Source organism: Ptychodera flava, chromosome 13 (assembly GCF_041260155.1).
Source record: "Ptychodera flava strain L36383 chromosome 13, AS_Pfla_20210202, whole genome shotgun sequence".
NCBI lineage: Eukaryota > Metazoa > Hemichordata > Enteropneusta > Ptychoderidae > Ptychodera > Ptychodera flava.
In genome coordinates this window covers 4,004,364-4,148,542 of record NC_091940.1, presented here as the reverse complement: position 1 = coordinate 4,148,542, position 144,179 = coordinate 4,004,364, and the positions used below count along the sequence as shown (strand labels likewise).

General features: G+C 37.2%; 6 protein-coding genes and 1 long non-coding RNA gene across 12 annotated transcripts; 2 read left to right on the top strand and 5 right to left on the bottom strand.

Moving 5' to 3' along the window:
* Positions 1–14,227: 14,227 nt before the first annotated feature.
* LOC139147144 (uncharacterized protein PF3D7_1120000-like) lies at positions 14,228–44,689 on the bottom strand. 2 transcript variants are annotated; one of them, XM_070718051.1, is made up of 23 exons: positions 44,495–44,689; positions 42,993–43,085; positions 41,320–41,370; positions 39,065–39,115; positions 38,599–38,628; positions 38,324–38,374; positions 37,718–37,768; positions 37,206–37,256; positions 35,958–36,014; positions 35,493–35,522; positions 34,590–34,640; positions 34,118–34,147; positions 33,867–33,917; positions 30,155–30,184; positions 28,692–28,784; positions 27,285–27,424; positions 21,280–21,417; positions 19,146–20,590; positions 16,843–16,997; positions 16,334–16,552; positions 16,017–16,148; positions 15,529–15,792; positions 14,228–15,280 (listed from the first exon to the last, which is right to left on the bottom strand). In XM_070718051.1, exons 2-18 carry the CDS (start codon positions 43,081–43,083, stop codon positions 20,513–20,515), a joined length of 1,074 nt encoding a protein of 357 aa, XP_070574152.1. In that variant the 5' UTR covers positions 43,084–43,085; positions 44,495–44,689; the 3' UTR covers positions 14,228–15,280; positions 15,529–15,792; positions 16,017–16,148; positions 16,334–16,552; positions 16,843–16,997; positions 19,146–20,512. The 2 variants fall into 2 exon arrangements, with proteins under 2 accessions (XP_070574152.1, XP_070574154.1); XM_070718053.1 differs by having other exon boundaries at positions 35,958–36,008.
* A 216-nt stretch (positions 44,690–44,905) lies between these two features.
* LOC139147145 (uncharacterized) lies at positions 44,906–49,203 on the top strand. Of its 2 annotated transcripts, none has more exons than XR_011555656.1 (4): positions 44,906–46,404; positions 46,927–47,144; positions 48,292–48,414; positions 48,604–49,203. XR_011555656.1 is itself a non-coding variant. In XM_070718054.1 (4 exons), the coding sequence occupies exons 1-3, from the start codon at positions 45,538–45,540 to the stop codon at positions 48,299–48,301; spliced, it is 864 nt and encodes a 287-aa protein (XP_070574155.1). In that variant the 5' UTR covers positions 44,906–45,537; the 3' UTR covers positions 48,302–48,414; positions 48,604–49,203. The 2 variants fall into 2 exon arrangements, 1 of the variants encoding a protein (XP_070574155.1); XM_070718054.1 differs by having other exon boundaries at positions 44,906–46,173.
* A 9,371-nt stretch (positions 49,204–58,574) lies between these two features.
* On the bottom strand, positions 58,575–76,431 carry LOC139147140 (uncharacterized). The gene is made up of 17 exons (XM_070718046.1): positions 76,247–76,431; positions 74,778–74,867; positions 74,532–74,582; positions 74,020–74,049; positions 73,518–73,568; positions 72,783–72,812; positions 71,597–71,626; positions 71,123–71,173; positions 68,479–68,508; positions 66,690–66,829; positions 65,787–65,924; positions 63,755–65,231; positions 61,192–61,347; positions 60,713–60,877; positions 60,395–60,526; positions 59,906–60,181; positions 58,575–59,656 (listed from the first exon to the last, which is right to left on the bottom strand). Exons 2-17 carry the CDS (start codon positions 74,863–74,865, stop codon positions 59,625–59,627), a joined length of 2,877 nt encoding a protein of 958 aa, XP_070574147.1. The 5' UTR covers positions 74,866–74,867; positions 76,247–76,431; the 3' UTR covers positions 58,575–59,624.
* Positions 76,432–78,941: 2,510 nt separating this feature from the next.
* On the bottom strand, positions 78,942–85,410 carry LOC139147141 (caspase-7-like). 4 transcript variants are annotated; one of them, XM_070718048.1, is made up of 6 exons: positions 85,025–85,410; positions 82,416–82,539; positions 81,057–81,307; positions 80,431–80,606; positions 80,010–80,139; positions 78,942–79,783 (listed from the first exon to the last, which is right to left on the bottom strand). In XM_070718048.1, exons 3-6 carry the CDS (start codon positions 81,283–81,285, stop codon positions 79,551–79,553), a joined length of 768 nt encoding a protein of 255 aa, XP_070574149.1. In that variant the 5' UTR covers positions 81,286–81,307; positions 82,416–82,539; positions 85,025–85,410; the 3' UTR covers positions 78,942–79,550. The 4 variants fall into 4 exon arrangements, with proteins under 4 accessions (XP_070574149.1, XP_070574148.1, XP_070574150.1 ...); XM_070718047.1 differs by having other exon boundaries at positions 85,015–85,300; XM_070718049.1 differs by having other exon boundaries at positions 81,057–81,285; positions 85,015–85,216.
* A 6,599-nt stretch (positions 85,411–92,009) lies between these two features.
* LOC139147138 (uncharacterized) lies at positions 92,010–111,844 on the bottom strand. Its single transcript, XM_070718045.1, has 5 exons — positions 111,606–111,844; positions 108,530–108,708; positions 108,013–108,148; positions 106,608–106,759; positions 92,010–92,724 (listed from the first exon to the last, which is right to left on the bottom strand). Exons 1-5 carry the CDS (start codon positions 111,743–111,745, stop codon positions 92,609–92,611), a joined length of 723 nt encoding a protein of 240 aa, XP_070574146.1. The 5' UTR covers positions 111,746–111,844; the 3' UTR covers positions 92,010–92,608.
* A 6,252-nt stretch (positions 111,845–118,096) lies between these two features.
* LOC139147137 (dynein regulatory complex subunit 4-like) lies at positions 118,097–133,505 on the top strand. Its single transcript, XM_070718044.1, has 10 exons — positions 118,097–118,234; positions 118,684–118,803; positions 119,659–119,856; positions 120,280–120,486; positions 121,091–121,351; positions 122,093–122,260; positions 122,522–122,608; positions 122,866–123,075; positions 129,494–129,559; positions 131,237–133,505. The coding sequence occupies exons 1-10, from the start codon at positions 118,232–118,234 to the stop codon at positions 131,384–131,386; spliced, it is 1,470 nt and encodes a 489-aa protein (XP_070574145.1). The 5' UTR covers positions 118,097–118,231; the 3' UTR covers positions 131,387–133,505.
* Positions 132,046–137,051, bottom strand: LOC139147139 (uncharacterized). The gene is made up of 3 exons (XR_011555655.1): positions 136,504–137,051; positions 136,022–136,146; positions 132,046–135,426 (listed from the first exon to the last, which is right to left on the bottom strand). It is a non-coding gene; the product is annotated as an uncharacterized lncRNA (long non-coding RNA).
* Between the last annotated feature and the right edge of the window lie 7,128 nt (positions 137,052–144,179).

Below are 144,179 nucleotides of genomic sequence, written 5' to 3'. Positions count from 1 at the left end.
TGACACGATCAAAGAAGAGATACACAGATACGACCTGTCTTTACGTTTGTAATTGTTTGCATTTTGGTTGGTAACCTACCAAATATATTAGCCTGGATTGTTCCATATCTCAGGCTTTGATATGTATCATCCGGTCATTTTCAGATTCGTAAGTGTCATAAAGTTCAACATCGGATAGCTTCCATCAACTGATTCGTTTCGCCACAATCCCTCCACAGGTACTGGAGGGGCAGTGTTTCAGTGTGCTCTTTTTGTGTATTGTGTGTAACATTCCGTGGAACCAAAATCAACATGCTTTTCGGAATGAAAAGACATTGCCTTCCGCTTTGAAGATTATATTTCTGCAAACCCTGTCACTCAACTTTCGGTCTTTCTTTTTTTTCATCTCTTGTTCAACAGCGGCTATTACCGACTGTAACCTAGTACATTCTGCATAAACTCACAACACTTTACCCATTTGAGCGTGTCTTTTGTAAAATTTTGACAGGAACGTATCAAGGTATCAAATTATTTGACTGATTGCCTGGGTTTGGTTTGGAGAGGGCGTTTCCGTACTTTCTTAAGTGAAATGTTGGCGTCTTCAAGAAATACTGGATGGGATCATGGGTACCTCCATGGTGACATACTGTCAGACTATGAACATTGCACGCATGCTGATCTTGAATTCCTATTTGAACTATACACCTTCACGTTTGACGAGCAAGTGTGCTGTTTTTGTAATCGATACATGCTAAACTTTCTTCGCTGTCCAAACCAAGACGTTTGAACCCATGACCGGATGGTGACCCAGCTTACCCAATGCTTAAGTAGTCGCCCATTTCAAGTATTTTGTTTATCTCATTGAAGTCTAAACTAAGAGATACGTTTACAAGTTTCGCACCATTCTCTCATTCAAGTCAGTACTGTATTCCTGAACTCAGAACCGCTTTGTCCCCAGTTTGTAATTTATAGAACTGTGTTCGCAAAACATATGATTTTTAATAGACACATCTATGCTACAATAAGGTACGGTATTGGTTTTAGCTTTAGTTGTGGATAAAATCATGATGAATTGTGCAAAGTACACCATGTGTATTTTAACTTGCCCAGCTCAGTCCTCTCTCATCGTTTTGCATTCCGTCAATGAGAACGAACGCCGTGGAAGGTTCTTCGAGTTTCCTTGAGAAACGACCACACCGCCATGGAAGGTTCTTCAAGTTCTCTTGAGAAACGACCATACATGCTTGGTCTTATCTAGCCTTATCGTCGTGTTATAGCTGTTAAATGGTAACGTAGAGATATAAAACTTCAATGATAACATTTCAATATGTAAACATGTTTGTGGCAACTTTATCAAAACAGGTTAAACTGTTCCACTTCTAAATGTAGAAGTGTCAATCGTTGTGCTAGGATAATGAAAAAATGTCCCTCGTGCGTTCATTGCATACTTAGAGAGTAAAACTTCGCTACAAAACATCCTTTATCGAGTTGAGACGTGTGTTTTGAACACACAACATACCAGCCAAGATGTCACGTGATTAAAATGTGCAAAGTAGAACATGTAATCAAAGTTAACCTTTAAATGAACTCAACGCCCCGAACAATAAAGTTTGAGCCTTTCATTTATTTTGAAAACTATTTTTAGCTTTGTCTTTTTATAGGAAATTTGAATAGATAACTCTTGATAGACGGCATTGACTTGTGTGTGCCCCTGAAAAATCGACAGTATCAGAAATTTTATGAACATCAGTTTGATGATTCAACTCTAAAACGGTTCTTGCTCCCAGTACCGGTTTTTTGAGATAATCCCGTAAAACTGTAAATACAACTATAAGATATAAATATATATTTTTATTTACTTAGGTTAAGTTTCCTCCGATGCTTTTAGTATATTCAATATTTTGCTTCATCCTGTCTATGAAATGATGAAATACGCTGTTGGTTTTATGATTCGAGAAAAAAATCATGACGTCATGCACAGGCGCCCTCTATACTGTACTGGGTTGTCGTCATCGTTATCACATGTCCGTTTATCACGATATATTCAAGGTCATATCACAGGTACCTGGATATCATAATAGACTTATCGTGTGACAGCTTGGTCGCCTTGGGTCAAAATCGGTATTTTACAATCTTCAAAGTAAATGAAGCCTGGCATAAGACATGGTTTATACTGTGCAATAGATGTCGACGGGTATCATATTCAGCAGACAAGTGACTGTTCTGCACCAGTTCTTCATCTTGCATGTTTTTTCAAAAAGCTTCTGATTTGGATTTGCACACAGCTCCCTTCATACATCTGTTACAAGACTCTGATATAAAAAAACAAACAAGTAAAAATTTTTCCACGACTGCCGTTCGTTTTATTGTCTATAAGAGGGCTTTGTGAATAATTGTCTAAAATCTACATGTAAACATATCACTCGACTGGATTTACAGAACCCTCACCTAATTTTGCATGATGTAATTGAACTGTAAACAGAGCAATGACGAATGCCAAATTTGTTTGTTCATTGTAAGTTTAAAAAATAATTTGACGAAAGAATCTATTACAAAAAATTGCTGAAATGAAATGAAATAATCCGTGCTATGCTATTGCTGACAATCTGTTTGTACATGCACTGTACTTGAGCGCGGTACATACCAGTACAATTTACAATATCAGTATCAAGTATATGCATGGTAATATTTAACCATATTGCCGGTGGACAACTTGTGGGGTCAAAAACACGAGGTATAAAATCAATGTGCTCTAAATGGGTTTTCCTTTAAAAAAATGAAGCTTGTGGACAAGAGAATTGAAAACGAGAATGTTTTCAAGGTTTAACAGATACGACAGGAAGAGATTACGTCATTCAGGTACAGGTCAGGATCAATCAGTAATAGGCGAGTGCAGCGACATCATCAAGGTATACATATACCACGCAAGAGCAAGACGGCCAAACCCTCAAACGAGTACAATTTAGTTTTATGATATGATGAGTATTGAGAAGAGATGTGTCCAAAAGATAAGCAGATGCGATGTGTTATAGTTAGGGACCGCTGTCCGATTCATTCAGGACCTGACCCAGTAGTAACGCCCTCGCAGCGATGTAAATAAACAGGACCCGCTTGTTAAGATTTGAACTTTCAGTCAATAACAATAACAAACAAAATGAAAATATTGTCACAACATCTCTAAATAATCTGTGAAATGTCACACATTTCAAAGATGTTCTGCAACTACTTTGTGAGACGAAATAGAAAACTTATGATTTCTTTGACGTTTGGCCTTTCAAGGGTACATAGGAAATTGTATGCTCAGATGTGAAAGCTGTAGTAGTGACGCGCTATACTGTAGTTCAGGTTCATTTTAGGAGTTATGGATTAAGGCAAATGGTAGTTGATAGCGGATAATCTACAAGTTAAGTCATCGTCCCTGTACTAGCCCAGATTGTACTAGATGAGATTGGCAGGCCGACTGCAGTTTAAAGTATTTTGCTTTAACTTACTTAGCATGTTATTCAAGTGTAATCGCTCTAAATCTGCAGAGATGAAGTAAACACACTTCCCTAAGTCGGTCTGCCTATCTCATCTAACACATTCTGGCCTACCGGGATGACTACTGAACTTCTCCATTCAAAACTTCAGAAAATTTCCCTAAAAACTACAGCATTTGGTGGCAAAAAATTTTCACATCTGACCTGTATTTTTCTAATGTACTCATGCCTTTGCAAGATAAACTATATTGTCTGACTTTTTTCAGTCACTTTGGATCACCAAAGAGGTAAGACATAATGGCGGCAGAACATCTCCATGGTATCATTCACCTGTGTCCTTCGTCAGCTGGCGTTATCACCGAGTTCCGTTCACATTTAATTATTACCTTCATTCTGTCAGTGAAGTATATTTAAAATGGAAATCTGCAAATAGCGTAGTCTCTGTTTTATTGTCTGCCTCCCAATTCAATGCAGGAATAATACCTTCCGATGAAAGAATTAGTTTAAACACTTCGTAGAAATCATTGAAAGCGGGCACACATTACGTAACAGTTGAATAAATGTCATGTGACACGCGATTCATTGGAATGTTGGTCATGACAATGTCGCTATTTGCGTTACAATTCACTCGCACACAAGCTATTGAGTTTACTATGCAGAGGCCCCTAGGATATATGTTGTCCAATGCCGCTAATAATGCAAAATAAACACCCACAACTTTTCACTTGACCTCGGTGACTCCAAATTACGCCAGGTGTCTTGTTTCCTTCCAGTTCTCGTAGATGCTTTCTTCAGGTTTTTTCAGACTAGGAAAATATCGCAACCAGAGTTTTATAAGGGCCAACGTTTGCAGCGTAGTAAACGCGTGATCACAATTAATCAACAAATCGAATCAACATTGAAACAACTATATTAGAATAGAGCAAACAGTAAAATATTGACTTAATCCCCTAGCTCGAAATCGAACTAATACTGAATGTGTTTACATGTGCAAACCGAGAGAAAAGCCCCAGGTAGTTGTGACAACCTCCCAAGCTCGACTGATCGAGAGGGACAAGCGTCCTCACCGTCACCCAAGACTTGCCTTAAGTCTGTGGACTTTTTCACATGTTGCCTCCTATTCGCTTTACTGATGCGTATGATTTACAGTAACATTTGAGATTTTTGCTGTTGTCAACCAATTGAGGAATATTAAAGTACAGGGAATGATCTTTCTGTGTTGTTGCATCTAATTATTATTATATGATTTAAAATGATATAATAAAACGATTATGACATGACAAGAATTAAAATAATGGAACAAATTCTATATAGAAACATAGATCGGTCAATGGCTTTGATACTGAGTCATTTTGGTTCAATGTTTATCCTGATGGGGAAAAAATTGATTGTTTCCAAAGCTTTGGATTTTTCAGTTTTTTATTACTCTGTTGTAAAAAGACTGAAAAGGCTACATTACAATTAGAATAGTTTCACAGAAAAATACAGATATGCACAATTACAATCTTCATTTGTATTGTGGATCGAATATTTACACTCGTCATAGCCTAGAATCCTATTCGTCGCTTGCCTCCATACCTCTGACCCACTCACGTACGGAGGCAAGCGGACGAATAGGATTCTAGGCTAACTCGTTCAGAGCTAAGAAACCAAAACATCTCAAATGGCTGACAATACTAGTATGCAAGTGTACATCACAAAATCTAAAATCTTTTACGAGAGTTTTAAATTTTATCAATAACTTACGGAGAGTGTAAAATTAGGAAATTAAAAAAAAGATCAGACATTAAAGCAAATACCACGGCCTACTTAGACTATCAAAGCACTGGGAATCTACTTTGGACAACTTATAGCAAACTGAAACAAATAAATTAAACTACGGCAAAGCTTTAGAAGCGGAGACTGCATTGATTCATTAAAAAAGAGAAAACTTACAATATTTGGTAATTTACAATATTGAAATACCTATCAAAACTCCCCTATACAGCCTCAATTATTGAAATATCCAAAACAGCCACAGTGCAAATGAACACTGTTTTATAAAGAGGAGAAACATTCGATTTCAAGGGTGATGAAGGATTTTCGGTGGAAAAATTGGCAGCTGGTGGAAGGGGAAAAGTAATTTGATCCCATAATTGCGTCAAAAGAATAATATTGTTCCAATACAGAAGTAATAAATTTGACACCATATGCCTAAGTCAGCAAATATTGTTTGGGGCGCGCCGCCTACGGTCAAAACTCATTTCTCACAATATTATTGCAATGGCAGACCCTGGAAAACATATTTCAATGATGTTGTGATATGACACTATACAATTGATATTTAATCGTGAAATATAAGCGTCCGCAAAGATTCAGTGTACAAGTTTTAAGGGAACTATATTATTATCTATATGCTGCTGTTGTAAAGTAATTGTATGTTGGGATGTTTATGAGTCACACTACACCCGCAAGATTTTTTCACATGGTTTCGAATTCCAGATGGTATAATGGCGATTTGCAAGTAGTTCAGAGGTCTCAGGAGACCAACACTTCCCAAATCAGTTTGTCTCTCATGAATTTTTACAACGTAACTCTTGCACATAAAACTGAAACGACATATACTGTGTTCCCACTAGCCAAACCAACGCCGCCGGTAACTAACGGTTTTGATTGGTAAACACCTGTGGATTAACCCTTAATCTCTACTTATGTCCATACACGGAATTTCCTCCGGTGTTTTGAGGAAAACACCGGTGTTTTGCGCCCTCTACGTTCAATATATGTCTATAATACAGGTTGGATATAAACAACAATGGCGGATGTCCAGGACGCAACTGTAGCGTTCTTTAAACTTTGCTTTAAGGGCCTTCACTTTTCTGTGAATCTGATCGGCACTTCTGTTCAGTCCCTTTGCCATGGCTTTCTCTGCTAATGTACGATACACTAAGCTGTCTCTTGACGTGCCGTCCATCATCTGTTGAATCCCAGAATCTTTCCAGATGGAAATCAGGAGGGCTACTTCATCTTCCGACCAGTTATTTCCCCTGAAAGCTGGAGGGCATTGAACGGGAGCGAGAGATCTGTTGTCTTCCATGGTTCGTGTCGAGTCCAGCTATGCGTACTGTGCACTCGAGCTGATAGGTCAGAGGTAATGTTTTGGACAAAAGTCGTCGCGAGAGGGCGTTTACACCGTCGTTAACCGTTCTGACACACAATTTGCGTCGGCGCGCCGTTGCAGGTCTGACGAAATTCGACGCCGTAGATCGACGCCGTCGCAGCACCGTCGTTAACTGTTCTCACACGTGGTTTTCGTCGTTGTTACCATAACAACGGCGTTCACAACGTTGTTAAATGCTGTGTCAGAACGGCCTTATAAATATAGATTGTGAACTTCAGCTTATCTGCATACACAGAACAATTCCGGACTTGGCGATCGGTATAACTGTATTTTAGGCGTGCCAGTTCTTTCCTCCCAGTACTTCCGTGTCCTTGCCTTTATCTTATGTTACGTAAGTACGGTAAACTGTGGTAGATCACGATTAAAATACAAGGACAACCGGACATCGTGGTTACTGACAGTGGTACAACACAAAATGTCTGTCTGCTAGGGATGCCATTAAAAGTTTGACGCGATGACAGAAAATAGAAGGTTCACTTAAGCTTTGTGTTCGACCTTTTTACTGATTTCCAAAGGAGCGATGATTTAAAAGGAACTTCTTGGAGTTTAAATCTTGCATTGAGCTCCTAAATCAATTTATTCAATGGAGTTTAAAGAAACGAAAAGTATATGCCGCAATTAATTTCGGTGTCACCGTGATTAAAGTGTTTTTTTAAATTTTTTGTTTAACCACTTGAACTCGGCGCACTTATTGAACCACGTGAACAAATGTTTTGAAGGTGAGTTGACCTCGAGTAGAAAAGTAGTTATGTAACAAGATAAGTACATTCTTCACATGGTGATAATGATATGGCGTATATCAGCCAAACCCATGATGGTTTACAGTTGTGTGATGACTGATGAAAGACCGCGGGAATGTATTCTTGTTACCGGTAGTTTCATTGCACTCAATAGAATAGAAGAGGCGAAACGAAACAAAATGGTAAATTAATAAAATCGTTTGCGCATGCGTAACGAATATATTTTTTTTTTTGACGCTGTAGTGTTGTGACGTGGCTGACAGTGCATTACAAAAGGCAGATTTAATATTTGAACACTTTGCATTCTCTTCTACGAATGAATTCGCACTTTATCAGTCATCAATGCAGTCACGCAATTTGCACGCTTTTTTCTCCGACGAAGCTAAAGTAAAGTCTTTGAAACGTAACCACGAGTTAATGAGACTACATGCATAGTTCAAAGAGATGTTCGGGGTTGAAGTCGTGTTTTATTCCCTAGTGATTGCAACTACTTTTGGATCATAACAACATCTAGAATTAACTAATAATCGGTGCAACTAATATGGTATTCTGAAATTTTGAAGTGAGAAGGCGAGTTGAAACTTTGTAGGAGGAAGGACGATGGCTCTCTGCGGCTCTCGTAGTGCAACTATGGGATTCTGCTGATAAAGCAGTTGAAGTGTCTCACCGAAACACGTGTTCCTTCACGTGCTCTAGTAGGACACGTGTTTCGAGACAGTCTATTTATTTAATGAAACGAAACAAAATGGGAAGTGAACGAAACACGAACAACAATAAATGGAAATGTAGTTTGACCTGCCCTGTTATTCCACCCAGTCAGATACTGGGTTACTTTACGTAAGTATCATAGGCAACTGAATATGTTGCAATAAAATTACATTATTCCAGAGTCTTTCTATTGTCCTGATATTGACACATATTGAGGGACCGTCATTTGTCTGAGAGACTGACCATGTCATTTAAACTCCTTTGTCTGACGTCGAGACTCTTTGTCCGATGAAACCCTTGGAGATTCTAAGAGCATCGATTGTCGTCAGCTCGCATTCGGGCCGATTCATTTAATCTCTTACAAGGTCAAAAGAAAGACTATAGCTACAATCCTTACAGCCATTCCCAGGCACTTACATGTTGATTTAGCTTTCTGACAACATGAAAGACACCGGCTACGGTACAAGGTCTGATTCACCCTTGTAACTGTTATCTTTGCTTTCCTACCTTATTCAATCCCAAGCGTTTGATCATTAAGCAAATATTTCTGGGGAGGACGCCGATATTATTCATCAGGCTGTTGCTTGAACTAAAGTCACAACAAGAGGTCAATATCTTTAACACGATGAATAGATCATTAGCTTACTAAATGCAAATTATTATTCTTCCATCACCAAAAATTACAGGTTTATCGATTCAGCTTTCCAAATATCTGTGGAAGGTCATTGAGAACCATCGTGTGACAAATAAAACTAGTGACATATTTCATTTTTCCATGAATTACACCCCAAATTACGTCTACTTCACTTTGTATTTCTGATCACCATAAATTGACTTGACAATGTGGTAAACAATTACAATTTGTAATTGAATTTCGCAAATTTAGAAACAGAACATTCCAGAGGATAGTCAAGCGACTTCCCGCAAAATAACGTGATAGACGTATTCAGTCAACCTCCTTTACTTCTTCACTATATAAATTGTTTGTCAACAGCTTTCGCAAAGTAAAAAAATCGCATCACTTTTGTTTCTCTTTCAACTAATTTCAATCATTGTTCATTCGACAAATAAGTATTTTCAGCTAGTTTGTCGGTCTTCCATTGGAAATATTTATAATCAAGTCTGAGTGGGCGACTTGATAGAGCAAATACCCCAAGGATACTTCATAGAGGTAGCACTGCTTGGATCATATTTATCACCGGATTTAGCCTGAGGTGATGGAAGTATTATAATATGTCTGTGATGAAATCAGATTATCACAATAATCTTTGAAGTTGTGGATTTGACATGCATTTGAGGTACCGCCAACTGGCAAATTTCATCAATTTCGCAAAATCATAACAAAACATGTTTTGAGGGCTGATATACTGATTTTGCGTATTTTTGACCCTGATATTTTCCGGTACCCTCTGTCAAAAATTTTCTCCCCGTCCATTAAAAAATTGAAGTTTCTTTCCCGCTCACAGTAAATATTAACATTTTTTCCCCGCCCGTTGATTAGCTTTGAAATTTGCCCAACCGCTGAAAAACTGCGCAAGAACACCTTTATGCACGAAAACTAGCTTAGTTGGCGGCACCTGGCGTTTACGTTTTGGTTCAGACATGTTATCTCAAAGAATGTCATGTTCACATCTTTAAACTGTGTTGATTTCATTTTATAAGATGTAAATATTTGTACATTTACATATGTTTTGCGTGCCAACAAATGCCACATCATTGATCCCTCAGACCCCTCCCCGCAGAACATGAAGTGGTCCACTCTGACTGTCTTTCTGCCTATGGCATCGCGTCATCATTGCTTAGTTTGTTTTCTACAAGAAATATCAAATTAAGGGAAAACTGTATCCATTTACAGAGAAGTAAGATGGAGCTACCTTAATGCCATTTGAAAACCCGTCACTTGAACTCAAATAGATGGGATAGCATCAGATATTGATCTGTTTAAATTTCGTGAAGGAGCCTACGAGCAAGGCTGAGTTACGTCATCAGTGACGTCAATCGAATGAGCCGATTACTCTAATCGTTAGATTGGTACCTGACTGAACAAAACAAGTTAACCAAGGTTTAATAGGTCGGAGTTGACTCTTACACATTTTCTAGTCTTTGTTGAAATGAATTTCCTTTCGTCAAAGCATAAGAAATAATCAATATACTCTAGCTAAAATGCCTAATTTCAGCAGTTGGTTGCAATGTGTAATTTTAGTTTATCATATAGACACTAAGCATGTTTGTGTGATTGTTTTGTCATTCACATTCTAAAGTCTAATAAGTACAATCTTTATTTATTGGAAATGCTGTTACAGTTATTTCGTTTGCTCAAATACTATCAGTTATATCGTAACATACATGTACAGTTTAGGTGTTCCGGGTGTTGCACAATTATTGTAACACGTTACTGTCGCAAAAGTTAATAAGCTTTCATTTGACCTCACAAATGTACTCCGATAAACGTCAGACACAAAATCGAATCAGTAATGTTGCAGGAGACGGTTCCAGGTTTTGACAGGAATGTTCAGTATTTGTTGCTGAAGACATGTTTTCTTAACAAGAAAAAATATGGGGCAGAGAGAGAGAGAGAGAGAGAGAGAGAGAGAGAGAGAGAGAGAGAGAGAGAGAGAGAGAGAGAGAGAGAGAGAGGAGAGAGAGAGAGAGAGAGAGAGACAGCAGACAGATAGACAGACAGACAGAGACAGAGAGACCGTGGTAGAGACAGAGACAGAGAGACAGAGACAGAGAGATAGAGATATATATTTTGTATTTTTAAAGTTCAGTTTATTAAACATCAACTAACATGCAAAGTCCGATCACATTTTGGATTTTTACTGTAACTGTAAAAGTTATGTAAATTAAACAAGGTAAAGTGCAGAGGATTGGTTTGAAAAGTATAGCCACTGTGCATGAAAGATAAACAATATCAATGAAATAATCTCAATATAGCAATGCCACAAAATCATCGACATTGTATATTATCTTACCGAAAAAGTACAATGTATTCATCCATGAAGACAAATAACATTTGTGTTAAATAACATAGGATTGACCCGGTAACCTTAATTTCATCAAGAATAACTGAAATTCTTATATTCTAAATAATGTATTTCACATAAGAAGCGATACGATAACTGATAATTGTCTGTTTGTGACATTATTGTTAATGTCAATTTCTGCTATTACTAATCTATCACTCATCTTTTGATATCGATGTTGTGGTTGATATTACATTTTGTTGACAGTTGAAGATAAAATACACTTTTGCCACATTTCCTTTTATGAATTTATAGTCAAATAAGATGTGTTAAAGGATTTCACCTAGGCTTCAAGTATGATATTTTCCATCACATTAACTAAAAATTCTGCTCAATGCCTACTATAATTAAATCCTTTGTGGAATATGTTCCTATTTTAATCATTGACTAAGTTGCTTGCTATTCTTCATGAGTTCAAACTACTTATAGTTGATGGTGAGAAAGGCTCTTAATCCACTTTTGGCAATTTTGACCTTTGACTTAAGCTACTTTTAGCATCTTGAATTGAAGGGGTTTAATATTTTCGTCGATGACAACAAATTTTTTCGTCAATCTTCACATCTTTAAATGTAACTACATATACCCTGTCTATGACTTCCGTTGGTCTCTCGAAATAATGTTCCATAATTTTTTATTTGCTTCGTGAATTACCTTGCTCGGTAGACGATCAAATTATTTCAGGTACGTGTAACGACTTTTTGGTACAACAAGCACATTAGCAATTATTGCCCTGCTTTTAAAGGATAAATGTCTGGTATTCCAGATTTTAAGCTAACTTGGATATTTTTCCATCAATATTTACTAGTTATCTCCCTGTGTGTTGCAGTTTCCAAAGCTGATCGCCCACATTTGCAGCATTTTATTCGAAAAACCACTCCCCTAAAGCTAGTTGGTACGGATTTTCAAATTCCTAACCATGGGCCTTTTAATTTTATCTTGCTCCGTTTGTACCTGTTGCTTTTTCATATTTGTAAACATTTTCAAAGACTGTGTGATACTTTCCACAGTTATCAAGTACAAATTTGTGTCATGTGCATAACTGCTCTCTTCTTGTTTGTCTGGTAGAAAGAAGCATGCAATGCAATCATATTTTGGAAACGTTACGGCTGGCACTTCTGCTGCCACAATGAACAATAATGGTGATAGAGGGCTCCCTTTTCTCACACCTATATGACGTTGAATAAGGCGAGAGAGAAAGCTATTACACTTCACTTTACTTATTTACTTTACTTTATATCTTATATTTTTAAAGAGAACTGTTGTCCAACAAATGAAGTCATTACCTAAGTTGAATTAATCAAGGACTTGACGACGGAAATCTCCATTTAGTCTAGTCTGTTAAAACTTTCATTTGGTCTAGACTGATAACAATAAGAGGCCTATCCGGTATTTTTGTATAATCAATAATATATCTTGTGATGATCAAATATCTTGTCCTTGGATGTAATGACACAGCTCATGATTGCAGATTTTCCCGATTACACTCTGCAACCGCTCTAGCAAGAATTTTATGGTCAACGTTGAGGACTTATGTGTCGAATCGTTCAGATGTGCCTTATTTCCCTTGTATGAAGTAAAATAACGAATCCAAATTTCTGAGTTTTTGTTGATTTCCAATAAAATTTCAAAATGGTCTTAACTTCTTCAATATCGATTCCAGATTGAAGTGATGTCATCATATAGCACAGCTAGGCTCTTCTCTAACAGACTTTGTAGTTGTTTATTAATTCTGTTTCTCTGAATACTGTAATAATAGCAAATTCTTAGCGTTTTTCATTTCCTTTGTCCCGCCAGACCTAAATGTTTTCATAATGCGATTTTTGATTTTGTCAAAATATCCACAGATCCTTCATGCACGGGAAGACAACTGTTATTGAGATGTGGTAGTTGTGCACGGGCGTCTACCGAAAAAGTAATATAAAATAGTTCACATATATTATCTCAACTCATGTAACGTTCATGTCTTTGTTGCCTCAATATGATTTAAGTTAGACTATTGAGATTGCAACTCTCGTCGTACGTGTTGGGTTGAGCCGCTCAGATATGAAAAATGTATACATCTTCGTAGCTCCTACGGTATTTGCTTAATTCATCATCAGCACTGAACGTACGCAGATGACTTCACCATTTTTAAAGCTCTGTTCACCAGACGGAAATCTAAGTAGCCCGTAAAAGCTGTACAACATTTATATCAATAGACCGCCTCTAAATTATGCATGTATAGGAAATTGATGCTGCAAGAGCAAACTTATGATATATAAGGAATCTGTAAGTGGGCTCACAAAGCTACTTTATTGCATAATTACACAGTGGTCGTAAATTCAACCATTGATTAGGCGTATACATAATGTACCTTCAATGATAATAAATTCACAAAACATCATGTTTTGCTAATAAACCCCCTACATCTATGGACTATTAGTACAACTACAAGATGCCACTGGCTATGGTATAGTGACAATATCTGATACTGATGTGACTCAATGTTAAAGACTTAAGAGACAAGTTAAGGGTAACCGGCTACATGATATCGAACCAGAGTAATATAAAAAATAATCGATGTTAATCGAGCTTGATAAGATTTCGATTTTTACTGTAATTCTTCAGTTTTCATTCCAGTGATGTACAAGAGTAATCATAAATCATTCAAGATAATGTCCTTAGACAGTAAAGTACTTGAATTTTAATTGATGAGCAAAACGTTCCTTGAGTAACCCATTCCTCCTCCAAATATTGCACAGGTAATGATGACATGTCATATTGGTTTAATGCTACTTGAAATGTCGTGTCCACTGGTTTGATGCATGGTATTTAGAACCTCACAATGATATCACTTGTCCTCATTACATAATTTTCGAAGAAGCAATTACCAGGCCTTGACGTTCCAACACACAGGAGATTTATTAAATCTTGATATCATTTAGTGTGTATTGAGACTGTCAACAAAACCAAATCTTGATAATTTTCTTGACTTTTTCGTCTTTTCTCGTCAATGGTACTTGTGTAATGAGTCTAAAAGTTAGATTTCTGTGTGTCCAATGACAGATGAATGAAACGACAGACAGCACACTGTCCAGTGTTCAAGTTGTAAAGACAAATGAACAATGAAAGAAGGCAAGACAAAATACACACACAAAACATTTACCCATAACAATTTATTACCATTCACAACCTGACAGTCAAAAATGTACAAACAGTTGTATAGTTGTCGCCAAGCTCTTCAACATTACACAAATAGTACACAACTATATGTGAGGGTTCTGACATCTTTTAAGGTTGCGCCGGTTCTATTACACAATCTACATACTATAGAGTGAAGCTTTTGGAAGATACTAAATGTCGAGTACTCGTGGACGTAAAATCAGAGTATTTGAAATTTATATCTATCTTTATTTCTATTTATATCTATCCTTATTTCTATGTCTTGCTTACATTTCCTATGCAGCCCCTACAATTGATGAAGTTAGTTTCCCATGTAAATGGTCGTTATTTTTCTAGGTGAGGATGTCATATCTGTCTGCGAGTATCCATTAATTTGTGTTTTGAAATTCCTAAACGAAAAGAATTTCTACGAGACATCACGTATAAAGTCATGTATCTATAAAAATTGTCAATTCATCCACTACACTACTCATTTATATACTTTGAATTAGGCTCTTAGGCGCCTCTCCTCCCTCTACCCTCTGTCTCTCTTCCCGATAGTTTTGCGATTCATGTAATAATGAAACTTGATATTCTTGAAGAATGTATTTGTAAATTAATATTTTTTCGATGAACGTGTGTTGCTTCATAACAGTGAACTTCTTTTATATCAATTATTGCAAGGATTCAGAAATAATTAAATCTACCTTCTTACTTTTGTTGATATTTTGAACACTATATGACCTATACTAAGTATTGAATTTTACGATATAAAACTGAAAACAAAAATTATACACAGAAAATAACTACAGTTTTGCAAACTAAATACAGTGTACATAAAGACGCAACTTGACTTCACTTTTCTCTAGTTTCAGGTACCACACCGCTGCCTTTTTAAGTTCATTGCTTGAGGCAGTATTTGCACTAAAAGACTTAATATGTACCACCACCACATCTATTTCCAGTAGTCTGTAAACACGGTTTACATTTTCAACGGTTTCAGAATTTTGATAAATTAGGCCCAAATCAGTGGGTCTGGCGGGAAACCTGCAAGGAAAAAAGTACACAAATTTTAATATTCTATCGTTCTATAAATGTTGCATGCTTAGAAGAAGTACGTAAACTTTGTCTCGCAAATTGTTACATAATTTCTTTCCTAAATGATATAATGCAATTGCCATTTTCACATTTCAAATCATACATGTTAAAATACGCCACCAGGTGAAAATAAAAGAATCGTGTTATTGGCAATATTCACACAGTCAGACAAACATGAAATAAATGTGAAACACTACCTCCGTAAGAATCGTGTAATTCTTCGAATGGTTTATCTGATTTCGCCTTCAGAATGTCTTCATATTTCTTCCTCTTCTCTTCATTGTCTACAATCTGGTACAGTCTTACGAGATAATAGACACCCATCTGCCAACTTAAGAACTGTTCATAGTGAGGCAGAACGCGTTCTTTCATCTTCAGTGCTTGTTCCAGAAGATCTTCAACTGCTTTGTATTTACTGGTATCTTTATTCAGAAGATAGAATCTGGCCAGATCTGTCTTTCCTAAAAAATGGTACAGTATTAATCATTGAACCTCTGTTTTACCAATTTTGTCGTAGAGGACGTTCCCAAGTCCATCACTGCAATGCTTACATAAGTCTACAAGTTTAAGTACATGGTCTATCAGCTAAGTAATATTTAAATGAAGCAGATTTATTTCATCAATTTGTGATCTCTTTATTCAAATTCCAGGCTGTGATAGCCGAAACAATATCTTAATCACTTACCTATCGCCACGCTCACATGATCTGACGCCCACAGTTTACTTTTCATCTCTAGAGATTCTCGCAGTAACTGCTCGACTTTGTTTTTATCCACTGGCTCTTTTCGGCCGAGGAAAAGTGCATATTCATGCATAGCTGAAATAAAGTGTACACAGTGTAAAATTACGCTACGCACGCTTTAGCCTATGTATTCACCGATCAATTTGAAAAGAAATACTTAAACATACAAAATCGAATGACGGAGATGTTTGTCATCTTTCCCGGAAATCTTCAGCTTGGTATCATTCTTTCAGAGTCTTTTGGCTGATCGAAGTACTTACTTATAGCTCTCCATTTTTGATGATCATGGTTTGATGATTCCAACGTAATATCTATTGCAGTCTGTAATTTTTCCTCGATGATTTTCGATGATTCTTCCGTGATACGTATTGCAGTCTCTAATTTTTCCTCGATGATATTCAGAGTGTCGTCATTAGGAACAGGTTTCTGGTAATTTCTCAGATACCCCTTTTCATGCGCTCTTGCTTGTGCGAAGTTAACTGTTCGTAAGAATGACATTTGAAGGCATAAATACATGGACATAGAAATTGGACATAGAAATAATTTGAACAAGATAGCTCAAGGAACTTAGATGTGTGACCAGGTTCTGTATCAAACTATTTCAGTAAGGCTCTTTTGAAGTACAGCTATGGATATAAACACTGGCGGAAATATATCAGACTGTTTAGAAAATGAAATTATGCGACACAGTCAATTGCGTGAGATTGATTTAGCAAGCTTTGCCATGGCAAGCTATATATACTATATTTCACTGATAAAAGTTATTTACGTTTTGCCATGTACAGTTTATCCTCACAGTCTTCCTCATTACCGCTCTCGGCTCTTTTCTCTGAGATTTTCTTGTAGTGATCTTCTGCTGTTTCAAGATGGCAAATGCTTCATCCTTATCAAGTTCTATCAGCACTTTGCCGAGTTGATATTGAGCTAAAGAGTTAAAAATCGCAATTTGATCAGTGAGGTAATACCAACCTAACCACTCCTGCTGACAGAAATGCAAGTACATGTAGTTTTATGATTTAACCAATCAAGAATGCACAACAATTGAAGCAAGACTATCTGTGTTTTATTTTGTTCAAGGCGACCTACTTCATCACTTTAAGGTGAGTTATCCATATTATATTCATAGGAGAGCTATCGATGTGATTTAAAAATGCAGAAATCATCGTACTGTTGATATTTGCATGCTCGGTACATGTCAGTTTGAAAAAATAATGCATTCAAAAACGATGTAACCGAGCTAGATTCCAAGATAAATGGCAAGATTGTTCTTAAAAAAGAACAAGTCAGTAGAAAATGCTGACTCTGCAGATTTTCCCACTTGTGCTATTTATAAACATAGCATTGTCCATCGCATTGCTCAGTCAGCACTTTAGAATTTTTACACTACCTTTGTGTGCATTTTTGAAGAACCTTCTCTTGCCTAATCTTTGAGAAATTTCACGAAAATGACAAGATTATATTGTGACTGCATTCTATTTACTTGCAGTTCATGAAAATCAATGGCTGACACTGAACTATGTGTAGTCATCTACGTACTCATTATATTTGCAGAAGGAAGATCGTTTAAGGGAGCCGTCATTATTTTCGGCTTGGGGGTCGGAGGAATTTCATCGGAAACTCCGAAATTTCGCGTGTTCCCCTGCCAACCATTGTGACTTTGAGTAACTCCCTCTTTAACAGAAATTTTCACTGATCTCCCCCCCCTAGAAAAGTTAAATACCAATACATGTATTTGTAAAATTTTCAAAGATACAGCAATAGTAAAGACCTTTCAAATCCTGGTGTAGGCCTACCCTGCCAGATTATCATCGGTTATCTCATGACAGTTGAAAAAGGTGAAAGCAACTAACTGAACTTCAAAGTCACAACAAAATATATACGTAAAAGCTCACGCTACGACCATAGTGAGTATCCAACTATAAAGTATTGTTTAATTTTGATGGATATTATGACATAGTTTTCACTAGGATATCTGACAAAGCAGAATTTGAAAGTACGGGGAGAACATGCGAGAGGCTGAGGGGGAAAGTGTCAGAGGGGCTGTTCTCTATCTTGCGTGGAAATTTTTGAGAAATTGATATCTGCAGTTACACGGCCTGGTGCAGTCTGAGAGGCGTTTTTAATTTGTTTTTTTACTAAGTGAAACTGAGGGTCCCCCTCTCGCTTAAAAATGTTGAGAAAATGTTGAGAAATTTTTGTGCATAATGGTGCAATCTGAGTGCATGGTGTTCAAATTTATTTTGCACTCGGCAAAACAGTTTGAAAATGACATCGAACACTGATATTTTAATTACATTTTTCGCATGATTATTGTTTGATTCATAATATTCAACAACCAAACAATGACAATACATTTTGTAAAAAACAGTTCTCAGTCTGCCAGAGATGGAAGACCGAAAGAATATACAGGAATGGAAAATCTGTGAATTTCTTGTGTCATTTGCAAACTGTTACATTTTAAACGATATTAGAGGACCATCAGTCAGAGTCAGTATTTTTTCAATCCACTCATTATTTGTTTGCAACGTAGCTAGCCTTGCAGTTTCTCCAGCTGCGAGTTTCTCATGAAAAGCCTTAATATGGTTAAATGGTTTGGTTAAACGTCAAAGTGGTTACAGCAATAGTCAAATGCATATGTCTCTGGGATAATAGGCCTCAATTCACAACAGTTTGGTTTTTCCTAGATTCAATTCTATTAAAAATTTTGGAAACTGCATGTGCAACGGTGCAATCTGGTGCAATCTGAGAGGTGTCTTTCAACTTGTTGTTTTACTGGTAAAATGTTAGACCATTCCAAGGGTAGAGCACGAGAGAGGGTTTCCCCCTCTGGCATTGAAAATTTGAGAAATTGATATATACAATGGTACAATCTGAGAGGTGTTTCAATTTGTTTCGCACCAAAAATTGACAAATCCCCCTTCTTTCTCTCCATATTTTAAGCAATCCCCCCTTGTAGCTTTCGATTTTTTGAGTGCACCCTCCCCAAGCCCCATCCCCCGACCGTAAATAATGACGGCTCCCTAAGGTCGAATAGCAACAGCAAGAAACATTTTACTAATTAGTAATACTTGCCATAACCCAGTGTACGGTTTCGAAATATATCATCTCCTGTTGTCATAGTAGTTGCTGCTTCTACAGCTTTCGTGTAAAGCGGAAGAGCCTCATCTGGCAGCCGTTTGAAACGTTTGTAAAACAGCGCCACCGCATACAGAAGAGGGGTGGGATCTCCTACTTGTTTAGATTCCAGCAAATCTTTCCTCAAATTACGACATAATGATTTGGTGTGAACTGTTACTTCCTCCTCTACCTCTGGGAGGGGATGGTAGACACCTGTGAATTTACTGTAGATTTCTTTGTAACTTGGAAAGATGTTGGTCAATAGAGATATCGCACTGGACATCGCGCTTTGCTCTTTCTCTTTTGAGAGCCCCGCTTTAATCGCTTTTCTGATTACTCTGTGAATAGTAAAATTACACTTTTGATGCTTGTGGCTCTCATAGTTACTGTTAACGAGACACTGTCTCCGTAGTCCTCGTAGTATTTTGTTTAGGTTTCGGCGGATTTTAACAGGTTGGTCTATTGGTTTATGTCCTCCTACCCTCTCCATCAAATTAGATTTCAGACAATCCAGACCGATGGATTCTGCTCCTTTCACAATAAGGTCTTCTGAAATTGTTGGTTCCAGGAACACGCACATCTGCAGTAGCTCAAGAGCCGCTTCTCCCCCCTTGGTCTCCTCTAATTGTCGGAAACTTAAACTCCAAGTGGCTAAGACTTGTTTTCGTTTGTACATCCATTTGTTGATATTAACGCCACGTTTTCTTTCTTCCAGGAATTTACGGATTTCTTCATCCGTCATTTCGATTGAGTGCAGCTTCTCTTCTGTTAGCTCCAAGAAAGCCGTAAGCGAGTTATTGGTGACTTCACTGAGCTTAGAGTGGTACTTTTCTAAACCAATGTCCCTCAACCAGGCTCTGAGTGGGTCGTCCTCACTAGTGGGAAACAATTCATCGTCCACGCAAGTTTGTGCAAACTCTTTATATTGAGAAAAATCAGTATTGTTTTCATTCATGTATTTGGCGGCTGCAATGAGAGCTAATGGTAAACCATCTAAACCATCTGGACCTGCCAGCCACTCCAGCGCTTCATAATTTTCGTGATCATTTTCCGACATCTTGGAGATCTCGTCAAGGAGGTTTGCATTTGTACACGATCCTTCAATGCGGCAATTAGCCAGTAACAACAGCATGGCATCTTTCAGCGCCAGTGGTTGATGAAAAAGAGTGTTTTGACCTCTTTGTATAAGACAGATGACGAAAGTGATGTGTCACGTGATGTGATAATGATGTGACCTCCTGCAGGGAATGTAGGGAAATAATCAAAGACGCATTCAGAGTCATCGGCGTTATCTAATATCAATAGCCAATTTGATTTCTCTGTTAACCAATCATTGACTGCTTTCTTATGACGTCAGCTCGCAGGTCCTTCTTTTCGCCAAAAAGATTCAGCTTCTCGGACTGTTAAAGAAACAAAGGAATGCTCATTGCAAATCCATTAACCGTGATTGTTAATGCATTTTCTAGTGTTTTCTTCTGATTTATGATACAAGTTAGATTTCTACTCCTGAAATATTATCGAAATGCCCATTTTTAAACTTGTCAACACAGCCATCATACAGGAAATGACCAATATTATCATAGACGACTGGTTCTAATGACGCCTTGAATTCATTTATCGACAACGAATAAAGAAGAGAATACAATCGTTGTTATTACTTGCTGTGTTTGCACCAGCGCTTATATAATGAAATGTATTATTGTTAAGTGATTATCCTGTTTATCGCTCCGTACAAAGCTAGGATTTGTCTGTAAGCACATTCTGGACAAAGATTGCTCAGGCACATTGCCGTGTATCTTTCTTACAAAAAGGTGGACCTTGCAATGCCCCAAACCTACTTTAAGCGAGTGATTCATATCTTTGAATGACTTCACTGTTGTATGTTTGCGTGGCTGTTGCAGACCGTTTCAATGTCAAATGGACAAACCTTTCTGTAAAACTGTTAGTTGAACATCTTCCGGTCGGTCAAAACTTGAATGACAGTCAAAGTAATTATATCGATCATTGAAATTAGATGTTGAATGGCTTTCGAAAAGCAGGACATTTAGCTGCTGCGGTATTTTTTTCTCGTTTCCACACAGGCACTTACCATCTGTTTGAAGACATAATCCAGTGTTTTTCGAGAGCCAGCAGTAATCCATAACACGTTGCTATAGTATTTGTAGTACGAATGTACATACTGGACGGCGATTTCAGATTTTCCACAGCCAGCTGGTCCATTGATTACCTAGTATGGATCATGAACATTTGATAGTAGAAGTCGTGTTGTTAGAAACGTATGGGAAGTGGTAAAAATGTGGCATATACGAATGATCCATATCTGTCTCATAGCGTTCAATGAAACCTTGATGTGCTTGTGGTTGTTACTTCTTTGATTGTGAGTTTTCGGATCAGGGGAACTAAGAATTGGAGGATGTCCTTCTTCCTCTAATGTTCGTTTTCAATTTCTCAAATGGAGATAAAAGTAAAAAATAGCGTCAATGACACTGTAGCTCCCATCCTGGACTATTAGTGTTTGTTCTCTGGTCAGATATTTGAACATGTGTGAAAGGGATAAAGTGCATGAAGTGAAAATACTTAAATGAAATGTACTGGAGACAGTGAAATATGTTTAATGTAATTATTCAGAATATAAAATGGAAAAAATACAGAATTAGATATATCGAATACTGTGATACAACCATTAACTCAACAAGTCATTTACAATGACATAGTCCCCACTTGTAATAGGAGTATTAGTCTTGATGGGGCAGGAAAATGTGGTCATTAAGAAGTATCACTGGAGTGTATATGTTGAGATCTATGGGCACATAGGTCTATGTCGTTGTTCCCAATTTGAAACATATGAGGCATGTCTAGGTTATGGTTCTAAATCGGGAAAAAAGATCAGACCTCTAGCAGTATTGGCTCCAGCCAAGAAATACATATGCGCATTATAAATGAGGTACAAGATGTGACATCTTAAGGTCTAATATCCTATCAAAATTGGAGGGTATAGAACTTGTGGTTACTGAAATATGCATATATATGTATAATCAAGGTCAAAGGTCATCGAGGTCACATGACATTTTGAAAAAAAAAATTATATTGCTAATTAATCCCTATATGCCAAAAAATCAGATCTCTAGCTCTATTCGCTTGCCCAGAATTAGATGTGTACATAATTAATGAGGTAAAGCATGTGTTGTCATAAGGTCTCCCATCCTACTAAATACAAAGGACATAGCACTTGTGGTTACTTATTTATTGACATAAACATATATTTTAGGTAAAAGGTCATCGAGGTCACATGACATTTGGTCAAAACATTTCTCTCCTATAGTTATCCCTATATACCAAAAATCAGACATCCAGCTCTATTGGCTCTCTCAGAATGAGATATGCGCATAATTATTGAGGTACAGTATGTGGCGTCATAAGGTGTCCAATCATACCAAACATGAAGGCTGTAGCACTTGTGGTTACAGAGTTATGGACAAATATGTATATTTGAGGTCAAAGGTCACCGAGGTCACGTGACATTTTGTCAAAAAAATTGTTTTGCTAAGTTATCCCTATATACCAAAAATCAGACCTCTAGCTCTATTGGCTCGCTCAAAATTAGATATGTGCACAATTAATGAGGTACAATATGTGGCGTCATAAGCTGTCCCATCATACCATACATGAAGGGTGTAGCACTTCTGGTTACTGAGTTATGGACAAATATGTATATCTTAGGTCAAAGGTCACCGAGGTCACGTGACATTTTGTCAAAAAAATGTATTGCTAAGTTATCCCTATATACCAAAAATCAGACCTCTAGCTCTATTGGCTCGCTCAAAATTAGATATGCGCATAATTAATGAGGTACAATATGTGGCGTCATAAGGTGTCCCATCATACCATACATGAAGGCTGTAGCACTTGTGGTTACTGAGTTATGGACAAATATGTATATTTGAGGTCAAAGGTCACCGAGGTCACGTGACATTTTGTCAAAAAATTGTATTGCTAAGTTATCCCTATATACCAAAAATCAGACCTCTAGCTCTATTGGCTCGCTCAAAATTAGATATGTGCATAATTAATGAGGTACAATATGTGGCGTCATAAGCTGTCCCATCATACCATACATGAAGGCTGTAGCACTTGTGGTTACTGAGTTATGGACAAATATGTATATTTGAGGTCAAAGGTCATCGAGGTCACGTGACATTTCGTCAAAACAATTGTTTTGCTAAGTTATCCCTATATACCAAAATAAGACCTCTAGCTCTATTGGCTCGCTCAAAATTAGATATGCACATAATTAATGAGGTACAATATGTGGCGTCATAAGGTGTCCCATCATACCATACATGAAGGCTGTAGCACTTGTGGTTACGGAGTTATGGACAAATATGTATATTTGAGGTCAAAGGTCACCGAGGTCACGTGACATTTCGTCAAAAAAATTGTATTGCTAAGTTATCCCTATATACCAAAAATCAGACCTCTAGCTCTATTGGCTCGCTCAAATTAGATATGTGCATAATTAATGAGGTACAAATCCGAGATATATGCGTGAACTGATGGACTCACGGATGGACGAACAGACGGACATGACCCAATCTATAAGCCCACTGGACTTCATCCGTGGGGACTAAAAATTGTGTCACTGCATCCTTTTTGCAATATGAATACGATGAGAAACTAAATTTTTATTTTTCGTGGCCTTATACATTGGAGTCTATGGAGATCTGCCTTATACATGGGAGTCTATGGACGTGTAAACTAAAAATATGCAAATTTCACCACGATTTGCCCAAATTTGGGAAAGGTCACTCCTATGCACTTCCATACCAAGTTTCAAATCAATCGGACTTGTGGTTTCAGAGCAGGAGATTTTTTGACCAAAAATGGGAGAAAATTACAAAAAAATTCATGAAAAATAGCAAGTCCAAGATACTGACCCAAGATGTGCACAATCATTTCATGTCAGCCCAAAGTACTTACATGCTAATTTTTCATGTAATCTGCTCAGTGGTTATTGAGTTTTTTCAATTTTGACTGTTTTTACATTTTTTCACTTAATTTGCATATTTTTGGCAATGACAACTTCATTTGAACAAAATCTCATCTACAGCCCATCATCCATGTACACACCAAATATCAAGATGAAATGTACAGCGGTTTTGGAGTTTTTGATGTTGACGGACAGACATACAGACATACAGACATACAGACATACAGACATACAGACATACAGACATACAGACATACAGACATACAGACATACATACATACAGACATTTCCCTAGCCTATAAGAATAGCTTCCATTGCCATATATACATATGGCTATGGGAGCTAAAAATCAGACCTCTAGCTCTATTGGCTCGCTCAAAATTAGATATGCACATAATTAATGAGGTACAATATGTGGCGTCATAAGGTGTCCCATCATACCATATATGAAGGGTGTAGCACTTGTGGTTAGGGACTGGTCAGTTTCTTCGGCCTGGGGGGGCCGGTGGATTCATGGGGGGGGGGTCACCCTGTTTTTGACTTTGGTGATATGGGGGGTCACCATGTTTTTGAAATGCCAACAGGGGGTCAGTGTGTTTTTGAATTTCGACACAGGCTCATCATTGCCTAAAATGCATCGTGTCAGCCACAAATTTCATCCAGTTGCATTTTTCAGATTTGGTTAAATGCCTCTCTATGGTTCCTCAGGAGATTTAATTGGATGGCTGGCAGTCTTAACACCCATCAAAGTTTTTGATTTACTGCTTTTTCCTGTTTGATATTAATGATTGACATCCATTCCTGTACAACAGTTCAGGACATCTGGTTAAGCATAGAAAGTGTGGAATACATTCACAGCTCATTCAAATGTACTGTATTCAAACTTTAAGATTGACACTTTGAAATTCCTATCTTACAACTGACATGCCAACAATTTCATTAACACATAGAATGACTTAAAATATAAATGTATGTAAAATAATATATATATATATATATATATATATATATATATATATATATATATATATATATATATATATATATATATATATTACAGTATTATATTATTACATATTACAGTTGTCGTGTGCGGGGGGGGGGGGGGTCCCCTGTTTTCAAAATTTGGAATAGGGGGGGTCACCCTGTTTTCAAAATTTGGAATGGGGGGGGTCAGCCACTTTTTGACGTCGGCAAAAAATAATCCACCGGCCCCCCCCCCCCCCCCCAGGCCGAAGAAACTGACCAGTCCCGTACTGAGTTATAGACAAATATGTATATTTGAGGTCAAAGGTCATTGAGGTCATGTGACATTTTGTCAAAAAAAAATTGTTTTGCTAAGTTATCCCTATATACCAAAAATCAGACCTCTAGCTCTATTGGCTCGCTCAAAATTAGATATGTGCATAATTAATGAGGTACAATATGTGGCGTCATAAGGTGTCCCATCATACCATACATGAAGGCTGTAGCACTTGTGGTTACTGAGTTATGGACAAATATGTATATTTGAGGTCAAAGGTCACCGAGGTCACGTGACATTTTGTCAAAAAATTGTATTGCTAAGTTATCCCTATATACCAAAAATCAGACCTCTAGCTCTATTGGCTCGCTCAAAATTAGATATGTGCATAATTAATGAGGTATAATATGTGGCGTCATAAGGTGTCCCATCATACCAAATATGAAGGGTGTAGCACTTGTGGTTACTGAGTTATGGACAAATATGTATATTTGAGGTCAAAGGTCACCGAGGTCACGTGACATTTTGTCAAAAAAATTGTATTGCTAAGTTATCCCTATATACCAAAAATCAGACCTCTAGCTCTATTGGCTCGCTCAAAATTAGATATGCACATAATTAATGGCGTACAATATGTGGCGTCATAAGGTGTCCCATCATACCAAATATGAAGGGTGTAGCACTTGTGGTTACTGAGTTATGGACAAATATGTATATTTGAGGTCAAAGGTCACTGAGGTCACGTGACATTTTGTCAAAAAAATTGTATTGCTAAGTTATCCCTATATACCAAAAATCAGACCTCTAGCTCTATTGGCTCGCTCAAAATTAGTTATGTGCATAATTAATGAGGTACAATATGTGGCGTCATAAGGTGTCCCATCATACCATATATGAAGGGTGGTAGCACTTGTGGTTACTGAGTTATGGACAAATATGTATATTTGAGATCAAAGGTCATCAAGGTCACATGACATTTTGTCAAAATATCCGAGATATCTGCGTGAACGTATGGACTCACGGATGGACGAACAGACGGACATGACTCAATCTATAAGCTCACTGGACTTCATCCGTGGGGACTAAAATTGTGTCACTGCATCCTTTTTGCAATATGAATACGATGAGAAACTAAATTTTTATTTTTTGTGGCCTTATACATGGGAGTCTATGGAGATCTGCCTTATACATGGGAGTCTATGGACATGTAAACTATAATATGCAAATTTCACCACGATTTGCCCAAATTTGGGAAAGGTCACTCCTATGCACTTCCATACCAAGTTTCAAATCAATCGGACTTGTGGTTTCAGAACAGGAGATTTTTTGACCAAAAATGGGAGAAAATTACAAAAAAAATTCATGAAAAATAGCAAGTCCAAGATACTGACCCAAGATGTGCACAATCATTTCATGTCAGCCCAAAGTACTTACATGCTAATTTTTCATGTAATCTGCTCAGTGGTTATTGAGTTTTTTCAATTTTGACTGTTTTTACATTTTTTCACTTAATTTGCATATTTTTGGCAATGACAACTTCATTTGAACAAAATCTCATCTACAGCCCATCATCCATGTACACACCAAATATCAAGATGAAATGTACAGCGGTTTTGGAGTTTTTGATGTTGACGGACAGACATACAGACATACAGACATACAGACATACAGACACACAGACATACAGACATACAGACATACAGACATTTCCCTAGCCTATAAGAATAGCTTCCATTGCCATATATACATATGGCTATGGGAGCTAAAAACTGAAGACCAAACTAAGATATGTTACATTGCGATGACAGCTGTTGATCCAAGTAAAAGAATAGTCTACTAGTAACCCTTATGCTACAATACTTACATGAACAACACTTCTCCTCTGCGTTGGATCGCTATCGGCATCTTTAGGTTGATTCTTGTTGTATGATTCATACATCTGTCGAAGTTTACCTTCATGTCCAACGAAGAACGGATTTGGAGCTGTCATGTATTCTAATAGCTCTACATGCAAAGATAGATGCAGAAAATGATCAGGGTGGACACACTTTACAGACCCACTCATTCCTGCATTCCAGCATTTTTGTTGAAGTAAGTCTGTGTTTTGTCACAGAGAAACATAGACAGAGTCGCAACGGGTATTGTTTAAGGTGTGAAGCGGTTACGTAACCATCCATGTTCGCGTCGCCTCAGGTTGCTCTCGCCTCTCTTTTCCGAAGAGTGCCGACCATGCATCCTTCGGTAATTTTCGGATTTTCGCCAATTGTTAAGCGAAAGTATGTTCGGCAAAGTTTGTGTTGTTGTTGTCGTGTGGTGCTGAGCAGAATTGACGTGCTGGCGAAAACGGGAGTGTTTTGAGCTTCAGGAAAGTGAGTTTTACCGTTTTAAAAATTCCTCTCATAATTTTATGAATATATAATGAGTGTGTTTGAACCAAATTTGAAAGTCTTTTATCGATACTGTCTGGTTTTACTCAATGGTTTACGGTCAGTCATACCGTCTTTTACACGTGCGTCAAGGAAGGACATGTTTATGAAACTGCTGGCGTGTTATGTTTTGATTGGCGTGAAGTAGTGTTTCTGGCCTGGGAGCTCACAAAGTAACTATGGTTGCTACGCGACTGGGAGTACGATGCCATCTCGTCGTATTTTTCGCATAATCTCGTGTAATTATCAACCACAAACAAAGCCTCCAAAAGTTTAACACCTTTGGAGCTCATTTTAATATGAAAAGCCAATAGTCTACCGAGACGACCATGGAACAAAAGGCATGCAAGCGTTGCGACTCTGTTTCTGTTTCTCAGTGGTTTTGTCAACCAGCCGTAGATTTGACTGAACTTCACAATAATCTCCTCTTTGTTAAAGACTTTGCACTGTTCAAATGCCAAGCAGCAAGAAAAAGAGATGTTTTAATGATTATGAGAAATGTACAATCTACGCTATTGAAATATGTGACGTCATACGAGAGTATTAAAAGAGAACATTTTAAAACGTGATGTGACACTTACTCCAGATAAGCCATTCTAGGCGTTGAATCACTCTAATTGTATGTTTTCGGACCGATTTATTAATTAGTATTTTGTTTTTTTACTTATTTACATAGCATTCATTTCCAATTTGCTATCCAGGCTGACTAAAATTTATGATTCGAATGAGGAAATTAACGCTTAGAAGATATTGAACGACAATGCGTACAGCATATCGCTCTTACAACTTTCTCTCGTCTGACATATACCTGATGCAAGCTCCTTAATTCTATGAAGATGTCTTACCTGATTTAAGCTTCAAAGTTGACCTGTCAACTGTCTTTGTCGGAGATTGTAGAGCCAAGTGTTCGACGCCAGAGTTCTGTGGCAAGGCTCGTACTACAGAAAGTGAAAAACAAACTAATTGTGAATGTTTCTTTCCACGAAATGACTCATAGACAGCCTTGTCATTTCATGAACATTGGATTAATACTATCATCTTAATCATGACAAGAAATTGTACTGTTTGCTGAAGTAGTCATTCAGTGAAATTGGCTCGTAGTCCCGCTATTTTGTCATATGTCAAATATCAAAAACATTATATTATTGTACACGATATTAAACATTAAATACTATGTAAAACTCCATTGACTGCAACTTGCGTTGTATTTTGAATGATTTTCGTTCATTCTGTAAAACAAATTTACTTATACCACTGCAAGAATTGTGTTTAAATGGCTGGTGTTAATCTTGTCAACATAGCAAGTATGTAAATAATGCCAAATGGTGTTGTTAACTTGTAACTGAAGTATGGTTTGGACTAGTATTCACTCAGCAACAAAAGACATCGCAGATTGAACACAATAGGTTGTGTTTAGAAAGCTTTTTCAGTCTTTTTTATTTTAACATACTTTATGGAATATGGATATGGAAGTATGTGAAAAAGTAGTTGTTTATCTACTCAACCATAATAACATTTAACGAACTGCTGTCCGTTTAAAATATTCAGTAAACGAAACTCTGTTGTTACTTTATAGCTGGAATTTCTAGAGGTGACACCTCATATACGTCAAATTGAGATTTACAGGAAACAGTCCAATTATACCTAGTCAGTAATTATTCTAGAAATTCGATGAGACATCGAAGCAATATGCACAAATTTGTAATGTGAATAAAATCGCAATTCCCTTTTTGAATGAAACAATCGCTTCATCTCTGTGATATTTCCCAATCTGATATCACAGAACCAAAAGCCCGTAATTGAAGTTTGAAATACAAATTATCTTTTAAACTGCTAAGCATTAAATGTTTATGAAAAACGATGACGCAGTTTGCCTTATGTCTGATGATGAAACAACGATTTCATTCTGGTGTTAATTATTATAACTTATTCACCCAATCTTGTCTATTCAAAGTGTAATCATCATCGATCCTAGCAACATATCTTACTGCCGTCTCAAGTTCATTGATGTTTCTTTCATATTAGTGAAATTTAAAGCTCCGAAAATTGACACACTTTGTCCTTAGCATTGAGTTAAGGCATAAGTGATACTTCACATGCATAATGTACGAACTCTGCCACTAACAATTTGCAAACATTATGAGACGCTCTGCTATTCCGACTTGTATTTTCATCATTTCATCGTTATTCCTATAGTTCTCTGGCTTGTAGAGACCAACTCCCGCTGCAATATTGCTCACTTCTTTGGAAATTTGTGTCTCTCCTAAAAGATGTGTGTCCCTAAATATGAATTCATTGAAATGCTTACCCATTTCATCCACCTTTAGCGTCAAATTCTCTGAAACACAGACACAAAAGTATGAGATATTGAACAGTTCTTCATCAAGATAGCATGAGCCTCATACTCAGTACCTAATCTCAATACTTAGCCTCAGTATATGTTTACTTATGAACGAATGGTGGCTAAAAAAGGAAAAACATCTGCATCAAGGGTAATACCTTCATTCGGATCTATAAGTCAAAAAAATCACTCCTGGTTGTATTATACGCGTGGACAGTTCTCCATCTACATGTAATCTTTCGTGAAAGATTGACGTGATATAACAGTGCTTGTGACTTTGACCGGTATGTTTCCCAAGTTAATGTTTTCCAGCTTGATACCGTCTCCATACAGCAAGACTCGCAGAACTTTAAAAGTACAAGAACTGCCACGTTTTGCCGAGTCAGTTAGCGTAGAGATGTTAGCCAGCTATGATTGAACACGTGTAGCAAGAAATATTAGGTATAGCTGTGTAGGATTCCTGGTTTCTGCAACAGAAATCCTTGCATAACTTGTTCGGGAGTGAAGAGTAGTGAAATATGTACGTTGTGCCTGCTCTTACTGCAAATATTAAAGAAAATGAGCCATGCTTTCGGTTGTTGAAGCTATGTTCGAAATATGATATCTAATGCCCATGATACGATTATTTCATTTATGTTGAGCATGGTTCTAAATTATGTTATCTTAAACATGTGAATTTTATCTCATTAACTTTCCTAAGGTAAAATTCTGTATTCTTCATGACTTCGCTTAGCGCCCTCTATTGACCAAGCCCTTCAAAGTTAGAAATTTACTCATTGTACTCCTCTCCATATCCTCCTTTAACATATGATGTCAGAGAAAAAAATGCTGTCGTAATCCAAGCTGTATCACAGCCATTCTAAATATCTAGATAAAATCACACCGCACCGAGAACTTGTGAGGGAAAGTGTACAGCACTATTCCTGAAACACAATATCTGAATTTTCTAAAACATCATTGCAGATTGATTGTGTTTCAGTTGTGGCAGCAGACCACGGACAATCCAGCTATAGAACAGACTACAGTGCAATCTGATTAAAATCAGATGTAGAGTACGGCGACGTCTCTGTACTTGCGTTGTTTTCTCTTGTTGTCGTCTTCTCAAAGTGAGAGGCGACAGCAAGAGAATACCGCGCAAGTACAGAGACGTCGCCGTACTCTACATTTGATTTCAATCAGATCGGACTACAGTGAAGCTGCACCTAAGGCAAGCTTAGACGTAGACGGGTATAGAATACCTGAGAAAGCTCCTCGAAAATCAGGCCGAAAGTGCAAGGGCAGAAAAAAGCCATACAGAGGCAAGTTTGATAGACATACTAGCACTGATGAAGAGAGTGATAGTGACATTGATACCACAGACTCAGGTAGTAGTGATAGCAGTACTACAGTTAGCACTGATAGTAACACTTCCACTTCGAGCGATACTGATAGTGATGACTCAAAAAGCAGTGCAAATAGAAAGAGTGATGATTCAACAGACAAAGGGGAGCATAAAGAAAGTGCCTCAAAGAAGCAAATGATGTTGACTCTGATTCTTACACCAGGTTTGACCCAACTGCCTATGAACAAAAGTAAGCTGGATGCTGATATGATTGGCTATGTAAAACGAAACTTTACTTTTTGTCAGATAACACTTTTGAAGGCAAGGTGTTGGAGGACAGACCTGTGCTAAATATTAGCATATTAAAGGCTGCTAAAATTGAGCTTACATGGAAGAAATGATCGATAAACGAAGTAGTAAGATATGTGTCATTATAACACTCCACATGCTCATTCCGTGTCGCGATTCGCCAGAATACGTCACGTGACGAGAAAATAGATACGTCTAGTCCCAGCGAATCGACAAAAGTGACGTCAGAGGGTATTTTTTGAAAAGCTATTTCCCTAGGGAAATAGTTCTGACCAAATTTGGAAAAGTACCCGGTCACGTGACCGTAGTGTCGTCTGCAGCTTTGCAACAATGGCGGTGACTAGAACGTGATGTGCGTCCGGGATAGGTGACGACACATTCTCTAAAACAGATTTTCCAACATTTTCCAACATTCCAACAGCGTAGGAACTTGAATAGCTCATCGACGGAAAAGATTAAGGTGCAACTAAGGATGTCGCTAGGTATGCTTTGAATATTTTTTGAAAGAAAGTGGTACCACGTACAACTGAAAGCGCTGTGGAAACATCCCCCAGTAAACTTGTCACAATGGATTGTTGCGGTGCAAAATATCAAAACACATTAAAAACTATATAACAATACAACATGAGCATGTGGTGTGTTATAAAACACCTATAGCCTGGTCTTTATTCGGGCTATAGCGCTCGTCTATTACCCCTCGTGGCCGTGTGTTACCAGAAACACATCGCTATACCCCTCGGCCTACGGCCTCGGGGAATAGCGATGTGTTTCTGGTAACACACGGCCCCTCGGGTAATAGACGGTCACTATAGCCCTCATGACCAGGCAATAGTGTTTTAATATAGACACAGGTATGAAACGCGTACAACAAAGGGTTCTTAATGTCATGGGACCACTTGGTAAGTTATGCTCTCAAATGAAGGACATTCGTTGCGGGAAAGCAGGTGAGGAAACCTACCTGCAGACAATGTTATCATTGGTTGAGCAACCAATACTAATGCTTGGTAAGCTAATGTGTCTACAATATACCAACGTAGATTAGGTATAGTTGCTAAAATTGCCTGTAGCCAGAAGAAAGCAAAGCCTGTGATAAAAATATGCCCGAGCTCGGGCATTATCATTAAATTGTCTTGAAAGACATGTAAAGGTGAAGAGAAAGGCCCAGGAAATAGGAGGAACTCTAGGTAGCCAACAATTAAAGCGACCTCGCTTTGAATATCAGAGTAGACCACGAGACCGATTCCAGCCCTTTCGAGGTGGGTCCTCATCCATATCCAGAGGTGGACGTGATGGGGGCAGATACATCAAATTCAAAACAAAAAAAGAGGCTGGCCAGGGCAGTACAAGCCAACAAGAAACAAAACCAGGTAAAGTCAAAACTTGTCTTACTTAGGAAACCCCACGATTTGATTCTGTAGCAGAAACAGAAGTGAGGCTTCACTTGGCAACGCAATATTGCTGACAGACTGAATGCCCAAACACCAAAATATGTGAGTTTAAACCACACCCCTATGCAGTCAAAACAAGTGCATTTCAAATCAGTTGAAAAACACTAAAAGCGTATGCATTTCCACTATTCTACATGATAGACATATGTTTGCTAAAAATTCAGAAAGACGAAACAGAAATGACTCTGATTACACCAACTTGGCAATCTTAGACATGGTGGCCTACACTCCTGCTAATGTGCACAGACAATCCAATATTATTTTCCTCTATGGACAACCTCCTAATCTCACCCACAGGCGAGAAACACCTATTGATGGAACAGGGACACCTGCATTTAGCGGCATGGAAAGTTTCAGGGAAAGGGTCAATACAGCAAGCATTTCAAACAAAGCTGCAGAACTCCATTGCAATCAAATTGCTTAAAATTACGAGTGGAAAAAGTTGGAATGCTGGTGTTTGACAAATGCAAATAGGTCATCTGAGCTACATAAAATTAACTTGAAATACGGGTGGATACTGGTGATAAGATTCAGCTAGCCGGTCTGTCATTTTTCCGGAGAGGACTGTTTCCTCAAAATGTCAGTACATGAAACAGCTTACCTATCGCATCAACCTTTTTCTTTATGTCACCAATCTCGTTCTTTATGTCATCTGAAACAAAAATATAAGTATACAATCAACGCTTAGAATGGAAGGCTGAAAACTACAAGTTAATGAGCTCTGAGATTGTTCTTATCAGAACAAGCTTATCTACTCTTTCCTCTCACAAGGAAAGTGTAATTATGGCTTGTTCTATGTAACTTTTCAATAGTGGACTGCATCCTTAAATATCATTACATGAAAAAGCTTACCTATTGCCTCAACCTTGTTCCTTAAGGCATCTGAAACAAAATAGAGGTATATGAATACCAGTGAAGTCTTGTTCATGAAATCAAGATGATGATGGAGGGCAGATTTTTGACCTAAACACCTCATATTCGTGTTTGTCCAATAGTTTCATTGCCCTGTGTTTAAAACTTTGAAGAAACCTGTTTTGTTTTTAGCATTGAAAAATGTGCCAAAATGTTATCACGGGGAAATGGCAGCACCTTTGATTTCAATCATTTAATATGAGGATATATACATTTTGAATCGTAGGCTCCCAAAGGAATCATAGACCCTCGAGAACGTTTCTCCTGGATTTATGGGTAAATACAAAACCTTTGAAGATAATGTGGGTTTATAGAAACCTGTACGTTTTTATATACTTATATTGTGTTAACATTCCTTTTACTATTCTGGATAGAAATGTGTACTTGTATGTCTTTAAATGGCATGGCTTACCTAAAACAGCAACCTGGTTCGTTATTTCATCAACCTTGTCCTTTAGATCCTCTGAAACATAAACATAAATATTTAATTGTCACCGAGCCTCTGGAATAGAACACAATCAATAACTGTCGTTTAGTATCGTTATGAATATCAGTATATTTAGAATACTATGGGCGCGAAGTATTTCAATATACTGTATTAGATACATCTGTATGGTTACAACACCTTGGAAATGTACAGTGTGTAAGTATATGGAGTTTACTAGATTGCAAGAGGATCGACCTTGATGTTCAATATATTTGGTATCTTAATTGAAATGTTGAACCAAGATTAAAACAAAAGAATCTGGTATTGTAATAGGCTTTCCCATTATCCATCAATGGTGGATGGAGATATTTGAGAGTTACCTGCCTGTCAACTTTATTTGCACCTGTTGAAAACTGAGTGCATATCCATGCCTTGCTTACAACAAATGAAAGTAGATGAACCAGTGATTGTTTTATCAGAAATATATCATCCACTCTCTCTATTCGCAAAGGCAGCACCATAATTGCATGTGCACGTGCCTAATTTGTTAATATTCATGTCACTTTTCTGGAGGACTGTTTCCTCAAAATTTCAATACATGAAACAGCTTACCTATCGCATCAACCTTGTTCTTTATGTCACCAATCTCGTTCTTTATGTCATCTGAAACAAAAATACAAGTATACAACCTACGCTGATATCTTGTTCATTTAGCCAGGTTGAGAATGGAATGCTGAAAACTGCAAGTTAATGAGCTCTGAGATTGTTCTTATCAGAACAAGCTTATCCACTCTTTCCTCTCACAAAGAAAGTGTAATTATGGCTTGTTCTATGTAACTTTTCAATAGAGGACTGCATCCTTAAATGTCATTACATGAAATAGCTTACCTATTGCCTCAACCTTGTTCCTTAAGCCATCTGAAACAAAAACATAGGTATACGACTAGCAATGAAATCTTTTTTCATTTAATCAGTTTTGTGATGGAGGGCAGATTTTGACTTAAAAATCTCATGTTTGTCTAATAGGTTCAATGCGCTTTGTTTAAAACTTTCAAGAAACCTGTTTTGTTTTTTGCATTAAATTTTTGCCTAAAGGTTATCCTGGGAAATGGCAGCACCTTTGATTTACAATCATTAAATATGAGGAATTATACATTTTGAATCGTAAGCTCCCAAATGTATCATAGACCCTCGAGAACGTTTCTCCTGGATGTATGGATGAATACAAAACCTTTGAAGATAATGTGGGTTTATAGAAACCACTAAATTTTTATATACTTATACTGTGTTAACATTCCTGTTACTATTCTGGATAGAACTGTGAACTGTATGTCGTTACAAGGCATGGCTTACCTATAGCAGCAACCTGGTTCTTTATTTCATCAACCTTGATCTTTAGATGCTCTGAAACTTAAACATAAGTATTTACTGGCGTATGCAGATAAGAATGGACAGTGAAATTGATCTAAATGTTATCACACTTGTGTAATTGGTTTGTAAAGTTGTTTCAAAATTTACTACAGGATTGGCAACTTTAGCAGACAACAAACAATTGATAGTGTTGTTTTACAGTAGGCTTCTGCTGCAATTGTTGATATAAAGACACTGATTAGTGTCTGTGTGTGTGGGGTAAAGATTTCCTGACTTTCTATACCCGTACATTTCGACAACTTTCTCACTTACTACTTCTGGCGAATGTACACATCTTTTCCTGTAAATCATGATTTTTTTGGCCAAAGAACTTCATACAATGCAAAGGCAACAAGAGTCTAATGACAACTAGACTCTGACTTGGCTGTGATACAATGTAACTCAAAGCAGCAGTATATAAGGAATGTAATACGAGTCTGTGTATGTGAAGTGCACTGCAAAGTGTACTCCCTGGTGTGTTTATTATGGGTCCATAAAAGCTCTTTGATTTTCACCGCAGTTATAACAAGTCAGTGCAACTTCTGAGGCAAGTTTTGGAACAACTTTACAAACCAATTACACAAGTGTAGCAACATTTAGATCAATTTCACTGTCCATTCTTATCTGCATACCAGTGTAATTATCACCAAGCCTCTGGAATAGAACACAATCAATAACTGTCGTTTAGTATCGTTATGAATATCAGTATATTTAGAATACTATGGGCGCGAAGTATTTCAATATACTGTATTAGATACATCTGTATGGTTACAACACCTTGGAAATGTACAGTGTGTAAGTATATGGAGTTTACTAGATTGCAAGAGGATCGACCTTGATGTTCAATATATTTGGTATCTTAATTGAAATGTTGAACCAAGATTAAAACAAAAGAATCTGGTATTGTAATAGGCTTTCCAAATATTCATCAATGTTGGATGGAGATGTTTGAAAGTTACCCGCCTGTCAACTTTATTTGCACCTGTTGAAAACTGAGTGCATATCCATGCCTTACTTACACAAATGAAAGTAGCTGAACCAGTGATTGTTTTATTAGGAATAGATCATCCACTCTCTCTATTCGCAAAGGCAGTGTCGTTATTGCATGTGCAAGTGCCTAATGTTTTAACATTCATGTCATTTGCCGGAGAGGAGTGTTTCCTCAAAATGTCTCTACATGAAACAGCTTACCTATCGCATCAACCTTTATCTTTATGTCATCAATATCTTTCTTTATGTCATCTGAAACAAAAATATCAGTATATAACCAACGCTGATGTCTTGTTCATTTAGCCATGCTGAGAATGGAAGGCTGAAAACTGCAAGTTAATGAGCCCACCGATTGTTCTCATCAGAACAAGCTCTCTAAAATCTCCCAATAGCTTCATTCCCCTGTATTTAAAACTTTCAAGAAACTATTTTTTTGCATTAAAAGTTTTGCAAAAGGTTATCACTGGGAAATGGCAGCACCTTTGATTTCAATCATAAATATGAGGAATTATACATTTTGAATCATAGGCTCCCAAAGGTATCATAGACCCTCGAGAACGTTTCTCCTGGATGTATGGATGAATACAAAACCTTTGAAGATAATGTGGGTTTATGGAAACCGTTAAAGTTTTATATTCTTATAGTGTGTCAACATTCCTGTTACTATTCTGGATAGAACTGAGAACTGTATGTCGTTACAAGGCATGGCTTACCTATAGCAGCAACCTGGTTTTTTATTTCATCAACCTTGATCTTTAGATCCTCTAAAACATAAACATAAGTATTAAATTATCACCAAGCCTGTGGAATAAAACACAATCAACGACTGTCGTTTAGTATCGTTATGAATATCAGTATATTTAGAATACTATGGGCGCGACGTATTTCAATATAGTGTATTAGATACATCTGTATGATTAAAAATATTAGAAAAGTAGAGTGTATAAAATATGGAGTTTACTAAATCGCAAGAGGATCGACTTCAATGTCCAATATATTTGGTAAATGTTGAACAAAGACTAAAACAAAAGAATTGGGTATTTTCATAGGCTTTCCCATTATTCATCAATGTTTGATGGAGATATTAGCCTGTCAACTTTATTTGCACCTGTTGAAAAGTGAGTGCATATCCATGCCTTGCTTACAACAAATGAAAGTAGATGAACCAGTGATTGTTTTATCAGAAATATGTCATCCACTCTCTCTATTCGCATAGGCAGCACCATAATTACATGTGCACGTGCCTATTTTGTTAATATTCATGTCACTTTTCTGGAGAGGACTGTTTCCTCAAAATTTCAATACATGAAACAGCTTACCTATCGCATCAACCTTGTTCTTTATGTCACCAATCTCGTTTTTTATGTCATCTGAAACAAAAATACAAGTATACAACCTACGCTGATATCTTGTTCATTTAGCCAGGTTGAGAATGGAATGCTGAAAACTGCAAGTTAATGAGCTCTGAGACTGTTCTTATCAGAACAAGCTTATCCACTTTTCCTCTCCCAAAAAAAGTGTAATTATGGCTTGTTCTATGTCACTTTTCAGCAGAGTACTGCACCCTGAAATGTCATTACATGACGTAACTTACGTATTGCCTCAACCTTGTTGTTCAAGTCATCTGAAACAAAAAACAGAGGTATACTTAAACCAGTGAGGTCTTGTTCATAAAATCAAAATGATGAGCAGATTTTTGGCCTAAAATCTCATGCTCGTGTTTTTCCAATAGGTTCAATGCGCTTTGTTTAAAACTTTCAAGAAACCTGTTTTGTTTTTAGCATTGAAAAATGTGCCAAAATGTTATCACGGGGAAATGGCAGCACCTTTGATATCAATCAATAATATGAGGATATATACATTTTGAATCGTAGGCTCCTAAAGGATTCATAGACCCACGATAACGTTTCTCCTGGATTTATGGGTAAATACAAAACCTTTGTAGATAATGTGGGTTTATAGAAACCTGTACGTTTTTATATACTCATATTGTGTCAACATTCCTTTTACTATTCTGGATAGAAATGTGTACTTGTATGTCTTTACATGGCATATCTTACCTATAGCAGCAACCTGGTTCTTTATTTCATCAACCTTGCTCTTTAGGTCCTCTGAAAGGCAAACATAAGTATTTAATTATCACCGAGCCTCTGCAATAGAACACAATAATGACAGTCATTCAATATCGTCATGAATATAATTGGCTGTATATAGTTTATTAGAGTGCAAGAAGATCGACCTTGATATCTAGTTTATTTTGTATATTATTGATATGTTGAACCAAGATTAAAGCAACTGCGTTAGGTATTTTCATAGGCTTCAAATTATTCATCAATATTGCTTGACATTTGAGAGTGACCTGCAGGTCAACCTTATTTACACCTGTTTGGAAGTGTGTGTATATCTATGTCTTGCGTACGACACATAAGGGGGCGTTCAGTAATTATGGCCGGGGGTTGGCCGGCAAAATCCAGGGGGGGTCACCTCAATTTGAAAACTGCAAAGGGGGGGGGGGTCATGTATTTTTCAAACAGCTCAGGGGGGTCACTTAATTTTCATAAGTATCCGTCCCGTCAAAAAGCATTGTCAGTGTTCAGAATATTCTGGGAGATAAAAATGATTTGTTGCATGATTTCATTCTTTGAAGTTATTCAACTGTAAATCTGAACAAAAGTATAATTATCTGTCACATTAACATCTTGACTTGACAACTCTGAGGCTTGTCTTATTGTAAATCAAGCTCACTGCACTGAGGGCAATGAACAATTTCTATTACTTACATATTAGAGATATAGCAAGTTTTGTCAGGGAAATTATTTAACAGTTACCTGACAGTGTACTGAGACTATAGTACCATGAAAAGTTAAATAATACTTTTATGTGAAATTCCAATATCATAATTGTTGTCCACATCTGAACTTTTAAATACCCTATTTAAATCAAGTACATTTGTATCAATTATCAAACACCTATAAAAGCACAAATTAATTTAGTTAAGCATTATAAAAAATTATTCTTAGTTTTTTTCATAGACTCCAATGTATTATGAACCAACATTTCAGTGAAATTCCAAAATCCAATTTCTTGCACACATATCAACCTTTAACCATCCTAGGCTAAGTACTTTAAAATGAATTATCAAATGTCTATAAATACACAGATTTTGATAGTTGTGTATTGGAAAAAAAAAACTTCATATTTTCCTCATAGACTCCCATGTACAGTGAATCTACATTTTGGTATAATTCCAAAATCCAATTTCTGGCGAACACATTCATGTGTTACCACCCTAATCTAATCAAGTACATTGATATCAATAATCGAGAGTACATAAATACATGGGTTTACCTATTTTTGTATTGGAAAAAAATTATTCATACTTTCTTCATAGACTCCCATGTATAGTGGATGAACATTTTCAGTGAAATTCCATAATCAGATTTCTTGTACACATAAAACGTCTGTATACGCACAAGTATACAAAGGTTTTCATTGGAAAAAAAAAATTATTCACCATTTTATCATTGACTCCCATGTATAGTGGATGAACATTTTTGGTGAAATTCTATGGTCAAACGTTTTGTCCACATGCCAGTTGTAACAACCCCATTTCATTTAAGTACATTTATGTAAATTATCAAATATCTATAAATGCATAGATATAGTTTTGCATTGAAAAAGTATTACATAGTTTTCTCATACATTACCATTACATACATTATCAACAGCTGATTTTTAATTAAATCCAAATATAAAAATTTTGTACACACACGCTTGCGCAAAAATATTGCGATCCACCAGTAATTTCTGTCCAACCCCTTTGAGGGGTAATTTCAAAATTATAGCAAGTCAGAAGGGGAAATCTGAGAATTAACACCTTGTGAGTTTGTAAGGAAGGTCATTTGAAAAAATGTAAGCTCTTTTTATTGGATTCTATCGCTCCATACCCCCCAGGTGTTTGTGTGTGCAGCTTTACTCAAGCAATGTGGGGGGGGGGGGGGGTCATGAAATTTTTGTCATCTTGAAAGGGGGGTCATCAATTTTTTGGTACTATGGGTAGGGGGTTCACTTATTTTGACTGATGCGATGGGTAGGGGGGTTCACTTATTTTGACTGATGCGCAGGAAGAATTTGCCGGCCTATCCCCGGCCATAATATCTGAACGCTCCCTAAGTTGCTGAGCCGGCGATTGTTCAATGAGAAATAGATCGTCCACTCATTTTTACTCTCAGAGGGAGTATAATGTTGTTCACATTCATATCACTTCTCTGAAGAGGACAGTATCATCAAAATGTCATTACATGTAACAGCTTACCGATCGCATCGAACTTGTTCCTTATGTCATCGACCGCGTTCTTTATGTCATCTGAAACAAATAAATACTTATCCGATATAAATATACAGCCACAACTGAAGTCTTGTTCATTTAGCTAGGCTGAGAATAGAAGGCAGATGTTCAACTTCAAAGTTGTATGTTGCTGGTAACAGCTACAGTAGCATACGCTTTAAAGTTTAGGAGAACCCCATATCGTTTTTCAGTCAATATTTTAATACTTACCTAATGTTCAAAATGCGAAATGACGGGCCCTGTTATTTTCGTATTTAAAGTAGTGTATTTAAAGTATGTATCTTACAGTTGAGGCCATTATTCTTTGGTGGGCAAGTTCATAATTACCGACCAATTAAGCTAGGGATATTGCAATATACCAAGGGAACTTCCTAAGCCAAACTATGTTTTCCTATCTGAAGCGGCAAGATGAGATCTAAACAAACACAGTGGGTAATGAAGTTTACAGCCAGCAATGATGATCTTATAACCGGGATGAACCATTTTCATGTAGGTTCGTTAAAAGGGACTTGATCGGGGAATAAAAACTACAAGGAATAAAACACGATCTTAACAGATCATATACTGCCTTGTTTTCTTTTTGATAAATATTACACATAACTAGGTTTGAAAAAGCTGTCATTACAGAACATAGTATCTTGTACAACAGTTTGAGACCACCCCATTTACATTGATCTTTCAAAAGCCGGTCTTTACTGTGTGGTTCACAGGAGTCTAATTCAAAAGCACTCACAAAAGTCAACTTTACAGTCTGTCTTGAAAGCTCCATCAAAATTCGAGACAAGATGACAAAATCTGTTGATATTTTAACAAGGAAAATAATCGTACAAAGCTACATGAAGTTGAAACTATGGTAAATATCGCTCAGAGAATAAATGCACCACAGACGGCACTTCAGCATGTCATCGCCCATCTCACTCTCAGTACCATTGCCCAAAACATCCTGGAAGGCCACAATCAAAAAGTTTGACATGAACTGCACAACTGGTTGCTTATTTTTTGTGGGTGAAGAAACCTTTGATAGCAGCCAGTAAAATATTGACAAAATACCTTTTTTAGAATACTTGTACTGTGAAAAACCAGCCAGCAATCAGAACAATGTTCAACATACTACACAATGAACTGAGCCACACATCCATACATACAAAGTCACTACCAAAGTTCCCTCTGACCATGCAGCTAAATTACTGAAACATGAAGAGGACAGTGGAGTACATTATGGTTCACCCCAGTTATCAGAGCACCATTGGTGGCTGTAAATTTGTTACCCGCTGAGTTTGTTTAGATCTCATCATGCCGCTCCAGATAGGAAAACAGAGTTTGGATTAGGAAGTTCCCTTGGTATATTGGTATATGGCTAGCTACATTGTAAATTTGTAGGTAATTACCAACTTGCCCCATCGAAGAATAATGGCTTCAACTGTAAATCAAAATGGGAAATTAGATGATTGGGGTTACTGGACACATAAAGTTTTACCCTCTTTTCGCGCTTTGTGTAACTAACGAGGTCGTTATTGTGGACAAAAGCACGCAATTTTTATTGTTGAAACCACATCACTAATATCGTGGCAACCTTTCTTGTTTCCTAATGCTACTGGCGGTTCCATTATAACTTATATATATATTATATATCAACTTACCATTTTGTCGTTTGATTGCCATATACGCAACAGTACCTACGCCCAGACCAATGGCTACAATCGTTGGTGTTGCCACTTTGGAAACATCCATAACTGTATTTACATGTAAAACGGAAACACAGCTAAAATACAATTGTTACAGTACTAATCATTCTTCGCTTATCAGTAATGTCTATATATGTATTTTTACTGACTTAAAAGGTTTCAAATAAAGGAAATGCTAAATTTGAAAATTGTGTAGGTCTTCGTGTCATTTGAAACCTATCTGAAACATTTGAAACGGAAAAGTCGATGTGCCAAACATCCCCCCTGGCAGTGAGAATGACCGTATACGTTTGTTTGTCCTGAACAAACTGACTGCCTCTATTAGTTTCTAATTACTGGTAGCTCTGGATCGTCTTTTGTTGTCATTATAGTCATTGTTGATGCTGATGTTTCTTTTCCTTTATAATAATTGACTCATGCAAGATCAATGTTGAAATATTGTGGCTGTGTTTGATGTTTCTATCGAAGCACAGCTTCTGAATGTCATGACATAATGTAGCAGGGTTCTCCATCAAGCCCAATAAAGGTTGTTTCCTCTTATATCTTAACGTTTACTGCAAGAAACATAGAGGACGTGTCACTAACATTTTCTTTAAATTTTCGTGAGTAAAACGAATTATTGCACGCTTGCAAATGGTCTACCAGGTCTAAACCTATCGCCATGCAGCTCCTTGGTGACACCAAATTCCTACGTTCACTGAACTTTGATGACACCTTTGCCTTAACGGGTCAACTAGCAATAAGTCATTCCAGTTCTATCAAATGGACGAACCTTTACATAATGCATATTTAAGTTATCTCATTATTAGAATACAATGATCGGTGACGTTGATACTCAGAGATGTCTAAATCTGCAAGATTGATTGCTTTTCAGGAGGACTATTGACGCCACTTCGTTAACGATTGATATTTAAACACTCTTTACGTGATGCAGTGTGCGAGTTGAAAAGACACTCCATCACGACACCTGCCATACTATCAATTCTACACATATGGCTAAATATTATTCGAAAATATCAATTGAATGTGTTTAAGGATTAGCAAACTTCAAAAATTTTGAATTCAAGACATTTTAACAACTACAGTGAAGCAATAAACACCTTCAATAGACGACGTTGCCCTGGGTGAAGCCCACTTTTAAACTGCAAAGTAAACAGCGAATGGCTTGACCCATGCATTAATGAGGCCATCAACAGACGAGAAATTTCTAATTCTCCCAGTGGTTTCGAGGACATACTTACAGAAACACACCGTCGTTACTGTTAACACCAAGCACGATGAAGGAATCTATATTCAACTTTTGGATGAATGGTAATTTCAGAAGTCGGCGACTGCAGAGACAGGAAGGCTTTTTGAAACGTGGTGCGTGGTAGGGACAAATGGATGTTTACAGTTATGCGCCACCCATTTCCTCAGGTTCTTGACGAATGAGCAGGAACATATGTTATCTCACTTACCTGCCGCTGTTTGATGTTCAATGCTTGTAAGACCAAATGAACGCTTCTACGCAATTGCTCAATACATCTGCAGTATAAGAGCCTTTACTTATGAAACATCAGTGAGATTGGCAGTGAATTTCTCACGGTCGTTTGCTTCGTCTGATGAGCACGACATACGCCTACACTACAAGAGCAGGCGCGCTCGTCGCCAGGTCAACAATCACGTGACATTGAAAGCAGAGTAATATCTGATACAAATGCAATCATTTTATTTCTGAATACTTTCCACTTTGTAATAACAAAAATGTTTGGCGGTTCGCCTTCTCGAGCGGGTGTTTTTTTTCTTTTGCGTTTTTCAGACAACCAAATCGGCGTATCGCCACAAAACTGATGCGTCGGAAAAGACGCATCAACATAATAAAGAACCATTGGAACTCAATGACATTTGTTTCTGTCCTCCTACTCCTCATTCAGTTCCTTGTTTTGCTTTCATGATCATTGGTATCATAATCGTCGTCGTTTTCACTATTGTAGTCATCACCATCCTTATTATGATCAGCGATGGCAGCAGTATGCGAAATTAACGTCGGTCCGACTGTCCGAGACCGACAGAATTCTGTTCGGGCCGAAAGTTTTCAGCAACATGTCGGTCCTTGTGACCGACTGGAATTTATTGTTTCGAAGCTATAAAATCCAATCGATTCCCTCTGTATAAAATTTTACCAACACGCATCCGGTATGCTACTCACGTAACTTGTATGCCTGTTTTATGTTGTTCAAGCCAAATGTACTGGTCAACAGGTAAGCATGTTCAACTGTATGTGTCGAGTCTACTCATTCCATATATACTGTATATTAGGAAACACATGATTGGTTTAATTTCACAAATTACTGATGTCTTCTCCAATCAGAACGTCTGTGAAATTCAACGCATTCAACGCATTCTGCGCGTGCACCTAAACTTCAGCACGTTTCACTAAATAATTACGGAATCGATCGCGATCGACGCTGTGATTTCTGGGCTCACCGGTTCGTTTTGTGGCGTTATTTAGAAGGCGACCATGCCCCCGGGCCGCCTAAGAAGAAGCCGACGACACGGACAGATCAAGAACGGCGACAGCAACAGAGACAGTACGACGACAAGCAAAGACTACGGACATTTCAGAGTGCTTGGCAAACGGAATTTGGTAGTTGGCTTCTATATGACAAAACAGAAAATGTACTGCAAACAATGCCGCAGTGCCTACGGTCAGTTAGCTGTCAATAAGGTGGCGATTGCAAGGACATCGACGTTCTATAGCTATTCCAAGGGTCCATTTGTCATTGGGTCAGAAAACTTCCGTCATTCAAGCCTTGTTGCTCACGCTCAAAGTAAAGGACACAGTGTGGCCATTGAGCATGTAAAGCACCGCACCGCTCCATGTGGTACGAGTAGCGCAGAGATGGCTTTGCAGAAAATGAACGAGTCTGTATTCAGTAAACTTACGAATCTCTTCAGAAACGCTCATTCCATCTGTGTAAATAGCCGCTCATTTAAGGACTACGTCTGGATGTCAAGTCTTGATGTTATGAAAGGAGTCGAAGTTGGTGAGACCTACCGTAATGATAAAGCCTGTAGGCAATTTATCACTGCGATCAGCCAGGTAGAAAGGGAAAGACTACAGAATGAAACGAGTGACAACAAGTTCATTTCCATAGTAAGTGATGGTTCAACTGATGTATCTGTCATCGAAAATGAGATAGTATATATCAGATCTGCTCGTGAAGGAAATGTAAAGATATATTTCTGTTCGTTGGAGGAAGTGAAGAAAGCCGATGCAGCTGGTATTTATAATGCCATAACACACACAGTGTATCTGAAGCAATGGGGCCAGAGTCACTTGGAAAGGTGGTAGGATTTGCTGCTGATGGGGCTTCAGTAAACACTGGTAAGGCCAATGGCGTCAGGGAGAACCTGTCACCATCTATCGTCATGATCAAGTGTCTAGTTCACCGACTAGAACTGGCTTTCAAGGAAGCTGTGAAGTGTAAGGCACATGACTCTCTGATGACTGTACTCGGAGAACTCTATAAAATGTACCATAAGAGCCCCTTGCAGAGAACAAACCTCAAAAAGGCATTTGAAACTCTGGGCACGGCTCCAGTTATGCCACTTAGGATCGAAGGGACGAGATGGCTTTCCAACACCTTGAGAGCTATACAAAGTCTGTGGAAATCCAATAGTGCCATCAAGCTACATTTGAATCAGGAGAGCTTTTTATGATCAATTAACATATTTTATTACAATTTTGTCCGTAGTTTTTAGTGTACGTTGGTGGAATGGATATGTTTCTATACATGGTAACATTTTCGTTATTCCAAAATTTGATCAAAGACAAAACTTAATGGTATGATTTTAGGTATCTGTAATAATACAATTGTTTTTGTGTTTAATGTTTTGGAAATTTTAGATCAAGGCTACACCTAATCACAGGTTTGGTCCCAAAGCCAAGGCTCTTTCACAGCTGATGACCTCGAAGTCAGTGGTTTTCTATGACCATTTCCTTCAAGACATACTTGCAACCCTGTCAAGTCTGTCAATTCAGCTTCAACAGAGAGATTCAAGTATATACACATGCCATGAACAATTGAAAGTAACCATCACATCATTGCAAAAGTTGGAGACAATGTAAGTAATTGTATTTGGAGTAAATAAATGAATGATTTCTAATATTTTATTTGAAGGAGATTTTACATAGAAATAGTAACAATAACTACAAGTTGTGTGAATGTGTGCATATATAAACATGTGCGAAAATGAAAACATGCATATTTGTGAGTCACACTTACCTCCATGTCCTGCATAAGCTTACAAGTGACAGTATAATGATATTAAAAAGTCATATTTTTGTTTCTAGTATGCTGTCAAGTGTGGATGAAATAAAAATAGTATGTCGAACTAATACTTATATTTTGCCAGGCCTGGACTGTGTTGGCTAACTGTTTCTACTAGCCAAGATGAGTACTGTGGAGAGAAACTTACTGGGAATTACACTTACCCTGGCAGTGTCTTAATCAAACGATTGCTGACCTGCCTTGAAGTCCGCCTTGTAGACATTAATAGTGACCTACTACTGTAACAGGCAACAAAGATTGTCAATCTTTCTTCATGGCCAATTCCCACAGTAGTAACTGAAGGTCATTTCCAAATATGATATAATAACTAATCACTATGTTCTTATTCTGTTACAGTTGAACTCACAGTTACTTTGCATGCTTGTTTGCTTGGTTGTTTTCAATGATTGTTGAGTCCCGTGTATCATAGCTCTTTTGAATACAGATTGAGACTTACGTAGCTTTCGAGTTTCAATATTAGATTTAATTTCAATATTACATTTTTGAAGCATAATACATCTTGTGTATCTTTCAATATTTTTTCAGTTTTTTTCTAAATATACTAATTTACCAACCACTATAACAAGTGCATGCTATTCTTTATACTCTAAACTGCCAGTTTGATGATATTCACACAAAGTAGGAGAGTAATGATGTATCATGATTTCAATTTCTGTTACAGTTCAGCTTTTGTCTCTCAACGTATTTTGTTAAAGTAATTAACTTTAAAGATTATTGGTAGGTTGTACTTGCAGTCTTTGAATGAAATGGTCAAGTCATTGTGTTCAGATACATCATGTTTTCACTTCTTAAAAATAGTTTTCATTTAATCATGTCATGCATGTTGTTGCAATTTAAAGTTCTCACCTAGGAATATTTAGTACGGGTACAGGTTATGAGATAATGATTTCCTTGACATTCTTTTTTGTTTTATTCACAAGACTTTGGTGATAATGCTGTTATGACATTGAGTGAGCACTGGAGAGACGTCCTCACTAGACAAGGTGTTGACTGCACCTTGTATTGTTTGAGTGGAATCTATTGAAGCAACTGCTCTACAGCAAGTAAGTATTTCTAATAACTTCATGTGTATTATGTGTTCGTTTAGGATTATGTCCGAATGACAGCTGAATGAAATTACAACAAAGCTGGTTTCAAACAAGCCACAATCAAAGTGCCAATTTGACTAGGTCTTATTACTCCTGTTTACCTAATGTTATACCCATTTTGTGTATTTTTTTCATGATTTTCAGTGATGATATCTACAGCATCACCTGTCAGCAGCTTAATGCGAAATACAGACAAAGAACACTTAATATTCTAGACCTCATAGATCTAGTTCTCAGTTTACCAGCAAGCAGTGCTGAATGTGAGCGTGGTATTTCTGTCATGAAGTTAACGAAGACTGACTACAGGAACAGGTTATCAAGTAAAACCATGACAGAGATAATGAGAATCAAACTTCATTCACCCAGCATAGAGGACTTTGACCCTGCTCCTGCCATACATATTTGGAATAAGACATCTAGCATTCGCAGTCGCAGGCCAGCCTTTAAATCAAGTAAACATACGCAACTGAGTGAAGCAGTCTTTGATAGTGTTGCAGATGTTGCTAGCACCTCAACCTCAAATGAACCTGTAACACCTATGCAGATGATGACGATGAGTCTGACTATGAATCATGTGATTCGGACTTCAGTGTTAGTGAGGACGACGAGGGCTGTGATCTTTTTGAGATTGCAAATAATGTAGATGAATGATTCATGATCATTCACTTACACTATCTGCAATCTATGTAAACAATATTCCTTTGAAGTGACTCTAATAAAAGGACATGAACAATTAGGCCTAAAGATTAGTTGCAGTCTCTTTTGTTGCAGTATGTTGAAAGGAATTATATATTTTTCATAGAGCATTAAAATCATAATATTTAGGCATAGAGTGTTTACTCTAATAATGACATAGGTTGTTAACAAGTGCATTTAGTGAGGACCGGTAGTTTTCTGTAAGGACCTAAAGCTTTGGCTTGGTGCAGGTCCTTCTGACCTGAAGCTATTTTCTCTTAATTTCGCACACTGGATGGCAGCAGTATCATTGTCACAACCTCGTTAACACAAACAAAACTAACAATGATTTCACCACCAACATCATTAAGATTAATATTGATGCCATATCCAATTAGATTATCAATGTACTTTAGACAGACGCGAGAATGTAGGCAAGAACTGACAAAGCTATCTCTGTCATGGATCATCCGTATATAGTTAAAATATCAACTGAAGACAATTGGACTTTTCAGGGGAGGAGGCTGTAGTCCGGCTACAGTGGATAAAACCAATCGCTTCGTTAATATCTTGAGCGGCCTTGCTTTCTTGAATTAAGCCATAATTTTAACTGGAGATACATGACCTGAAAGGCATAAGGAAAACACATGAAACGCAGTCAAAATATGTAGAATCGTGAATTTCAGTGTGTTTACAATCGCAGTACCATTGCTGTCAAAATAACAAAATTAGTCTTAATGTTTCATTTACTTCTGGAAATTGCAATCTGAAGCTCGAGAAAAATCGCTTGCGGTCACACCTTCATACCCTTAACATCAAATCATTCCACCCTTCAGCTGAGTGACATATTTCGGGCAGTCAACAAAGATGAAATATGACATTTGGACAGTCGAACTGGAACTTGTTTGGGGTAGTGGTAGCAGGATTCTGAATTCCCTCATTTATGCTTCTCCGTACTGCACAAAAGACTGACTTTCGTTCACTTTCACTTTCGTTTATTTACGCTACATCTAAAAATAGCTGCTGTTAGTGTTTAAAATGAAAATTTGTAGAATCGAAAGGTCAGCGTTCGGTCAGGTCTGGGGCTCTGACCCTCCGCGGTCTCGTAAGGTTATCTGTGAGAGGTCAATTTCGTCAGTATCAACAGGTCTGTTTCTTTACACAACTGATGTGTTATCTTGTTTTTACTTATGCACTGACGGCGGCCCATACGCTATTTCGCTCCCTGGCCTCGAAAGTGAAAGACTTCAATTTTCGTTGGAACTTTCCTGATATGAAACATTCAATCATCCACTCACTAAATCAATAATAAAAATTACGGGTCACCGTGCAAAATTTGGTACTATAAAAAGAAACATATAATACAATATTTTACTAAATATTTACTGTTATTTGATATTCAAAATGGCCGTCACACCCGTTTTAACTCCATGGGTAAAATAAAAATTTCAATTTTCGGAAAACTGCCACCATGAAAACTTTTTGAGTCTATGAGCATCAAAATTAGCTGCCAAAAGTGGTAGACGAGAAACATATCAATACAAGTTTGAGAGTCTGAACATCTGTACCAGAGGCGCGTTCTACATTGAACAAGGCAAGTGACCAATCTCTCAGTCTGCTCAAGTGGTTAAAGTTTTTGCAACTACCTCCATTGTACATAAGAACCAAGTCTGGTATTTTGTCGTGATACATTGGAAGTTTGGCGTCTTTTATATGCTTCTCTATCTCGTCAGACAGGAGAGGTGTCAGGGATCGCAAATGTTTACAAATATTTATTGACATTGATTTATAGATGCCGAAATGGCACTATCAATGGTTACCAGCCTGGCCATTAAGCAATAAACTACACTAAGCGACGATATACCACGAGACTTTGACCAGTTCACGACATATGAACACAAGCTGCAGCGAGTGCATATATGAAGTGTAGTGATCATAATAGAGTGGTATAGCCGTTGCTGAGGTGGTTTATTGTCAATTATCATAATATTAACTTGAAATTCTGGCGTGCAACGTCAAAAAGGGAATATTTGTCCAGCTGAGAGCTCGTGCCTGATCCAACTGTGCTATATTGCGAATATATCACGATTATTTCACGTTGCGACCAATCAGATCGCAGAATTTGCGCTATCAATATGCCTGTATGATATATTATATCATACCAGTATATTGACGGCGCAAATACAGCCATCTGATTGGTCGAGACGCGAAAAGAACCGTGGCATATTCGCGATATACTACAGGCTGGCATGCGCGCGAGCTCTCGGCTTGAGCAAAATCCGTTTTGACGTTCCAGGCCAGAATTTCAATATACTGTTATGATATAATAGCAATAAATCACACCCAGCAACGGTATACCACTCGAGCAATCGCTCGTGCATATATGTCGTAAATTGGTCAAAATCTCGTGGTATACCATCGCTAGGTGTGCTTTATTGCTTAAATAGTAATTAGAATTCAGGTTGCTATGCACACTACAGGGGCCTTAGTTCATTGGAATCTCCCAATCTAATAATGAGCTCCCCTGTTAGTCACACGAGGCGTTACACAATATCTTACCAAAGATGTGGAAGGCTGCTTGTGAATCCAGAGCATTCAAGTCAGATGCAGAGCTAGATTACTTGGGTTTTAAGTTCGAATAGATGAACGTGAAATATTAATGTAACATACAGAAGACAATAAATACAAAAAATGTAAACCTGAATGACAGTGATAGCGACTATTACAACTATCCCTTCATCGATTTTACATCAAACTTTAATCAACAGTATCTATAAATAAAAATTCCTTCGAAATTGTTGTTTGTGGAGTTTTCATAGTACTATTTACACTGTCGAGATCATACAATATACGTCTTCTATCGTCCATACAAAGTATGGTCTTATATAAAACTGATCTCTCATATCAGTAACATCTTCTAAGAGACTATTTTCTAATGCAGATACCGAACAAGGTCATTGAATACGAACAGAAGTATTTCTAGGGAAAATGTACGAGTTAAAATTTTCCGGACTACTCATCCGTATAGATATATAAAAACACGATGAAACTAAAATTAACGAAAAGGTACGGCACTCAAAACATAGCAGGATGTTCTGCTCTTACCGGTTTACCCCTAGACTTGGTTCAAGTCGGTGAATTTTTAAAAAATAAAATCATTTATAATAGTTTCTCTTGTGTCTCTCCTATTTCGTACAAACCTATTCGGAATTTGGTAGCGCAGGCCAGGTTTTCACAGCGATTGAATGCGTTACCTTTGAGTCTGCGCAGTATAGTGAGTTAGTTTCTGCCGGATTCCGGGTGAAACTCCCCTGTATAGCGTTCACCCCGACTCATCGCGTCCACTCCACTCACGCGCGCGTTTCACATGAAAGCAAAATACAAATCATTGCGCCATTCAAACATTCACAAATCACAGACTTGAACCAAGTCTAGGTTTACCCCTAAATTCACGAATAGCAAACACATATTTAAGTCTCAACAATAGGTTAATTAAATACATGTATATATTGTGATCACATCTCATTTTCATCTGTTCTCTCAACAGATACATTGATAGGTCCTCTGAATGTAAATATACTCTCCAAACTAAAAAAAAACCTATATAAATATACCACTCCGACTATAATACAATGATATAATAATACAGTATTGTTTATAGATGATATTATCGTTTTGATTTTAGAGTAAAATAAAGGTCTTTAGTGAGTTTTGAAACCATGCACAGAATTTGTTTCTTTCCTCCAGTGGATTGGCTTGATTGGTATGTAAATGCTACACTGTTATTGACTCTGGTCATCATACTCAGTATGTCTAAGGTGTTGCTATGGCGACTAAAGACGTCACACAGTGCTTGTATGAACCAGGATCCATTGTTGCGTGTCTATGGGACGGAAAGTTTTGTTTCATTTAATGTAAAAACTATACAGAAGTATCATTTTTACCATTGCCACTGGTGTTTGCTTTAAACTTGTTGAAAAACTACTCTTCTATACGCATGTCAGTCACTTTTGTCAATGTGCGTAATACAGCGAAACTCATATGCAATCTCCATATCGTGAAGTCTTCCTTCTGATAACATTACGTTTTACACTATTTTCTGGTCGCTTGTGAAAAATGCTGTGTTTCAATCATTATTCAACGTTTTCCAAGGTATTGGAGAATGCAAGAGAGGTTAACATGAAACGATTAAGCTTATATGTGTGTTTTGAACTCGATCCCACAAAACTGTTTAGATTGCCATTCATCTAGAATGTCATTCATGTGCGACCTTCTATCGACAAAACAAAATCTTAATAAGTCTCTGTAACATTTAGATGAACTTGTGATAATAATTGGGTAATTATTTTCAGTTGTTTCTGCACCTGTTGACTGACACCATCAAGTTACCAGTCACACGTTGTTTCATGTTCTGTCAAACTCTGAAACATCGATTCAAATGGAAACCTGGACACTTTAGAACGTTGCCAGTATCGTTCTTACCTTATTCCAGGTTGGAATTCGTTTATTTGTTTCTGAGCTACCTTGCTGCCTTTGGAAATATACTTTGTGTTCTGATTCTGAGTTCACTTCATACCGATAAATATTGTCCAGAACATGGTTGTTCAGTTTACAATATCTAATAACTGCGCAAAGCAATAAAAATTGCTACTAAAAGTCTCATAATCATGAAGATCTCTGCCTGGCACCAATTCAAACTAAAAATGTAACAATAGATGACAATCTCCCCATCAACACTTTCATATCGCTCTCTCACTGCTGATTTTCGATACATGAACAGATGAATACCATGATCACAGAATGTGAGACTATGGTAAGTGAACTGTTAGGTGGAAAGGCCAGTCCAAGTCTGCATGTTGCTTTCCTATTGAACACAGCCTTCTTTCGGGATACATTACGAGGCATTTCTTGTCAAGTCAGACGTGACTCAGTACAGTAGCAGTGATCATATGTTCTCTTAACATTAAAGTAATGTAGTTTGGTCCAAATTTAGGTAAAATGTTGTTTGATCAGAAAACTGCGCTCTTAAGTCTGTTTTGCACAGCTCCAACATAAGTGGCATTGGTTCATAACAACAGCAAAACATTCACCTTAAATGTGTAAAAGTTGATGATTAAAATCCCGATCAAAAATATGAAATTCAGTACAGTACACTGCCTCGAATATTCCTTTCAAGATTGACAGTAATGAACGACCACCAGTGGTACGAAGAACTTGAGAGGGACTAAACGTTCCCGTTTAACCCTCTACCAAATTTGAAAATCTCGCCAGTCATGATGCCAGTTTATAGTTTAACGTCACTCGAATCAAGAGTGAGTCAACCGGCTGTTGGGGAATTTCACATTCTCTGCGACTTTATCAAGTTCCAATCGCGTTTTCTCATCTTCCAGTTGCGTTCTCTGGCTTCAAGGGATAACCAACCCTGAAAGCAACATATCACGTATTACTACGTATTGCTAAACCAACACAACGATTCTTCGACCAAAACGTCGGTCTTTACCGATCGAGGTTAACCAGTTTGGAAATTGACGTTGTCGGCATGTCCTATTGCAGGTTGGTAGGACCATGGATTTACCTCCATGGCAAGACGCATTATTCGCCCATACTATTTGACCTCAGCCTGAGACAACCCATGTGAGATTCGACAACAGCTGATAGTAGCTCTCACACACAACTCTAGTAGCCAGTGTACATGTTCTCCCGCGTTATCCGGTTCAAGAACCGTTCCATCGCAAGTGGCAAGAATGGAATACAATATGTGAAGTATAGTGAAAGTAAATTTACTACAATTTCTGTGTGTACAAACCATAGACCGGCCTTAACAAAGCTTCCTCTTGTTGGCTATACCCCACTTTAGTTTCGCCAAATACATAGCGGTAACAGACTCAGGTGTTGTGAGTTGGGCCTTTCCGGTGCACCAGTTCAATGTGGGTGGAAAGACTGCCACTGTAGTGCGATGAAATGATCATTTACCACTACAGCTACTGCATTACAGGTTTTATAGACTTGTACACCTGTCAAAAATGTTTACAAGAGTTTTAAGCATTCATGCCACAGCGTCATCATAACAACACACGCCTGTTTATCTTTTGTCAACGACGATATGGGGAAATACTCCTCTCCAACGCCGTCACACATGTGAACAAGAAATACAAATTACGTTCACAGCTAGATAGAGCAAAATAATGCGTATAACCAATTTCTGCAAGCGATATGGAACGAAGTGAATTTTAAATGTGACCTTTGAATCGTCTAAATGTCTGTCATGTTTTCCACTGTAGTTTTTCTTCGTTCATGTACAGAGCGAAAAACAAAATTTGTGGTATTTCAAGAAGTAAAGCAGCGAAACAGGGATGAAGTTTGATTGTTAACATTGACGAAGGTGGCAGCAATACGCCCATTTCTATCAGTATCACTGATCCCAATCTCAAACTTTTTTCCAAATAGAATTGCTATACTCTACAGCTATGATTTGTCTCTTGACTCCACACAATTTGTTTTCCCCATTGTTTTTCCCATTTCTTTTTATCTGATTTTAAAATCTTTATTTCAGAGATTGGGGATTTGGCCGAGTGGTTTTGTCTGTGGCCCTCCGCCAGGCGACTGCATGGTACCGTGCGTTCGAACCCGATTGAAACCATCGTTTTTTCATGTAAGAGCGCAACATCTGAACCACTGACTTTTCGTAACTTGTAGTTGTCGACGGATCGTCACTCGCTCAAAGTCACACAATCGAGAGGTACTACGGGAATCGTAATACTTTCAGTAACTGGAACGCACACCAAGTAGTCAGTTTAACTCACCACTTCAGATCTTTATTACTAAGGCAGAGCGGCACCAAGTCCGTACTCAGGATACAATCATCGATCAGCAAAAATTCTCCTAGAACTATCAAAATCATTGGCTTTTATACATTTCATCAAAATTATAACACGTTTTGACTCCATGTGACATACGTTCATTGCACGTGATGTCACTCGTGTACTTACAACGTGACAAGTTATAAAATCATAAAATCATGCCGGTAAAAGGTCAAAGTAATAAAATCCCAAATACCGATGAAAGGTCAAAATGTCATTGATTTAAGGCGCAACACATCAAAACCATTTCTTTTATACCAGTTGAAAACTAGTTTTCGCTTTCGTTGGTCTCGAAGACCTCTAACATTCAGAGTAACAATTGATAAAACAAACAAAAGTTGCTTTCAAAAGGACCCATTTATAAAAATATGAAACTATGATGGTGGTGACGCTTCTTCATATCTCTTTTCTCGGCCATGCTCCATGGGCGATGACGTTCTTTATTTGTTCTTATGTCTTAGCATGCATCAGATGCATGTAACACGAAAGTATTTTCTCAGCCCCTTCTTTTTGTCCTCCTGTTCTTTCGCCTGATTATGCGTTTCTATATTTCTTACCTCTTCTTGTTGAACGTTAATGTTATTCTGGTGTGTTGTCGCATCCGTTGCCTGTTGTGGATTTGAATCATCATACACTTCTGTTCGCGTCGTAACAAACCTTTGCAGTGATGGTGACATGTCTCTGTTCATTGCTAGGCAAGACTTCCTTTAGGCCCCTTATAGCTGGAAATCACTTTAATCGCAGATTGTCCTTGAAGAAGCACATCAAATACAACATTTGTAGGGGTTTAGAATTAGGGGTAGGATTAGTTTTAGGGTTAGCATACTTAAAAGTATTGTATATCCTACGTAAGGAAAAACGAAGGCTGGGGAAAGGCCCTATGGAACTCTTTCCCAATGCTTTCTCCATCATATCTTGAGCTTGTTTTGCTTTCATAGAAAATGATTCTACAAACGGTCTACTTATTCAATGTCAACTTGTGGGCAAACTCTGGCAAGGTGACCGTTTTGGTTACTTTTGTAGGAAAGCTTTTGTTTCTTACGCTATTGGCTTGGGTGGCCAACTCCCTTCAAGATGAAACACGTTGGTAGTGACTTCTTCAGGCAGTCAAATGGTTTATGACCGCGTTCTCTGGAAATGGAGCAATCTAAATCCTGTCCCGAAGAGAAGATTCTGAAATTATAGGTTCATTGCAGCCCATTCGCGTATTGTACTTAAGTTTTGTAAAGTTTGGAGTTTTAACTCTAACGCTGGAGACGAAACTGTATCTGTTTCTGTTGAAATATGATCCGCCTTCTTCGGGGTCGGTGACACTACATTTGACAACTGGTCAAATATGCTTCTAAGAAGTTTGTCACGACTTTGTCAGGAATATGTAATGGGAGATCATGAGGTTATATCCTAATACCATTTTTTTCTCTGGCAGAACAACGTTCAAGTCATGTGCACACCTTAGACCAGCAATATTCTTTTACAATTGGCATGTTTTGCAGATATAGATTTTTACAACCAACTGTTTCGCGCTTCTAATTACATCTATTAAAGTCTCTCAAAAAATTCTGGCCATAAGCTTTGAAATTTACCGTTAGATCTTCTTCTTCTTCCAAACGCCCATATTTCTCATGAGTTGATTCGCTTTCTCCACTCATTCTTCTATCCTTGCTCATGTTCTTCACACTTTTATGTTCTTCCCTCGACTAATTCGATCGACTTTTGCTTCGTAACGGCATTTCAACCATACAAAGACTCACATAAACACTTAACAAAAAACACTTAACTTTTCAAAGGAAAACTTTAAAAGGCAGTTCTCCCTTGATGGAGGCTCAGTTAAACTACCGCACAAGAACCACAAAGAAGCGAAAAGCTAGACGAGTGTGACAGTATGTTATCATCAGCAGTGTCATGCGCAGACTGAGTCAAGTCAGGGGTAACCTACTAAATGGAAATCGAACCAGGGAAATATAAACACAATCGCTGTAAATAGAGCTTGACAAGATTTCGATTTTTTTTTTAATTTCAGCGACGAATGAGCGTAATCTTAGATTATCCAAGACAATGTCCTTAGACAGCAAAGGACATTGGATTTGATTAATTAGCATAAAGTTCTTTGAGTAACCTAATTGTACTGGCGCTTTGATCACAATTCCTCCTCCAAACATTGCACAGGTAATGATGACATCTCATATTGGTTTAATGCTACTTGAAATGTCGTGTCCACTTGTTTGATGCATGGTATGTTAGAACCTGACAATGGTATTTTTTGTCCTCATTACATGATTTCCAAGGTAGCAATGATCAGCCCTTGACATTTCAAGTACACATAGGAGATTTATTAAGTCTTGTGATCATTTAGTGTGTATTGAGAAACCAAACTAAACTAAACCTTTGATAATTTTCTTGAATTTTACGTCTTTTCATCGTCAATAGTACTTGTGTAATGAGTCTAAAAGTTAGATTTCTGTGTGTCAAATGATTGACGAATGGAATGATCGACAACACACTGTTTAGTAGCAGAGACACTTTAGTGGTAAAGACAAAATGAACAATGTATAAGGCAAAAAAGAACACACAGACAAAACGTCTATTTCTATATAGCTGTTTATTTCCAGTAACAACCTGACAGTAAAGAATGTACAAGCAGTTTTATTGTGTTTGACCAAGTTCTTCAACATTACACAAACACTACACAACTACAAGTGAGAGTTCCGACACTCTTTTTGCACTGGTGTTCTTACACAATCTACATACAAGTGTGATTTTTTTTTTTCGATGACGTTAAATGTCGAGTACTAGTGGTTGTAAAAAATCAAAGTATTGAAAATACATTGTTATCTATCTCATGTGCTTTACATTTCTATGTAGTCCCTAATTGATGAACAGTTGTCGTTATTTACTAGGCGGGGTACTATATCTGTTTCCCAGTATCTATTATTTTCTATTTTGAAATATTAATATGCAAGCAATTCCTTTCGGATATTACGTTTAAAGTCGTGCATCTAAAATAACTTTCAATTTCAATGTATCCAAAAATGATTCGCATATTTACTTTGAATTAGTCTCTCTCTCTCTCTCTCTCTCTCTCTCTCTCTCTCTCTCTCTCTCTCTCTCTCATATTAAAAGTCGTGTATTAAAGTGGTACATATATTAATAATGAAACATTATATTCTTTAAAAGCGTATTTATATATTCATTTTTCCGTTGGATATGTGTTGCTTCATAACAGTAAACTTAATTCAGGTCAATAATTGCAAGGATTCAGAAATAATTAATTTTACCTTCTTTATTTTTAAGACTATATGACCTATTCTAAGTATCGAATGTTATCTTCATCAGATAACATATTTGTTGCCTAAATAACCGGGGATTGTAGTATGTGGAAACTTTTAAAACTATGCAAAAGATACATACAGTATTGCAAACTCAATAATATCGTACATAAAGACGCAACTTGATTCAAAGTATTACTTGTTTCAGTTACTTTTTGCACTGCACAATTGTCTTTAAGAGTTCACTGCTTGACGTGAAATAATTTGCACTGAAAGACTTTCTTTATCACTGTCCCATCTAATCTGACTTTTAGAAGTCTGTACACACGTTTTACGCTTTCAACTGTTTTAGTATTTTGATAAATTAGGTCCAAATAAGTGGGTCTGGCGGGAGACCTGCAAGAAACAGAAGGAGACAAATTTAATCTGCTGTTTTTCTCTAGAATGTTGCATGCTTAGAAGAAATACGTAAACTTGTCTCACAAATTATTACATAATTTTATTTCCAAATGATATTTTGCAATTGCCCTTTCACATTTCGAATCATGCACGTTAAAATGCGCCACTAGGCAAAAGTAACGTAGTATAGTCTTATTTGCAATATTCACACAGTAAGACAAACATGCGGTTAATGTTTTATAATACCTCCGACTCGTGAAGACTCGTGAAATTCGTCAAATGGTTTATCTGAGTTCGTTTTCAGAATGTCTTCATACATCTTCCTCTTCTCTTCACTGTCTACAATCTGGTACAGTCTTATGAGATAATAGACTCCCATCTGCCAACTTAAGAACTGTTCGTAGTGAGGCAGAACACGTTCTTTCATCTTAAGTGCTTCTTCTAGAAGATCTTCAACTTCTTTGTACTCACTGGTATCTTTCTTGAAGTTAAAAAGATAGAATCTTGCCAGGTCTGTCTTTCCTAAAGAAAAGGGTACAGTATTAATCATTGAACCTCTGTTTTACAAATTTTGTCGTAGAGGACGTTCCCAAGTCCATCAGTGCAATGCTTACATAAGTCTACAAATATTAAGTACACGGTCTATCAGCTAAGCAATATTTAAATGAAGCAGATATGATCTCTTTTTTTCAAATTCCAGGCTGTGATAGCTGTAACAATATCTTAATTACTTACCTATCGCCACGCTTACATGATCTGACGCCCACAGTTCACTTTTCATCTTTAAAGATTCTCGCAGTAATTTCTCGACTTTGTTTTTATCCACTGGCTCTTTTCGGCTCAGGAAAAGTGCATATTCATGCATAGCTGAAATAAAGTGTACATAGTGTGAAATTACGCTACGCACGCTTTAGCCTATGTATTCACCGATCAATTTGAAAAGAAATACTTAAACATACAAATTCGAATGACGGAGGTGTTTGTCATCTTTCCCAGGAAATCTTCAACTTGGTATAATTTTTCCAGAGTCTTTTGACTGATCGAAGTACTTACTTATAGCTCTCCATTTTTGATGATCATTGTTTGATGATTCCTCCGTAATATCCATTGCAGTCTGTAATTTTTCCTCGATGATTTTCAAAACATCGTCATTAGGAACAGGTTTCTGGTAATCTCGCAGATACCCCTTTTCATATGCTCTTGCTTGTGCGAAGTTTACTGTTCGTAAGAAACACATTTGAAGGTATAAATACGCGAATGACGAAATAGGGCATAGAAGTACTTAGAAACAGATAGCTTAAGTAACTTCGATTTGACCAGGTACTGTATCAGACTGATTAAGTAAGGCTGTTTTGAAGTAACACGATGAAAATAAAAACTGGATGGAAGAATTAAATCAGACTGTTGGGAACATGAACATATGCGACATAGTCAATTTTGTGACATTGATTTAGCAAGCTTTGACATGGCAAGCTATAAAATACATACTAATACTCTATTTTCACTGGTAATGTTGTAAAAACGTTATTTACGTTTTGCCATGTACAGTTTATCCTCAGAGTCTTCCTCATCACCGCTCTCGGCTCTTTTCTCTGAGATTTTCTTGTAGTGATCTTCTGCTTTTTCAAGATGGCCAAATGCTTTAACGTTGTCAAGTTCTATCAGCACTTTCCCAAGTTGATAGTGGGCTAAAGAGTTAAAAAATCGAAATTCATCAGTAAGGTAACACCAACCTAACCACTCCGGCTGATAGAAATTCAAGTACATGTAGTTTTACAATTTAACCAATCACGAATGCACAGAAATTGAAGCAAGACTATCTGTTTTATTTTGTTCAAGGCAAGCATGTGATGTAAGAAATGCAGAAATCATCTTACCATTGATATTTGCATGGCTCGGTACATGTCAGTTTGAAAAATAATGCATTCAAAAACGATGTAACCGAGCTAGATTCCAAGACAAATGGCAAGATTTTTCTTTCTTAGAAAAAGATTCAGTATGTAAATGCTGATTCGGCAGATTTTCCCACTTGTGCTATTGATAAACATGGCATTGTGCATCGCATTGCTCAGTCGGCACTTTAGAATTATGACATTACTTTAGCGTGCAATTTTGGTGTAGCTTCTCTTGCCCAATCTTTGGAAAATTTTACGAAAATGACAAGATTATATTGTGACTGCGATTCTGTTTTCTTGCACTTCATGAAAATCGATGGTACTGCACACCGCACTATGTGTAGTCAGCTGCGTATTCATTATATTTGCAGTAGGGAGATCGTGTAAGGGAGCCGTCATTATTTACGGCCTGGAGGGTCGGAGAAATTTCATCGGAAACTCCGAATGTTCAAGTTTTCTCCTGCCAACCATGATAAATTTGAGTAACCCCTCGGTAACAGAAATTTTGACTGAACCCCCCCCCCCCCAACTTAGAAAAGTTAAATATCAATGCATGTATTTATAAAATTGACAAAGATACAGCATTATATTACCATGCCCTGCCCAGTCGCAATTTGATTAGTCGAGCTGAACCACGTGACTGACCACAAATACTAGTACACAGTAATGGTTTGTTTACATGCCCGTGAATATGAATAATAAGATTAACAACTCTGAGTATCGTAACTTTACACCTCAAACGTAAATCATAATCAATCACAAAATAAAATGGAGCACTTGTAGGTCAAGTTCAGATACTTTTCCTGAAAACATCTCCGGATTTGCCAATTTTTTACAGCGCGCGTGATAGTGCGTCGCGTATTGCTCAGTTTCTGGGGCCCAGTTGTCGCATGCTCCTGAAATTTTCGCAAATTTTGACGGTTTTCTTGGGTTCGCTGATAATATAATAGAAATAACAGACTCCACTCTGACCATTAACGTTTATTTGTGGGCGCGGGCTCGAGGAAAGCCAAATTAACGGGCTCGGCAAGCCTCGCCCGTTAATTTTCGGCTTTCCTCTCGCCCTTGCCCACAAATGAACGTTAATGGTCAGCGCGTCGCCCGTTATTTCTATAATAGTAAAGACCTTCGAATTCTGGTGTAGGCCTTCCCTGCTACATTATCATCAGTTATCTCATGACAGTTGAAAAAGGTCAGAGGGGTGTCTCCTACCTTGTATGGAAAATTGAGAAATTGATATCTGCAATGGTGCGGTCTTAGTAAAACTGTTTGAACAAACCAAAGGGGAGAACACGAGTGAGTCTCCCTCTCGCATCAAAAATTTTGAGAAATTGATGTTTGTGACATGTTGCAATCTGAGTGTTGTTCCAACTTATTTTGCACATGGTAAAATGTTTAAAAATGACATCGAACACTGATATTTTAATTACATTTTTGCATGATTCGTGTTTGATTAATAATATTCAACAACCAAACAATGACAATACATTTTGTAAAAAACCGTTCTCAGTTTGCCAGAGATTGAAGACCAAAGATTATACAGGAATGGAAAATCTGTGACCCTCTTATGTCATTTGCAAATTCTTACATTTCTGTAAACGATATTAGAGGACTATCAGTCAGAGTCAGTATTGTTTCAATCCACTCATTATTTGTTTGCAACGTAGCCAGCCGCGCAGTTTCTAATGGTGCCAGCTTCTCATAAAAAGCCTTAATATGGTTAAATGGTATGGTTAAACGTCAAAGTGGTTATTGAACTGATGTCAGTCAAAATGTATATGTCCGAGTCTATTTGATAATAAGCCTAACCGTGAATTCACAACAGGTCGATTTTTTCCTAGATTTTATGAAAAATTTTGGAAATTGATGTGTGCAACGGTGCAGTCTGGTGCAATCTGAGAGGTGTTCCAACTTGTTGTTTTACTAGTAAAATGTTAGAACACCCCAAGGGGAGAGCACGAGAGTGGGATTTCCCCCTCTGGCATCGAAAATTTTGAAAAATTGATGTGTACAATGGTACAGTCTGAGAGGTGTTTCAATTTGTTTCGCACCAAAAATTGGCTGACCCTCTTCTTTCTCTCCATATTTTGAGCAACCCCCCTTGTAGCTTACAATATTTTGAGTGACCCCTTCCTATTCTGCGGCTCCCTAAGATCGGATAGCAACAGCAAGAAACATTTTACGAATTTGTAATACTTGCCATAACCCAGTGTGCGGTTTCGAAATATATCATCTCCTGTTGTCATAGTAGTTGCTGCTTCTACAGCTTTCACGTAAAGCGGAAGAGCCTCATCTGGTAGTCGTTTGAATCGTTTGTAAAACAGCGCCACCGCATACAGAAGAGGGATGGGATCTTCAATTTGTTTGGATTCCAGCAATTCTTTCCTTAAATTGCGACACAATGACTTGGTGTGAACTGTTACTTCCTCCTCTACCTCTGGGAGGGGATGATAGACACCTGTGAATTTACTGTAGATTTCCTCGTAACTTGGAAAGATCGTGGTCAATAGAGATATCGCACTGGACATCGCGCGTTGCTCTTTCTCTTTTGACAGTCCCGCTTTAATCGCTTTTCTGATTACCCTGTGAATAGTAAAGTTACTGTTTTGACCCTGGTAGCTCTTTTTCTGGTCCTTGCCGTTATAGTTACTGTCAACGAGGCAGTATCTCCTTAGTCCACGTAGTACTTTGTTGAGGTTTCGGCGGATTTGAACGGGTTGATCTATTGGTTTATATCCTTCTACCCCCTCCATCAAATTAGATTTCAGACACTCCAGACCGATGGATTCTGCTCCTTTCACGATAAGGTCTTCTGAAATTGTTGGTTCAAGGAACACGCACAACTGCAGAAGCTCAAGAGCCGCTTCTCCCTCCTTGGTCTTTTCCAGCTTCCGGAAACTTAAACTCCAAGTAGCTAAAACTTGTTTCCGTCTGTACATCCATTTGTTGATATTCACTCCATGTTCTCTTTCTTCCAGGAATTTACGGATTTCTTCATCCGTCATTTCGATTGAGTGCAGCTTCTCTTCTGTTAGCTCCAAGAAAGCCGTGAGAGAGTTCTTGGTGATTTCACTTAGCTTAGAGTGGTACTTTTCTAAATCGATGTCTCTCAACCAGGCTCTGAGTGGGTCGTCTTCACTTGTGGGAAACAGTTCTTTGTCAACGCATGTTTGTGCAAACTTTTTATATGCAGAAAAAGTCGTTGCATTTTCATTCATGTACTTGGCGGCTGCGATGAGAGCGAGTGGCAAACCATCTAGACCATCTGGACCTGCCAGCCACTTTAGCGCCTCGTGGTTTTTGTGATCCTCTGTCGACATCGCGGACATCTGACTGCGACAATCGTCAAGGAGGTTTTCTTCCATGCACGATTCCTTTTTGCGACAATTGGCCAGTAATAATAACATTGCATCTTCTAGCTCCAGTGGCTCAATATAAAACAGTCTTTTGACTTCAGGGTATAAAGCAGATGACGAATATGATTTGTCACGTGATGTTATAATGATGTGACCCCCTGCAGGGAATGTAGGGAAATAATCAAAGATGCATTTAGAATCATCGGCGTTATCTAATATCAATAGCCAATTTGATTTTTCTGTTAACCAATCATTGACTGCTTTCTTGATGACGTCAGCTCGCAGGTCCTTCTTTTCACCAAAAAGATTCAGCTTCTCAGACTGTAGAAGAAACAAGGAATGCTCATTCACAATGCATGAACTATAATTGTTAATGTCTCTTCCCGTGTTTTCTTGTTTTCAGATGGGAGTTACTTTTATAGGCCTAAAATCATATCGAAATGGTTATTTTTATGCTTATCAACGCAGCCTTTATACACGCAATGTCCAAATATTGTTGCTGGCAACTGGTCCTTATCAGGGCTTGAATTCATTTGTCAGCAACGACATTTCAAATTGTACAGCATTCGATGTGTTGAAAAGGCTTTAGGAAGATGTTGAGAAAAAGTATCCTTAGTATATTATTATATATATATATATATATATATATAATATATATAATATATATATATATAATATATATATATATATATATATTAATCGAATATCAAAAGTTCCTTTCGATGACTTTTGATTTATTTTAGGAAAGATAAGCATAGGTAGAATATTTAAATGATCCATTGCTTTTAAAACATTGTTTCTGCATTTGCAATGGAAATAAAGACACAAGATAATACAATTATCGTTATTTTTCTCGTTGTCCATATAGTCACATACCATCTGTTTGAAGACATAGTCTAATGTTTTAGGAGAGCCAGCAGGAATCCATAACACATTCCTGTAGAATTCGCAATACAAATCGACATACTGGACGGCGATTTCAGATTTTCCACAACCAGCTGGTCCATTGATAACCTAATATGGATCATTTAACATTTTATTTTAAAAGCCATGTTATTAAGTAAAAATTTGGCAGACAAGAATCATTCATATCTGTCTCATAAATAAAATGAAACTTTCACGTGCTTTGTAGCTGTTACTTGTTTGATTGTGAGTTTTCGGATCTGGGGAATGTGAGGACAATGATAAGGATAAGGATATTTATTTCCCAATAGAACAGAAAAGAAAACTAGGACAATACAGACACATTAAGGATTAGTAAATTGGGTAGGGACTGGAAAATAGTATCATACTAATTGAGTCCAGCCCACTATCATTCACAATCGCTCAATCTATCATTTTGCCATAGGCCAGGGCGCCATGTTGAACATTGTGGCCTATCCTCGACATTTGAAATAAATTCTATGTCAATGTAAGTACATAAATTATAAAACTTTGTGGTAGAAAATATACATGAGAGAGAAGAAACCTGTCAGAGAGACAAGAGATGACGTTTCAGGTCTCTTTTAACTTTTGATTTAGAGCTCAAAGATCTTATACTTTCTGAGATTTGGTTCCAGAGTGTAACACCAGAGTATTTCATTGAACACTGTCCTATATGTCCTATATATATTCTTCGACCTGGAAAGATTTCCTTCTCCCGTAACGTTCGTTTTCCATTTCTCAAATGAAAATAAAAGTAAAGAATTAATATCAAAACTAGTATATGTAAATTTAGATAATAGCCGTTGATTAAACAGAAAGACCAGTCTTCTAGTAACCATATGCTACAATGCTTACATGAACAACACTTCTCCTCTGCGTTGGATGGCTATATGTATCTTTCGGTTGATTCTTCCTGTATGATTTAAATATCTTCTCAAGTTTACCTTCATGGCCAATGAAGAACGGGTTGGGAGCTCTCATATATTCTAATAGGTCTATATGCAAAGATAGATGCAGAAAATGACTCCTGAGTTCTGTGACAAGGTTTGTACTACAGAAACGGAACCATAAACTTGTGAATGTTTCTTTCCACAAAATGACTCTTAGACAGCCACGTCATTTCATGATATTGAAATGATACTTTCATTCTAAATTATTACAAAAAATTTAAGTGTTTCGCTGAAGTTGATATTCATTGAAATTGGCTCCCTGTCCTGTATTTTGGAATATGTCAAATATCATTCATCATGTTATTGTACACGATATCAACGATAAGATGCAGTGTACAGTTTCAGTGACTGCACGTTGCGTAATATTTTCAATCATGTTCGTACACCCTTTCAAACACATTTTCTTATACCAAATGCAAGTACGTTAGTAATGCCAACTGTTATTGTATACAACTGAAGTATAGTTTGGAAGGGAGTCCACTTTACACAAAAACATTGCAGACTGAACTTTGCGTTTGAAAAGATTATTCTATCTTTTTATATTTCATAAATACTTGATGGAGAAGAATAGAGAAAGGTACTTGTTTTATCGACTACACATAATAAACACGGTTGGAACTAATTTGGGATAATTGGATGGGGAACTAATGTCGGTTTAATCTGTGAATCTATACTCATTTACTTTCATCTTTGAGGAATACTCTTGTTTTATGAGTAATTTTGCAATATTGCAAAATTGAGCTACAAGGCACCAAACACTTTTGAGAAATTTGAAAATATGAAGATCCAGTTCTACAAACTTTTGTCCGTTACAAATATTCAGTTAATGAAACCCTGTCGTTACTTTTTGGCTTGAATCTCTTTTTGAGGTGAAACCTGGTGTGCTTCGTACAAAGATCTTTAAAAGTATTTCAAGCGCCCAAATGATACCTTGCCAGTAATTTCTTTAAAAAGACGATGAGACATTACCGGAGCAATACGCAAAAAATGCAATATGAATAAATCATTATTTCCCCCCTTTGAATAAAACTGTCTTTTCAACTGGATGACACCTTTTTAACTGATATCACATCAGAACCAAAAGCGAACGGCTCTGTCCGTAACTCAAGTTTGTAAAAGTACTTCAATTTTTAACTCAAATGTAAATATGTGAAAACGATGACACAATTTGTCCTACGTCTAATAATGAAACAAAGACGTATTTTCTCGACTCTTTATGCATTTATAATTTTAATTATTAAAATTAATTCACCCGTCCTTGGGCTTCTCTTAATAACATGATACTGAAAAAAGAAATTTATCTATCTGTAGATTTTGTCAATTAAAAGTATGATCACCATCGATTCTAACCACGTATAATCGTGCTGTCGTCTCAAGTTCGCTGACGCTTCTTTCATATTAAAGTAACAAAACTTGACACACTTCGTCCTTATAATTGACATTTAACATGCAGGTCCATCATTTTCGAACACTACGACTGGCACTTTGTAAACGTTATATGCATGATAGGTTGTCTTACGAAACAAGCCCCCTATCCCCGGCTATTGCGACTTGTCTTTACATCTTTGAATAATTCTTATAGCTCCATTTCTTGTAGAGACCAACTCTAGCTGCAATATTGCTCACTCGTTCAGAAATCTGTGTCACTTCTAAAAGATGTGTGTCCCTAAATATGAGTTCATTATATTGCTTACCCGGTTCGTCCACCTTTGGCATCAAATTCTCTGAAAGACAGACACAAAAATACGAGTTATTGAACAATAGCATGAGCCTCATACTCAATATTTATCTCAATGCTTTGCCTCAATTCATATTTAAAGATGAATCAATGGTCGTTAAAAAGAATGTACTATAGCGGAAGACTGCAAAACTAAAATAGTTCGAGAACTGCCACGTTTTATCGAGCCAGTTAGCGTAGAGAAGTAAGCTACGATTCAATATATGCGTGTACCAAAAATATTCGTAACTGGTCAGTTTCTTCAGGCACGGAAGTGATGGATTCATGGGAGGGGGATAAATGAGTAACTATGTAGAAGTGGTACAACCACAAATTGATGACGTCAAAGATGTGTGTATACAGGTTACGTTGTAAAAGAGGCGACAGATTATTTAGGGGTTTTGGGTTAGGTGACAGGGCTTGGAAACTTATGGTGGAAATGATTGAAGAAGGGTCCCAATTTTCACTCCATTCCCTCTTATTGCAGTATCTTAACTCTGTCCACGTCTTCTTCAGCCATTCTTCTACGTATGTGGAAGGCAGAGTTGATTAATTACAAGGAGAGAAAGTGTTATTGATATGTTATACTATTATTGATGTGTGTTACACCAACACTGCTGCCGGGCCTCGAACCCAGTACCTTCAGCATGTGAAGCACTGCCTGTACTCCACGAGAATAAGTTGCAGGCAGCGGATGCAATGTTCCATATAAAAGTTAGGATGGTAATGCTATGCAGGCACTGGTTAAATTATACTCTTCATTTATATCATAGATTTTAAATTGATTTTGACATTTAAGCTTCCTTTACATTCAATTTTTGGCTTTGCATTTATTTCTTTATTTCTTTATTTTTTTCTTTATTTTTTTCATCGCCGGTTTTTCCCGCTTCTGTTCTTAATTCATTGCATCAAATTGTTGGAATTTTCATTATGCATTTTTCGTGACATCTTCCAAGACTGTTGTTAACATTTTCATTTTACAATAGCGATGAAACATTGCATTTCATACATACAGACATACAGACAGCTTTTATATAAGCCTTATTGTGACAAAAGTGAACAAATAACTTTGGCATTGTAAAAAGCAGCAAACGATATAAATATCAGCAATAAATATCAAAGACGAAGTATTTTACAGATATAACATCCTTAAAAACCACGCTTTTGAGTAATTGTGCAAATGCGACAAAATAGTTGAAAGTTTACTTAACGAATGATAACGCTACACAACAAACGCGGAAATGAAACCAAAATACAGAACAAATTAAAAATAATGAAATAATAAACCTGTACAACAAACACGGCTATAAAAAAAATAAAGAACAAAAATAAAATAAAGAAAGATAAAAAGAATAAAAAATGTCTAATTCAATTTAAAGTCGATACTAATGTAGAGTATAAATTAACCAGTTCCTGCAAAGCATTATCATCCTAATCTTGATATGGAACGTTGCATCCCCTTCTTGCCACTTGCTCGCTGGATTACAGATTATAGATAGTGCTGCACATACTGAAGGTACTGGGTTCCAGCCCTGGTAGTGGCATGTTTTTCTAACGGTTAGAATAACTTCTTAATGACGCTGTCTCCTTGTAATGAATGAAATGTTCTTACACATAGGTATCACGATGGCTGAAGAAGACATGGATAGATTTAGGATGCTACGATACGAGGGAAGAGGTCACCCTGTTTTCGAAAGCTGCAATAAGGGGTCGGCCATTTTTCGACTGCAAACAATTATCCACCGCCTCGACCTCCCCTCCGGCCGAAGAAACTGGCCCGTCCCTGAGACATCGCAGTACGGCTTTGTTAATGACTTACCCACAATTCTCCATGATCTGTACACTCGGTGATCGCTTATTGAACGGAAGCAAATTTCTTCTGTATACAGAAAAGCTCGGTCTATATTTCAAAATTCTGAATTTTTTCTGATAATCATAATTTTTTTATTTCTCACTTTGAATAATGAGGACATTAACCCCTTTTCCACGGAGGAGATAGCAATTTTGTAATTTTGTCAACAGATATTTTTGACAGCCATTCACAATATTTTCAAGGAAACTAAGGAAATAAGTTGCATCTGTGATGACAAAAGAAAGGACATTAGGCATAAGTTTTTTTATTTTGAACTATTGTGATATGATGAGACCCTCTCAGTTGCTGATAACTTTATCTTGACAGGTGTACAGTTTTTAGCACCTACAAACATCGGCATCATATTCAATTTACTCTTGAATTTTAAACGTAATAATTTTGGGGCATATTTCTGATAAATAATCTTGAAAATAAATTCTAACTTTCACATTGTTCGGAAATTGATAAAATTAAATAAGGCTTTAGGTCTGAGTGCACAAATCTCACCACAATTGCTGTGTACGGGATTCCTGGGATCGCCACATAAGTCAACGCATAACTTATTCGGGAGTGAAGAGCAGTGAAATATAGTTTGTCTGCTCTTACTGTGGATACTGAAGCAAGTTAGCCGTGTTTTCGGTTGTGGAAGCTGGCATGAGGTAATTGGGGTGTAAAGACCGACGAAGTTTTGATATATTCCCCTGTTTTGTTAATTTTCCTGTCACTTTTCTGGATGTGTACTTGCATGTTGTAACATGACATAGCTTACCTATAACATCAACCTTGTTCTTTATGTCATCGACCTTGTTGTTCATGTCATCTGAAACATATCATAGTGTACAGACACCACTGAAGTTTTGTTAATTTAATGAAGATGATACTGGAAGACAGATTTTCGACCTAAAAACCTAGTGTTCGCGTTTGCACAATAGGTTCAGTTCAGTTCAGTTGAAACTTAAGGGAAAAACAAATATTGCTTTTTAGTAAATATTGAAATATTTGCCAAATATTTGACAAGGGGAAATGGCAGCTCCCTTCAGCTTTGATTTTCATCATTAAATTTTAGGACATATACATGTTAAATCATAGCCAATCGAGAGCGTTTATCGTGGATATATGCGTAAATAGAAAACGTCCGAAGATAATGTGGGTTTATAGAAACCCCTTATTTTTATATGCCATTTTCCCGTTACTCTTCTGGATAGAGCTGTGTACTTGCATATCGTTACATAAAATAGCTTACCTATCGCAGCAACCTTGTTCTTAAGGTCCCCTGAAAGATAAACATAAGCATTTTATTATCACGACCCCTGGGAATAGAAAATAATCATTAACTGTCATCCAATATTGTCATGAGTGTCAGTGCTTAGAATATGTACCTTAAAAATTGTTGTAGCACCGGAATTTCACACTATTAAGTACCTTACGTTGGTATCACATTTATGTGAGTGTGCTGAGTAAGCGTTATTACAGGTACATGTAAATTTCACGTCGCTGAGTGAGGTCATCGTCGGGTTTGTCCAATCTTGTCGTTTGTCGTCGCTTTCATGTCAGTAATAAGGTTTGCGCGGGCGAGAGGTACTTCAGCATGCTGTATTAGATACATCACTATGGTTACAACATCTGGGAAACGTTGGCTGTTTAAAAATAGGGTGTCCGCTAGAGTCAAAGTGGATCGACCTTCATATAGAGTGTACTTGGTATTAATGTTTGTTCGAGACAATTGAGAGTTACCTAGCTGTCAACTTTATTTACAGCTGTTGAACACTGAGTGCATATCTATGCCATGCTTACAACACATGAAAACTGCTGAGCCTGCGAATTTTTTACTAACTAATAATCCACTCTTTCTACTCAAAAAGGAAGTGATATTATGGTATGCTGTATGTCACTTTTCTGGAGAGAACTCAGTCCTGAAATGTCATTATATGAAATAGCTTACCTATCGCATCAACCTCCTTCTTTATGTCATCAACTTTGTTGTTTATATCATCTTAAACAAACACATAAGTTTACAACCACCACTGAGTTTTTTATTCATTTAATCAAGTTGACAATAGAAGAGATTTTCGACCTCAAAATCTCATATTAGTTTTTGCTCAATAGGTTAAGTTCCCTGAGTTTGAAATCTTAGGGGGAAACCAATATTGCTGTTAGTAAATTGTTACAAATATTGAAATATTTGAAAAGCTTTGACATGGAGAAATGACGGTCCTTTGATTTCAATCATTAAATTTGAGGAAATATACATGTCAAATCCAAGATTCTCCTGAACAACCTTTCTCGTTGGTCTATTAAAATCAAAAACCTTTGGAGATAATTCTTGTTTCAAACACACCAAGTTTTGATATTCTCCAATTATGTTTACATTCCTGTTACGTTCCTGGATAGAACTGTGTACTTGCAAATCGTTACATAAAATAGCTTACCTATCGCAGCAACCTTGTTCTGAAGGTCCTCTGAAACATAAACGTAAGTATTTAATTATGACAAAGGTTTGAGAAAAGAAAACAATTATTGACTGTTATTCAATATTGTCATAAATTTCTTAGAATACGTACCTTTTAAATTGTAAAAGCAACATATTTCATACTTATTAGGACCTTACCGTAAAATATTTTCTTTACGTATGTATGCTGAGTAAATACACAGGCACATGTAAATTTTAAGTCGCTGAGTGAGGGCGTCGTCCGGTTTGTCCGATATTGTCGTTTGTCGTCGCTCTCAGGTCAGATTTAAGGTATATTGTGGCAAGAGGAACTTCAGCATGCTTTATTAGATACATCACTATGGTTACAATGCCTTGTAAATGTGGGTTGTTTAAAAATAGGTAGTCTGCTAGAGTCAAAGTGGATCGACCTTGATATGGAGTGAACTTGGCATATTTATTGATATGTTCAATATTGGCCATCAGATTATTCATCAAACTTTGTTGAAGATATTTTAGAGTGATCTACCTGTCAACTTTATTTACAGCTGTTGAGAATTGAGTGCATATCTATGTCATACTTACAGCACGTGAAGGCTGCTGAGATAGCAAGTTTCCACTAGAGATTTATCTATCCACTCTTTCTACTCACAAACGAAGCGTGTTGATATCTTGTTCTGTGTCACTTTTCTGGACAGGACTGTGTCCTTAGATGTCATTACACGAAAAAGCTTACCTATCGCATCCACCTCGCTCTTTATGTCATCAACTTTGTTGTTTATGGCATCTGAAACAATAGTGTACAACCATCACTGAAGTCTTGTTAATTTATTAAGTTCCCAATGAAAGACAGATTTTCGACCTCAAAATCTCATTTTCGTGTTAGCTTACTAGGTTCAGTGCCCCAAGATTGAAACTTAAGTGAGATATCAATTTTTTAGTAAATATTTAAATATATGCGAAAAATTGACAAGAGTTAATGACGGCCCGTTTGATTTCAATCATTAAATTTGAGGAAATATACATCATAGACCCCCGAGGAAATCATAGACTCTCGTGAACAACATTTCTCGTGGGTCTATGCTTAAATCCAAAACCTTTGGAGATGACGTTGGTTTATAAAAACACTTCTGTTTATAAACACAAGTTTTGATATGCCCCAATTGTGTTAACATTCCTGTTAATATTCTGGATAGAGCCGTGTATATACTTGCATATCGTTACATTAAATAGCTTACCTATTGCGGCAACCTTGTTCTGTAGGTCCTCTGAAACATAAACATAAGTACTTAATTGTCACTGCGTCTTGAGAGTAAAAAAACAATCATTATTGTCATGCAATATTGGCTTAAATATCAGTACTTAGAGGCAATTCAACATACTGTATTAAGTGCATCACTATGGTTACAACATCTAGGAAAAGTCGGCTGTACAAAAATGCATATCTAATTTTTATTGATATGTTGAACCAAGATTAACGCAACAGAGTTAGGCATTTTCCTTGCTTGGAGACATTTGAGAGTGACCTCTTAGTCAACTTTATTTACACCTGTTAAAACTGGGTGCATACTTATGCCATGCGTACAACACATACAAGTTGCTGAGCAAGTGATTGTTTTTATCAGTGCTAGATTATCCACTCTTTCTACTCGCAAAAGGAGTGTAATTATGGCATGTTCCTATTGTGTTCACATTCATGTCACTTTTCCGAAAGGACTGTCTTTAAATGTCATTACATGAAATAGCTTACCTATAGCATCAAAGTTATTTATCACGTCATCAACCCTGTTTTTTATGTCATCTGAAAAAAATATATATACAACATGTCATTACCTTAAATCGTGTTTTGAGTAACTCATGAGGTCGTTATTATGAACAAAAGCGGGAATATTTTGAAGTTTTGAAACCCTTCGACTGATATCGTGGCCACTCTCTTGTTTTCTATCGCCACCGGCTTTTTCACTCGTTGAAGTAAAGTTTTATACATGTAGCTTACCATTTTGTCGTTTGATCGCCATGTACGCAACAGCACCTGCGCCCAGACCAATGGCTACCGACGTTATTACCACCACGGAAACATCCATGACTGTCAATAAACGGGAATCGACTGAAATATCACTATATTAATTATTATACCCTTGTCAGTAATATATGAAAGTATTTGTACCGAATAACAAGATTTCAAATAAATGCAAGGATAAATTTGAAAAATTTTCTTAGTTTTCGTGTCATTTTAGAACTGTCTGAAGCGTTTTTATAGAAAAATCGATGTACCAAACATATACCCCTGAAATAAGAATGACAAAGTTGTTTGTTTGTCCCCAACACAACTTTGTGCCTCAATTAGCTTCTAATTACAGGTAGCTCCGAGCCTATTGTTTTCCTTTTCGTCATTACTTTTTGTTGATGTTTTTTGTATCTTCTTTATAATCATATTTTGTTATGCAAGATCAATATCGAAGTAGTGTGGACTGTACAGTGTTTCATGCTTCTATCGATAAGTGTTAGCAAATACTAAAGTACAGTTTTTGACTGCCGTAGCATAGCGTATCAGCGGTCTTCATCAAGCCTACCAGAAACATAAAGAACTATCATATTCTTGAAATCTTCGTGAGTAAAATGATTTATTGCATGCTTGCAATAGACCCGTCCAGGTAAAACGTCAGCCCCTTCCCAAATAACAAAAAACCACCAAAAAAACTGCGCAACAGATCTGTGAGACCTAGACCGATCGCCCTGCTGCACCTTGGTGACAAAAATTCCTACGTTCACTGAACCTTGACGACACCTATGGTATTATGGATCAACTAGCAATAAGTCATTCCAGTTTTATCAAATTGACAAACCTTTACATAATGCATATTCAAGTTATCTAATTCAATTTTATAAGAATACAATCATCGGTGACGTTGGTACTCCAAAATGTCAAAATCTGCAATATCGCCGCCACTTCGATAACAATAGATATGTAAACAACCTTTACGTGATGCTGTAAATTTTACTCATATGGCTAAAAATTCCTCGAAAAGATATATTGAATATATTTCAGGATTAGTAATCTTCTAAACTTTTATATTCAAGACAATTTAACAACTACAGTGATGAAATATACGCCTTCCATAGACGCCGTTGCCCTGGGTGAAGCCCACTTTTAAATGCAAAGTAAACAGCGAATGGCTTGACCCATGCATTAATGAGGCCGTCAACAGAAGCGAGAAATTTCTAATTCTCCAAGTGGTTACGAGGACATACTTACAGGAACAAATCGTTGTTAACTGTTAACATCAAGCAACATAAAGGAGTCTATGATGAATAGTAAATTTAGAAGTCGTTGTTTGCAGAGACGATAAGGCATTTTTCAGACTAGTTGCATGGTGGGAACAAGTGGGCGTTCAAACGTAGACGTCATCATCCATTTTCCCAGGTTCTTGACGTATAAGCAGGAACATATGTTATCTCACTTACCTGCCGTCAGTTGAAGTTCAATGCTTGTCAGACCAAATGACCGCTTCTACGCAATTACTCAATACATTTGCAGGATAAGAACCTTTACTTATGAAACATTGGTGAGATCGGTATTGAATTTCTCACAGTCGTTTGCTTCGTCTGATGCACAACATACGCCTATACAGTATACAAGAGCAGGGGTCGTTGCCAGGTCAACAATCACGTGACATTAAAGGCAGAGTTGTTTTTTATAGAAATGCAATCATTTTATTCCCAGATACTTCCCATTTTGTATCAAAAAATAACGTTTGACGGTTTCCCTCCTCTATGGCAGGTGTTTTTTTGGCTTTTTTCCGACACAACCAAATCGTCGTATCGCCACAAAACTGATGCGTCTGAAAAGACACATCAACATAATAAAGAACCATTGGCAACTCAATGACAGTAATCTCTGACCTCTGCACCTCATTCAATTCCTTGTTTTCATTTCATGATCATTGATATCGTCGTCGTTTTCACTATTGTAGTCATCACCATCCTTATTATGATCAGTGATGGCAGCAGTATCATTGTCACAACCGAGTTAACACAAACAAAACTAATAATGATTTCACCACCAGCGGCATCATGACTAATATTGACGCCATATCCACTTTGATTATCAATGTACTTTAGACAGACGCGAGAATGTAGGCAAGAACTGACAAAGCAATCTATCTTTCATCGACCATCCGTAGTTAAAATATTAATTGAAGAAAAGGCAATTTGACTTTTCAGGGGAGTGGTCCTTGGTCGGGCTTCAGAGGATAAAACCAATCGCTACGTTCACATCTTGTAAGCGAGCGGCCTTGTTTTCTGGAATTGAGCCATTAATTTTAGTTGCAGACATACTAGTATGACCTGAAGTCTGAACGAAAACATATGGAATACAGTCAAAGTATTTAGGATCGTGAATAGGTTGTTATATTATTTTGTGCAGAGGGACTGTGGTTTGTGTAATGATATTGCAGTGTACTATCGCAGTATCATTACTGTCAAAATAACAAAATTTGTCATACATATTTCATTTGTTTCTAGAAATTGCAATCGCCAAAGCTCGAGAAAAATCGCTTGCGGTCACACCTTCATACCCTTAACATCAAATCATTCCACCCTTCAGCTGAGTGAAAATCTTTCAGGCATTTCAACAAAGATAAAATATGACGTCTAGACCTACGAACTGGACCTTGTTTGTGGTAGTTGTAGCAGTATATTATAAATTCCCCCATCCATTTAAAACCGTACTGCACAACATATTGACTTCTGAATCAACTTTCACTTTCGTTTGCTTACGTCATATCTAAAAATAGCGGCTGTTAGCCTTTGATATGAAAAGTGGTAGAAACTAAAGGTCAGCATTCGCTCAGGTCAGTTGCCCCGACCCTCAGCGGTCTCGTAAGGTTATCTGTAGGGGTCAATTTCTTAAGAAATATCAGCTTATCTGTTTCTTTACAACTGATGTGTACACAACTGATGCATTGACGGCGGCCCATATTAATGTATTTCGCCCCTCGAAAGTGAAAGACTTAAATTTTCGCTCGAAATTTCCCACATGAAACATTCAATCATCCTCTTACCAATTAAAGAATAAAAATAACGGGTCATTGCGCAAAATTTGGTACTATAAAAAGAAACAAATTACCCAATATCACAGTGCTATATATTTACCGACACTTGGAATTCAAAATGGCCGCCATCCCTGTGTTAACTCTATGGGTAAAATAAATTTTTCGATTTTCGAAAAACTACGACCATGAAAATTTCTTTTGAGTCTATGAACTTCAACATGAGCTGCCACGAGACCAAAAACGTATCAATGAGAATCCGAACACCTGTACCCTAAGCACGTTCTACCTTCAACAAGGCTAGTAATCAATCCACTCTCAGTCTGCCTAAGTTCTTCTGAAAGTTTTTGCAGTTAACTCCGTGGTACTAAGAACGAAGTATAGTATTTTGTCATGAGAGTAAGAAGTTTGGCGTCTTTTCCTTTCTTCATCTCGTCTGAAAGGAAAGACGTCAGGGATCGCAACATTTACAAATATCTATTGACTCTGATTTATAGATGCCATAATTGTATTGTCAATGATTACCAGCCAGGCAATGCAATACTTAAGCAATAACAGCGACAATACCAAGAGACCTTTGACCGGTACAGTTCACGACATACGTGCACGAGCGATAGCGAGGGCTATAAGCTTATGAAATGAACTGGTCAAAATCGAGTGATAGCACCCGTTGCTTAATATTAAATTTAAAGTCCGGGGTGAAACGTCAAAAGGGATTTTTCTCAGGCTGAGAGTTCGTGCCTGTTCCAATCGTGCTATATTTCGAATATAGCACAGTTATTTTGACGTCTCGACCAATCAGATCGCAGTATTTGCGCCATTAATATGTTCGTATGATACAACTGATAAATAGTAATTAGAGTAACTGTTCAGGTTGCTCTGCACACTACAGGGGTTTTACCTCATCGGAATTCCCCGCTCTGCTAGTAAGCCCCCCCCCCCCCCCCCGTTAATCACACGAGGCGTTAAACGGCTACTTGTGAATCAAGAACACGAAAGCCATGTGTATAGCTAGGTGACCGAGGTTTTAAGTTCCAAATATACAGAAGACAGTAAATGCAGCTAATGTAAACCTCAATGAAAGTGATTGGGACAAATATAACTAATCCTTCTTCGCTTTCATAAAAAATTTAATCAACAATATCTGTAAATAATGATCAATTTGAAATTGTTGTTGCAACGTTTTCTCAGTACTATTTACGATATCGAGATCATAAAGAATATGTCTGCCTTCTTCCATACAAAGTATGGTCCTATACAGATCTGAACTGATCTCCCATATCATAACATCTTCTAAGAGACTATTTTCTAATCCAGATATCCGAACAAGATAATTGAATAGGAAAAGAATTTTTGCTACCTGAAATTCTCCGGACAACTCATCCATTAAGTAGATATATAAAAGAGGCAATAAAACTAAAACTAACGACAAGGTACAGTACTCAAAACAAGGCAGGATAATCCGGGATACGGGGATAATCCTAAATTCACGAATAGCAAACACATATTTATAATGTCTCGATGAAAGATTATACTGTGTTAATATTGGTCATCACTGTATATTTGTGATGACATTCTCATTTTCATTTGTCCATTAAACAGACACATTGATACTTCTTTTAAATGTAAATATACTCTCGAAACTAAAAACCAATATAAATATACCACTTCGACTATAATACAAAGATATAAGTATACAATATTTTGAATTGATGGTATTATCGTTTTGATTTTGGAGTAAAGTAAAGATCTTTAGTGAGTTTTGAAATCATGCATGGAATTTGTTTCTTTCCTCCAGTGGATTGGCTTGATTGGTATGTAAATGCTACACTGTTATTGACTCTGGTCATCATACTCAGTAGGTCTAAGGTGTTGCTATGGCGACTAAAGACGTCACACAGTGCTTGTATGAACCAAGATCCATTTTTGCGATTTCTCCAAGAATAGTAACCTGAAAATAACAATGTGAAGGAATAGAATAGAAACACTTGCATCATCTCGAGTAAACTCTGCTAGCTAATGAAACTCATCGTTAGTCGACACCGATCGTCCACTGTAATGAAGGCCAATGAGCCAAACTTAAAGTGGATTTGACAGATATATATTAACATATATGGCTGTCCGATGCTAATTAAGGATAGTTTTTGTGAGAATGACATATATAAGGCCATACAAACCATTAACTGTTGCAAAGGCCAATAGGAAATCTTGATCCAATGCAAAGCCGTGTGAATCCATGCCAATACCGTCTGGTTCGTCATCACTCTTAACAACTACACCATCATCGAAATCAGTACCACGACAAGCCTAGAGACCAGATAGATATTGGCCTTAATAAGGAAGTATCCGAGACATATATCTACGACAAAGTAAGTGCTTAAGCCGAGATATGTCTTGAACACAGTGAACATTTTTGATAGTTTCAAAATATATTTCATAAAAAGTTAACCATTAAAACTGTCGATATAGAATGACTATAACTCTAATCCGTTGTTTTAGCAACTCTAACAGTCTTCTATGGACAAATGGTGCACGATAAAAGATGGTTTTCGGTTGCTCTACAAGGACACAAATCAGCATAGTATATAGGTTACCTACCTGGATGAAGAACAGCTTGGGTTTCCCGGCAAGTGATGGACAGTTTGTGCTGTCAAAGAGGGTCGTTAACTGATCAAGATGAACAGCGTAGTCTGTGCCAAACACCCTGCCTTCCTCTCCATGACTCAGTATAATTACAACCAGACAGTCACTGGTAGAATGGTCACGTTGTGATTCTGAATGTAAATATGATGAATTTGATGAGAATACCTTTCTACTGTAACATTTCTACAAGGATGGATGCTGTATACGCTCACCGTATTAAACCTTTCTATGGTTTGGGAATTCCCTATGACATTTACTCATGTCGTAACTGCGCCGTCGGACTTTGTGCCGCCAATAAGTATTATATGGATACTTGATGTAGATGTTAAATCGGGAAATTGTAATAAAGTACAGGCCAGAATCAGAGAACCCGAATCGCTGGTAAATGTTTGCATTATGTAACGATTGCTAAAATACAAATACTTTTGCTGATCCTCGAGTGGCATTTAATGACATTTGAACGACGTGACCTCCAGTCTGAACCTTAGTTATTTTTTACACCCACGCCATGACCAGAGTTCGACTGAACCTTTCACCAGTATAAAAGCTAAAGGTGGAATGCTCTTAAAAACCGAACGCACCTTTTTCGAGTAAATTCATCATCTCAGAGACTTTCTTGTCATTTTTGCGCACCACCTCGAAGCCAAGCTCTATGAAACATTTCTGGATTCTCTTGGCGTCAACATCAGTGCCCTTTCTTTGCTTGTGGTTGTCAAAGTTTTCGTTGTTAATTAGAATGGCCCGTCCTCTTTTCTGGTGAGTCATATCGTACGCTATGTCTTCCAGCAACGCTGTCCATTTCTGATCCATCTGTCATTAAATATCAGCACAACTGCAAAAGTTACAAAATGTTATTGAATCAACATTGAATCAACAACAGGACCTGCTCAATCATTACCGGAGCGTGGGAAGGGCTAAAATCGACGATGTAATTGAATCGCAAGCTTATCCCTCCTCCGCCGCTTTGACTTTTATTATACCATTGAGCAATAAAGCTACCTATTTCAGTAATACTGTCATTATGTATATATATCTCAGAATTACCAATTGTGTAGGGATAATTGTAAACCAGTAAGTGACACTTAATCAATAACAGTTAATTAATGACACTCCCTTTGTCCTCCCGTCCAATACCTGTACCTGGTATAGCAATAAGATGCATAGAATGTTGTCGACGCTGAAATAGAAAATGCGTCACAAGAATCTCAGGTCTACACGACTACAAAAACCGATTATCTATAAATTGGCTTTATTATCCTAACGTCGACATGACATTGTTATTTGCCTAGTTTTGACAGGAATACTGTTATAGCTAAATCTGATCTATCGCTAACAAGCTATTATCAGTTGGGAACGACGGAAGGCGTGTCTATGGGACGGAAAGTTTTGTTGCATTTAATGTGAAGACTACAGAAGTATCATTTTTACCATTGCCACTGGTGTTTGCTTTAAACTTGTTGACAAACTACTCTTCAATACGCATGTCAGTCACTTTTGGCAATGTGCGTAATACAGCGAAAGACGTATGCAATCTCCATATCGTGAGGTTTGTCTTCTGATAAGATTACATTTAGACTATTTTCTAGTCGCTTGTGAAAAGCTGTATATTGTACATCAATATTTAACGTATTCCAAGGTATTGGAGAATGCAAGAAAAATGAAATGGTTTACAAACAATATGTGTGTTTTGAACTCGATCCCACACAATTGTTTAGAATTTCATTCATTGGCGATCTTCTGTCGACAAAACAAAACCTTATAAGTCTCTATAACATTTAGAGGAACTTGTGATAATAATTGAGTAATTTTTTTGTTTCTGCAGCTGTTGACTAACGCCATCAATTTACCAGTCATACTTTGTTTCATGTTCTTTCAAACTCGGAAACATCGATTCAAATGGAAACCTGGACACTTTAGAACGTTGCCAGTATCGTTCTTACCTTATTATTTCCCAGGCTTGTCTTTTAGTTTGGTATTCCAAGCTGAAACTCTTTGATATGTTACGAGCTCGCTCGCTGCCTTTGAAAAGATACTTTGTGTCCTGGTTTTGATTCCACGTAATACCTATAAATATCGCCAAGAACGTGATTGTTCAGTTTACAATATCTAATATAAATGCGCAAAGCAATAAAAGTTGCTACTAAAAGTCTTATAAATAACCATGAAGATCTCTACCTAGCACCTGTGCAAACTCTCGTAAACTGTAACAATAGATGAGACTTTCCCCCAACAACAATTCATTATCGCTCTTTCACCGCTTATTTTGGATACATGAACAGATGAATGAAATAGCATGATCCCAGAATGTGAGACCATGGTGAGTCTACCGTTATGGCCATGTCATCCCTTGACGATTTAGCCTGCCTATGCCAACGTATGAAAATTTTGGCGAATACGCAGGGCGTGCGTCGAATACGATATGGGTAAGTTTTGTAGAAGTTCAAGAGCACGCTGAAGCACGCTGGTATACGTCGTAGTAGTGGTACGGCGAGTCGTCGAAAACGTCTGTGCATGCACGAAACTTTTCGACGTATGCAGCGCATGGCTAATACGTCCCGCCCACGCGGGCCATAGGTTATGCACTCGTTAACACACGTTGACACACGTTAGTTGCAAGTTACTCGGTAAGTCGAAATCCGGGGTCGAAATGCGTCGAGATAATTGTCTAGCGTACCCAACACGTATTTTTAACCCACGAGTACGTTATGAATACGCTATGTATATGCCAAAAATTGAAAAATATATCGTTAGTTCAGCAAGCCAGCGTTTTGGAGAAATTTTGATACGTCGGCATAGTACGCTGGCTAAATCGCAACGTATGACAGGGCCCTTGTTAGGTGGAAAAGGCCGGTGTGAGACTGATGATTGCCGGAACGTAATGATGCCTTTGAACACACTCTACTTTCGGGTGCATTGCTAGGCATTTTTCGTCAAGTTAGACGTGGTATAGTAGTAGCAGTGATCATATGTTGTTTTAACACTCCATTACTGTAGTTTTGTCTAAATTTAGGCAAGACCTTGTTTGACCTGAAAAGTGCGCTCTTTAGGCGTGCTTATGTTCAGTTCCTACATATTAAAGGTGAGTGACATTGGTTCATAACTCATTAAAATGCAAAGAACAGATGATTAGGGCCTAAAAACCCGAATGGAAAAACTTTGAAAGTCAGTACAGAACACCGCCTCAAGTGTTCCTTTCAAGATTGACAGTCAATGAACGACCATCAGTGGTACGGAGGACTTGAGAGGAGCTTCAACATCACTGTGTTCCAATCAAACCTTCTACGAATTTTGAAAACCTTGCCAGTCAAGATGTCAGTTTGTAGTTTAAAGGTACACGGTCACCGTAAATTTGCATATTCCATATATGGTAAAGGGTCGGGGCTTAGCGTACTACCTCGTAACACCTGTAGCTGTCAATCCTCCATATTCGATACGTGAAAGCTCATGCAGACGACGCTGCTAAGTATGCCATGGTTTGTCGTGTGGGGCGCCCTTTTTAAAAAGCGGCCACCCGCGTAAAATCTGTGATCGGCTTTCAAAAAACAGGTGACCGAATACCTTTAACGTCAATTGAATCAAGAGTGAGTCAACCGGCTGTTGGGAATTCCATATCCTCTGCGACTTTATCAAGTTTCAGTTGCGTTTTCTGGCTGCATGGTATTAACCAACCCAGACGACACCATAGCATTCAAAACGATGCGATCATAGCGGCAACGTAGAATATGATTACTTTCTGTTTTATATTGAATAATCTTATTAACGACTTTCTAAGGCAATAGATACGAACACTGTGAAGAGCTTACTTTATCAGTGATACTTCGAGTGCTGCAAGTGCCGTGCCCTGCACATATATACATTTGGTCGTTGCATGTGATGGACGCTAGAATGACGCAGTATGATATATTATTGGCGGTCTGAACACACGTGGTGCTTATGACTCACTAATTGCAGGACAAAAATTGCCATATGGCGACGACCAAAACTCGTCCCAGTGTCCTTGTTCGGTAGATCCATTTGGTGGTTAAGTGACTAATAGGGCATGGTCAATGAATGATGACCACTCAGGTCCACACAGCATTCTTCCGGTGCTGTCTCACTAAACTATAATGCCTTTTTACGCTCTGGTTGCTGTTTTGTCATCCTTGCTGTGTTACTCACACAATTGCAAAAACCAGCACAACGATTCGCCGACCAAAATTTTGGTCTTTAGCGACCGAGGCAAATCGGTGTTTGGAAATTGACTTCGTCGGTATGTCCTATTGCACGTTGGTGGGACCATGATTTTACCTCCACGGTAGGACCCACAGACTAGCCCATACCTTTTCAGTATTTGACCTGAGACGACTGGTCTTAGATTATTAACAGCCGATAAATGGTTCCCACACACAACTAGCCAGTGCAAATGTTCTCCCGGATTACCCAGTTCAAGAACCGTTCCACCACAAGGGGCAAGAATGGAGCTATAATACATGTATAAGTGAAGTATTGTGAAAGTAAACTGACTAACATTTCCGTGACGTGTACAAGCTATAGACTAACCTTAACGTACCTTCCTCTTGTAGTGTTCTAACTTATACCCGGTTATTGTTCGCCAGATACACACAGCTAGCAGACTCAGGTGTTGTGAGTTGTCCTTCCCAGTGCCCTAGTTGAATGTGGGTGGAGAGACTGCTACTGAAATGATCATGATAGTACAGCTACTGCCTTACAGGTTTTATAGACCTGTACACCTGTCAAAAATGTTTACAAATTTTTTCAAGCATTCAAGCCACAGCGTCATCTTACTAGTATATATATCAACAAACACCGCTTATCTTTTGTCTATGACGACACGGGGAAATACTCCTTTCCAAGCCGCCAAATGTAAACAAGAAAAACAATTACGTATAAACCTAAATAGAGCAAACCAATACGTTACGAATTCCTACAAGCGATATGGAAGGGAGCGAATATGAAATATGACCTTTGAACCGTTTGAAACATTCCGTCAAGTTTCTACAGTACTTCGTTTGTGTAGAGTGCCTAGAGCAAAATTTGTGGTATTTCGAGAAGCAAAGCAGCGGAACAGGGGTGGAGTTTGATTGTATTTTCAAAATGTTTCCTCCTTATACGCATATACACTTGGAGAGCTCATGTGCCCAACATATCAATGAATTCATAACTACGTGTGCTGTCTCATTGATGACGTCACCGTTTCAAGACCTGTGCAAGCGACAGGTCGTGCCCTTGCAGGGTCACATGAGGACAACTCCGGTCACATTTAACCTTGCATATTTGAAATGTATTTATTTGTTGTCGATGTCATGGCGATTTTTCTCCGGATATAAGTCGTTGAAATTATTTTGCTTCCCGAAGCTGAAGTCATCATCAAATTTGGTTATGATATCAATGAATTATTTCTGCTTCAAATTCTACATTTCCACCTTAAGTTAATTTTAATGATTCAATGATCTCGGCCATATTCTGACACTAGGATGATAGCACGACAACTTATAAACTTCAAAGTTATACGTACCTATAAAACTGCGACGATAAAGACTGTAGACGAAATACATAATTGCCATGATTAAAGAATTACAATTTGTTTTAGCGATATTGGAGCGAGATATTTTACGAATATCAAGAAAAATAAGAATACAACGTTACAACAAACAGATAAACCATGAATTGAAAGCATGAAAGCGATATAGAAATGGCAAGATGGATTATCACTGAAATGGTCATGAAGAATATATACAGTATAGTTTGACATATCAGCGAGCTTGTCATTAATTTTAACATCATTACTTTCCTTATCTATAGATTTTGTTAATCATCAATAAATCGTTATCCTGAAAATATTTTTGCATATTTAGATCATGCAGAATAATCCGAAGGACACGATGGAATATCAACACCACTGAGTAGTCACATGGGTTAAAACAAACGGCAGATAGACGCGTTGCCTAGGTTTCAAGGTCAAAGATACAGCATGTAAATGCATTTAACAATTTGACTGTTTGATCTTCAATGATTGTACTAAGAGTTTTAATATTCCGAAAATACCAGATATTTTCAGCACTTATTGCATCAGTTGTTGTTCACGAATGGAGTCAATGAACCCGGACTATTTCAAGAGTGGGGATAATAAACTCTATCCCACGTCTCTTAATGAAATTGTTTAGACAACATTAAAGGTATACTGTCACCTGTTCCAATTTTGCCACAGTTACCATGGAAAGAGAAAATCTAACCAATCACAGATTTTAAGCGGGTGGCCGCTTTTTAAAAGCAGCGCCCTCACAAAGGCATTTTGAATACCGAGGAACGCCCCTTTGACCAGATGTGGGCATATGTAGATTACAAGTGACTGTATACCTTTAATTGCTGACAAAGTAGCCGGCACGCAACGCAAGGGAAGCTGGTCCAACATTCATGTTCTTTGTGCATTTATGTGAAAATACTGCAGCTCAAGATAGGTCTGGACATCCTTTAGCACTCCTTGTGACATAGAGTTCAGCAATGGAATCAAACAAAAAGTATTGATCATTATATTTCGACACGCTTTCACTTTCAGCTGATCAAAGTATGTGTGACTTAGGGGGTCCTACCTTTTCTTTTGTATGAATTAGGGGGTCCTACCTTCTGTATGAATTAGACGGTCCTGCCTAATCCGTGGCAAAACGCGTCCAACGGTTTTCCTTTGATCTCGTTTTCAAATGTAAAAAGGAATAAAGACACTTTTTTATGTTTTTCATTAAAAGGTCATCAAAAGATAATTGGTCTTAAGTCCGTTTTCATTAGGTTGTTACTCATTCCGAAAAATTTATAACATAATTAGGGTACCCCTCTCACCAAATGGGGGTCTAATTGCGTCCATTCGTTTCATCGTGACTACCTGTTAAGTACTTAAAGCACTAGACAATCCAAACAAAAATATTCGACTGTCTATGCCTAGGGAAAAGAAAACATGAAAATGTGGTGTTTTTGTGTTTTCATTTTCAAATAATCTTTTTCTCTTTCAGTGTTAAAGTATGCGTGTTCTATCCAAAGTACATGAACTGTACGCACATTTAATTACTAAGGTTTGCTACAATGTAACAATTAATTGCCGAACTTGTTATGTTTGTCAAAATTTTGTTTACGCAGACATTGAGCTACTTAAAATTGAGTTCCCGCCAAATTGAAAAAGAATAAGCACTGTTTTCAACAGATTGCAAAAGATGGTACGATGGATGGGGTTGACCCAAGATGCAAATTGTAGCGCCAGGCATGAAAAATAGCCTTTTCTATCAAAGATTTTGTCTCAATTGGCCGAGGCAATGTAGCAAACTTTAAAATTCTGATGATGAAATGTCCGGAACTGACGCCGCGTGGGACTGACAAAAAGTGTTGCAACTTTAAGGGACGTAATTAAAACTCGTCAAGTAGACGCGCCTACAGAGAGAGGCAGCTTGACTGTATTTGATAACTTTGCTCAAAGTCGCTCATTTTGATAAGTCAGTTTGGCATGTACCAAGCCAGCCCAAGGCGGAGGCCTACCGGTACTCTTTCGCCATGATTCGTTCAATTTGTGTCCATTCTGTAGTTTCCCGAGCGTTGGTAATAAAAAAATTGTTTGTTGATAATGTAAAGTGGTCGGATTTTAGCACTTCAAAAAGTTTTGTTGGGGGCGGGGGGGGGGGGGGTTTGAGGTCAAACGCTATTACCCCCAGCCCAATTTACCATGCACTTTTTAAAAATTAAAACTTCAAGTTTGGAATCGCGGATAGGCATTGCAAGCTGACAACAGTGAAATAAATATGCCAATAAAAACTCAACTCCGGGTGTATGCACTATTTTGCGAGCTGCAATCCTTTTTTGATATATTTTGTCTTTTGTGTAAAATAGTGAATACGTATATTAACGTGTTTTTTGCGGAAAAAAACGCCCAAAACAATTAGAACAACGACTTTATTCGAATATGGTGAAACACCGCGCCACCAACGTCAGACAGCCAGCCACTTCCTATCCAACCGTACCGTAAATTTTTTGCCGCGTTGAGCAAATTAGTTGTTTGCCGAAATGTCTATTAAAAATACCCCTGGAAGTTACCACTGTAAGGAACACCCTGCATATGTTTGCACCCCAGATTAGTTTGAGAACATTTTCAAAAGATACCTCGAAAGTGTCATTTGGCGCGAGCTCAAATTATCGGGGGGGGGGACTCCAAGGTCATAACCTTTAAGTCTGGTGAACTTGAAAGGCAACAGGAATAAATTATTTATCACGCATCCATTCGCAAGGATCGTTTAAGGTTTCGAGGAAGGTGTGAAGTTTTCATTTGAACAAGACATTATTGCTTAGCTTTTACGTTTGTGTTTTTACGGAAAAATCGCCCAACATAATAGAACATCGACGTTATTATGATGTCAGTGGTAACACGCCTCCAACCAATTTAACCCGCTAATCGTTGTTTTTCCCACTGATCTGATCTAAGCTATTTGCGAAATGTCGCACTCTGCAGTGAACGCTAGACGCCTTTAATAGCATGCCTGTACTTGTTAATTAGATTGCTACATTGTTGCAAACTGAATGGTTTTTATGCTTGATACATTGAACCTTGGGCGTACAACAGAGAGAGACTGAATCTCATACAGTACATGAACAGTGGGCGGAACGTCCTATATACACCGCAAAATGAAGTTTTCATTTGAAAAGCATTGAAAGTAAAAATTAAAAAAGTGCCGCTTTTTTGTTTTTTTTCCTAGGCATAGCCACTTGACAATCTTTGCTTCGAGTGTCTAGTACTTTTATTGGTAGTCACGATGAAACGAATGGACGCAATTAGACCCCCTTTGGCGAGAGGGGTACCCTTATTTTGTTATAAATTTTTCGGAATGCGTAGCAACGTAATGAAAACGGGCTTAAAGACAAGTTAGCGTTTTATCACGTTTTAACGTAAAACAGAAAAGGTGTCTTTATCCCTTTTTACATTTAAAAGCGAGGCCAAATGAAAAGCGTTGGACGTGTTTTGCCACGGATTCTGCCTTTTGTTCTTGTAAGTTTTTGTAAATTGGACAGCTACGCTTTTACAATATCAATACAGATGATAATATAAGGGATATCATAATATCATTAATCCCTCATTATAACTCAACTTTCAAAATACATCTACCGCATATCAAGCTATACCTTTGATTTCTAAAAGCACTGAAATTCGCTTGATAATAGCAGGAGTGGATTGATCCCAAATATTATGAACTGAAATAAGGTGTTATAGCGTCATGATTACTCTGATGGAAGAGGGCTTTCATGGTAGATTTTAGGAAAATTCCCTAATGTACTCTATCAATCACCCAGTGCAGTGCAAAATACTTCACTAGTTGAGTAGTACCGAAGATTAATACACAGAGGAACCAGGCAGTCAAATTGTATGTCTTTGACGGTATGAATGTACACCTTTTGAACATCTTAAAATTGCACTGCATTGACCAACAGGAACCACAAACAAAGAGTCTGGTGGACAATGCCTGGAACAAAGAAATTAGGGATGTGAATTCTTAGTGACTTGGCCTTGACAACAACCTTTGGTTAGCCGGAAAACATTGGTTGTCCTTGTAAAATCAAAACAATATTATGGATCAAGGACACCTTTGATAAATTTTATCATCTTCTATAATTACATTCAGTTCAAAGTTATGCAAAACATGATTTGAATGACAAAAAGTGTAAATAACACTGTGTTCCCATTTTAATTACAATGATATGTTGAATGATCAGAATGTGACAAAATATACAATTTTACTTATTCTAACACATTCTGCATAAATTTCAGTGAGACATTTTCCATGACAATATCCTATGGAACCAGTATACTAAATTTGAAATCCGTAAACAGTTGATTCATGAAAAGAAAATGTTTGATGTGAATATCCTCAAGAATATGATGTTCAAAAAGTTTATTTTTTAATCAAAATGAAAGTGTAGAGCCTGGTCTCTAATGTTAAAGTTTACTGAAAAAAAGCAAAGGAAGAGGCACATATAGGTACCAAGATTGTGTACATGGTCAGGGAATTCTTTTTAAACCAGTTGACAAACTTCTCAGATATTCACTATAATTCTAAAAATCAAAATTCACTATTCTCAAAATTTCAATATCACTCATTTAACAAGAGCTGTAAGTGTAAATCAGATTTCAAAGCAACCCTGTGACTGCGTTCCAAGGAGTTTTGACATGTTGGAATCTGCAAATCTTAAAGCAATCTTTTCACCAGTTTTTGAGAAGGAAAATTTGACCAGGTGAAATTGCACTCTGGTGACTAGTTTCTGAGGGAGATATTTTGACCTGTAAAAACCTGTAAACTAAATTTCAAACACAGCAAACATGAGAAATGTCCAAAAAAGCAAATAACGGATATTTTACAAAAGTGAAACAAATCCACATTTTATTTAAGGTACATAAAAGCGCAATGCCAAAGCTGGCTGTCTGATTATTCCTGAGCTTTTGCTTTTTAAAAAATTCCCTCATTTTTAAAGCTCATTTCAATATTTGGGATGAAAAGTTTATTGAACCATACTCAACCCACTACAAAGGATGTACCAAATACCAACATCATGGCAGTGGTTCTCAAGTTTTTGCCGTAGTCAGATATACATACACAGTCAGTAGTCAGACAGTCAGTAGTCAGATATACATACACAGTCAGTAGTCAGATATACATACAGTCAGTAGTCAGATACATATACACAGTCAGTAGTCAGATATACATACACAGTCAGTAGTCAGATATACACACAAAGTCAGTAGTCTGATATACATGCACAATCAGTAGTCAGATATACACACACAGCCAGTTTTCGGATATACCGGGGGTATATGAAAACATGTAACAGGACCTGCAAATCAAATCAATGCAGTGAACAATGCCATAGAAAAAATAATGGACCACAAATGAATTATCAGAACAACCAAACCAGTAACTAGTGCCTTCTAGATTGCTCACATTTCCGTATTTTGTAAACTCATTTACATAATTTTCATTTGACAAATCGAAGCTGCTATGCTTTTCAAACAATCAAATTGATACATGTAGAGCTATTTTAGGGAGTTGCAACAGATTCCCATCAGAAATGACATACACAGACATGCATACATGTACATATATATATAGACAGATGCTTGATTGTCCACCTATCACGTAAGCAATCATCTCCCAAATGGGAGCAAAAATAAAACTGCAATGTTAATTATTTTCAGTTTTTCCTTAGTTGTCATTAGCTATTTGAAAACTTTAAAAGAAACTTAAAATCACATTCCATTTTATAGCATTTTAGCATTTTTTTGGATCTGTATATCTCCTATTGTCACAAAACCTCCTATCTACAATACATTGTGCTCACTATTAATTTGAAGGCCGCTGAATATTCTCTGTAGATAATTAAAGGTTGATTTGCATACTTAATGCTAATAATATGCTTTACATAAATAAATATATTTACATGTATTCAGAAAATCGAGCATTCCATTATGTACAACAACACCACGTTAACAAATCAGGAAACAGACAAGCAAATTAAGAATTGTATAAAATTTTATTTACATCATTAAACTAATCCTTACAGAAGAATTTAGCCAAATACTTGAATAAGAAGCTACAAATTATCGACAGTTACATCAGGAATGTACTTGTTCTGAGGTTGACATATCATAAATCATAAACAGTCCAATAATTATACATAACAATGTTTATTATCAATCTTGTTTACAAACACATTAAACTGATGGTCTCGGTCATGTACCCGTAGTCACATTCTTCTATTTGAATGATTTAGCACAGTACAGTATTTACATCAAACTTTCTTCTTTTGTATTCTATCATAAGGAAAGATGACATTCTCAACTGCCAGCAATGCTTAATACATCTCCTCTATACACCAAATCAGTACCTTAATTTGATTTTCAACATTCACGAGGTCTGGTTTTAAGTCTCCAAAATTTCATTTATCAAAATTTAGGAGATTTTACAATTTTAGGAGTCTGTGATATTGTCAATGTTCTAAGCCCTCTCACTTCTAATTGATCATGTCCGATGCACAAAAGTAGACTGAGTCTCATCAACTTGCGGTACTGAGGATAGAACTACTCCTGACCTTCATTTTTATGTTTTCAAATCTATAATTTAGATTTGATTGATTTGTACTGCTCACTAGCTTTAAGCTCATCAATAACAGCAACATTCACATCTCTCTTCATTGTGGATAGCATTGCACAGTCATATCCCTGTTTACCTGTCAAGAAATTTCAAACAATGGAAATTATGCTTACATTATTGTCATTATCGGTAGCGTCTAACAAAATTTTGGAAACTACAGTGGTAGTAGTCTGTTGTCGTCACACATCAATTTGGAGCTGTATATATGTCTACAGAAGATTGATGATACAAAAATCTTGTAGAGTAGTAGAGTAGTCCTGACATGTAAGGTGAAGTGATGAGATGCCTGATAGGGTTCATCAGAATACTGTATTTCAATTCAATTCATGTTCAATTCATGTTTATTACTCTCAATTACTCTCAATTATGGTAAGTTCTACACATCAGAAAATTATGCGTGTACAATAAAGTGAGAGGCAAGAGTAGATGGGAGACGGAAAAATAGCAAAAGCTAGTCTGGTCCGTTTCCCCAGCCATTTGAATTGTAAGCTACAAAGAAAAAAGATACAAAACATTGAGGGCAATGTGTAAAGAAGGCAACTGATCTGATCAGTAAAAGTTACATGTGTAAATCAGGTAGAGATATATAATATATGTAAATACTATTGAAATATATGCATATCTGACAAGAAAAAAATAACAAGAAATACAAGAACTGCTGCATACAATCTAATCGTACATTAGCAAATTGATGAGGGAGTGTCGAAAGGATTTTCTGGACGGTTTAGCTTTGATTTGCTGTGGTTAGGTATTCCAGTAAGTAGAGCCAGTGTACGATATAGTAAATTTACCCACAGGCTACCCAGACAGAATGAATAAGTTTATTATTAAGTTTTTCTCACTGTTTTCTCTATCAGTTCCTCTCCTTTTCTTCATCACAGTCCCTCTATGGATATAGGGACTGTGTCTTCATGCTCTGAATGATCGGAGTAAATAAAATAAACGGTTATATAATCTAACCTAGCCTCTTAACCCTTTATTCATTTTACATACATTACAAGGACGTTTATCTCTCATATACACATCTTGTAATGAATTAGTCAACACGACTAATTATGCTAATCGGTGGACTTATCAGGGATTTTACGGGTTGGTCAACATCGAGAAAGATAGGAATAGTTACTAAAACGGGAAGGTAAGAAGCTCTCCTGAAATGTTTTCAGAAATTACTAAATTGCTGCCATTCATGACCATTAATCCAAAATTTACTGCAGCCAGTGTATTTCGATGGCCGAGGGGAGCCAGCTACTCTAATTTCAAAAGTGTACATGGTCGCGAACAGTGCAAACCCTACCAGTGCCTTGCGTGCAGTTCATGGCATGAGGACGTCTGTAAAGCAGGAAGTCGGAAGTTGAAACCTTTGACCTTTACGTTGTTTATAAGTGGGCAAACTTGTAAACATATTTCCCAGGGACAAGTCTGATTTTGACTGGGGTCAAAGTTCGCGTGGTTAATTTGTTGTTCTCTCAATCGGGTGGTGTTGCTAAGGTTTTGTCAGTCATTTAGGCCTAGTTTAGCTGTGCGTTCTCGATAATTTTGCTGTATTTTTTCTCGAAACAGGGGAAATTCGTTTAGGTTTTAAGAAACATTAATTTCTCTATGACAGGAATGTTCTAGCTTGTTGTATCCTCGATTTTCTTTGATATAGTTATTTATGTGGTTTGGAGAAATCTTTAGGGCGGCGTCAGATAAAAAGTGGAATGAGACAACATTTCGTTAATGTAAGGAAATCATATAGCAAGTACTTCTTGCGCTGGTGCAAACTCTACGAAATATTATGATATCAAAGGTGTTAGCAATGATAGCTTACAAGGTTTCCTGTCTAAATTCGCTAAAATCATCAAGAATATCTAAAAAATACTACACGTAATTATGACAACATTTTGTATGTGTAGAGGTGTTGTTTGCCGTTCACGAATTCGAACGTCTGTTCTACACGTACACGAAGTGTGGTTATCACGTGACCAAGACGCTTCCCGTACTGATGATGGAACGTAATTACGTGCAACTAAAGTTCTCTATAACGATATGTTACCGGCAGACATGGAGGTAATAGCGAGTGAATAGAAATGACGGTGACTGGTTTAAAAATTTCAAAGTGCTGGCAAAAATTATCACTTGCTTCTTAACGTAGTGGCATCGGTGATGTCAGTTTATGTTCAGAAGTTGCGATGTCACCGCTGACGTGACTTTAGTGACGGGGTGCACTGAGCCTTGCCTATTGTACGCTAGAACGGTCTGCAAGTAGTCATGTCGGAAAAAAAGCTGGAAAAACGGCGATAGTACTAGTTTGGTAATTTTTGAGCGGATTTCTGGTCGTGGTAGGCCCCTAATAACCAAGCTGTTGATGAGTTGCAATTGCAATTTGGGTGGAAACGTTTCGAAATATCGACGAACAAAGTTGCGACAAGCGTGCTGTCGGGCAGAACATGGACATTCCCATGGCTGTGGTGCAAAAATGTAAAAGTCAAAACAAGCCGTAAACGGCAGAAATCCAGTCCGAAAATCGACAGCTAGCCTAACAGTACAAAATAAGTTTTATAGCCCGTCCGCCGCTTCTTTCGGGAAGTGTACACGAACAGCATAAGGCGCCATTGAAAATCGATGAATTCCTTAGACTAGTAGCGACCATAGAGCTGGGAACTAGCTCCATGTAGCGACCAACTCTCTTTTATTAGGCGAAAAAAGTAACCGGCGAGATTAATTCTTTGACGCCGTAGAGTCATTCTAGTCATGAGCTTGGTTGCTACCGTATATCAGAAAACAACCGACTTTGACGTCAAAGGCCTGTTGCTGGTACGTAGTTTGAGACAGAAAATAAAGATATGTTACCGGCAGACATGGATTTAATAGCGAGTGCAGAGAAATGACGGTGACTGGTTTAAAATTCACAGTGCTGGCAAAAATTCTCCAGTGCGTGCTGCTGCTAATGTGTCACCATTGTGCCTTGAATGACGACACGGTTTGTAAATTATACTTGGTATATATACTCCAAGAAAACGACGTTGACGACGTGAAACATACATCTACATAATTTTGTTGAAAAGCTCATAAAATGGCCACTCCGGCGATCTTTTTCTGCTTGGTCGGTCGATACTTATAATTTCTGGGTGGCATTTATTACATGGAGCAGGGCCATGTCTGCTTGGCTATGTGTGAATTTAGCGCTTGGCAACGAAAAGCATGCGCGTTTTCAGCGTTCCTTTCGATCCAACTTCCCGTTTATTTTTGAATAATGAGCCGTGTTTGTTTGAGCATATCATGAATATATAAGCGTCCACTAGGTTTACGGACGTCCTCGGGACACATTTCCCAAGATCTTCATACCTTCTCCTTTTTCATTTACATCTCTATCTTTGCAATGTTGACCAACTCTTGATAAGTCCACGGATTAGCATAATTAGTTGTGTTGACTAATTAATTACAAGATGTGTATATGAGAGATAAACGTCCTTGTAATGGGTGTAGAATGACTAAAGGGTTTATAAGAGGCTAGGTTAGATTATATAACCGTTTATTTTATTTACTCCGATCATTCAGAGCATGAAGACACAGTCCCTATATCCATGGAGACTGTGATGAAGAAAAGGAGAGGAACTGATAGAGAAAACAGTGAGAAAAACTTAATAATAAACTTATTCATTCTGTCTGGGTAGCCTGTGATTTACCCATAGATGTATTGACACGTGGTGTATTGAGTTTGCCTTCATTTTTATGACGTGTACTGTATTGATGCATAGGTAATTGGCAATAATTTGCTACATTATGTGGTAAATCATCATTAGTTTATTCATACATAAAGCAACCTATGTGAAGTTTGTGTAGCTTATAAATGTCAAGAATGTGTAATTGATTGAATAGAGGATTTGTGTGTTCTGCGATATTACTAAAGGTCATTGTTCTAACTGCCATTTTCTGAGATAAAAATATACTTTTGAGGTGCGACTGATAGGTAGATCCCTAAACTTCAAGTCGATATGTAATATGTGGTTGAATAAAAGTTTTATATGGTAAAACGAGAATATTTATCGGTAAAGTTTGTCTGAGTTTGAATAGAATGCCAACTTTTTTTCGGACAGTAGAATTTTCAGTTGAAATTGTGTTGTCCAGTTTAAAGGTTTATCTAGGAAGACACCAACAAAAGATGTACTTTTACCTGAGTATTATACCCTGCTTGTGTTTAATACCATCTACAACTTTTAAGGCGATTTAAGAAAGTTGCTTGCATCAATGTAGACACTTTCCCAGTTTAGTTCAGATATTGAAATCAACCCTAACATGACTTAAACAATTACAAGTAAGTAGGTTAAGTTGTTGACAATAGACCAACTATAGGAATTTGAAAGATGTCTTGGTTCAACAGCATTTTCAAGGTGATTTCACCATAAAGTTGGTCACTGCATCTCATGTACGGTAAGCAGAAATACTGTGTGATGCAGACACTGTTTTGTTATCAGGGGTGCGTATGTGCCGTGACCAGGAAGGTGTAACAAATTATTATGTAAGTTAAATAATCTTTTTGACGAAAGAAACCGATAAAAAAGGTGTTAAAGTAATGCAACACTTAGTTCCTTTGATGGAATACAAAGAAACACAGTACTTCTTCTCAGTATATTGATTGATATTTTAATCAATACTGGTATTTACCACCACATGGCAAAATGGTCAATGGGAATGACAATCATCTCTGGAAGTAATTGAATTCAATAAAATGCAAGTTCATCAGTGTGACGAAAAGTCAAAGCTATAATGAAATTTGGCCATTAAAATACATTACTTGCTATTTTGAATTCAAGTGACCCAATGATGGCTATTTACTAGCTTTCATTTCATAAAACAACACAGACCTACATGTATCATGCTTCAAAGTAGCTACAGAAGTTGCAATGTTTTGTTGGCAATATTTGACTCAAACAAATTTTGCTTTTGATTGTTATTGCATATCCGTTAAGTCATTGAGAAATAAATGTACATGGACATATACCTGCTGAAAAAACCATTTTGATCTTGACCTTGATTGGTTTCAAATAATTAGAAATCACATATCCATGTTAGAGTACTGGTATATGATGCTATCAGGTAATCACAAAACGGTCATTGTCAGAATGCATAAAGTGGTTTACTATGATTAGCTATGTAATATGCCATTTTAAATTTCCAATATATTCTTGCTCATTTTAAGGCCAAAAAATATGATGGCTTTTCTCATCCTCTGTCTCTTACAAAAAAAATTTGGTCACATGGTTTGTCATTTACTTTTTTGAGCTGATATGATCCAATTACTGACACATAAAGAACAAATAGTAATGTATACCGGTATACCGGTACATTCTGTGGTAATTTTTGTTTGTGGAAATCTCTACAAGGATGAAGAAAAGAGGGCGCTTTCTCCAAATTAAAGCTGAATGGTCCATAAATTAAGGATCTACAGTCATCTGTTATCAGTTGCATTAATTTCAAAACACATAAAAATTTTGAATTTTGAGGTGTATTCTACGTTAAACACATACACTATTGAATCAAATATCCTCATGGTAAAGCAATTATTCACAGAATTATTACAGGACAATCTTAGGTACATAGATTCATGCTTACCATTGCATCTTGAAAGTGTACGTGCCACTTACAATCATATTTTCTAAAAATGGGGCCCGGGGGCACCGACGTCCTTTGTACCTCCTTACTGTTTATTATTTGCCATAAATGTGAAATTTGGCAAAAAGTCAAATTATTTGGACATAAATGAAAGTTATTTGAACTGGTTGGTTACTGCTCCAGCATAAGTTCAAGTGCGGATTCTAAGTATCAACAACCCTGATATGAAAGTGAATCAAGAATTAGAGATGGGACTCAATAGGATCAACAATATCTAAAACAGGAAACGGTGAACTTATATAATACAGAAGGGGAGAAAATTTAGCCAATGGCTAATCTAAACCAAATTACTTAAACTGGACTGTTGGCATTGATTACACATGTATTTATTGTCCATCATATAGAAAATAAATTTGTGCCATTGACTAAAAAACATTTGCTTGTTACACTCACCACACTTGTACTTAGTATTTGGAGTGTACACCTATCTACAATACAATGATAAAAAGTTTGGACTCTGTAGGTCAACAGTGCATCTTTAAAGTGTGAGACTAAATAAGCTTACCCCTCAAGTATGTATAGGCCAAAGACAATATTTAATTTTGAATTATGTAGTGCAGGGAAGGACATACAATACGGTGAAAAGCAAATTAAATATAACAAGTCATCGTTGATGACACAGTCCCCACTTGTTAATGGGTGCTTTGATTACAGGTCCTCAGAGAGGATAGAGTCCTCTTCATTAGGTCTGTGATAAAAATACTTTTGAATAAATTCGCTTGATACATGTCTGAGTTGTAGTTCAGGACATAAAAAAATCGTAATAAAATGGTCACATGGTGGCCATATTGGATCGAATCACAAAACAAATCAATGTGCATATGTATGACATTGGTCAATGTCCTGTACCAACTTTGATTAAAATCGGTTGAGATACGCCTGAGCTATGGCTTTGTACATGAAAAAACCATAACAAAATGGCCGCACAGCAGCCATATTAGATCGTTTCACAAAACAAATTTACATGCATATGTATGACATTGGTCAATCTCCTTGTACAAACTTTGAATAAATTTGCTTGATACATGTCTGAGTTATGGTTCTGGACATGAAAAAAACGTAAAAAAAATGGCCACACGGCGGCCATATTGGATTGTATCACAAAACAAGTCAATGTGCAGTGGTATGACATAGGTCGATGTCCTTGTACCAAGTTTGAATAAAATTGGTTGAGATATGCCTGAGTTATGGCTCTGTACATGAAAAAATCGTAACAAAATGGCCGCACCGCGGCCATATTGGATCGTATCACAAAACAAATTGATGTGCATATAGCTATGACATTGGTCAATGTCCTTGTATCAACTTTGAATAAAATCTGTAGAAACATGCCTGAGTAATGGCTCTGTACATGAAAAAATCATAATAAAATGGCCACCTGGCAGCCATATTGGATTGTATCACAAAACAAATTAACGTGCATATGTATGACATAAGTCAATGTCCTTGTACCAATTTTGAATAAAATCGGTTGAGATATGCCTGAGTTATGGCTCTGTACATGAAAAAATCGTAACAAAATGGCCGCACGGCGGCCATATTGGATCGTATCACAAAAAGAACTGACGTGCATACCTATGACATTGGTCAATGTCCTTGTACCAACTTTGAATAAAATCAGTTGAAACATGCCTGAATTATGGCTCTGTACATGAAAAAATCGTAATAAAAATGGCCGCCTGGCAGCCATATTGGATCGTATCACAAAACAAATCGACGTGCATCTGTATGACATATGAGGTAATCCTTGTACCAAGTTTGAATGAAATCGCTTCAGGCATCTCTGAGATATCTGCGTGAACGGACGGACGCACGGACGAACGGACGCACGCACGGACGCACGCACGGACATGACCAAACCTATAAGTCCCCCCGGACGGTGTCCGTGGGGACTAAAAACTGAATATACAATTATATGGAAATGTTGCTTTACAGTCATGAGTATCTGGTGTGTGCCGAGAGACAAATATTAAAATTGGACAGTATCATCCTGACCACAGTTTGTCTGACTGGTTGTTTCCTTCTGATTTTCTGACACGGTGATAGGTACAAAATATTATGCTATTCACGATAGTTATACAACATAGCTTGCATTTTGTTCACAGTAGAACTGAGTTTTACATGTAAGATAACTTTCTCGTAAACTGTAAATTCTGGCTTCTGGCAGCTCAAACGTCGCAATACTACACTTTTTGATATGATATGGAGTGACTTCCACACATATGCAATATGCAGTGACAGTCGATATATTCATAGTAAGAGTCTACTACATTCAAGCATAGTGATGTTGACAACTACATGCATGCCAGTGCACGATTTCAAAGTAGCAAGGATGAAATTCTAATGGTCTTTCAGTGGAAATATAGGTATTAAACAACAGTGAAACAAACAACATTAGTTATCGTGACCTTGCTGAAGTGCAATCTCGGATCATGTATGATCTGATGATCATGCCAAATTTATACCATGTCGGATTATGCTGTGATTCTGAAGTGCGCGTACTTCCTTAGTAAATCGGTCAACATCCCTGCGTACGATGCTGTGTGTTCCGCTACAGCTAATCGCCCCGCTCACCCTACGTACGGGTTTTTGCAGGGCTGTGGTGAGCGGGGCGATTTAGCTGTAGCGGAACACACAGCATCGTACGCAGGGCTACTACCTCCATGGTCAACATATAAGCATGCACACACTCAGACTGTCTTTAGCGATCGGAGTCAACAATGATGTCAAAATCAATGCACAACTGTCGAAATTACCCAAAATAAGCAACAGAAAACTAAAAGTTATCGCTATGTCGAAAGGACAGTACATCAACATAAAACGACGCTAGTTTGTTATGACATGGAGGTAGAAGGACAGAGCGTTCCCTCGCTCTCACCCAGCTATTAGTACGGGCCGCCGGTGGGATTACCTTGCTGAAGCAATGGTACTGGGGAGTACCGAATACGGAGGCCATCATTCTTCAGTCTATCGAAGGAGCGTTTCGTGCCAAAAAATACATGACAGCAACAAAAGTACCATCACTGTGAACTTCATATTTACAAAACATCATCAAATACACGCTAAAAACCCAAAAAAACATCAAGATTCGCACCAGACGCGAGAAACAAGATGGCGTCGGTTTGATTTTTCAAAGTCCTTGCAAAACAATGCTAACTTGTTATATGCGCATGCGCATATTAAGGGGAGACCCATTTGATTTCGGGGGGGGGGGGGGTATGCAGGAACTTTTTTTTTGTCAGAGAGACAGCATTTTTTTATTTCTACTGTCAGACCTGCATCAATTTTTTTTTAAATGGAGTAGCAGTGAATTTTAAAATTTAAGCCACTGTTTCACATATCACAGGATGGTTTTATGTATTTATTTTACATTCCAACAAATGAAAACAAAATGGAAAGTCTAGTATATATACAACTTTCAATTGTAGAACACTTTTTTGGCAAATCAACTGTGATCAGTACTATACCTGCTTTTCTTTAAAATAGTCAATTCCTTTTAAGTTCTCAGGGGGGGGATGTTATCTTTTGTGGTCAGAGAAACAAGGCTCACACATTGTATTTCTTTATATTTGTTGTTCCTCAATTTTTCATTGTCAACTTGTAATCTTTCTAACATATTTATATTGAGAGAATAATGTATTGGTTTTAACACTAGTTTATTGACTCCTGTCTTGTGTTTTAAATTTTCACAATTTACAGAAGTCAAATAGTCCCATATACCATATGCCTATACCATTGAGATATTGCAACAGAAATCCTGAAATATGATTTCTTGGGTCAGAAAAGGGAAGGGAAACATCGAGTGCACTGAGGTATAAAGTAGTGAATGCTTATATCGTAAGCGCTGGAAAAAAAAACACATAAGAATTGCTTGTGGTAAAAACATTTGCGCTGCCTATGGCAGCATGCCAGCAAAGAATACATGCGGATGAAGTTTCCAAAATTTTGCTCATTTCAACTGCATTGTGACAATTCCTTTTTTATTTCTGTCTGTTATGAGAATTTTTTTTTCTCAAGCCATTACAGGCTTAGTTTTTTTCTTTTATTTCACCTGGTGACATTTTTTTTTCTCAAAATCCTCCATATCCCCCCCCCCCCCCCCCGGAAATCATGTGGTTCTCCCCTAAGTGAGCCCCTGACCTATACGGGCCAGTGGATTGCTTCCTCAGTAGAACTGATATGCCTGCCGGTACCGGTGTTTATCGCCTATGGAGGCCATCATTCTTCAGTCGATCAAAGGCGCCTTTCGTACCAAAAAATACACGACAGCCGCAAAAGTGCATCACTGTCAACTTCATAACTATAGAGCATATTGAAATACACAGTGAAACGTTCACGACGTAAAAAATGTACCAACACCGAGAAACAAGATGGCGTCCGATTCGATTCTTCAACTCAGAATTGTCCTAGAGTTGTGCGCATGCGCAGACAGTAGCTTTAACGAAAGCGAGGCAAAATCAAGTAAATATAAAATAAAAATGGATAAAAATATTGTTTAAAAATAATACAAGGCATGTATCACCAAATTTTGAACATTTCTGACGGCATTTCAACTATACGAACACCCATGCCAAATATCACAATAATCAAATCAGTGGTTTTGACGAAAAATTGAAAATAGTGGTTTTCAGAAAAAAGCTAAAAAAGTGACTTTAAAATGATTCAATCAAAAAAAGAAAAAAGACCGTTTGAGATACATGCCCAAGTGACCACCAGACCAAATTTCAGAAAAAGTTACTGAAGCGTTTCTGAGATACCTGCGTCCACAGCATACGGCCCACTGTATGCAACAACAGAGGCCGCGTCATCACATTAGTACTTTGTGCCCACAGGGCACAAAGGACTAAACATGGGGCCCGGGGGCACCGACGTCCTTTGTGCCTCCTTACTGTTTATTATTTGCCATAAATGTGAAATCTGGCAAAAAGTCAAATTGTTTGGACATAAATGAAAGTTAATGTGAAAGTGAATCAAGAATAAGAGATGGAACTCAATAGGATCAACAATATCTAAAACAGGAAACGGTGAACTTATATGATACAGAAGGGGAGAAAATTTAGCCACAAACTATTGTAATATAATGGACAATGGCTAATCTAAACCAAATTACTTAAACTGGATTGTTGGCATTGATTACACATGTATTTATTGTCCATCAAATAGAAAATAAATTTGGGCCATTGACTAAAAAACATTTGCTTGTTACACTCACCACACTTGTACTTAGTATTTGGAGTGTACACCTATTTACTACAATACAATGATAAAAAGTTTGGACTCTGAAGGTCAACAGTGCATCTTTTATGTATGAGACTAAATAAGCTTACCCCTCAAGTATGTATAGGCCAAAAACAATATTTAATTTTGAATTATGTAGTGCAGGGAAGGACATAGAATATGGTGAAAAGCAAACTAAATATAAAAACTGAATATACAATTATATGGAAATGTTGTTTTACAGTCATGAGTATCTAGTGTGTGCCGAGAGACATATTAAATTGGACAGTATCATCCTGACCAGAGTTTGTCTGAGTGGTTGTTTCCTTCTGATTTTCTGACACGGTGATAGGTACAAAATATTATGTTATTCACCATAGTTAAGCAACATAGCTTGCATTTTGTTCACAGTAGAACTGAGTTTTACATGTAAGATAACTTTCTCATAAACTGTAAATTCTGGCTTGTGGCAGCTCAAACGTCGCAATACTACATTTTTTGATATGATATGGAGTGACTTGCACACATATGCAATATGCAGTGACAGTCGATATATTCATAGTAAGAGTCTACTACATTCAAGCATAGTGATGTTGACAACTACATGCATGCCAGTGCACGATTTCAAGGTAGCCAGGAGGAAATTCTAATAGTCTTTTAGTGGAAATAGGCCCTATAGGTATTAAACCACAGTGAAACAAACAACATTAGTTATCGTGACCTTGCTAAAATGCAATCTCGGATCATGTATGATCTGATGATCATGCCAAATTACCATGTCGGATTATGCCGTGATTCTGAAGTGCGCGTAAATCGGTCAACATAAGCACACATAGACTCTCGCCAGTCGCTTGTACTGCTTGGTCTCGCGTAGCTTTCGGTATTTATACAAGCTCGTGCCTTCGGCACTCGACCTTGCGCCTTCGGCGCTCGATCGCCTACGTTGGATTACTACCGCAAGTGACTCCGGATCCGGTCAAAAGAAGGCACGAGGACTGTCGACAGTCTAAAGCACACACTGTCTTCAACAATGATGCTTCGGCGCTCGATCGCCTACGTTGGATTACTACCGCAAGTGACTCCGGATCCGGTCAAAAGAAGGCACGAGGACTGTCGACAGTCTAAAGCACACACTGTCTTCAACAATGATGTCAAAATCAATGCACAACTGTCGAAATTACCCAAAATAAGCAACAGAAAACTTAAAGTTATCGCTGTGTCGAAAGGACAGTACATCAACATAAAACGACGCTAGTTTGTTATGACATGGAGGTAGAAGGACAGAGCGAATTCTCTCGCTCTCACCCAGCTATTACTAACTTCCCAGGAGCTGGTCCTTGCAAAACAACGCTAACTTGTTATATGCGCATGCGCATATTAAGGAGAGACCCATTTGATTTCGGGGGGGGGTATGCAGGAAGTGGGTATGGGAACTTTTTTGTCAGAGAGACAGCATTTTTTAATTTCAACTGTCACACCTGCATCAATTTTTTTATCAAATGGAGTAGCAGTGCAATTTTTCAAATTTAAGCCAGTGTTTCACATATCACAGGATGGTTTTATATATTCATTTTACATTCCAACGAATGAAAACAAAATGAAAGTCTAGTATATATACAACTTTAAATTATAGAACACTTTTTTGGCAAATCAACAGTGATCAGTACTATACCTGCTTTTCTATATAACAGTCAATTCCTTTTAAGTTCTCAGGGGAGATGTTATCTTTGTGGTCAGAGAAACAAGGCTCACACATTGTATTCATTATATTTGTTGTTCCTCAATTTTTCTTTGACAACTTGTAATCTTTCTAACATATTTATGTTGAGAGAATAATATATTGGTTTTTACACTAGTTTATTGACTCCTGTCTTGTGTTTTCAATTTTCACAATGTACAGAAGTCAAATAGTCCCATCTAGATATTGCCTGTACCATTGAGATATTGCAACAGAAATCCAGAAATATGATTTCTTGGGTCAGAAAAGGGAAGGAAAACATCGAGTGCACTGAGGTGTAAAGTAGTGAATGCTTATATCATAAGTGCTGGGAAAAAAAAACACATGAGAATTGCTTGTGGTAAAAACATTTGCGCTGCCTATGGCAGCATGCTAGCAAAGAACACATGAGAATGAATTTCCAAAATTTTGCTCATTTCAACTGCATTATGACAATTCCTTTTTTATTTATTTCTGTCTGTTATGAGAATTTTTTTTCTCAAGCCATTACAGGCTTATTTTTTTCTTTTATTTCACCTGGTGACAATTTTTTTTCTCAAAATCCTCCATACCCCCCCCCCCCACAAATCAAGTGGTTCTCCCCTAAGTGAGTCCCTGACCTATGCGGGCCAGTGGATTACTTCCTCAGTAGAACTGATATGCCTGCCGGTACCATCATTCTTCAGTCGATCAAAGGCGCCTTTCGTACCAAAAAATACACGACAGCCGCAAAAGTGCATCACTGTCAACGTCATAACTATAGAATATATTGAAATGCACAGTGAAACGTTCAAAAACGTAAAAAATGTGCCCACACCGAGAAACAAGATGGCGTCCGATTCGATTCTTCAACTCAGATTTTGTCCTAGAGTTGTGCGCATGCGCAGACGGTAGCTTTAACGAAAGCGAGTCAAAATCAAGTAGATATAAAATAAAAATGGATAAAATATTGTTTAAAAATAATACAAGGCATGTATCACCAAATTTTGAACATTTCTGACGGCATTTCAACTATACGAACACCCATGCCAAATATCACAATAATCAAATCAGTGGTTTTGAGGAAAAATTGAAAATAGTGGTTTTCACAAAAAAGCTAAAAAAGTGACTTTAAAATGATTCAATCAAAAAAAGAAAAAAGACCGTTTGAGATACATGCCAAAGTGACCACTAGACCAAATTTCAGAAAAAGTTACTGAAGCGTTTCTGAGATACCTGCGTCCACAGCATACGGCCCACTGTATGCAACAACAGAGGCCGCGTCATCACATTAGTACTTTGGGCCAAAGGCCCAAAGGACTAAAATTACCTCATTTATGACTAACAAAGTGGACAGCTGATCCACTGATATAGAAAGCTTTTGTACTCACCCAGACAGTCTTTTGCTATGCCTATAGCCATGTCTAACAAACCACTCTGTTCAGTTGCACCGTCTATCACACCATGTTGTAGCAGCTCTGTAGCAATATACTGCTTCCCAAACACTAGCATGTCTCTCAGCACAGATGATGGAAGTCTAGCTCTGTTAAAAACAACAGTGTAATATTAAGACAGACACATGTACACTGTAAATACAGGTGATCAACATTGCAGAAAAAAACAAAGCAAAAGGACAAATTAAATAGAGATGATTGACTCTTGCAGTGCTCCAATGTCAGAATATTAGAAGACTACAATATAATACCATAAACAACTTTAAACCTAAATAATAACACATGATAGCAAAGGCAAGATCACAATTTGTTATCTGCCCAAGGGATGGTACTCACCAAAGCAAAGGTTAGGGTATCATCAATATTACTGTCATGATATTGATGATACCTGAGCAGCTAGCTAAGGATGTCGTTTAGACATTTTTACTTACAATAATATTCATTGACTACTCAGAAGATAATACTTGTGAGCATATTATGGGGAACTTGATGTTCTTATAAATTTACACGCAGTACATACTTATTCAAACTTGTGGATACATGCTGATTGGTTGAGAGTCTTAAATGGAAGTGACAAGACCATGGGCGCACAATAGGGGATTATGATGATGAACCATTTGCATATGCTGGGCAGGAGTTTTTGAATTCTCATAGCATTCAGTTGACCGTGTGATAAATTTGAATAATCATGATGGGCAATTTCATGTCATATGCAAAGAAAGGTCATATGGTCATACAGGAAACACATTTTGAAACAATTATGCGTTCTCTGACAAAAAAACAGAACATTTTTTCAGTTTATTTTCAACTCAAGTTTAGTCACCATATATTCACAGACATCATATGCAAGATTCAATGACAATGAACACCTGAAACATGGCAAAATTATGGAATTCTGGAACTAAACATGGCACATCCGATCAGTAGCATGGCTTTTTTACACTTGCATAGATTTATGGTAATCCTGCTTTTATAGGTGAAGTTCCTGTTTAAGTGCAGGCACTCATGAGACACTGCCTTACTTTTGAATACATGGGTTTCAAATTACTGACTGGCAATAGCGTTGATTACGATTTCAGGTTTGTTACTAAATATAGATGCATGCGCGTGGCTTTCGGACAACACTGCCTGTAAGTTGGACAAACTTTGTTGTTGCATGCACGGCTATTGTTGCAGCTTGTAGTCTGAGACATAAAATACCACGAACTAGCGTGACTTTTAGTAACCATTGTAACCCTAGCAGGTTTTATTTTTGTCGTCCATGCGGAAAATGCAGACAAATATTTATTTATGCATGTTAATGAGACAGAACAGTGACGTCATTTGCAATCAGTGCTATTACCTAAGTAAACTCAGCATTGGTGGTAGGAATGGCGTATTCAGTTGAATCTCTGGAAAACACCACCAACCTCTCCTGGTTCTCATCACTCTGTAGTCATGGCACAGAGCAAATAGAGCTCCCCCAGCATAGCAGTGACCTTCAAGCAGAAAATATACAATTCTTGATATCTCAAAAATGCTTGAACCCACATAACATTAATGAAATGTTGTTCATTTGTAGCACTTTGACACAATAGTTTCTATTTACTGATATGTAAATGTCTGTTTTGTTTTTCTTCCTTGTAAACGAGATATATTCTGAATCAAGGCATCATTGGTTCTTCAAAGCAGAGTTGTTGGAGACAAAGGCAATGAAAAAGAAGCAATTGCCACACTTCATAGATTAACGGGAAAGGAGAAATAAGCAGCTGAGAGGCTGTTTGAGGAAGTTGACATTACCATATGCAATTTGGTAGGGTGACCAAATAACTCTGGCATGCTAGAATAACCAGAGATAATCTGAGTTCTGATTAACTCACCATTGAGAGCAGCAACTGTGGGCACTGGAAAGGTTAACAGTCGTATCCATATTCTATAGATTTCGCCAATGAATTCTTTCCAATATTCTGGTGGTGATTTCTGCAAGCGTGCAAGGTCAAAACCATTGCTGTAAAACTTTGCTACACCAGTGGTTATCATGGCCCGAGTTGATGAGGAACTGTTAAGTTAATTGTAAATAGAAAAACTTCAATTGTAATGTTATAGAAAAGATGACATTGTATATCACATATTCTGATCTATTGCTTATACTATCAGTAACAGTATGTTTTACAGAAAATCTACAACAATGACATATATACTTGTAGCAGGTAGAGACTGAAAAAACAACATCACTTAGAACAGTGAATATCATACACATTTAAAACGAAAAATGTGTCTGCAAGGAGTATATGCTGACTTTGCATAGCAGCAAAGATGAGTAAGTTCATTTTACAAAGAGTCAAAAAGGTAATCTTCCTTAACTTACAGCTCACACAAAACAAAACAAAACCAAACCAAACCATACGAACTTGCTCATGAAAATAAAACTGTTTCTCTGTGATAAAATCTTGAAAACACCTTGTGGTAGACATACTGCATCTTTGAAAATACAGATCTGCAGAATGTGTTACTGTGGTTTGACTGATTCATTGGTGGAAGGACAGCTCTTTCAGATACTGACGTCCTCCCCCCCCCCCCCCCCCCCAACTGTGTTCAAGTGCAAAAATAGACCAGCCTACATTCAGTCAATTAGTCCAGGGCTAGATCATGCATTGCCACTTTACTGGACCTAAACCTCTACCTTGATTTGTGTGCTGTTTTTACATCGGATTGCTGCTATAAAGATTTCAAAAACTTCAAATTGAGCAATGACCAAGAATCTGTTGTACTTAAAAAACACGTCTTTATTCATGAAACCTTTTTGTTATTTTCCAACATATACTAAAAATAAACTATGAATCATTATAACATTACTGAGCAATTACCAAAGCGTTGCTGTATTGGTCTTGGACTATATGAAAAACACCATCACATAATGAAGTACTGGGTAGCAAACGTGGAAAAGAAGGTCTGGTTTTCTTTGTTTGTTTGTTTGTTTTTTATGCCTTGAGGGGCAAAGGGTAATGCTTGATATTCATATCTCCTACGCCATCACAATGTTAGAGGCTACACAACAGTTTTCATAAAATAATGTTTTGTGACAAATTTTAGAGGCTGCACAACAGTTTTCATAAAATAATGTTTTGTGACAATATATATGAACCCAACATATCAATTCGTCAGATCTGACGACAACAAAGTCTGCATATATAAACACTATTGATAACTGAATTAGATTCTAGACAGTTGGCTGTGTTGGCAAGCTGAATACTGGAAAGCTCAATTGCAACCTGTACTGTATAGAGAGTAGAACAAGAATGGATTTGATAACCTGAAGAAAAATATAGTAAGCTTACTGACAGTGACAGTGACAGGAATACATGTAACTCTGACTCTGGTGTACTTGAAAGAGTCTCAGTTTGGGTCAAATGACGCCCATGACAGTGAACTATACTTGTCAAAAAGATCATGCCAGAGAGCAACACACAAAAGACCAGACTTGACAGTTATCAATAAACAATGGCCAATAGGGACAATAGGTGTATCAATGTTCACAAAATAGTGTTGACTATGGTACACAAAAAAGTGCATCTCCATGTTGCTGCTATTACTATGGTTACCTGTATTGGTCATTTTGCAAAGAATACATCTTTCATAGACACTTGACATTTTTTCTCAACATTGTTTTGTGTATAAATCATTGATTTGTGATTAATGTTTTAAAATCGTTTTTGAAATGCTTTATTTTGTTTGCATTAAACCTGAGTAAGAATATACAGCAGTGTTATGGTGTATTGACATTTCAATTTACAGCTGGACTGAAATGCAACTGACTGTACATAATATCAGAGTCAAAAGTTTTATGTGATGAAATATTTCAATCTTCAAGTATTATCAATTTTGTAAAACTTTTATACTTGGTATCTAGATCACATCTTGTACTTTTATAGAAATAATTTTTTGATCAGTCACCATGTTAGGATTTTCACTATTTGGCAAATGTATAAACCATGAATTCAAAATTTGCATACTCTCTTATGATTATCATTTTATGGTGCTTTTCCGAACTCAGCGGGCTCAATTGACCAGCCAGATTGGGATAACCTAAAGTTGGCTTTGATTAATAAATCCAAAAAAGTTCACTGATGCATTTAAAAATCAATCACTTTCAGAACTTGCCATAGGAGTATGCCTATACGGACTGCTGATGATATTTTCACAACCACAACAGAATAATGATGTATGCATCATAAATAGACAGTGTTGAACATCTGCACACAGAACTGTGCAAGACATGTGAATATTTTGTGTGGGTACGTCCATGATAAACGTTTGGCTATGTGATAATTGGGGGGGGACTTGAAAAATTTTGATCATATACGTGATGTAGAAGGGGGAACTGAAATTGTTTTGAAAAAAATATATCATGCAATCTCCCAAACCAAGCATTTGTGAATGCAGTCCTACTTTAATTGGAGCCCCTGATCACGTGACCACAGGCTGCTGTACCGTAGTCAATAAACTTTTATCTAATGCAATGAGCAACAACAGGGGATGATAAATCTCAGTGGGTCAACACCTGACCTGAAAGAAAGACTTTCAAGGCATATTATGACCATAGAGCGAGATGCTGACCGACACAGTGGTCGTGGTTACAGAAAGTAACAGCAGTGTGTGCATGGTCAAGTGATCAGCGTTTCCAATTGTTAGCAGTTTTATTTTGTAGGAAATATCACTGATATCATCAAAAGGATGAATAACTTGTTTGCGTGATGGTCTCTGTGCCATATATATTATACATGTCACAGGCATTCGACTCAATGCAAGCAAACCGTCAGTGGTTACATCAGTGACAGTTTGCTTGAGTTGAATGCCTGTGTGTGATACATGTTACATTGTACGTTGTACCATGGATTATATAAAAAAATAGATTACATCCATGATTCTCGGGCATCGAGTTTTCTCAGCCCTTACCTTTCAATTTTGTCCAGAGCTCTGTTCAGTTCAGCCAAGGTATCCAAGTTAAATCTATTTTCGCCATTATTCATCCAAAGAATGGCGATATCGCCGCGAAATTCAACGGAGTAACCTGGGGGAGGTGAGTTCTCTGCCATGTTGTTATGATTAGGGGTCAAAGGTCGATCTCAAAGTTCAAAGGTGCTTACTAGCGAGGGGTAAACCACAGGCATTCCACTCAATGCAAGCAAACCGTCACTGATTCAACCAGTAGTTGCATCATTGACAGTTTGCTTGCATTGAGTCGAATGCCTGTGGTGTCAATACTGGTCTGTTATGTACTGGTTCGATAAAAGCACAGTTACGAGTGTAGTGATGATACCACAGTCTCTCGTGGGCTATTCAGCTCTGGGACTATTCGCCCCATAGACGAGAGTAAAGAAGCAAGAAACAACCCGGTTGTTTCTTGCTTCTGTACACTCGTCTATGGGGCGAATAGTCCCAGAGCTGAATAGCCCACCGAGGGACTGTGGTGATACATAGCGGCCGCCGCCGCGTAGTATGCCTAGTTTTCTATGCATACTACGCGGCGGCCGCTATGTATCACTACACTCGTAACTGTGGATAAAAGGCACGGGAGGGGGGGGGGGGGGCTACGCTTTTTAAGGGAGTATGCGCCTCGGGAGTGAAAAACTTAATTAAACTTTTGCTCAAACTTCCCTCAAGAAATACTTTAACCACAGGTCGAGTAGGCATTATCTGTGATGATTTTTCCTATTATTATCATAACATATGATTATGAATATTAATAAATTATTAATATGAATGTTACAGAATATTAAAACATTTTTTTACAAACAATGTCGTCTACTTTGTGTAAATACCGTCTGGAAACCCCACTGTTGTGATAATTATGATTATTAATAAATTACGATTGTGATTAATAAAATCATATTTTACACATTGTAATCTGCTTATGTGAACAACCCTCTGGAAACCCTTATATAGTTTCACAATCTATGCCAAAATATACAAGTGACACAATGCCCAGGTTCAGTCTAGGGCGAGAGTTACCATTGCCCAGGTTTAGTCTACGGCGAGAGTTATCATTGCCCAGGTTCAGTCTACGTCGAGTGTAGTTTCGTAGACTGAACCTGGGCACCTGTTAAATATATTTCAAGTACTTTACTTTCTCCCCGAGCAGCAGCTACAACCAGTGTTTGTTAATTCTTGTAACGTTGAACTGTAAAGGTATTTTTGCCTTACCACACTTCTTCAGTGTGTTGTTGTGCAATTAACATTTGTTTGTTTGTTTGTTTGTTTGTTAAACAAATCAAATGAACGTGTCCACATTGGTATCGTTGGTGTTCAAAACGCTGTCCCAGTCATCATTACGCAGGTCAGAAATAGAACTGTCACAATTTTAACGCCTGAAATTTCTCTTACAAAATAATCTTACAGTTGGTGAATGAATGTGAAAATTATCATAGGCCTAAATAGAGAATACTGGGAAATGGTCGGAAATATCCTAGAATAGCTACTACAACTCATTCGCGTAAAAAATATCGTGTCCGTGTAATGATTTTGCGTGCCCACGACATTTCTGTTTTATGTAATCTATTAAATGGCAGTATAGTACGGTTCTACTGGAATTATTCTCGTTGTACAATTATATTGCACAAGTTACCGGTTAGTGTGTCTGTTGTCATGCATGGCCTGCATTTGGTCGTCATGCGACATTCCCCGTGTCTAAATAACCTCCTATAAATTCACTCACAGCCACCCAAAAAGAAGAAGAGCGGCAAGGGAAAGAAAGGCAAAGGGAAAAGGAAATCAGCCAAATCTAAAACTCCAACAGTCATCGATGGCATTTCTACGGAGGAGACGAGCAAGGAACAGGTGGGTGTCATCATCACCATCAGATTATGTCAGTATTTCACTACAGTGCCTATAATGCCATATAGTGCATTCAGATAATACTGCTTTCAGTGAGTAAAGGAGAATGACTTACCCTATATTTTCATTTAATAATTACCATAATTATGTTTGACATGACACACTATAACCAATATGATATGAATAAGTTACTTGTACAAAGTATATGAATTCCATTATGTAATGATCTGTCCAAAATATAGCACTGACAGAGAGATGTTATTTTACTCAATAACTATGTGCAGTCCTGGTTTCGTTGACGTAGACCAGAAAGAGAAGTTTATTTACATCTTTAGTCAGTCAGATAAATTACCCCTTGTTAAATATATTTCAAGTACTAAACTTTTCCCCCCAGCAGCAGCTACAACCAGTGTTTGTTAATCCTTGTAACGTTGAACTGTAAAGGTATTTTTGCCTTACCACACTTCTTCAGTGTGTTGTTGCGCAATAAACATTTGTTTGTTTGTTTGTTTGTTTGTTTGATAAACAAATCAAATGAACGTGTCCACATTGGTATCGTTGGTGTTCAAAACGCTGTCCCAGTCATCATTACGCAGGTCAGAAATAGAACTGTCACAATTTTAACGTCTGAAATTTCTCTTACAAAATAATCTTACAATTGGTGAATGAATGTGAAAATTATCATAAATAGAGAATACTGGGAAATGGTCGGAAATGTCTGCAAAAATTGTGCCAGCATTTATCTGATGTGATCAATTGTTGAAGTAGATGTATTAAGGTGTCAATTCTTTCTATATATATATATATATATATATATATATATATATATATATATATATATATATATATATATATATATGTATCATATAGATGCATGCATGGACACTGTGTGGACACTGTGTGACGGAGCTCCCAAATATTGTAAAATATCCTTCAAAAGACGCCTCCAATCGTCCTATGGTTTCTCCTGCCTGGCATTGAATGTGGTGTGACCACACTGGACTGTTTCTGAGACATTTCCCGGAAATTTCAGACTGCTACATTGGAAAGTCTACTTTCCACTGCAGCCCACTGACCAGTTCACTGATCCATGTTGAGTTTGCTCTCCAGTTCCTTCTTTCATATGCAAATACAGCTACTGTAAACAATGATCAAGGTATTCCTCGCTATTGTCTTCACTATCTGCATAGCTACCAGGTGTTCACTCTCCTGTGTTTCACCGTCCACTTCACCACATGGTTTTCCACTGCAAGTAAAACATCTACCATGTAAGTACAGTCACTCCAGGACCTCATACTATCCTCACCATGTTGCCAGCTTTAACATCCTGCTGAGATGTGGTGACATCGAATTAAATCCCGGACCCCGTGAAAGAAAAGCAAACTCATCTCTACGGCTATTCTATCAAAATACAAGAAGTATTGCCGGTCCTAATAAGCTTCCAAAATTTAACATCCAATTTTCTGACGCAGTGTTTGACTTGATCGTAATTACAGAAACTTGGTTGCACACTTCGGTTAACTGTAGTGGACTTCTGAACAGTCAATACTCTATTTTCCGCCGCGACCGTGACACATCAACTACCTGCAAGTCTCGTGGTGGTGGAGTACTCATTGCAGTCAGATCGGACATAGAAGCTCACCAATGTCCTGATGTTGATTCTAACAGTAATATTGAAATTATTTGGATCCAACTCAAGCTTTCAAACACCAATCTTTACCTCGGTGCTGTTTATATGCCGCCAAATTCCAACCTTCAGTCATACAACTTCCTTGATGACAGTATCGACCATATATAAGTAACCTTTGTACGCCCAATGACTCAATCCTACTGCTAGGAGACTTCAATTTACCGGACATCTCTTGGGTTTCTGATGTGGAGCTGGACCACTTTGTTCCGAGTGCATGGTCCTCTGCATCGTCCGAGAGATTTATTGAGACTCTTAATGAACACAATCTCCACCAAGTAAACGGCCATCCCACCTGTAATGGACACACACTCGACCTGGTATGTTCAAGCTTCAACGAAATCTCCGTCGCACTCTGTGAATCTCTCATCCCATCGGACCACATTCCACTTGAATGTGACATTAATCTGGCAGTTCCGAAGCGGATTTCTTACAGTGATCATTGGTTTACAACTACAAAAACGCGGACTTCGGTCACTTAAATACCACCATTTCCACACTTCCATGGTCTGCTTTTCTGAACAGCTCAAACATTGACGAAGATGTAGAACTTTTCTACGATATTTTACAATCAGCTATAGATGACACTGTTCCTAAAGTCCGCATAAAAAGAAGGAAGTTCCCTCAGTGGTTTGATGCTGACCTGATCTCCCTTGTTAGGGAGAAGGAAATCGCCAGACGCCAGTATAAACGTTCTAAGTCCCTTACCGACTACTCTGTTTTCTCACGTTTGCGTGCCAAACTTAATCTAGCCAAGGACGTACGTTATCGGGAATATCTAGCAGATGTCCAGTCCTCCATCCACGATAACAGCAAACGCTTCTGGGGTTATGTGAAATCAAAACGCAAATTAACTCTGAATTCTTTGAACTTTGAATTTAACGGTAAGCATTCTAACTCCAGTTCCGAGGCTGCTCAAATGTTTGCAGATTTTTTTGCCTCTGTGTTCACTGAAAACAATGATCCTAATCTGCCCGAGCTTAATTATCCATGTTTTGGACAATTATCACATGTTAATATATGTCCGGACAGTATTAAGAAAGTCATCGCTTCTCTAGACTGAACAAAGCGAGTGGCCCGGACGGTATCTCCGCCTGCATCATTAAACACTGTACCGATGTTCTTGTTGTTCCCCTCCAAATTTTATTCCAAAAATCCATTTGTCTTGGTCAGTTTCCTTCTCAGTTTAAACAGGCCAATGTTGTCCCCGTGTTTAAATCTGGTGGTCAATCAGCAGTTGAAAATTACCGCCCAATCTCCTTGTTGCCTCTTTTTGCTAAGATCTTCGAGGCAGTTATTGTTCCTCATATCTATCAACATATTAAACCAAATATTTCCATCGACCAGCACGGATTTGTTAAAAACAGATCCACTACAACTAACTTAGTGGATTATACAGATTTCATCTCTGTTTCACTGAACAATAAACAACAGGTAGATTCAATTTACACGGACTTTAGCAAGGCTTTTGACAGTGTCTGTCACACACTTCTCCTGTACAAAGCCGCCAAATTCGGTATATGTGGTAATCTGCACAGTTGGCTGGCTTCTTATCTTCATCTCAGACGACAGAGGGTAGTGTTTGGTAGTTGCTCGTCAAAATGGTACATTGCTTCGTCAGGTGTGCCCCAGGGTTCATTCTTGGGGCCACTACTTTTTGTTATGTTTATTAACGATATTTCACTGTTAGATATTTCTGCAAAGCTCAGCTTGTATGCCGACGATGCCAAGATCTATCGCACCATCACATCCCTCGCTGACTGTGTCATGTTACAGCAAGATCTTGACAAATTTGCACAATGGTGTAACAACTGGAAACTGTCACCTAATATCAGTAAATGTAAATTTATCAGTTTTACACTTAAGAAAAGAATCATTTCCTCTCTTGATTACTCCATCAATGGTACCCCTCTTCAACGGGTCTCTGTTGTCAAGGATTTGGGCATTTACCTTACTTCCAACCTTAATTATTCTTTTCACATCAATAACATTGTTTCTAGAGCCTTCAAATCTCTTGGTTTTATTAAGCGTCTTTGCCAGCCATTCAATGACATTTCAGCAATTATTTCTCTGTATTTTGTTTATGTAAGATCTATTCTAGAGTATGGCTCTGTTGTGTGGTCACCCACCAGAAGGGCCGGTCAGAAAAAATCGAGAGAGTACAAATTAAATTTGTGAAATACATTTATCGCAAACTCAATGTTCACTGCAGTAAATCCAGCTACCCATTTTATTGCAGAATTCTGAACATTCCTAAGTTACACAATAGAAGACTAACCCTTGACATGTGCTTTTTGTACAAAATAATTCATTCACATTATGATGCTCCAGATATTCTAAATCAAATCTGCTTTTATGCCCCCAGTAGAAATTTACGCAAGAAACCCCTTTTTAAACCAGACTTGTGTTCTGTTAATTGCAGAAAATTCTCGACAGTGCCCAGATGCATGTCTGTTTTTAATGATATCTCTTTTAAATGTAATATAGATATTTTTTCTACGCTGTGTAGTTTTAAAACTATTTTATCCAGTCATTTTAACAGTTCTCCTTTTTGATTCGTGTATGTTTTTTTTTTCAATTTAATGTTTCGTGCTACTTTTATGGTTGTCTTGTACATTTGTCTTGTGATTGTGTGACTTTTTTGTTTCGCAGATCTGTTAGTGGGTTTGCCCGTTGATCTGTGTATCAAATAAAATAAAAAATAAAAAAAATAAAGTATATATATATATATATATATATATATATATATATATATATATATATATATATATATATATATATATATATATACACAATGCCGGTGTCTATTCTGTCCTATATACACTCGAGCGCCGGTGTCTATTCTCCCCGATGCACACGTACATCGGAGGCAGAAAATTTCATATTTGGGTAGACAGTATGCGTCGAACAGCGCCACTATACGATAGAATACCGACGCTTGTGACGTCACGTTCATCCGGGTACCCTGTTGACATGCCGTTTCCAAAACAACTACTGCCATTGTGTGTGTGAGTCTCCAAGCACAAGTACTGCAGTCGATACAGTCAGGAATACAAGCAAAATGGTGGGTCAATTTCTCAATTTATATATCAAGTGTGGTCAACTAAAATTTGTAAAGCTTTTCGTAAAGCAGGTGTTGCAAAACTTAACGATTTGTATGACTTGGCTGTTTGTTCATCGGATAGTTTTGGTTGATATTCGAAAGGTCATTTTCAAAGATGGCGGCGACCATAGCAGCGAAGTTCGCTATTAGAATAGCTACTACAACTCATTCGTGTAAAAAATATCGTGTGCATGTAATGATTTTGCGTGCCCACGATATTTCTGTTTTATGTAATCTATGATGTTAAGATATTAAATGGCAGCATTGTACGGTTCTACTGGAATTATTCTCGTTGTACAATTATATTGCACAAGTTACCGGTTGGTGTGTCCGTTGTCATGTATGGCCTGCATTTGGTCGTCATGCTACATTCCCCGTGTCTAAATAACCTCCTATAAATTCACTCACAGCCACCCAAAAAGAAGAAGAGCGGCAAGGGAAAGAAAGGCAAAGGGAAAAGGAAATCAGCCAAATCTAAAACTCCAACAGTCATCGATGGCATTTCTACGGAGGAGATGAGCAAGGAACAGGTGGGTGTCATCATCGCCATCAGATTATGTCAGTATTTCACTACAGTGCCTATAATACCATATAGTGCATTCAGATAATACTGCTTTCAGTGAGTAAAGGAGAATGACTTACCCTAAATTTTCATTTAATAATTACCATAATTATGTTTGACATGACACACTTTAACCAATATGATATGAATAAGTTACTTGTACAAAGTCAAAATAAAATTTGCATCCAAAACATCAAAAGAAAAATAGTTCCTGCACTAGTACGAAAATTACATTTGATTGAAAAAATCTTGTGCACGGAAATGTGTATGGCTCAGAAATTTGATTATGGCTTTGTCGCAGACTGTCATAAACTGCAATGTGTCTTTTTAATGTGAAATATTCATCATTTCATTCATGTTTGGTTTCAATGCTAAATTGATCTGACAGTGACCCTTCAGTTTTCGTACCATTTTTCAGAATTCTACCTTGTTAAAGTCTGAAAGTACAAGCAAGATCTGGCTTCCATTGTCAAAGGATGCTTCTTTAGCATCAACTGGATGATTGTTGACTGTTGTCTGTGGAAAATGATTGTTTTCTAAATGAATATGATACATCATCAATCATACAGTGTAATTGCAACAATGTGAGTCACGTGTATGTAGTGATGAAAGGACAGCTTCACGATACGTAATTGTATTACACATCTTGTACGATGGCATTTCATTTCCACATGAGTAATTTATATGTCTTACTGTCAGTGCTCAGCCTGTTATTGTCCTAAAGAGTATGAGGCGTTATATCATAATGTGAAATTGATACCCCACAAATTCATCATGATGGTATTGATACACATGTCACTCACAATGTATGGTTTGGTTTCAGCTTGAGGAGCATATAGTCAGATTAAGAGAAGAATTAGATCGGGAGAGAGAGGAGAGGAATTACTTTCAACTTGAAAGAGACAAAGTGAACACATTCTGGGAAATCACAAAGAGACAACTTGAAGAATGCAGGGCTGAACTTAGAAATAAAGACAGAGAAATGGAAGATGCAGAGGAAAGGCATCAAGTTGAAATTAAGGTATGCTATTGTGCTCTTTCTCATACATTACATGTACATAGATATCATTAGATTGTCGATCTACAACTAGGTTTTGAGTAGTTTGCTGTGGAAATACCATTGGTAATTCATCAAAAATGTCAAGTATTTCATGTTTCAATCATTTAATACTGACACTTCTGAGAAAGGTGCCAAGATACTTGACAATTTAAATCAGTTTCCAGTGCATCGTTGACATCAGTCCTTTTCATATTTTGATATTGGAATACAAGAACTCATATTTTGATTAAAATTGCATGCTGTAACTACATGTATGTGTCATCACGGTACATTTCAGTATCTGTGAATGTATTAGCAATGCAGCATGAAGACAGGGAAACTGAAGTTTGCTCTTGAAGCATCAAGAACACATGACATATTTAAACCACTTTTTCCGTTTCACAGGTCTACAAGCAAAAAGTCAAACATTTACTGTATGAACATCAAAATAATATTTCTGAGCTGAAAGCTGAGAGTGCAGTGGCATTGAAGCTAGCTCAAGATGAACACAGAGGTAATGAGGGTGATTTGAGGAAAGACAAACGCAGTCTCAAAGTAACCTTGAAAGAGCAAGAACTTTCACATGAAGACGTAGTCAAGAATCTTAAAATTGTAAGTAGCATGTGTTCATCTTTTCGATGTGTAACCAAATAATATGACGTGTCATCATTTTTAGATTGATGAAATATTGTCATGTGAAAGTGTTTAGCTGACCACATCATCATGGTAACCAGAAAAAGGCGACCATTTAACAAAGTTATTTTCATTTCTAAGTGTCAGCTATCCCTGAACAGATCTGTGCCAGATTTAAATGTAATCTGTATTAATGTACGTTCTTCAAACAGTTGACCTGTAAAGCAACTTGCTGATTTTGTATACATGAGTACATCTGATCTCCCGGATAGATGTTACTCATGATGGGTAGATAGTCACAGAAATTATCACAGTAGTTGAAAATATTGTTGTTGGATGTCATAATAGAATAAAATCTTCAGAGAAACTTCCAAGGGCAGACAAAGTCAAATATGCTCATAATAATGACAAAATTTCTCATGTATGTCAAGGCATTGTTGGTAATATTCACCATGTTCAAAGGCTACAACGATCGATATTGTTCAGGAGACAAAATACACTGCGATTTGGATTCAAGAATAAACACTGAGAGAATTGTGTATTTACACCAACTCAACATCATCAATATTCATTTCTTTTTCAGAAACATGATGAAGTGGTGACACAGCTTCGAAATGACTTTGAAAGAGAAGCTCGTGAAATTGAAGCCAAGTATGAAAAGAAGATGAGAATGCTTAGAGATGAACTTGAGTTGAGACGGAAAACAGAAATCCATGAAATTGAAGAACGAAAGAATGGACAAATCAACACTCTGATGAAAAATCATGAAAAAGCATTCAGTGATATCAAGAATTATTATAATGATATTACCTTGAATAATTTGGCACTTATAAACTCACTCAAGGTAAGATTTCACATTATATGTGTGCGTGTACAGTAGTGTACTTGTGATTTTGCCATCTGACTCAGATCAAGTCACTTGTTTTTTGAAAACGATATTGAACCAATCCCCCATAGCATCATTCTGGATGATAAATATAAGTCAATAATTATCAGCAATCATTTTCACAAAAATAATTGTTGACATCAGCTTCAAGAAATTGGCTGTCAGTCTTTACAATCTTGAGCAGCATTTCTCTCCACTCACTGATTTATCAAAATTATCAAATATTCTTCAATATCAGTGATGTATATCTTTTGTCCTCAGTGATTTTGTAACTCGATTCAACAGTTTAATTTCATTTCTTGTTTGTAATACTAAGAAATGCATGCCATACAAATGTTCTATATGAATCAACAAGCCTGTCAGAGAATTTACTTCTTAAAGATCGTGCAGCAATTTTCCAGATGTTTGTTCAAACAATAACCACTGATTACCTTCAGTACCACATGTTTATCATAAATGTTATCAGTACCGGCCATGTTATCTGTCATTTCTTGATCTAAATTGATTCATTCTTTTCAATATAGACAAATTTCTTGCTCCACTCATCTTTAATTGTTTAAAATGGGATAAATTAGCACCAAACATACCCTGGAAAAATATCATAGAAGTATTAAAACTCAGAAAGCAGCTTTTTTAAAAATATATTTTGGTTTAGATGAGAACTTTATTTGAACAAAACAAGTGGTTTTATTTTTCCAGGAACAAGTGGAAGAAATGAAAAAGAAGGAAGAGAGGATGGAAAAACAAATGAATGAAATCCAAGCAGAAAACAGAAGACTAAAAGAACCCCTTGAGAAAGCTAGAGAAGAAGTTGCTGAACTACAAAGACAACTTGCTAACTATGACAAGGACAAAGCTTCATTGGCTGTGAGTATCAATACAGTTTTCTCACAAACTGTCTTGAGATATTGTCCTCTTTGACTTGTGACTGTAAGTTATAAATAGCTTGTGTGTTGGATTAGTTAATAGTTTTATTGGATTGTTACCCTCAGACCCATAGGAAGTAATCTTTACATACTTTTATATACTGTGTACAATGCACTGCACAAAATCTTGGACTTTGTGGTGTTCTGTGTCCACAACTAAAGCCCGTTCATTCTGTGATATTCCCATGTTGTTCATTGACAGAGTGCCAAGGCACGTCTGAAAGTGATGGACCAGGAATACAGAGATCTTCAATGGGAACATGAAGTACTAGAACAAAGATTTGAACAGGTATGTATTTGTCAAGATGGTGGTAGATCACTTTTGAATTTGATGTTTCTGGCCAAATGTGACAAAAAATAAAAGAACTATGCTTTTTAACTAAAGGGGGCAGCATACTGATTTACTTGTTTACTTTGCTCAACAGCATATGGTTGACTGGAATGTAGGACAAGGTCATTCTGTGTGGATAATTGTTTATATTATTGTCTCTATTCTTTCCTCTTTATCAACACATATTCAATTTGATTTTTTCCTCTGCTACACAGTTACAGAAGGAGCGAGATGAATTGTATGCCAAGTTTGTCAAGGCCATCCATGAAGTGCAACAGAAGAGTAATTTCAAGAACTTACTGTTGGAGAAGAAACTAACAGCATTGGCAGACACACTAGAGAAGAAAGAAGCACAATTGAATGAAGTTTTATCAGCTTCCAACTTAGATCCTACAGCACTCACTGTTGTCACCAGAAAACTAGAGGTAAGGTGTTTTTCTATTTTGAATAAACAGTTCAAATACGTCGTATGGTCCATGAGAATTTAATGCATGATTTAGATTATGCCTCACTGCTTGTCACCAATATTCTTTTCGAAATCCCAAAGTTGTAATTACCCCCTGTCCTTCGACTCATTCAACCACAATACATCAGTTACAGTATGAACAGATGGTTTAAAGTTCTAATGGCATGATACAGTGTACCTTTATTTAAACAGAGTTATATGAACCCAAAATGCACTTTTGATGACCTTAAAACTTTAACCCATTGAGCGCTGTAATTTTTCCCCAAACAATATCAGGGCAACAGTTTACCAATTTTTAAGGAATTTTTCTGTAATTTTTCCAACATTTTTGACCAAATTGACATAATGTTTCATGGGCTACACTTTTTGATCAAAATTGTGGTAAAAATCAGAAAAAAATTGTCTAGATCTAAGAGAAATTGTTGGCATTTTATTGTATAAAGGCAACAAAAATCAACTTAGTCACTCAAAGGGTTAATGCACTTTTGATAACCCAGAGCAGATGAAGGAACTACATGAGGCATTTCCATAGGGAAAGCTTAAAACTAAGACAGGAGTACTGTCCTTCACACTTCCATCAGCTTTTAAACAAAAGTACAAGGCCAGTGATTGTAAATTTTAAATTTACTGTTTCATGTCAAGTAGTAGTGAAAAACTGCTCGATACAGTTGCATTGCTGCAAAAGTATTTCCTATGAAATATTGTCGAGCAGTTTTATTCAGAGTACACAAAATTTTACAAAGGACATTTTAGTTGAAGCATAGTACATCTCACCCTATCCACTCCGTTTTAATTTTACAAAATACATTTGAGGATTGCAAATGGTGAGTGTAGGTTTTCCTTCAAGTATTTCTACAAATCCATAAGTTCAACCAGTGAGGGCGCTGTTCAAGTGGCACCGTCCATGTTGAATAAAACCTCAATGTGCTGCATTGACAAATGATAACATGACCTTGGTGTACTTTATATTTATGATGTCGCCCTACTTTGCTGGATTCTGTTGTTTTGTTTCATAGATGTGAGACTGATGGTTACTTTAACTTTGAGCTCTGTCTTGTCTCATATTTGTTCATTTGCAAGCGAACTCAAATATGTATTGAAGGAGAGAAAAAAAGAATTAATTGTACACTTAATGTTTCTTGTTTACATGCAGAACAATTTTTAGATACAAATTTGTTAAAGCTGTTGAAGCAATACATATCATTTTGAAAAGCCTGGTTGAAAATCATAGGGTTAAATAAATAAAATCAAGCTGAAGCGTGGTACATGCACTTTGCAGGATAGCACCTTAAAACAGATGAGTGGAAGAGAACAATTTTACGATGGTTGACATAACAGCAAAATTTGCCACTAAAAATCCCCTGTGCAAAATTAGATATGATCATGTAGTAAACAACTACATATTGTAATGCTATGAGATGATTTAAATTAAAAAAGATTTAAATGTGTTACATTTAGAAGTCCCTGGTTTATTTTGTAGAATGTTTTATTAAAAATCAACAGATTTCTGAGTGTTATGTACATGTTACAGAATGTTTTATTAAAAATCAACAGATTTCTGAGTGTACTGTTATGTACATGTGACGTGAGTCTGATACACGTTAAAAAGTAAATAGGTTAATTTCAATGTACTGTAACAGCTTATTGAACCAAGCGCTTAGTTTATCCAAAGAAATTTATATGGCCATGACATGTGACAAGAACACATGTGTTCTACACATAGAATATTATGCATCTGATAATGTGGACTTTGATTGTTGTTTATTTGGCCTGTTCCATTCAAAAGCATGCTAATAAACTTATGCTATTGGTATATAAGAGATTTCTCTTTTTTATGAGATTTCTGTATGTGTTTTACCAGTTCTAGTTGTCAGTTGCAAGTTTATACTGCCAACACAAAACATGTATAATGACTTTTTAAATCTCTAAGTATAGGGACCTGTTGACTTTTTATATTTCTGAGTTGGTATGTCTATTCCAGCAGAAACTCTAATCTATGTATGCAAGGGATAGTCTGCCCAGATGTTTGGTAATAACATAGAAAATACATAAAGCTCTAGCACAACGGTTCATTGCGTTTTCTCATGAAAATTCATGCTGAACAGAAATTTCTGTTTGACTATGACAACACTCTGAAGCAATGTAAAGGTCAACTTACATGTGTATGATGTTTGTAATTAAAAACTTATTATCTGATACAGTGATAGGTCATACAGTTGATGTGTAAATCCCATATGGGAAAATAAAATACTAATAATTCCGTGAGATTTCATATATACATGTATATGACCGCAAAAACAAGCATTTTTGCTGATATTTTCCATAATTTATCTGCCAGGTCTACTTATTACTGAGATTAGTTTATAGATTCATAGATATAGATGTGTTAAATAACAGCTGTCATGTGATGCATAAACATCACACACTACATGTATGCAAATAATACCACTATCTTTATGGATATCTTACTGAAGTCAATAACGTCATTAACAGTTTACAGTTATGTATATAGGGATCAAAGTCCGGGCGACTTCCCTTTCAGGGTTAAAATCAGCATTTTTATCCTTTGCTCTTATGGTGAGCCATTTCCTTATCAAAATCATATATTTTACTGTAAATGTTGAATTCCACTCATAAGCCAGTATCGAGAGGCTTTGATAGGAATTTTGCCAAGGGTCATTTCCAGGGACGTCTCTTCACAGGTTTTCATACTGTACAAGTACAGATGTACTTGAGTTGTTTGTAAGCGTTTCAAGGTCTTACCACTGATTGCGTTTGAACTAGGTCACAGTGTCCTTCACCGTATTCAACCAATCACCGACAATGGATCATAGAGCAATCTTGCATTTTTAACAGGGATATAGTGTCAGTATTGCTTTCCAACTAAACAGGACAAGTCCCAACCACTGTTGGAGAGACAATGAAAGGACTTTACATGTACGTCATATATTCCATTTTCCAGTCAGATTCTCACTTAAACGTTCCATGCCTGCCCAATTTTATCTTTGTCATAAAATGTATTGAACTTTGACAGGTAAAAGCCAAGGTTACAAATGTTGCACCATATGCAATGTACTATCAAATTCTTTTGTTCCAAATGTGAAAGACCAAACCTGTTTATCCCTCCTATTTGTTGGCAGCTGTGTCATGCTAATGACCAGTTAAAAAGTTGATCTGTGACATAACAAAAAATGCAAATTAATATTTCTGCTGATTAATGGAAAACATGGCCATATTTATAAAATTAATTACCTTGCATAATAAAGCTAATGAAGGGGCATGTTTGTTATCAGCTTTATCTCTAATTAAATAGATTAATTGGAGGCAACTTTTAGACGAGAGCAAAGGACCAACACAACACAGTTAGTTACACTACAAGTACCAATGCAAAAACAAGGGATTGATGACTGCCACTTTTCAAATTTCTCTGAAAGCCATTGACATTTTATTGTGAAGGATATGCATGTATCACCAGTGTGACAAAGAAACAGGGCAGATGTGTGTTTTACAGATGTGTCCTGATCAAAGAAGACATTGTTCATTTTAAATGGGAATATGAAAGATGGGAGGTCAGGTCATTGTGTGACCTATAATGACCCATCGTGTAAAAGAACTAGTAGACTTAGTGGATTGTCCTTCTATGTTATTTGTTAAACTCTGATCAATTGAGATAGGAATTATGCCAAACAGTAGGATTGCTGATATATTAGAATGTTATTAATGTTGACAGATCTCTGTAGAATGTTCATTCTTAACATGGAGTGGAGGGGAAAAGGAAAGAGAAATTGCTTGTTTTTTGTTATCAGCGTTACACGATGTGTTTTGTTATCAGTGTTGCATCAATGCATCTAAGATGCAGTCTAATTCAGTTTGCATTGACTATGAAAGTGTTGTCACTGCATGCAAGTTCTACAGCATTACTTTATTCATTCATTTATTTATTTCAAGCCAGTTGCTTATATACATTTAAATCAAATATCATGAATTGCATCACTTTGAGAAAAAAGAATAAACTGCAAGATATAGTAGTACTAGTGCAAGTATCTCATCAGTGATCTCTTCATGAGTTGTTACATTGTTAAAACAAAGTCAGTTTGGTGATTTCAAGGCTCAGGGTCATCAAGTAGAATTTGTGTTGACATTGGTTCTGTGCTCAAAACACTGCAATAATAGGTAATTCTGCATTCTTGAATTATATTTCATGAGAGATTTATGCAGCTTCTATGATTGGTTTGTAATATTAACTCTTAACTGTTTATCTGTTGAGGGCAGTACACAAGTGAATGTTACTAGGGTATGTTTCCTGGCCATTTCACTGAGATTTCTACCATATGTGAAAACAGTGCTGCTAGCAACACAAAAATGTTTCCACAGTTTCAAAAACCCACTTATCTGTGTTTCTGTTCTAAACTGTAGCAACAAACAAGGCATTTTAAATACATCCACAAGATAATGGTCCGTGAACCATATGACTCATGTACATTTCTAGGAAAAATTTAAATTTTATAGAAATATCATCACAACAATAAGCAGTTTATTAATATGAAAAGATAATAGGGAGTCAGCAGGCACATGGTTTAAATTAGGCTATCTGTTATTAACTAGGACATTATATGGGGCATTGTCAAATGGGACACAAGACATATTTAGGACATTACTTTACATATGTTACTCCACATCACTATGGCAGTTCAACTGAACAATGAATTACCATGTGAGATTTATGAGACCAATGGATGCACTGTGAAAATGGTTCATCACAACACTGTAATTTTTTATTAAGTTCTTCCAAGATGGGTAGTGTTAGATTTGCTCAAACGTTAAAACCCTTGCCCTGGGTTGTGCCTAACATTTCACTCAGAGTAAAAATGGTTGTCAAATTTTGCAAAGGATTGCTTTAGAGTTCAAATTTCAAACATCAATGAATTGTGATTAAGAGATTGAAGTTGTCAACAATGGTATGGTGAAACAGAACATTGTCAAAAGTTTAGTTTGCTTAGAAATAATATATTATTAGTGTATTTACATTACCAGTTTACAGTGGAAAAAAACTTTATGCAAATAAAAATAGTACATGGAATAATCCCTCATCTTTATTTATATATTCTACTTTGACATGCAACACACACCATGATTGACCTAAATCTAGTTTGCCTTTCACAGTTATGTGGTACTCAGATTTCATTTGAAATAAACATACCCTGATTTCAAGGTACCCAGATTTCATCATCATCATTATTAATACAGAAAACATTTGCAATAAATCAGGTCATTTTACAACTGGATGTGTTTGTTTGGCATATGTTTTGGTAATCACAGCTAGCAACTGATATGTATACATTCACATCAACTTAAAGCCCACTTAGACCTTTCCAGTATCATCATTTTTCATTGCAATCAGTATTGGTTCTCAAATTGCTGGTGACAAATTACTTTGTTTATCACGTGTCATTCAAGCTATTCATCTTTCACTTCTACAACTGTCTTAACAAAAAACAACTGATATTCATTGTATTTTCTGTCCTCTGAAAGGTTATCACACATGCCCATGTGCTAAATTAAAATCAACCCTACATAACCTGACCCTGCATAAAGGCCTCTGTACGTCCTGGGTATACACAGAGCCCCCCACCATCTGAGTGAGGTCAGAAACTGTGAAATACAATGTGTCGCTGTGTTAGAAGCACCAGCTGTAAATTCTGTTTTCCCTCAACTCAGTAGCAAATGGAATATCCCTCTAACCCAACCAGTGAAATCTAATAGGGTTCACTGACTAGCATGTAATACATAAAGGGTGACCATTTCATAATTTGATGAAGAAGTAAAACACATTACCAATAGATTCTATTCAGAGTGAATATTGTAATTTGCCTGATATGTGCAGGGTTTATCTGGTCATGCTCTAGCTAGCACGTAGATCTAGGTCGCATTCTAACACATAGAAGTAGGTCAAGTAATAAGATATATTGGATAGCTCCCCAACTGAGTTGATGATATGAAATCACTCAATTGTGATTGTGTAGTGGTTTAAACCACTGTTAGAGGGGAAGGCATGACTTTTGAGTATGTCAATGAGTCTGCGGTAATGATATGGGTTTTAGTATGGTGGTTGCAGTGATGATGATGATGATGATGATGATAAGTGGCAACAATCATAATGATGTTCATAGAGTGCATTACTACTGCTACTGTAATGAACTGCCACTAGTAATATATAATATTTTGTGTAATTGTATAATAGAAGACCCACATTTCAAAAGTGTCATCCTTTGTTCAAGATGTTGCTTTGAATGTATTTTTTTTACATACCACACATATACAATTGTGAATTTTTTACAAACAAACATGATGTGGATTTTTGTCTTCTTCATATTCAGGATGTTTTGGATTCAAAGAACAGCGCCATCAAAGATCTACAGTATGAACTGGCTCGTGTTTGCAAGGTAATAATTATGTCTTGTTTATATATTAATCCCTTCAGCTGTTACTTGCAATGTTATCTTGTTACCCATTAGGGTCATCATAACTGTCTTAAGAATTCAAATTAAATGATTGATTGTCCTCAAAAAGTGCCATCTGTCATAACAGGAAATGCAAACATCAAATGGTATGGTAGTCATCTCCTACATCAGGACATATACTTTCTTCCCATTGACTGGTGGAAGTTTATAAAATAGCAGTGTACAATTCCAAGACTCCATTATGGAACATCTGTCATAGCTTGCTGACTGCCATGGCTTGGTGAACTGAGTCAGCAATGAGACTTTACTTATTTGAGAAACAGATTGTGTTGAAATGAGAAACAAGGGACTACATCTTGCTGATCTTTCTCATTTCGTACCTTTTCTCCCCTTTACTTCTAATGGTGTATTTTTTATTGCCATGATAGTCCATGTTTGTGTGTTAATACTGTGTGAATGCATATTAAATCAATGCTTCTACCAGTAGAATACAATGAATGGATATGTTGTATTGATAGGTGTGTCGGCCAGTCAGTCATTATATCATCTGCTCTACCCTTTCACTCTCCTGACCAATCATTGTGACTTTTTCACTGTTACTCTTCAAAACTGACAGCCGTTTCTGTACGTCTACCATACTCACAGCCAGTACGTTAACCCATAAGTACAAGGTTATTTTGCTAAAGCAAGCCCTGATGATATGTCAGTTTATTTACTCTCACTTCCTGTCTCAAAGGTCAGCTGACATTCAGTAACTAGGGAAGGAGATGCCCATATCTTGTTTACGCCAAACACCATTCATACACTGTGCGGTGTGATCTGTTTCACATTTCATTGCATTTCATTGCACTGATGTAGTTTTTATGGACAAGCTACTGCCCAGTGTTCACCATATGTGTAACAAACAAGCAACCACTGTTTAAGGGCTCCACAGATAAAGGCGCTGTTCAACTTTCATAATTTCTTTTGAGAGACAGAGTGGCATAAACAGGAAAGAGGGATTGATTTCCAAACTCAGAGTGTCACTGACAGCGTAAACTTTACCTGACCCAGCAACTTCCTCAATTTAATGTTTTTCATCTGTTATGCCATGGTTTCTTTAAATGTCACCACTGATATGTTATCTTTTACCTATGTACATGCATGTTTTTTATATGTCATGCTAGTGTTTAATGCAGCAGTGAGCAGTATTAGTGTGGCATATCGTTGTCAATCCCCCTCCGACATTTCAACTTTTCATTTCAAATATTTCACTACTGGTAAATGTATCAATAGAAAGTTACAATAATTTCTGTTTGTTGTTTTTTTAATGTAGTTGTCTTTACCTCAACTGTTAAAGGGACATAAGCTATAACTTGTGGCTGCTTGTATGTGTGTAGTGATCATTGTTTATTGTTTACAAATGAAATCCAGTCCGGACTTAAATACAATGTTCAACAATAACAATATAGATTATACTCATAGAGGTTGTGTTGATATGCTCAAGACTTGGCATTAAATTACAGTTTAGGGATTTGATGCAGAAAGTGAAGGGAAACCACAAAACAAAAGTTCTGAAAAAAATAGCCAAAAGATACAGCTTATGGAGCTTTAAATCTGTCATCACTGATATTTCATATCCCCTGAATACACTAAGTTGAATATTGTCTGTATTTACAGGCTCACAATGATCTGATGCGTACCTATGAAGCCAAGCTACAGCAGTTTGGTGTACCGACTGATGAACTAGGTTTCAAACCATTGGAAAGTACAGTGGGTGGTCAGCAATTAGGACAGGGACCGGCAGGTCTGGTGGCAGCTCCAACATAGGAACAAACCATGCCATGTAATGAAGGTCACCCATTTGGAGTTGTCCAGTTAGATGTCCACCTCCCACAGTAAACTCTTTTGGGTGGGGGAAATAAAAAAGGAAAAATATTTTCACATGAAGAAGACTGTAACTGCACATCCTGCAAGGTTGTCGCACACACGGCACACACATACTTGTAATATATTTTCATACTTGCTTACATATTGCAAATTTTCTCATATGATCACTTGTACCCAAACAAGTATCGTTCACTTTGATACCTACATCTTAATTTTAAACTATGGCCAATGTACAATAAAAGACGCTAATAATAATATGAGAATTCATGTGATGTTTTGAGACAACTAATTTTGAAGTTGGTTTCCTGTACAGGCACATGACATTTTTAATGTGTTTTGTATAAGATCCCCTGTGTGTACATGTACATATTGAAGCAAATTTTTCAAATTTTGACAGAGTTATCGTATGCAATTCATTCCTCTTTTAAATAATTGGATATTATATAGAAGTAAAACCTTGGTAAACATGAAATATGTATGGAATATATTTTGGTCAGTAAGATCCCAGAACTGTAAAGGTAATTTCCCCATAGCAGTGCCTAGGCAGGAACAAAGTCTGATCAAAGTGGAAGGTTTTGTCGCATTTTCATCTGAGCTCCTCTGCCCAATTCAGCCTGCCACAGCCACAAAGATCTAGTTGTGTTGATATTGCTATCAATGTGACGTCAGAACCAACCAATAGTAGTTCAAAGTCATGTCAGTTGTTGATTTATCATCATCATCATACAGTTGTCATGGAAGAAATAAACTCGGCCATCAGAATACACAGCACTTATATTCTGTGTAGTGTTTGATCATAAGGCTTTGCCTCTTGAAAAATTGTATAGCAAATCAAAACGGTTTGGAATGACTAGACATGTCGACTGACATAGGGTATAGACCCCAATTGTCTCCTGCATAGCCCTCACTGTATAGAAATTCTTGCTATATATAAACATGCTTGTCGGTAATTTTTGTTGGATAATATGTAAATAAAGTTATTGATTATAATACTTTGAACAAGGGAACTTCTCAGAGCTCACTCACGCCACACTTCACTTTTATAAGTCAGATCTGCAAACAATAGTGAACATTTGTAACATGAACAGACATGTTACACACCCATGCAACGGTTGAATGAGTTTAAAGTTGTATGGCATGTACTGATAACTGTGTTTACACTTTTCAAGTATCTGTTTTGTTTTGCTTTATTCTGTTATATAATGTATGGTAATTTGAATATTGAAAGTGTTCCTAAAATAAATACTCTTGAAGGATTTTTATGTCATAACTTATCTGATTTTCATTTCATTAGCGTGTGTTTATGTATGCGGGGTACAGTGTGTGGTAAACAAGTAGCTGATGTTTATCATAATGTGTATACTCGTATAAAAATGAACATTGTTGCAGACTTTGACATTCCATGTATCTTTGGCATTGTCTCAAAGAAATCATGTGATGTGAGAATCTATTTATAGGCGTTGAACCTGTGTCATATATTGTAATTCCATAAAGACAAGCAAGTCTGGCAAAACAAGCATTCCACGGAAACAATATAATCTGTGCACAGGAAGGTTTGCAGAAACACCCAAAGGCAAATCTAATATGTGTCAGAAACAGTCACCAGGTACACTCTCCTCATTTCTATAGGACTATTTAATCTGCTAGCAATTGATTGATTGCTCAGAGAGACTTTTTAAAGGTTATTGACATCAGACATTGCTACACAGCTACATGTCTAAAGGGGTCATGTCACAGTACGGTTTGGGATTTTTTCCGGTATATGTACCTTAAAGATCAGCCATGAAGTCACAATGGTGTCAACCCTTCATGATATGATTTGAATGAGACATCACTCTGTACTTGGGTGTTTTATGTTTTTTTTTACTCAAAGCAATCATTATCTCATTATCACATATATTTCAGGTGGCTCCTTAAATTATGTCATCACCCCTACTTGTTCTGATCCATCTGCAAGCAAGGCTAGCATAATGTTTTTGTTTACAGTTCTTCAGCATTGTTCAAAGTTCAAAGCAATTTTTCAAATAAAACAAGCTGCCCTTTGGGGAGTTACATTTTACATTTCCTAATTCATATATACATGACATGTATACAGAATTCAAAACCCTTTTACAGTAATCCTGTGAAAATTACAATAGCTGTCCCACAGTACATAAATTACATCCTGTAATATTTGTATTCATGTGTTCACTATGAATGGCACAGACGACACAGGTATGGTGTGTGTTGGTGTGTGTGTGTGTCTGAGGCTCTCTCTCTCTCTCTCTCTCTCTCTCTCTCTCTCTCATACGTATACTGATAAAGGATATATAAATACTATATATATATATATATATATATATATATATATATATATATATATATATATATATATACACACACACACACACACACACACACATACTGATAACATGGACAAAGGCTATGTGCACACATGACACTAGCCACCATATGTAGGTATTATTTCAAATGTAAAGCTACTGGACTTGATAAGGATGATTGAAAGATCACATTCATGTGTATACAAGAAGTTTTATAAAATTTCGTCCATAAATATCACTTTTTTCTGTACAAAAGGAGCTAAATCTGTGCATTTATAAATGTAGGACAATTGACAAGAATGTACATGACTAGCATTGGATGGAATGCCACCAAAAAATCTGTTTTCTATACATAGGCATCTGTGACAAATTATTTCCCTCATACTGAACTAGCTCAATCTGTTCAACAATTGATACATGTATGGAATTGTGCTTGAATAGAGCACTAACAACAGCAGATTAGAAGTGCATAATGTATACAACAAAAGTGATATTAGAATTTCACCAAAAGCTACCTATTCGCTACACATTGGTGTCCAAGGGGCACTATACACCATATATAAACAGGAAAAGAGTGCTCCATACGGGTTCATAATAAGAGTAGTATCTTTTTTGGTAAGAGCAAGACCTAATATGATGTAAATACAATGAACGAGGTCAAATTCCAAAGAATAACCAAATGACAGTGGCACAAAGAAAAATGTGTCAACATTGGGTAAACCGTGATTGGAAATCTATGGAGCTACGCAGTTAGACAGACCTATGATCAAACTTTCACACTTTGAAGGGGAGGTCATGTTTTATAAAAAGAAAATGGACTCTGAGGGTCATAGATATGGATATTTGGGGAGGTAACATTTATACCATAGACCACCCCAAATTAGGGATGGATCATTAGATCTTGGGAGGGGGGGTCAAAATCTAAAAACATTTCAAAGCAAAAGGTTAGGGAAAAAAACAAATCTTCAAACTAGTTTGCAAAATAAAAAGAGTAAAATCAAAATGCAAAAAATTGTAAATCTGACAGTGAACTTAGAAAAGAAAAATCAGCATACTGTGAACTACTTAGAAAAAAATTCAAAAATTGCAATTGTAAAAAAAAATTCACAATCTGATTATGACCATCGCCACCTCCCATGATCTAATGGTCCGTCCCTTACCTCTCTTTACTCTTCTCCTCTTGAGATAGGAAAGTACATACAATGTTTACATCTATAAGAGTGCAGGCAAGATTCAACCCCCTCTTATAATAAGTGAAAGCTCCCTAATAATAACTATTGGCCAAATCATGAAGGTAAAAGGATTAAGGGTGTTAAAAAAACACAGTAACTACTCCAGATGCGTTACATCCATTCAGCCTTATGCTAGTCTCAGGAAATAGCCAAAGAAAGGGTCACAGGCACTTGTGCAGAAAGTACTATTGATCATTCTCCCAAAACTGATATTCAACATATAGTAAATCTACATCAACTATTAAGTATTTACTAAATACGGGGCACCTTAGCAGGCAGAGCAATTTTCATTTTCGAGCCGATATCAGACCTCTGTTCAGAAACTATCGTTAATCGATATATTCTATCTGTGGAAAATCCCAACCTGTCCGCTCTCTCCAAAAGGAAGGGCGTTGAGTTTCCACTCTTTCTTGGTACCCATATCGCTCTGTTGATTTCAAAAGTGAGAGTAATCGTAAAGGGTCTTTATCGATCAAAGCTTTATTGATAATGCCTGGTTATAGTCATTCTAACCACTTTCAAAATTAATTTAGTATTAACCATCACCATCGTCGTCATCATTAACGTCACCATCACAACAAGATTCTGTATCAATTTTATCACGGGATACATAATCCTTGATTGGGTCCAGCCATGCTGATCTGGCAGTTATCTTGAAACTTAAGTGCTTGATACCAAGCATCGTGCCTTCATTTCATAAAGTTTCCTTGAAAGTTCCCAGTCCAGCATCACGTCCGTGATCAATGTCACAAATCAGTCTCTATATTTTGATTCTTTGGAAGAGTCGAATGTTCAAGTTTTCACTCAGGAGTAGAAGTAAGGCCAGAATTCATCACGCCTCCATGTGTTCGTCTGATAAAGACTAACCCTCCCTCCCTCTGTGATTTATGTCCAGTTCCTTAAACATTGCCTCTCGTACTCATATTTCCATGGAAACATACTCTAAATCTGATTTTGGGTAAAGCCTCTACGGACGAAACTAAAGTAGCGCTAGGAACTATCCCTACAAATGACTACGTTACCTGCAGAATACAATAGCCTCCTGTCAGCCCTCCTGTACATGTGCGATGCAGGTATATACCATACCTTGTGACATTGCATTTGATGGAAGAACGTCGCCACAGCAGGCATACGGAGAAGTTTCCAGCTACATGTAACATAAAACGTAAAAAATAATTAGCTGAATGAAAGTGAATAGCCACCTCGGAAAGACTGTAAAACGTTGTTTGTCCCGTACACAAGAAAACACGTCCTAAGTATCAGAATATTCACGTTGAATTCTGCCTTGAAATGTTCATCTTATGCCTTCATATACACAACGTGGAAGTTGCAGCCTCAAAATTGCTAATTGAAACACAACACTGTCATTGGGTGTGATATAGGCATAAGTGTCTGTGCATTGTTTTGAAACTGAAGAGTTATCCGACTGGAAACGTGTTGAATATGAATTTAAATTCACTTCAAATGATCGGATACAAACACTGTATTGACTCTGATTAAATACCTTGGTAAGACTTAAGTAGTTGGACTTTACTTTTGTTCTATTCATTGATGCATACACGACCGGTGACTTCCCTGTGCAACCATGGTGTGTGACAATTTCTAGTGAGAGCCGGGATTAATTATAAGCTTACACGTGTGCGATACGTAACGTTCAGCCCTGACTTATTTTATCCACTCGTATCGTGATGTTGGGGAGTTGCCTTGGATACCATGTTCTTGCTATCACATATCCTGTAAATATCGATCGAAGCAAAGAAAGATAAACGACCTCCTATTTGCGAATGGCAAGTACAATATGTGATTACATAGGTCGATTACGGCAAGTACTTGATCGACCTTGCTTTGTTTGACCCTAAATCTCCAGTGCAATCAACATCGCAACCTTCTGTGGCCACATAACGAGGTTGAAGTTCAACAGTTCGTCTCCCTGACAGTTCCGTTCATTTCATTTACACGAGGCGTTTGATGTCTTTCTCCAAAAAGCTTGAATTGTTTCTGTAAAGATCAGTGTAGAAGATGATGAGCATACTGGTCCACCAGGCAGGATGTTCATTAAGAGACCCCACGTCTAGGATAGGAGCACTGCCAAATAATCTGACTCAGTACAAAAATAGCTGTATTCATAAAAAATAACCGATCTCGAGGCAACTAACGGTTAATATCCATCAATAAATTGAGTAAGTAGCCCAAGAATGACATGAAGATTGGAAATACGAGTTCATAAAACGAGAGAGCCAGTGTATTTCTAGCAGGGGCAGAGGATTTGGGGTTGCGTCCATTGACATGTCGGATATACAACAAACAACGGGAGTTTACAAGTTGAAAATCAATTTAAAGCACACTTTGTCACGCCGTTGCTAGCGTGTCCTGATTCATAACTCCGAGTGCTACACCCAAGATCAGTAATTTCGATGACTGGAAGTTTCTTATCTGATTCACTCCCATCACCTCCTATGTGTCACACTAGTGTACAAGTGTCATGACGTGTAGTTTGATAGAAGCGGCAAATAGTCCATTAGGGTACATCTATAATATTGTAAAACGTCCGTATCACTCTACTGCTGAGCCATTTCTTTAGATTAATTTCTAAATTTCTGATTTTTTGAGCTTGGTCACAGGGCTGTGTCGCTTGCCCTTTTCATGAACATGTGAACATTTAGAATTTTTATAAGTTCATTTCTGATTTAATCATTATCAGTTTCATATTACCAGTGCAAACTCTTTGCCAGAATTCCTTCTTGCTTCTTTACAAATCTACGCTTAAATTCAGATCTTGATGAAATGTATACGTTTTTTTGCGAGAATATATAATACATATGTTGGACATGTTATAAAACACACGTCGATAGCTTAACAGGTTACGCTTGAATACAGCTAGTTTTCAATCGGGTTCGAACCCACAACATACGGCATCAGTCGCCTGAATGCTGAATGTGCAGACTAGTTCGGATGACTTTTCAAATGATATAAACCAAAGGGAGTGACTTTGTCTTTTTTAAACATGTCTAGCCATTGATATGATTTCAATTGAAGATAAAATGTTGTGAGTTGTGACGATGATTTCCAATTCGATGGTTTCTACTTTATAAATTGTGATTCACCTTCCTAAAAGAGACACGACATTAGATTCATACAAAGCGTTTCAAGTTTAATTTTTCATGTCAGATGAAATAATTTCGACCAACGGGTTTTTATCATGCATGATACTTTTCAAGATGGCTACTATTCTAATGTGATGTGATATTTATACTGTAAGTATTCCAGGGAGAAAAAACCAAATAATCCATAGGAAAAAACCTAAAGGTGAACTTCCAAGGAAATACTCATTAGAGACTTTCAGTCACTTAATTTGGTGTCAGGCGTGAATCTCGTCTCTCATAACGACAAGTCGTAATATTGATTGTTGAAATACAAAGGGCCCATCAATAAAACAATTCAATGGTGGTTCTAGAAACGCCATCGATTTGCCATCATTTGAATTTACAGTACGACCTAACTCGGTCCAGTGTTATGTCATTCTTCGTTGACCTTAATTGTAGAAATATGTCACTAACTCTATTACACATAGATCGAAATATCTGTAGTTTGATTTTAAAAGCAATTTCTCATTTATTGAAGGGGTTGTGCGCCGAGTGAACCGTATATAAACGTAATGCGAAGGTTTACGGACGGTGTCGATGTTCTTGGCTGCAGCTGTGAGTTTAAAGTTGTAGTCGCGCTCATTGGCTCTGGGTTTACGTAAGGGTGAACGCCCTTTTGGCTTGTCGAGAAAGGTGCATGTATATCAATTTTGTCAAAACTCTCCCTTGAAGGCTTCTTAGCGTATGCACTATTAAAAATCCCTAAATAAGACCGCAATCTACTAAATTACAAAAATGAAAAGAGAAACGAGCGCAAAGCTACAATCATCAGTGACGGACTAGACTTGCTGTTTTGTTCTGAAAACCAAACTTTTAAGACTGCTCGAACAAATGATAAAATGAGCGACAACTGCAATTTTTCAACTGTCTCAATTTATTCAGCATGGTCCTACAGTCACTCCACTTGGAACGATATAGTCAATGATATGAGTGAGTTCTGATGATGTCATGGTGTCAAGAATGGGTCAAGGCGAATAGGTAATCGATTTGCAATGATACAACATTGTTAAAATTTATTATAAAATGCTGCTGTCCTTCGGCCATGGCCAAGTTAAGGTCACGGTAAAACATGTGGCATATAGCATGTGGCGCTAATATTGAGGTGACATTCAGTTCATCTGTTATTGTATTGTCAAACATACATGTGTTTTTATTCCACACCGTGTCTATGAGGTATACCATGCAACTCAAGATAAGATTTGACATTTTTACAATCTTACAATGCTTCCTCCTGCAGCTGTTGTTTTGTTTTGTTTTGTTTTGTTGTTTGAAACTGCTTGAGAAAATAAAATGTCACAGTAAGCCTCGTTTTGGGGGGATGAAAATTGGAAATACAAGTTTAATTTTGGTCAATAAGGTTAGTGCAGATAGCGGCAGCCGGGATTGTACATTTCAAATATCGATAAAGTTCAGATAACCTGCTTCTAAGATGATAAAAACATTGGCAGTGACCTCCTGTTTCTCGGTTTATGTAATAAACAGTAGTGTAAGATTTCTGTGGACATGACACAAACAAACGCGTAAAACTTTTGAGGTGCAAATTGACTACAGTCATCATAAATGGTATTGGACACATGCGCCCACCCTCTCCTTTGATGAGAGTCCTGCACACAATCTTCACTTTCTAAGCCACAGATTTGTTTATTCTATAAGTTCAATCGTATTAGCACATCATACTCGATATTAAGATTGAAAATACCAAATCGTTAACTTCTAACGCGTAGTGAGATAAAACAAGCAATGATTTTACCGGTGACAAATATTGGCTCTAAAAAAATCACTCATACAGAAGTCGTGTAATTTCTTTTTACAGAGGAACTTCTGGAGAGGGGTTCGAATTATGTCACCCCCAATACAGCGGTGCTTTAATGGTGCTATCTCTCTCCTTTTATCACCAGGTGTGATTTCATGATTATATGAAAGTATCACTCTTTTCGAATGATATAGACCGACAACAGGAAACTTCATATTTACAGATGAAGGCCACTGATTGGTCTGCAAGTTTTATGAAAGGAAGAAACGTAATGGTTTAGATTGTCGGAGTATCACATACGGGACATGTATGGTATTTATTTTGTCGTCGACAGGAGATCAATCCCCTGAAGCCTTGCAACTTGATATAGAACTTTTTTCACGATGAAACGACGCATATTTATCGCAAAGTGCACAATAAAATTATTAAACTCTGCCGATATTAATTGGCCAGCATTTTCGAAACTTACCAAAGATATTTCATAGAGTGTAAGTTTTGCACACATTTTCAGCCTGGTGTAGTCAAGAAATTCTATTAAAGTCGGCTATGACTTATGTTATTCGTAAAAATCATTTTACAAGTCCATTTGAAATAAAACGTCGTCCGTTAGTAAGCTGGAGTAAAATTTAAAAGCAGTCCCGTCGGAGCATCTTGATGACGGCAATATTTTCATTTACCCTAAAGCTACTGTTATGCAAAGTATCGGTACATAAATATAAAACAATCCAGAATATGTGAGATCAATGATGCAACTCAGGGTCTATGCCTCGATAAACGACGGGCGCCTAGGGTGTACTCTTGGTGACCTTGTAAGTTGTCTGTTCATAGCCAGCATATATAACTACCCTGTATTACCAACTGACCACGTGTGTACATGGTACATAAAACTTCTGTGTAAACTTACACTTCGAAAATAACAGACGCTTGGCTCGGGTATTGGAAAATAGTGATATGGTTTCGTCAACCATCAGATCATTGAACCTGACACAGAAAATCACAAAACCTGAATTACATAATGATACAGCAGCATAGAATCTTCTAACGAGTGGCAATTACATTTGTCCAGTATTAAAGTTGGTTAGCAGTGTATTATGTCACATTTCTTAGCACATTTACAGAATGACGAATGGACGTTTATGCTAAATATCAGGAAAATGATTTTGCATGCATATATCATATGCACATCTGTGGTTATATTCAATTGTGTTTATGTCTGTAGCCAACGCTCACGCAGACATACATACACAGACACACAAACACACACACACACACATATATGTGTGTGTGCGTATATATATATATATATATATATATATATATATATATATATATATATATATATATATATATATATGCCTGTACGTGAATATGTTTACATTTATATATATATATATATATATATATATATATATATATATATATATATATATATATATATATATATATATATATATATATATATGCGTGTACGTGTATATGTTTACATGTAAGTGTGCATACATATATACATCGTAGAATATGGCAGGTTTCAAGGCTAACACGAATCTAAACCCGGGAGATGATATCAGCTACAGCCGACTGTTTCACGGGTTCTATGCCTCCTCGGTCAGTAACCCGTCGTCGCTCACACGTAAACCCTTTGACAGCGGTATGTAGCATGCAAAGAGGGCGTATCAGATAGTCTCTAGTAATGAGACAGCCTATCTGCGGCGTATTACTTGATATCTTAGTCACAATCGACGTACATGTACTTTGAAGGTCACCATGGAAACGACAGTCATTGGTGCGAAACTATATACTGAATATTACTGCATTAGGCCTAATTGAGTTTATTTTAGACCAGTAAAAACTGCTGAGTCAGTGACATTTTACTCGACCTTGACTGTCCATCCAGTGTACATATTAAATGCAATGTTTTAAGGATTCCATTTTTCATGATGGACACAAACGAGACCTCATCTACCCTTCTAGTAGTTTTTCAATTTTACATTAGTTCAGGTATATACTTGATATGCATATTTCGTAACTCCCCGAAAATACTTTTGAATTTTTGTGCCTCTCTATTAAGTCAATTTTAGCACCTTAAACTTGTTTGACTTACATATGAGAACTGTCAATATTTTAAAAAATCAAGTGTCTCGTCCGATGAACCCAGTAAAAGGAATGGCATTTTCTGTCGCACCGGATATCGAAGGCTCAGTGACTGTTGTTACAGTGTCTTGACAGCTAAAATTTGATGATTGCATCAGTTTGGCAGAAGACTGCTTTTCAAAACTGTATACCTATAGTCCTGCTTACGGCGCTGCCAATCCATATATTAAGATCGAATATTGTATATGTAATGCGGTCCCAACATCCGGGAGAGAGAGCCGTGCCACTGTGGGCAGATGGCGAAAAAAACAACGACAACATATACCATTCCTGAATTTAACCAGGGACTTTAGTCAGTGTTGTCTGACTTTCATAAGTTGCGACGATAATGTGGAGATTTTGACATTCTATTTATACCTTGAACAGCTTTTTTGTAGGGCGAAGGTCATTGAATAGTGTGTCTTAAGTATTGTATATGTCAATGTATTGAACATAGAAGGAGGTTTGGGAAGATGTTCACGGACAAATCACGTGATCGAACAGTTTGTCACGCAACACGTCTAATTGGTATGGATGCACGCTTGCGTCCTATCGGCCAAGACAGGTTAAGGTCGCCAATGAAAACCCTGGCCATTACGTGTATATCGCAAAAAGTACATGTATCTCATTGAATATAAAATGCTGTTCACATTTTCAAAATCGAGTTATTTCGAAATAAGGTGACTTTTGGTATCAGTCAAATATAGGTATATCTAGAAACGGAATTGAAGCTGAAAATAATGGTATGACGGTGGGTATTTTCCAGTAAAGTCATTGCGTCACCTGCCTGATCCGAAGCCGTGTGTACGTGCCATTCAGGGCGAACCATATATATGTCACGAATTGACCTCGTGAAAGACAGCACTGCAGTTGTACCGGATACTTTTGTACACTTACCATTATTTGTCTTATTTTATGTTACACTGCTGCACTGCATATCATGGGTCCCTGTCGGTGTCGGTCATTGACATACAGGGTGGTATGTACAAACACATGCATTCCGCGTCTATGAGATCTTGAAAGCAATTAACGTCACTTTGCCTTCTATTTCTCCTGTGGAATGGTCAGCCATTATTTTGATAAGGCTAAAGCGTATGGCTACATTACCCGAGAAGAGGCAGAATTCTTCGCTTTACATCTAATGTTGAAATGAAATACATTCCTAGGAGACTTTTTAGTAGTGCACAAAAACTAACCATTGGACTCCAAGCCTGAAGACGATTGAAAGCTTGAAGCTACGAACATTCAGAACAAAGGCTGACATTTCAACCGTCACAGTGCATCTTCTAACATTAAAAGCATGTATTTTTTTTCTAAACAGCACCCCATTGAAATGTTTTCTTTTTGTATAGATAATTTATTTCTCCGTCATTTATTCTTGATCAGACAAATAAATCACTAAGGATTTGTAGTAACTTTGCCGTACGTAGGTTAGCCCTCCATGTCACTTGAATTACGAAAGTCATACTTGACATTTCAGATGACTACGCTAGTACGGTGAGAAAGGCAAATTCAGAAGTTAATTTCATCATATCGAAAGGAATGGTTGATTTTTCTATATTGAAAAAAAAATCAAAACTGTCTGCGGATATACACAAGGCCAACTTCGCTCTTGAACCTCACGAACTGATTTTATTGATTTGCAGTGTGAATATTATCCATCCTTGAGAATACCGCGAGTCGGTAAACCTTGAGTTTGCAGTGTTACACCTCCAGTTGATGCGATGAGTACACCTACACATCTGTTGCCTGACTATTTCAGTCACGAAGACACATTGTGTGATACTCTCTGAACCAAGAGCAAAGATTTCATGAGAAGCCGATTATGAAAATTAAAGGTAAATAATTGACATGTTTCATGTGCGACGACCAGACCGTACACATCCTTGCAACGATGATACACTGGCCTTGCATGTGTGACCCACATTCACGTATCGCACAAACACCTATATTCTAAAGCAAGTGCCAGCAGAGCTGCTGAAATACAACACTTTGATTACAACATGATAATTTTTATTTCCATTTCCTGTTAGGACTTCATTGATATGCACATGTAGCGTTCGTCCCTGGGCGGGGTGGGTCCATGAGTCAGAGTATACAGGCAACTGATGACGACATAGCCCAACTGTCGCAGGTTCTGTTGATGATGTCATT

Coding starts and splice junctions, on each gene's coding strand:
- LOC139147145 (XM_070718054.1), top strand. CDS start 45,538: ATGCCCCCGGGCCGCCTAAGAAGAAGCCGACGACACGGACAGATCAAG. Junction 46,174..46,926: donor ACAACAAGTTCATTTCCATA/GTAAGTGATGGT, acceptor TGGAAATTTTAG/ATCAAGGCTACACCTAATCA.
- LOC139147137 (XM_070718044.1), top strand. Junction 120,487..121,090: donor TAGTCAAGAATCTTAAAATT/GTAAGTAGCATG, acceptor TTTCTTTTTCAG/AAACATGATGAAGTGGTGAC. Junction 123,076..129,493: donor TTGTCACCAGAAAACTAGAG/GTAAGGTGTTTT, acceptor CTTCATATTCAG/GATGTTTTGGATTCAAAGAA.
- LOC139147138 (XM_070718045.1), bottom strand. CDS start 111,745: ATGGCAGAGAACTCACCTCCCCCAGGTTACTCCGTTGAATTTCGCGGC. Junction 108,149..108,529: donor CACAGTTGCTGCTCTCAATG/GTGAGTTAATCA, acceptor TTCTGCTTGAAG/GTCACTGCTATGCTGGGGGA. Junction 106,760..108,012: donor CCAATGCTGAGTTTACTTAG/GTAATAGCACTG, acceptor TGTTTTTAACAG/AGCTAGACTTCCATCATCTG.
- LOC139147144 (XM_070718051.1), bottom strand. CDS start 43,083: ATGGATGTTTCCAAAGTGGCAACACCAACGATTGTAGCCATTGGTCTG. Junction 37,769..38,323: donor GAACAAGGTTGATGCGATAG/GTAAGCTGTTTC, acceptor TTTATGTTTTAG/AGGATCTAAAGATCAAGGTT. Junction 21,418..27,284: donor AGAGGAGAAGTGTTGTTCAT/GTAAGTATTGTA, acceptor GATCCATACTAG/GTAATCAATGGACCAGCTGG.
- LOC139147141 (XM_070718048.1), bottom strand. CDS start 81,285: ATGGATCAGAAATGGACAGCGTTGCTGGAAGACATAGCGTACGATATG. Junction 80,607..81,056: donor GATGAATTTACTCGAAAAAG/GTGCGTTCGGTT, acceptor ATTTACATTCAG/AATCACAACGTGACCATTCT. Junction 80,140..80,430: donor CCAAGCTGTTCTTCATCCAG/GTAGGTAACCTA, acceptor TCTGGTCTCTAG/GCTTGTCGTGGTACTGATTT.
- LOC139147140 (XM_070718046.1), bottom strand. CDS start 74,865: ATGGATGTTTCCGTGGTGGTAATAACGTCGGTAGCCATTGGTCTGGGC. Junction 71,174..71,596: donor GAACAAGGTTGCTGCGATAG/GTAAGCTATTTT, acceptor GATATGTTTCAG/ATGACATGAACAACAAGGTC. Junction 59,657..59,905: donor CGAGTCTTCACGAGTCGGAG/GTATTATAAAAC, acceptor TGTTTCTTGCAG/GTCTCCCGCCAGACCCACTT.